This window comes from Panthera tigris, chromosome B1 (genome assembly GCF_018350195.1).
Source record: "Panthera tigris isolate Pti1 chromosome B1, P.tigris_Pti1_mat1.1, whole genome shotgun sequence".
Lineage (NCBI taxonomy): Eukaryota > Metazoa > Chordata > Mammalia > Carnivora > Felidae > Panthera > Panthera tigris.
The window spans coordinates 171,275,549-171,378,415 of record NC_056663.1 but is presented as its reverse complement, the minus strand read 5'-3'; the positions used below and the strand labels follow the sequence as shown (position 1 = coordinate 171,378,415).

Here is a 102,867-nt window from a genome sequence, read left to right as displayed (position 1 = left end):
TACGGTCAGTGATGTGTTTTCATATAATCTTTCCCATAGTAAGAGAGAATGAAATGTGTTGGGGAGCGTAGGAGAGCCACCTCCCTCAAATTACGTTGCTCTCCGTGGCCCCTCCTAAGTCGCACAGTTCAAGCTAATCATTGACAGAGGTTTACAATCACAAGCTTTTACTGAAGCGTTGATAAGACAGGCGAGCAGTTAGTGGCAAATGAAGTCCGGCTGTGCGGCTGGATCTCCAGGGAATGAATGGATTTTTTTTTTTTTTTTTTTTTTTTCTTCAGCACCGATGAAAGAAACATACACTATCGGGAAACAATGTGCAACCGGGGACTGCAAAGATCTGCTATCCTGTCAGCATTTATTCTCCTGCGAGCTGTTACTGGATTCTCTGGAGACGGCAGAGCTGTGTGGTCTAAAAATCCTCATTTTAGCCCGGTAAATGAAAGTCAGCTGTTTCTCTATGACACTTTTCCTAAAAACTTTTTTTGGGGTGTTGGGACTGGAGCATTTCAAGTGGAAGGGAATTGGAAGACAGATGGAAAAGGACCCTCTATATGGGATCATTTCATTCAAACACACCTTAAAAATGTCAACGACACGAACAGTTCCAGTGACAGTTACATTTTTCTGGAAAAAGACTTATCAGCCCTGGATTTTATTGGAGTTTCTTTTTATCAATTTTCGATTTCCTGGCCAAGGCTTTTCCCCGATGGAACAGCAGCAGTTGCCAATGCGAAAGGTCTCCAGTATTACAATGCTCTTCTCGATGCCCTAGTACTTAGAAACATTCAACCGATAGTTACTTTGTATCATTGGGATTTGCCTTTGGCCCTACAAGAAAAATATGGGGGGTGGAAAAATGAAACCATAATAGATATTTTCAATGACTATGCCACCTACTGTTTCCAGACGTTTGGGGACCGTGTCAAATATTGGATTACAATTCATAATCCATATCTAGTTGCTTGGCATGGGTATGGGACAGGTCTGCATGCGCCTGGAGAGAAGGGAAACTTAGCAGCTGTCTACTCTGTGGGACACAACCTCATCAAGGTACTGTACTGCTGGCTTCATGTTATAGCTTCAGAATGTTAAGGAGCAGGAGTTAAAGAGAATCACTAAGAAATGTATCTCCTGTTTAATTCTTTTCATTAATATCAATTCAACTAATTTTAGCCTAACTCACAAGTTCTATCCTCAAATTTCATATTTAAGGTCGTGTTTTATTTATTTAGGCTCTTAGTAATGGATTAAGCTGATTATTTTCCCTAAATGTCGCCCTTTAAAAACGTTTTAACTCAAAATCTGCAAGTATACAGTGTGAGAATATGAGTTCACTTTCATTCTATGAAAAACCAGTACTTTAGAAATCTAAATGCTGAAACCTTTTCTGAAAATATGCAACCATTTCAGGATTCTTTTAAGGCATGACCATTTCCAATAAATATTTGTTGTTAGTATTGCTATTCTTAGTGATACCTAGCAATAATAAGCTAAATACAGGTTAGCTAACTGACACATATTAAATACAGGAATTGAGACAAATGCACTTCACAGTGGTTTTATCTGTGTTACAGAAAAGATGAGGTTAACTGTTCTAAGAGTTAAAATTAAACTAGTAATATAAAAACTGGGAAGACTATGCTCTACTCAGTATGTTTTAAAAGCTACAGTTAACATTGGGAAATCTGAAAATTACTAAAACAATGCTGAAAATGTAAGCAAAAAATAGCAAATATTGGTTGGATGCTTACTCTGTACCACAGACCATATTAAGCATTCTGCATGCATTATCACATTTAATCCTTGTGATAACTTCATGAACAAGGTCCTATTAGTATTCACATTTTAAAGATGAGGAAACTGAAGCTTAGTGGGATTAAATGAATTAATTTATAAATGACAACATAATTAAACACGAAATGTTTTCATTAAGAATGTTTTTAAAAGCGTAATCTTTCGGAGATTTTGAAGAGACTTCACCTCACATTGAGGCTAACATCTAGAATCAGGTTTAACTTTTTGAGTCAAATGGGTTCCTTGGGAAAAATAAATTACTCTGGACACCTGTTACATTTTAAAAATGAAAACAACTTTGTTAATAGTGTTTAATAATGTGCTAGGAGAAGTATTTTGATTTTTAACAATCAAATGTGAAATATATAGAAGTAGAAAAATATTTAGGAACATAAAATTACTCTGTGTCTAAATTTGCGCTTACAAAAATATCTGCCCACCCTTCTTATCTTTTTGAACTTTCTGGGCTATTATATATGTGTGTCATACTATAGTTCTGTTGCATCTGCCTTGGCAGTAAACTGATTGCATTATGATTTCAAGATCATTTACAAATCTTTGGTTAGGGTTGTATATAGAACATTACTGTGAGGCTATACTGTGATTTGGCAAAAAAGACCTTCAAGGGGAGAAGACTTACAGCTATTAACTATGAAGATTATGCATATATAAGTTAGAAAAATATTCCTTTTATCTAGTTCTTTAAATTATTAAAATTTAAACATTCATGTATACTATATGCTTGTGAAGATTAAGAAACATCAGATTGTACCAAAGTTTATAAAGTGAAAAAAGTTAAATTCGTCTCTCCCTCTCCACCTGGCAATCTAAACCTTGAGGAAGCTACTGTTGATGGTTTCTTATATAGTCTTTTTAAAGTTTTCTACACAAATACAGGCACACATATGATTATTTAACTTGTTTATAAAGAAAAATGTTCTCAGTTGTTGAAAAGTTTTCGGTTTGCCTGGAAAATGTTAACAATTGGAATTTTCATGAAAAATCTGTTTTGGTGGTTAATTTAAGGCCTTAAAAACTGGCTATCTGATAAAAAATACACAGGAAAAGTTGTAACTAACAAACAGGCATTGCTTACAAACTTAGCATATAAAATGCTGTATTTTCAGATGTTTTTCATTTTCCCCTAATTTGAGACAAAGTCTGCCTTAAACACAAAATCAGCACTCTCTGGTAGTGAAATAAATTTCATTGTTTTAAATTGAGGGATTACATTTTTTAATTATTGTGTTTTCCAAATAATTTCTTCTATCTCTTTAAAATTTCTAAATCACTGACTTAAATAAGGAGGGTAAGAGGTCCTTTGAAATCAGTCAGAAAGTGAAATATGCTTCATAACCCAGTGACATATAGCTCCAGAGAGAAATCTTGCAATGGTTTGGTAGCCTGAGGTGAACTCATTTTTTCCACTGTTCCTTCTCTGTTCTTCCTTTAACGTGAAAAAGATTAATTTGATATTTTATGTTGCAATGAAGTATTTCTTCCTTACTCAGCCATCTGTGACCCAGAAGTATTCCTGAGGATTAGTTTTTAGTCCAAGTTAACACATCTCACTGAGTTTTTAAAAAGCCTAATATGAAAGTAAATTCATGGGTGGTTATAGATCGTTTTATTTCCTACTCCTCAGACTTTGAAAAGATTTCACTGTGGCTGTTGGGGTTTTCTAGTCCCAGAATAACATTGGAAACTCCATTTCAGTCTGCATTGTCCTGGTTTAGAGGGAACCTGAATGGCCTAGTCAGTCCTGAGACTGACCTGGAATTTAAATTCCAACTTCATTGCAGATTTGGTGATTACCTTAGAGTGAGCCTAAGCCTTGGGTAAAAATCTGTCGTAATCACACCTACTAATGGACGCTCCATTCTGAGTTTTGGACAATATTTGGAAAAGAAAGAGAGTACGTCTTTTGACTGACCATCTCTAAGCATGGTAGTCATGGCTTTAAATATTATGTATAACTTCGGCAGCAACCTTGCCAGATACCTGTTATTATCCCTGTTTTACCACAGAGTGATTATTTCCAACATGCATCATGCTGCACCCCTGCATAAAATCTAGGAAGTGGCTCCCCAAAGCTTTTAGGATTAACGTCCTGATTTTCCACCAAGACATCCAACCCCTGGCCTGCATTCCCGCGTCCTTCCTGGCCACTCTCCCGTCTCCATCACTAACGCCAACCCCTCCCACCCCATGCTCCACGATAATACACTAGGAGTGTTTTGATTGTACCTTACTAGTCCTCCCCATTCAGCCTTTACTAGCATTCTATCCAGTGAGAATGCCCTTTGTACTCTCTACTTTACCCATCTAATGTCCTTCAAGACTCAGTTTAGGCAGTCACCACCTCTAAATTATTCTTGACCTGCTAAGGTTGTTGTCCCTTCTAAGGGCTCCCATAGTAAGATGTGCTTGCTGCTACCGTAGCACTCATAGCATGTGGTACTCTTCTGTCTCCCCAAGGAGCCTGAGAGCTCCTTGAAAGGAGAGGCTATTCTTTATTTGTCTTTGTGTTTCTAGCACCCAACACAGAATATTAGGATTAGGTACATGCGAGGTAGAAATGTTTTTTGAGTGAGTAGTTTAGGATTTCTTTCTTAAACCTTGTAATCAAAGAGCCAATGTCAAGTTCAAAACTCGTATTTTGTTGCATTATTACTAATTCTTGAAATATTGTCTATGTTAATCCACTGGTATATCAGTCAGGACTTTTTGGTTGTGAGTGACAGAAACCTAATTCAAGTTGACTTAAGCCAAAATGAGCAATTTCCTGGCCCAGTAACCAAATCACAGGGATGAATGGATCCAGTAATGAGGACACTGTCAGAAGCCCTTTGTCTCGGATCTCTCACAACCTTCTCTTCTTGGGGTTCGGCATCATTCTCTCCTTTGTAGAGGAAAGATTTCTCTCTTTCAAGTTCAATTTTTAAAGTCCCAGAGACGGATCCCAGCCTGTGTGGCCTATTGCTCTCATCCCTCAGATCAGCAAAGCTTCAAGGTTTCACATGAGTAAAGATGGTTAAGGTGTCTGTTTTCTTTCTACTTTTAAGTCAATAAATATGCATAATAATTTAAATTTGTAGGTCCCTCTTCCCCTTAAAAGGGAACATCTAGAACTTCTGAGTAAACATGCCCAGAGGTTGGGGAAGATGACTTTGCTCATAAGATGGCAAGTCATTCAGTTTACTACTCCACAAAATAGCTTCCATGATAGTTTTGACTTCATTGCCTTAAATTTTTATCTTTCAATTTCTCAACCTCAGTGCTATTGACATTTGGGGCCAAATAATTCTTGTGGTGGGCTTTCGTGTGCTTTGTAGAATGTTTAGCAGTATCCCTGGCCTCTACCCACTAGAGAGATGACAGTAGTACCCTTGTCCTCAGGGTTGTGACACCAAATTTGTCTCCAGACATTGTCAAATGTCCCCAACATGTGGGAGGCAAAATTCTTCTCCTTTCCTTCTACCGTAAACCTGTAATAGACAATTGGTTAAAAACATAAAGCAGAAAGAGCAAGGACGTTGAAATATAATTAGTATGAGGGACATAAAATCGCTTCATGATTTTCACCAGAACTGTAAGTTGCACACATACACTCTATATTAATTTATGTCTAGTTTGGCTTTTCACACATTGAGAATAGAGACTATCTCTACTAGCTTTGCATTACTTGCGAAATACTTGTAAAAACTGCCCCAGACCATTTCTCTTACATAGTTATTTACAAACAAAACATTAAATGTACTTTTTGAAAAGCAAAATTCAAGAATTCAAACGTTACGTAAGCAACTTTCATCCACTTTTGATGCCACAACATCTTGTTTCACAAAGTTTGTTTTTTTGTGTATCACTTCATGTTGGCTTTTTTTTTTTTTGCTTGTTTTTTGTTTGTTTGTTTGCATATCCAAGTGCCACATGTACTATTATTTACTAAAATGTTTTTCCTTAAAATGCTTATTTTGAAAGAAAAATTTATTCTTACTATACATGAGATAAGTATTTTCAAATGCCCTTCAAATAAATATGTAACATTGAAAACAAAAAACTTTCTTCTTTGTTACACCTAATGTCACCTCCCATACAAAAAGAGGTAGGTGTACCAGACTTGGAAAATACCACTGTAATACATTTGGTCCTAAAACCAAACAGAGTGTGCCATTTAAAAATGTGACATAAAATGCTTTTTCTTGTGTAATTAAAATAATTTGAATAATGTATGATTATTAAATGGGAAAATGCCAAAATTTATGTTTATGTACATGAGCATCTTAAATATTTGTAATTTATTTTTGAATATTTTCAATTTATTTAAAATAAACTTTCTTTTTTTATGTTATTGCTTTAAGAAAAAGCTCCAACCAATACAGCTTTTATTGCATCTTTAAAATACTACAAATAAGTCTGAAAAATCATCCGACATCTTGCTATTTCTGTAGCTGGACAACTTAGATCTTATTCATCAGTCTGCTGAACTGTTCCTTTTTCAGAAACATAGATACTATCCCCAGATTTTCTGATATCCTTTTTTTTTTAACTGTTGTGGCTTGCTGAATCAAAGCAGCTGAGTTTGATACAAGTTCAATGTAATTTCCTTCAAGAATTAACTCAACTTTGGCCTTGAGATACAGAATTGAGATACTTTCCAACACAATTTTTAATAAAATAGGCTTATATAAAATAAAATGTATGTCAACACTTTTTTGTATATTACACAGAAATGATGAAATTATTTTTTAAAATCCTCAGGGGTTCAAGAGATTGCTTAATACTATGAAAGAGGCTTTCAGGACAAGAAATGTTGGGAAACTCTGCTGGAGGTCAAGGCCTCACCTACTTGTTTCTGAGCCTGGGATAAGATTTGATTTAGTCCCTATTTTTCTACCTCTTTGAGGAACATTGTCTTAGCATTTCTTGGCCATTGTTCCCTCAGAGAAGTTCATACAAGGCTGGGTATGCATTGGGTATCAATAAATAATTCAACTGATTATTTTCTATTTAAGGAAGATCTACCTTGTTCCAGAAAGGATTTTTTTTTCCCAGAAAGGATTTAAAATTGCAATTGAATAAAAGTTGATTTCAGACACACAAACACACCACACACACACACACACACACACACACACACCACACGCACATGCATACACACACAACAATACGGATTCTGGCATAAATACATAGTCTTTTCAGAATATGCAAATCAATTATCTATGCTTGTTTCTATTAAAAATTTTACATCAAGGGAGCCTGGGTGGCTCAGTTGGTTAAGTCTCTGACTCTTGGTTTGGGCTCAGGTCATGATCTCACAACTCGTGAGTTCGAGCCCCACATCAGGCTCTGTGCTGACAGTGTGGATACTACTTGGGATTCTCTGTCTCCATCTCTCTCCGCCCCTGCCCTGCTCTCTCTGTATCTCTCAAAAATAAATAAATGGGGGCGCCTGGGTGGCGCAGTCGGTTAAGCGTCCGACTTCAGCCAGGTCACGATCTCGCGGTCCGTGAGTTCGAGCCCCGCGTCAGGCTCTGGGCTGATGGCTCGGAGCCTGGAGCCTGTTTCTGATTCTGTGTCTCCCTCTCTCTCTCTCTGCCCCTCCCCCGTTCATGCTCTGTCTCTCTCTGTCCCAAAAATAAATTAAAAAAAAAAAAGTTGAAAAAAAAATTAAAAAAATAAATAAATAAATAAATGAACATCAAAAAAAATTTTACATTAAAAGCCCACCTTGAAACAAGCTGCAGAATATTGGTGACACTTAAAGCTGAGTGATGTGCTCATGAGGGTTCACTATATTCTTCTATTTTTATATGTTATGAAATTTCCACTATTAGTAAAGAGATTATTTTATATTTTAAAAGACAACAATTATCTTTATATAATACACTTCTTAACCAAAATTTAGTGTTAAAACTCAAAAAACAGCTATGAAAGGCCACCATTCACACGATTAATAACTAAGCCTTCTTTCCAACAGAACACGGCAACTACTTTCTTGAACAAGAAAGCTGCAGTGTTTCACAGGCACATTTAAACAGATAAAAATGTCACTTTTAAGCCTCTTCTGCCCAAACCCCCACCAATATCTTGAAGGCTAAGTGTGATATTTTGAAATGGAAATACTAGCAGGAGCCTTCTTTAGCTTATGTTGGTCAGATAGAAACAAAATCTCTAATGATCATCTGAAATGATTTATTTCCATGAGAAAAATAAAGGAATGTTTAAAAACTCCCTTGTTAAAGTTGGGTTACAAGACAACAAAATACCAAAAGTAATTTTGGGGGCGCCTGGGTGGCTCAGTCCATTAAGCATCCAACTTCAGCTCAGGTCATGATCTCATAGCTCATGAGTTCGAGTCCCAACTCGGGCTCTGTGCTGACAGCTCGGAACCTGGAGCCTGCTTCAGATTCTGTGTCTCCCTCTCTCTCTCTGCCCCTCCCCCACTCGCCCTCTATCTCTCTCTCTCTCAAAAGTAAATAAACATTAAAAAAATTTTTTTATTTAATTTTTGCTAAATCTATGGTTAAAAGACCAGCCCAAAGTTTTCTGTCAATGAAGGACAGAAAAAAAGGTTAAAAAGAAAAAAGCCTTGTTACTTGCTACCTTCCACCACTTACCTGTCCCACACAAAATGAACAAAAAAAAGGACACAGGAATGGGGGAAGAGGTTGGTCTTAATTCTTACAGTAAAGTGGAGAATTAAGACAATTATTGCAGATAAGTTTTTGACATTCTATCTTACTATTTTTTTTAAGTTTATTTACATATTTTGAGAGACAGGGAGAGAGAGAATCCCAAGCAGGCTTCTCACTGTCAGCGCAGAGCCCAACGTGGGGCTCAAATTCACGAACCATGAGATCATGACCTGAGCTGAATTTGGATGTTTGACTGACTGAACCACCCAGGTGCCCCTCTATCATACTATTCTTTTTTTTTTTTTTAAGTTTGTTAATTTATTTTGAGAGAGAGTGGGTGAGGAGCAGAGAGACGGGGGGGGGGGGGGGGGAGAGAGGGAGAGAGAAAGAGAGAGGGAGAGAGAGAGAGAGAGAGAGAGAGAGAGAGAGAATCCCAAGCAGGCTCCATACTGTCAGCACAGAGTCCCATGTAGGGCTCAAACCCATGAACCGTGAGATCACGACCTGAGCCAAAACCAAGAGTCAGGTATTTAACTGACTGAGCCACCCAGGCACTGCTCTATCATACTATTCTTAATCATTATTATAAGAAGAATACCGCATACCTACCGTAGTGTCTGAAACTATACTAGGTACTTTTCATACGTTGTCTCATTTGATTTGTACGTCAACTCTGCCAGGTAGGTACTCTTATAGTCATTTTACAGTTGATGACGCGGAAGCCCAGAGAAGTTTCTCTGAGGTTGTATGTGATTTTTACTCCGTAATAGTTGACAGAACCAAAATTCAAATCTTATCCATCTGAATCCAAGCTAACAAGGTTTAATGACATGGATCAGCTACCTAGCTTCAATGGAAAAGAACAATTTATAGTCTTAAAACCCATGGCAGTCACTTGCGTTGATGCTGACTCACAGATATTTAACTTCACTTTGCCTTTTTAAAGACCAGAACCATCCATCCACATATTTTATTTGTCCACAAAATCTATGAACAATTTATCCCTGATTCATACATTAACCATAAGGTTTTCCATGTGTTTCCATGATTTTAATGTTTTATTTGCTCAAAACTTTAGTGTCCCATTGAAGTAATGTTAAATCACATGTGTGTGCCCTTGGCAAAACCATTTGAAGTTTAATAAAAAATTTTTTTAATGTTTATTCATTTTTGAGAGAGACAGAGAGACAGAGTACGAGCAGGGGAGGGGCAGAGAGGCAGACATACACAGAACCCCAAGCAGGCTCCAGGCTCTGAGCTGTCAGCACAGTCACGGGGCTCGAACTCATGAGCTGTGAGATCATGACCTGGGCCAAAGTTGGACACTTAACCGTCTGAGCCTCCCAGGCACCTCGTACAGTTTAATACATTTTAACACAATTATTCATTTAATTAGCTAATGCATAGTACCTATACGATAATCCCAACTCATCTCCATTAGCGTCTAAGACACTTCTAACAAAATAGAGGAAATAATGATCAAACAAGTTAAGACTGGCATTCTTACAGGCATTTCTAATCAAATTTGAATACAAAGATGAAAACTGCTTGTACATAAGAATTGCCAAAGACAGCTTCTATACTCAAAATACCATTGTCAGATAGGAGTCATGTAAAAATACCTATTTGTAGAAGACAATTGGTATTCTAAAATCTTCAAGAGAGCAATATTTACTTTTTATTTTAAATGTTTATTTTTATTTTTGAAAGAAAAAGAGAGAGACAGAGTGTGAGCAGAGGAGGGGCACAGAGAGAGGGAGACACAGAATCCGAAGCAGGCTCCAGGCTGTCAACACAGAACCTGACGCGGGGCTCGAACTCACAGACCACAAGATCATGACCTGAGCCGAAGTCGGTCGCTTAACTGACTGAGCCACCCAGGCGCCCCAATATTTACTTTCTCTAATCGTTCAGTAGAAAAAGTTATAGTTCAGTGAATGATTAACAAGAGTTTAAGTAAATGTAATTATAAATGTTCAGAGAATAACATTGTGATCATATTTAAACAGCTTGGTTTGATGTGAACACTCTCATACATGGAAAAGGAAGCCAGAGATCAGAAAATACTGTAAGCGATCGAAACAGTGCTGGATATGATGGAAAAAATGAACCAAGGAAAGCTTTGCATTAGTGTAAAAAATCTTACTGAGAAAACTGACAAGTCATTTAGTCTATGTTAAAAGAAAAGAGGGTCATTAAACAGACATTAGCGATTCCGTCGCCGAAAAGCAGTAGGAATGCTAAGAATAGATCAGAACTCCCAAACTTACTAACCAGTCAAGAGTGAATCACAGAAGTAATTAAAGTGGTTTCTGGGTGATCTGCCTGAAAATGTTTGGGGGAAGTCTTGAGGCTGGGGAAAACCAAATCTTTTAGTATTTTGGAGAGTATATTGATGGGTTCTTCATAGTGTCATATCTTGATTATGTGACTGAGTCTTAAAAAAAAGGGGGCTGAGGTTTACTGCTCTCAGTTCTTCTTTCATGTTAATCACGTATATATTGTATGTCTTCTGCTCTTACCTTTGAATATCAACATTTATTATTATGGAGTAAAAAGGCATTATTTAATAGATAATAAAATCCAGAATAACTGAACTTTTTATAAGTTTCGGTTTTTCCCATGAGAGTTTTGGAACTTTGGAGAAACTAGAGTAATAGCTTAGAGCAATTAAATACACTGACAGAAACCATTTGTTTCAACCAATTCTCTTGACTTTTTAAATGACTTTTAAAGTCTCTTGACTTTAGAAATATAATGCATTTTTACTGCAAAACATTCAAACAATACAGAAAGACAGAAGTCAAAGTCAAAAATGGAAAGTCTCCTCTTATACCCTAAACCCCCACCCCCCAGAAGTAACAACTGCTAGCAGCTTGCTCATTATCCACCTACTTTTCCAGGTGTATATAAACACATATGTAAAGTCACATTTTTTTCACAAAATTGGAATCATATTATTATACTAAGTTTCAGTTATCATTTCTGATTAATTGAAATGCAAAAGTATACTGCTTTTTTTTAATGTTTATTTACTTTTGAGAGAGAGAGAGAGAGAGCAGCAGAGCACGAGTAGGGGAGGGATAGTGAGAGAGGGAGACACAGAACCTGAAGCAGGCTCTAGGCTCTGAGTTGTCAGCACAGAGCCGGATTCAGGGCTCAAACCCACTAACCGTGAGATCATGACCTGAGCCTAAGTTGGATGCCCAACCAACTATGCCACCCAGGCACCCCAAAAGTATACTGCTTTTATCTACTTATTTCAGTACTTCTCTTTCCTATTAGAAGTTATACTTCAGGGCACCTGGGTGGCTCAGTCCGTTGAGCGTCTGACTTCTGCTCAGGTCATGATCTCATGGTTAGTGAGTTCAAGCCCCACATCAGGCTCGCTGCTGTCAGCACAGAGCCCGCTTCTGATCCTCTGTCTTTCTCTCTCTGCCCCTCCCCTGCTTGCACTCTCTCAAAAATAAATAAAACATAAAAAAAAAAAGAAGTTATACTTCATCTGAAGGCAGGAGTTATCTTGTTAATGTTTTTTCTAAATGCCCACCAAGGTGCCTTGTATTTGTTAAATAAGTATTTGTAGACTTGAATTTAAGCAATTAATCAATGTGAATGAATGGAGAGTGAAGAAAAAGATAAAATAGCCGTAGGTTAAAGGAAAAAGATAAAATGATTTATTGAAATTTGCTTTTGCTAACGTGTATGATTTCTCTAAGGGAAAAAAAAAAATAAACAGAAGGTAATGCTAATGAATTCACTGTTTGATTAGGTACTGATATGGTGCCCCGGCTGGTGAGGCTGGATGAAGGTATAATCAAAACCACGACTCCCAGTTTGCCTCTTTCCTTACAGTGTTACTGGCACCCAAAAACTGTCCCATGGGTTTCACAGTGTACTGGTCCTTGTTTTTGTGCCTTGTCTGTTACATACCCCTAGCATTGTCTCAGCCTGTTCAATCACCTTTGGGTCTAAGGCATAAAAGTATGCTTCAAAGGCATATAATTTAATGCATGTAATGTCCTGGAAATGACAGTGATGGAGAAAGCTGAAAGACTCAGTTCCAATCCTAGCTTTGCCACTGAGACATTGGGCAAGTCACTTACATCTTGGGCTTCAGCATCTCATCTATATAGAAGATATTTGCAGATTGGATCAAGTGACCTGTAAGGTCCATCCCCTACCTCTAGTTAGCAGGCAAGAGCCCAGAACTTGGAGAAACACAGTGTGGGCTTGACTTGGTTTCTGAAACTAGACAAGTCATTTAACCTCCCCATCCATTGGTCTCCTCGCCTCTAAAGTGGGAATGCTAATTGTACCTACCTTAATTCTCCTAAATAAAGATTAAATGAGATAGTACATGGGAAGCACTTAGAACAGTGCTCAGCATATCTGGCCCTGGATACATGTTGGTTCTTATTACTATTTACACTATTGATTTTCTATGGTTCTGTAATTTAATCACTGTTTATTTGATCATGAAAATCACTAATCTTTAATGACCATTTAATTATGATTTGTTTGAAAATGGTGCTGCGCTGAATGCTATACAACCACAGCATCCCTGCCCTCTTGGTCTAACATTCACAATGGTGTAAAGATCTCAATCCTCAATCAAGACGGTCAAGTGTAGAAGTGGTCCCTCAGGATTCATTTAGCTTCTGACACCAATGAGGACAATATCTAATGCCAACTTTGCTGGTTCTAGGAAAGGAGCCCAGGGAATTATACAGACATGTTCCATGCTGGGCCAGGCACTTGGACAGCTACATGGTTTTCTGAAAACTCCAAATTTTTTCCATGACCTTTCTAGGTGATACTGAATTTCACATACATAGATATTTTCCTCTCAGCATGGAAGAGTGGGATACAATACCTTCATTCTATGACCGTTCAGTTCTTTTAATCAATTATAATCAAGTACAGCAGGAAGAAAATATAATTTTAAAAGAGTATGTTGTGGTTCATGTCAGATGGTCCCCAAGTGCTTCAAAATTTAGAACTAGTCGGACATATAGAAAGCAGGATGGTTTAGTAAAGTGACCAGAAAGGCCTGGGTTCAAATCCTAGCTTCACCAATGTCCAGCCTCTGTGAACCTCAGTTTCTTCTCTAAAATGGTAAAAATTAAATCTGCCTTGTAGGGGCTGTACTATCGACAATGTGTGTCAGGTGACCAGCTGACTAGCTGACCCATACTGGGCACTCATTCAGCAAGTATTCTGTGTCAGGCTTTTCTCTGGGCATCTATAGGTACCACTGGAAACAAAATAGGTACAGTCTCTGCATTCAAGATGCTTGGAGTCCAGGCATGGTTCTATACTATATGGGCCTGAAATGTACAATCTGGGGGACCCTCTGTAAGAAAAAAAATTACGGACATGAAAGTTGGTACAAGAGTGAACATTTATTTGGAATGAGAAAAATATTACAACAGGTTACTGTGGGCTTGATTCAGATTCCTTTTTTTCCAAGGTCTCTTCAGGGAATTCATAAGGAATACTTACCTAGAAATGCTTCTAAATACAACCTGGCTTCCAACCCACCTAGCACATTCTATAGGGAGGGACCCATATAAGTGAGTGGCCCTAAAACTTCAGCTTCCTTTAGTTCATGGGAAATCTGCCTTTGTTGCAGGGCCCAAAAGGTCTTGTCTTATTTTTGTTATTGTAATAATTGTATTATTTGTAATTTCCAGAGTGTTTTCTACGTTGACTGTCTTTAAGTCTTCATTCCTAAATCCTGAGGAAAGGCCTCAGGTCATCCACTCAGACCATTTTAGCTTCAATTATACTCTGAGATATGGTCCTTTTGCATGAAAAAATTACTAACAAGATCACGATTGTTAATGTAATAATAACAGGAAGCTTAAAATATCATTCCAACCTCTGCAGACTTGGCATGCAAATATTCTCCTTGGGCAAGGAAATTGAACTTCAGTTAAGCATCAATTTACTAATATTGATTTCTTCTAAGGCCCCTTCTAATATCTGGGGAAACCCACAGATGCTTCGCTTAATTAATTATAAGGTTTATTCTAGACCTTTTTCCTTTTATGTTGCCAGGTTTAGATCCTGACTCAAACATTAGTTGAATTTAGTAATATTATCATTGAAATTAGAATTCTATAACAATATTAAAACCATTTTTTTGAAGGAACAAATATAGTAGAGTTTAGCTTTTACATGATTTCTACGGGGAAATCCTGAAACTATACAAACTGATAACGAACAAAGATTTGTCAGAATCATTTGAAAACATAACAATTGGAAAGAAAATAGGAAAATTCATTAAAACAAATTTTAATATTATCATTACTGAGCTATTCCAACTATAGAAAACATGAATTTGAACCATTAAAAATAGGATAGGTAAAAATTTTCTTTATGAAAAGTGGGAACTTTTGTTAATATTGAAATTCTCACCTAAGATTAATGAGGGATATCATTTCCCAGAGTTTCAAGATTCAAAAAAAAATTAAAGAAGTAGCAGTCACATAATAAACTTTAATGAAATAATAGTTACATATTTTTTTAGCAATGAACAGTAAAGTTTGCATATCTTAAACACCCAATAAATATTCGTGGAAAATGAATGAATGTTAAATAAGCTGGAAGGACAGTAATTATAATTAGCAGAAAACCGGATGCTAACATAAAGAAGTGTTGAGTAGATGAAACAAATGAATCAATGAATCAAACCGAAATTATTATCATCATTATTATCATTATTATTATTATTATTATTATTTTGGTTTCAGGAATAGAATTTAGTGATTAATCACTTAACATACAACACCCAGTGCTCATCCCAACAAGTGCCCTCCTTAGTGCCCATCACCCATTTAGCCCAATCCCCCCTCCCCTCCAGCAACCCTCAGTTTGTTCTCTACAGTTGAGAGTCTCTTCTGGTTTGCCTCCCCCTCTCTTTTTTTTTCTCCTTCCCCTATGTTCATCTGTCTTGTTTCTTAAATTCCGCATATGAGTGAAATCGTATGGTATTTGTTATTTCTCTGACTGACTTATTTTGCTGAGCATAATACCCTCTAGCTCCATCCAATCAAGCTGAAATTAATCCCAGTCCAAATGGACAATGACTAAAACTCAATCAGCTGCAAAAAAATAAATGAGAACACACATGTCTAGCCATGAAACTCGGGAGGTAAGGGAGAGCTGGCTGCAGAACACTCTTCCTGCCCACGTAGACTTCCTACCATTGTTTTCCACAGCAAGTTAAAGTTATCTTCAGCTTCCTTTTTTAAAGTACAGTACTTCAAATTTACATTTGTGTAGTCTTCACAGTCTTCACATGTTTTACCTCATTCGATCTTCACTACAATTGTCTAGCGTGTTTCTTTTTAGCTTAGGATAACAGAGGGAGAGGGAAAACTGAGGCTATCGGAGGGAATGATTTACCCAAGACGAAAAAGCCAATTAGCAGTAGGGCCAGTACTAGAGCCTAGGTCTCTTGCTTTCGGGACCTGGGTCCTTTCCCCTATGATACCATGTAGGTAAGTAGCAGTTTCCTGTCGCTCTTGATAACCATGTATCCCCAAATACAGCAATGTTTTGAAGGACATGGTCAAAGAATACTCACACCAATGGACAAAATGTGTGAAGAGTAATTTGGAAATATGTAAAACAATTTTAAAAATAGGTAGCCCATTTGTGGGATTAATAGAAGGAAATAAATCAAGCACATTAAAAGCTATATGCCCAAAGTTAGTTATTGCAACGTTATTTATGACAGGAAAAAAAAATGAGAGGAAGGAAGGAAGGAAGGAAGGAAGGGAAGAAGAAAGGAAGGGGGGACCAAGCTAATTCCTATCAAAAGAGAGAGATGACTAAGTAAGCCATATTTCATCAAATTGGTGAATGGTTATGAAATTAAAAAGATGGAAACTGTTCAAAGGGGTATTAGCTGGGAAATATATTTGGGAAAGCTGGATGGGATCACAGAAATATGAAAACAGTTTGCTATGATTGTAGGGTTTTAAATAAATTTTCTTTAACAGTGTTTACTTAATACTTTATGAAATAGCTTTAACAATAAACAAGTTTATAGTTCACATGAAGATATTTCAACCAAAGTGTGACTAAAATCATGCACATATTTGGAAATTTAGCTTTTGACAAATGATTGCGGGTTCCTGAAATACAGACACGGGTGATATGCTACGTTTGCTCATCTGTCTTCAGCCCGTACCCTCCACAGCCTTCCCTTCCACCAGCGTCCCACCATGTCTTCCTGATCTCTGACCCCGTCTTCATCTTGTTTCTGAAATTGTGCCGGTATCTTACTTGCTTCCTATCGTTCATAGAACTTATCTGAATCTGCTCTTCTAGGGGCATCAAAGAAAGCTGCTATGTTAGACTAGAGGAGGGAACAGAAGAAGATATTTGGCCCCTGGCTGTCTCTCAGTGACATCAGGCTCTGATAGCTGGCTCAAAAGGAAAAAGCTGCTGACTTCCCCTTTAAGCCACTGAATCTGAAGAACAAAGGTTGAAGCTCCCTTAAATCAATCATTCCAAAGGTAGACGGCCTTGTACAAGATAGAGGGTAACCTTGGAAAATCGCACAAGGAGTGTTGTGCAAGGCTGCAGGGCCAGGCCACACTCCTAAACCCCATTTCGGTTTTCCCAACAGACCTCCTTTATGAGTGCCAGACCAAAGGACATGCATGGATATCCCCATTTCATTAAGATTTATGTCAAACTCACTATGTTGGAGCAATACTTTTTACCTTGTTACTTGCCAAACAGGATCAAGTTATAACCATAAGTACCACACAAAGAACCTCCCCCACATTCTCCACATGAGAATGGAGAGGCTGTCTTCAGTCCTGAGCAAAGATAACCCTGGATACCTTGATAGCCTATGCAAATAGCAGCAAAGGTGAAAGAGACACTGGGGAATACGAAGGTCACCTTGGGGCATGACAACACGTGTGTGTGTGTGTGTGTGTGTGTGTGTGTATCTCCAGAAAACTTGCTTGGAAGGGAGTTGCCAATGTACGTGTCTGTTGTCTTCTAAGCTGTTCTATTTCTCATTAAAATGCTGATACAACCAAGATTTTATCACAGCTTAGGTCATCTTTCATATAATCACTGAAATCTGCAATAGAACATCTCTATCTTAAAGAAATTCCCCTCTCCTTTTTTTGCTCCCATTAGGACTGTTTTAATGAATGTATACTGATTCCATCTCACTCTTCCTCTAGTGTCTGATAACATCATATTTGCAAGGCAGTTAGTTTATGACTTGGAATCTTACATGTTCAGGGCTTTACACATCACAGGTGCACAACAGCCCTGAAGAGATGTACTGATGATCACTGCGGCTTTTGTGAATGAAACTACTGAGGATACCGAGGGATTAAGTGACAGATCAGAATAAAGCAAAGAATGCTTCCTTTCCACTCATGCATGATTGCTTTCATATCGAATCAGAAAAAAACAAAAAACAGTTTTCAAGTCTTTCTGTTGTGATTCCAGCCCCAGAAAATCCCAGAAGGAGTGAATAAGACCACTTCAGGTGAAGTCTGTCCCAGGCTCTCCTGTGATTCCTTCCAGGAACCTTCCAGGTTCCAGGTAGGGGAGAAGGCCACAGCCTGAATATTTCTTTAGGAGGAGAGCATTCTTAAGTATCCTTGGGAATGTCTGGGTGCTAAATGATTCCAGGATCTTCCAGTGAAAACTGATCAAGGACAGGTAGAATGGAGGTAATACTTCGAGGCAAATACTCCTTCAGAAAGTCTTTCAAGGAATTATTTAAATTAGCTATTATTGCATAAAGCAAGGAGGCATCAGTTCTAGAATCCTTACCTCTTAGGGTAACACCTATCTTTCCTCATCTTAACACGATTTATGGACCATTTTCAGTGTCCACAGGATCTATTAAGTTCAAACCATTGCTCATATTTGATTGTTTTTGGCTTCTAAAAGGGCATTTCACATAATTCAACCCAATATAAAATACCTCTAATGAGTGAAAGAGAAGCTAAGGAATAAAATGGAAAGTAGATATTGTGGGTTAAAAATAGTAAGGTTTTGTGCACTTGTTTTAGAAACACCCAAACAGAGGAGAAATTGAGACATCTGGGAAGAGACATCAGAAAGCAAGCAAATCAATTGCCCCGGGAAGAGGTGGCTGTCACACAGATAACAGACAATTCTAAGTCTAGCCAGGACACGAAGTGGCCTTGAGCATTAACTGGCCCAGAGTCCTTAATTGTAGTCCTTGACATTTGCTCCTGCTGATATAGCTCATGACTCTTTACCAAGCTTCTAATTACTTTTCCACTTAATGACCTATTTTATGCCATTTTACATGTTTTCTTTCATAAATTCAGTATTTTTAAAAATTTTATTTATTTATTTATTTTATTTTTTAAATTTACATCCAAGTTAGCATATAGTGCAACAATGATTTCAGGGGTAGATTCCTTAATGCCCTTTACCCATTTAGCCCACCCCCCTCCCACTACCCCCCCCCCCCAGTAATCCTCTGTCTGTTCTCCATATTTAAGAGTCTCTTATGTTTTGTCCCCCTCCCTGTCTTTATATTATTTTTGCTTCCCTTCCCTTATATTCATCTGTTCTGTGTCTTAAAGACCTCATATGAATGAAGTCATATATTTGTCTTTCTCTGACTAATTTCGCTTAGCATAACACACTCTAGTTCCATCCACTTTGTTGCAAATGGCAAGATTTCATTCTTTTTGATTGCCGAATAATAATCCATTGTATATATACCACATCTTCCTTATCCATTCATCCATCAATGGACATTTGGGCTCTTTCCATACTTTGGCTATTGTTGATAGTGCTGCTATAAACATGGGGGTGCATGTGTCCCTTCGAAACAGCACACCTGTATCCCTTGGATAAATACCTAGTAGTGCAATTGCTAGGTCGTAGGGTAGTTCTATTTTTAATTTTCATAAATTCAATCTTATTTTCCCAATAATATTATTGGCTCCTGAGGGCACACTCCTGTGCCATACATTTCAGCCTCTCCGGGGGGGACAATCCAGGCATTAAGTAATTGCTAAGTAAGTACCTATTAAACAAGTGGAGGAGCACCTGGGTGGCTCAGTCAGTTGAGCATCTGACTCTTAATTTCTGATCAGGTCATGATCTCACAGTTTGTGAGTTCGAGCCCTGCATTGGGCTCTTGGCTGACTGCGTGGAGCCTGCTTGGGATTCTCTCCCTCTCTCTCCCTCTGCCCCTCCACCACCCCCCGACTCTCAAAATGAATAAATAAACTTAAAAAAAAAACAAAACAAAACAAAACCCAGCCTGGAAACCTATCATGAGGCTCTGTTTTAAGAAAGCTCAACTGGAAATGTAAACTGTGGGAGAAACAATAGTAACAACATGCATCTCTGGGCTGTACCTCCCAGATGCTCTATTCAATGCTACATATTTAATATATACATCAGCACAACATCTAACAGCTTTACAAAGGGTATTATTAGTATTAGTATTGTTATTAACTTCATTTTACAGGTGAGGATACTAAGAGATTTCAGAAAGCTTAAGTGAATTATCTAAAGCCACACAGTAAGTACCTAAACTTCAAGCCCAAGATGGCTGAGCCCAAAGCCCACATTCTTTCCACTGGTTTCCTGTTTTGTATAGTACCTATCACTCTTTAACAGTAACAGTAATAATAATAACTGTTATGTTATATTAATAATATTTTATAAAAGAATAGTTATGAAATAAAACTGTTATATTAATAATAATGTTATAAAAATAATAGTAATTATAATAATGGCTTATGTAGGGGTTACTCTGTGCCAGGCACTCTTCTAAAGTCCTTTACATATATTATTTCATTCAATCCCAACAACAAACCTAGGAGATGGGCTCTATTATTATCCATTTACAGAATTTTGAGAGTGCATTATCTTGGACTTATAAGTTAGGGCTAAAAGGAGATCCTGTAGAACGATGAAAGATCACTTGTCTTTGTCTTTTTATGTAGAGGAAGAAACCCTACAATCCACATAATATCTCATGTGCACCCAGCCCCAAGAGGGCCCACGAAAGGAGTCAGGTAGAGGAGAAGAACGATGGAGCTTGGACCAGAGCTCTCTGCCTGCCCTTGGTAATCCTATAGGAGAGGCTGTAGGTTGGAAGCACAGGAGAAGCAGAGAATAGACTTTAAGATCATCAGGGTTTCCTGACAGTTTTCCCCTACATCACCCTGTGCTGCACTAATTTGTCAATGAAAAGACCTTCTACCAGCCAAGTTACAATCCTTGTGAGTAAGGACAATAAAAATTAATAATATTTTCTTCTTATTAGGCTCATTCTAAAGTTTGGCATAACTACAACGTAAATTTCCGACCACATCAGAAAGGTTGGTTGTCAATCACGTTGGGATCCCATTGGATTGAACCAAACAGATCAGAAGACATGATGGATATACTCAAGTGTCAACAATCCATGGTTTCAGTGCTCGGATGGTTTGCCAATCCTATCCATGGGGATGGAGACTACCCAGAGGTGATGAAAAAGAAGCTGCTCTCCATTCTACCCCTTTTCTCTGAAGCAGAGAAGAGTGAAGTGAGGGGCACAGCTGACTTCTTTGCCTTTTCCTTTGGACCCAACAATTTCAAGCCCCAGAACACCATGGCTAAAATGGGACAAAATGTGTCACTCAATTTAAGAGAAGTGCTGAACTGGATTAAACTGGAATATGGCAACCCCCGAATCTTGATTGCTGAGAATGGCTGGTTCACAGACAGTCATGTGAAAACAGAAGATACCACAGCCATCTACATGATGAAGAATTTCCTCAACCAGGTTCTTCAAGGTTGGTTGTACATTAGCTCAATTTTTAAAACTTTTGAATACTAATCCTTACAGGATACTTAAAGTCATCTTCCAACATATGATTATTGTTGTTGGACTTCCCCATTGTCTAATGTTGATAGAATTTTTAAATGTTACTCTCATGTCCTTTTTTAATAAAATTTTGAGAACAAAATAGTTTTAGACTATAGATACATCCTAAATTGGTAACAAGGTGCTGTATCATTCTTTGTAAAAGAAGGCATGCTATAAGAGATACATCCCAAAGTTTTTTGACAGTAGTAACTTGGTTTAAGATGTTGAAAGCTTTTCTTGAAACTGTGCTGTTTTTATTCTATTACATGACTAAATAGTAAAAAGGCCTGGAGACAAAGAATGAGCCATGAATGGCAAAGCTGAGTAATTTCTATGGCTCCTAGATAGTTCTCTGACCCCTAGTGACCCCTCATACCTTTTCCACTACTCAAGTAGTGATATCTACAGGTGACTATTGAAATAATGGAGCAGAAGATAAGCTCAAATTATGGTGGGTTTGTCCCCTTCAAAATTGGGCTCCATTTCACCCAAATACAAAGAAATTCTTGGGGCACCTGGGTGGCTCAGTCAGTCAAGCATCCGACTTCAGCTCAGGTCATGATGTCACAGCTCGTGGCTTCAAACCCCACATCGGGCTCTGTATTGACAGTTCAGAGCCTGGAGCCTGCTTCAGATTCTGTGTCTCTGTCTCTCTGCCTCTCTCCCAGTCGCTCTCTGTTTTCTCTCTCAAAAATAAATAAACATTAAAAAAAAAAAAGAAATTCTTAGTGGATCTTTCTAAAAGTCTGTAGCTCTCTTTAGAAGTCATAAGCCTAAGGGTGCCTGGTTGGCTCAGTCAGTAGAGTGTGTGACTCTGGATCTCAGGGTCATAAGTTCCAGCGCCACGTTGGGGATAGAGTTAATAAACAAACAAACAAACAAGCAAGAAGTCACAAGCCCAGAGGAAAATCCCAGGTTCTGCAAGAGAGTCTTCAGGGAGGGTCCTCTGGGAGAGCAAGACCTTGTTTCCCCAACCTGTGGGAAGGAGCAGCATGGAACAGAGCCATGCCCAGTCACAGGAATGTGCATATGGGGACCGCCAGAACACAGGACTCTGCCTACAGGGCCTGAGCCAAATACCTACGGTCGGGCAGAAGGGCTATACATTCCCTACATGTTACGATTCCATTTCCCCTGAGGACTGTACGACACCAAAGGGACTAGCACCAGGGCCTACCGAAATATATTTATCTCACTAGAATCTCTTGGCATGGATTTTCCACCTTTTAGGAAAAGAACATCAGTGACAAAAACCCAACAATGCAGAAATGAGGGCTCTTAAGAAAAAAAAAGTTCATGATTGACTTGGGCATTTGTTGCTTTTATTGCTGCTGTTGATTTCCATATTTCATTTTTGCCCAATTCCTAGAAGTTCTTGAATCAGTTTCTTTTATTTATTTTTTTTAATTTTTAAGGGTTTTATGTTTGAGTAATCTCTACACCCACCGTGGGGCTTGAACTCAACAACCCCAAGATCCAGAGTCGCACACTCCACTGACTGATCCAGCCAGATGCTCCTGAATCAGAGTTTTTAAAGCTAGAAACGTCCTGAGAGATCATCTTTTCCCATCTTTTTTAACAAATGAGGAAACTGAGGTCAACAAACTTGCCCCAGAGCACGCTTGCACCTCCTGCCCCTTGGCTGGTCAGTCCTTCTCTTACACCACTGTACTTGTTTTCTTCCTTAGATGCTCATTCACTTATGTTTATTCTCAAAGCTGATTTTTCAGTCCTTAAAGGGTAGCTACTTAGGAGATAGTTTCTCCACAAATGGGAACCAACCCAAGCTTGAAATGCGAAACTCTTGGTCACAAGCAGACATCTGCATTGGTCCCAAAGGGTTCTGGAAATTTCTATGCCTTCTGACACAGATTTGCATACTAAGTCTCAGGAATATTTTAAATTTGATTATTTCACTGTATCTTTCACTTGTTGTGGGTAGGGGGAGGACCATTCTGGATGAAAATAACTGCCACTTTTCCAGTATAAACATAAATTTTCTATTTTCTATAATGAGCCTTTAAATTAGGGGGAAAAGTTGGTTTCACAATATGCTCCTGGCAACATGTCCCCCAGCATACTGTTAGTGAATCATAACCGTGAACCAGAGTGAACATCTCTGCTTTTCTTTCTCTGTGCAGCAATAAGGTTTGATGAAGTACGAGTGTTTGGCTACACTGCCTGGTCTCTCCTGGATGGCTTTGAATGGCAGGATGCTTACACCACTCGCCGAGGATTATTTTATGTGGATTTTAATAGTAAACAAAAAGAAAGAAGGCCTAAGTCTTCGGCACATTACTATAAACAGATCGTACAAGAAAATGGTTTTACCTTAAAAGAGTCCACGCCAGATGTGCAGGGTCAGTTTCCCTGCGACTTTTCCTGGGGTGTCACTGAATCTGTCCTTAAGGTAAGCGGCTACTTACAAATTAACTATGAACTGGTGCAAACAGTACACAGTATTTTATTTCATTTACTCAGTGACAACTATCAGACAATATCAGATATGATTACTTGGAGGTGATGGAGGGGAGTTGCGGAAAGAGGAAGGAAAATGAGGAGAATTGATGCTTACCGAGAGCCTCTCATGTGCCAGAACTTCTCCTTGGTGATGGAGATGAAAAGGCTGCCCTCAAGGAGTATACAGTCTAGAGGGAATTTACAGTTGCTTTTGAAGGAAGCATTGGTCAGTAGTGTCAAAGTTATAAGAAAAAGCTTTTTATAGATTTTGTTTGCCAAAAGCAAATTATTAGTGGCTCTTTATTCAAGTGGTTCCTGTTATCTGATAGATTTGAATAATTTGCCTTATGAGGTCTCTGTATCCCAGTGGAGCCTCTCATGTCTCATTCTTCACCTTCATCAGATTATTTGCTTAAATGCCACCTTCTCAATAAGGCTTTGATCCACTCCAAAAAGCCACTATCTCCTCAATTCCCCTTCTTTTTCTTCTGTGAATCCTATTCATCACTAACATACCACTATGTACTTTACACATTTTTCTTTTTACCCCTAGCTTTATTGAGATACAATTGACATACAACATTGTGTAAGTGTAAGGTGTACAACATGTTGATTTGATACATTTATATATTGCAAAATGCTACCATAACAAAATTCCCATTTCTTTTTGTGGGGAGAACATTTAAGATCTATTCTCTTAGCAACTTTAAAGTATATATAATACAGTGTCATTAGCTACAATCACTATGCTGTACATCAGATCCTCAGAACTTGTTAATATTATCACTGGAAGTTTGTATCCTTTGACCAGTATCTCTCCATTTATCCCACCCCCTAGCCCCTGGTAACTACTTTATGCATTTTTCTAATTTTTTAAATTTTTTTAGTTTATTTATTTATGTTTATTTTTGAGAGAGAGAGAGTGAGCAAGGGAGGGAGGGCAGGAAGAGGGAAACAGAGAACCTGAAGCAGGTTCTAGGCTCTGAGCTGTCAGCACAGAGCCAGATGCAGGGCTTGAACTCACAAACCGTGAGATCATGACCCAAGCTGAAGTCAGACGCTTAACCGACTGAGCCACCAGGAGCCCCTAGTTTATTTTTTTTTTTTTTGAGAGAGAGCATGCACAAGAAGTGGGAGGGCAGAGAGAGAGGATGAGAGAATCCCAAGTAAGCTCCAGGCTGTCAGCACAGAGCCTAATGAGGGGCTCGATCCCATGAACCATGAGATCATGACGTGATCGGAAATTTAGAGTCAGATGCTTAACTGACTGAGCCCCTATACATTTTTCTTATTTATCACGTCTTCCCCCTACTAGAATGCAAGCTTTCTCCACACAAGGGTGGAGATGTTTGAGGCTTTGCTGCCTGCTGTGTGCCTTACTAGGGCAGTGTCAGGTACATGGCCAGTGCTCAATGCAAGGTCAACTTTTAGGGCGAGATGAGACATTAGAGACCTATTCCAAATCCTTCATTTTACGGATTAAGAAAGTGAGACCCATCAGTTCATAACTGAGACTTAAGTGACTTGCCCAAGGTAACAAAAATAGGCAGAACTATAACAGGCAACTCTCAAGCACCCGTATTTGCAATGCTCTTTTCAAAATAATAGCAACTATTTTTTAAACACTTATTATGTGCCAAGCATGTAGCTGTTGTATGTATGCACATTCTATTAAATCTTAAAAACTCTCATTTTACAAGCAAGGAAACTGAGGCTTAGGGAGGTTATGTAACTCATTCAGGTTACAAAGATCTGTTTCATGACACCACGCTATAAGATCTCACAATACCACACTATGGCCTGTATTCTAGAAGCATATGGAAAGACAACAAGATGTACAAGGGATGGGACCAGACAAAATGGCTCAAACCATGAGTGAACAAAGTTCACAGGTCATGAATATCAACCCCTGTTGATACTTAAACATGACTTGGTAAATGCTCAGAGATAATAAAGGGGGGAAAGATATAGAGTAACTTAAATACAGGACTGACTTATCTTCCACTTGTGTCCCCTATGGAGCCAACTACTTACCCAGTTCCTATTTCCTACACATGGCAAAGGCACGCCATCTTTTCCCTACAAATTTCAAATGGGTTTATATTTTCTATAATTCCACACCCGCAAAGAAAGATCCCGAGACAAGAGTTCCTGCCTGCACATGACTCAACCTGTAAGTTTCTGTTTCATCTGAAGACCCACCTATACCCCTGTGATTGACACTGTGAATGTCTACCCCATCTGGGGACCCTACTCCTACTCCTAGGAGCGAAAGTGAGTCACTTAGGTCAGGGGAAAGCAATTCTGGGATCAACCACGTCTGGGTTTCATGCTTACCCCTGGAGCCTGGTAGACATCGATCTTCCTTGAACTTGGACTAAGAATGAGGATAAATTGTTTGCCAAGGAAAATTAGGGTGCTTTTTGAAAAATCAGCCAGAGGATTATGAATAGATGCCAAAAAAACCTAAATGTCCTCTATACGAAGACTGACAAAATGAAAGTAACATTTTAAAAATATTAGTATGCCTACCTACAAATATCCCTATCTTACTTTCCCCCTGCCTCTCCGCATTCTTTTCTTCTCCAACATATTTTTTTAAGTTTGTTTATTTTGAGAGAGAGAGAGAGAGCACGCATAGGGGCGTGGGGAGGGGCAGAGAGAGAATCCCAAGCAGGACCTGCACTGTCAGCCCAGAGCCCATGAACCATGAGACCATGACATGAGCTGAAACCGAGTTGGATGCTCAACTGACTGAGCTACCCAGGCACCCCCTCCTCCAACATTTTGTTCTGAAATATTTCAAACTAGTACAATAAACACCCATATTCCCTTCATCGAAATTGACCAATTGTTAACATTTTGCCACATTTGCTTTATGCTTTATAAAGTGTTTATGTTTGATAAACAAAGTGAAAAGTTTCAGATGTCATTACAATTCACCCCAAAATATATCTATTCAAATGTGTCTCTTAAAAATAAGAACATTCTCCTATATTATTATATTATCATACCCATAAGATTTAATATTGATTCAATATCATCACATTCCATATTCAAATTATCCTAAATCTTCCAAAAATGTCCTTTTTGGTTTAAAAAATGTTTTTGGATCAAGAATACAAACAAGGATGTCATTCATCTTTAGCCTCCTTTAATTCAGAATAATTCCCCCAAGTTCATGGTATTGGCAGTTTTGAAGAGTCAAGACCAATTGATTGTAGAATGTCTCATGTTCTGGTTTTCTTTGATTGTTTCTTTGTTGGATTCAATAAACTTCTGGAATGATACTATGTAGATGAGGTTCAATATATATCACATCAGGAAGCACATGATGTCATTGTCTCATTATGAAAGATGTTAATGTGTGGAAGTAGTAGTTACCAGATTTCTTGATTAAGGTAGCATTTGCCAGATCTCTTAATTGAAAGGTAACTTTTCCATTTGTAATTAGAAAGTAATCTGCTGATGACACTTTGAGACTGTATACATATCCTGCTTCCTAACAATATGTCACTAATGGTCTTAATATTGATTCATAAACTTCACCTGAATTATTACCTTGTAGATTGCAAAATGGCAAATTTTTAATTATATTATTCCTTCAACATATATTGGGTAGTTCTCTTAACTTCAGTGCATTATAATTCATTACTGCCATTGTTTCATTACTCATTTTGATGCTCAAATTATCTCACTCAAAGTAGCCAATAGGACTCCTTCAAACCGCTCCTGTGTCTTTTTGACATTTCCCTTTCAGTTTTTAAGCACATCCTTATTTTTCTGGCATTAGATGTACCAGCATCACCTCATTCTTTTCCTACCCCAGACTGGAAGAAGCCATTCTCCAAGGAGCCCAGGATCCTTTTAGTGGAGAACAGAATTTTAGAAACAAGCTCTTGGGAGCTAGGGTTGAAATCAGGGTTCACCATCTCTAATGAGATCTCTTAGCAGATTAATCACACCCACTTGCTAAAACTAATGCTTTTTGGAGATTTTTAAAAGACACATTCTCATTGGCTCTTGCCTTATTTCAGAGCAAGATTGCTCTTTGTAAACACCTTTTCAATATTGATGCTCTGAGGTTTCAAAACACTGAGACTGTCAATCTAAGCTAGAAGGATTGTACTCAAATAATTATATACACATTTAACTTCATGCTCACATGATCAATGTTCTCTCAGTTTAATGTTCTAGATAACTGGTTGACAGATGGTAAGTGGGCAGTGTTATGGTTTTGTAATTAGGCTATGAAGGATGACACACAAGAAAACAATTAGAGGGAAAATATTTACCAAAGGTTAATTATCATTTTTTTTCTGGGTGCATTTAAACTCAGCTAAAGGAAGAAAAGGTATTTTAACACAAATGAAGAACTTTTATTTTTCCTATTAATTCTGAATTTGGAGATGTTTTTCTTAAGCCTTTTTATTTTTAATTTATACTCAAGGGCCTAGCAGGCAATTATTGCAACCATGGAAAACTAAACCCAAGTCATGACTACCTTAGGTTTATAGATTGCTTTAGAGTTGACAGAGTGCTTTGCCAGAGTCATTGGCTCATTACGGCACATCTGTGGGGTGGGTGACATTGCTCTGTCACTATCCAGAGTTGCCAAGCCCAAGTTTCAAAGAGGGAGAATGAGGACAGGCGTCCAGGACTATCTCCTTGGTGGAGGGGCAGGGTATGACACACCATCAGATCCAAGAGTCAATTTGGGAGTTTCTGGGGGATATTTTCCTGTTTTCCCCAGTCATAATCCAAGTATCTTGCATTAAGAGGGTGTTCAGTATTCTCCTGTTGGATGAATAAATGCCGTGTTCTCATAGACACATGGGTAGGGACAACATAATGATGCATATGTGATATCACCTGGACTTTTCAAATATAAGGTGCTAGAAAATTGCATTCAGTAAATGCAAGGGCCATTCCCTATGCCATCCCACTAGCCTCTTGTAGGAACTATGGCTGGGTTAACCAGCCACCGTTGACTCCAAGTGCCGAACTCAGTGAAATCCTCTACAACTGGAATTTTAACTTTGCCGTCAACTTATGGCAGGGTTTGGAAGGTCCATCTTTCATGATTCCTTTTAACTGAAGGTACCAACCCAAATTTCCCAATGCATTTGAACAGAATCATGAGAGACCCCACTGTATAACTTGAGTTTTTAGGACAAGAAAGGAGTTTCTCAGTATTTTCTGAAAAACAACTTGTTATCCAAGCCAAGCCCTGGGTGTGTTTCTTTCCCTGTTTTCTGGTCTCCCTGGGAGATTTCAAGAGCTAGAAGAGAGGATGATCCATCCAGGCCTCTTCTATGACATCACCAGGAGAACTAAATCAACGTTCAGATCGTTATGAAGAAGCTACATTCTTCGTTTATGTTCTTTGTTGTCAGTGAGAGGCAGAATAAGACCCCCCCCCTTCTTCCTCTTAAACGATGTATGCTAAGAGCCTATCTGCCAGGGTGTGCCTTACTTCGATGTGCTTGTTTTCACAGCCCAAGGCAGTGGCCTCCTCCCCACAGTTCAGCGACCCTCACCTGTATGTGTGGAATGTGACAGGCAACAGACTGTTGCACCGTGTGGAAGGGGTGAGGCTGAAAACACGGCCAGCCCAATGCACAGATTTTGTCAGCATCAAAAGACAACTCGAGATGTTGGCAAGAATGAAGGTCACTCACTACAGGTTTGCTCTGGACTGGCCCTCAATCCTTCCCGCCGGCAACCTGTCCGTGGTTAACCGACAAGCTCTGAGGTACTACAGGTGCGTGGTCAGTGAGGGGCTGAAGCTCAACATCTCCCCAATGGTCACGTTGTACTATCCGACTCACGCCCACCTGGGTCTCCCCACACCCCTGCTGCACAGCGGGGGATGGCTGAACCCATCCACAGTCCAGGCCTTCCAGGACTACGCCGGGCTGTGCTTCCAGGAGCTGGGGGACCTGGTGAGGCTCTGGATCACCATCAACGAGCCCAACAGGCTGAGTGACATCTACAGCCACACTAGTAACGACACCTACCGGGCAGCCCACAACCTGCTGATTGCCCACGCCCTGGTCTGGCACCTCTACGACCAGCGATACAGGTCTGCGCAGCACGGGGCCGTGTCGCTGTCTCTGCACTCGGATTGGGCGGAGCCCGCCAACCCCTACGCCGACTCGCACTGGCAGGCCGCCGAGCGCTTCCTGCAGTTCGAAATCGCCTGGTTCGCAGAACCCCTCTTCAAGACCGGGGACTACCCGCTGGCCATGAGGGAGTACATCGCCTTCAAGAACAGGCAGGGGCTCTCGCGCTCCGCGTTGCCTCGGTTCACCGAGGAGGAGAGGAGGCTGGTCAAGGGCGCCGCGGACTTCTATGCGCTGAACCACTTCACCACCTGGTTCGTGGTGCACGCGCGCCAGAACGGCAGCCGCTACGACGCGGACAGGGACGTCCAGTTTCTGCAGGACATCACCTGCCTGAGCTCGCCCAGCCGCCTGGCTGTCCTGCCCTGGGGGGAGCGCAAGGTGCTGAGGTGGATCCAGAAGAACTATGGAGACGTGGATGTTTACATCACGGCCAATGGCATCGATGACCAGTCTCTGGAGAATGATGAACTCCGAAAATACTACTTAGAGAAGTACATTCAGGAGGCTTTGAAAGGTGAGGCGAGGGGCCATATCAGATACAGTGAAATAGGACATTACCAGCTAATGTGAACCAAAGAATGAGGGGAGAAGGCGCATTAATGACAATGCCAGCTCATTAGGGAAAGTTTGGCAAGGATAGAAAAGCATTTTTTTAAAAATCAAAAACAATGACAACCCATAGGGGCGCCTGGGTGCCTCAGTTGGTTAAACGTCTGACTTTGGCGAGTTCGAGCCCCACATGCAGGACTCCAGAGGAACAGAGAGAGAATCTTAAGCAGACTCCATGCTCAAGCTTGCCACCACCCTGAGATCACCACCTCAGCAGAAATCCAGAGTCTGATGCTCTGGATCAGACAGCCACCCAGGCAGCCCTGTGGGTTTTTCTTTTTTCTTTTTTTTAATACTAAAAAGTAGGTATCTTTGAATACAAACCTGTGTCTTCATTCCTAATTATCTCCCTAAGGACTGCCCACTATGGAATTATTGGGTCAAATGTTATAAAGGCATTTTCTACCCCCCCTCCCCTAGTAAGCTATTTTTTTAATACTGTAAAAAATTTTCCACAATTTTATCTATTTTGATAGGACCAAACAGCAGTGTTTGAGAGTCTTTATCTCCTACTCTTTCCAGCATTTGCTACTATCATTTTTAAATATTAATTTTAAATATTCATAATAGATTTGTTGAAGCAGCAAAAACATCCCAGAAATATGTTTACTGAGCACCGAATATGGGCAGAAACTGTTCTAGGCACCATATCAGCACTCACCAAAATAAAGACTACTGTCCTCATGAAGGCTGTATTTTTGTGGGATGAGAATCGGCAGGTAAGATACAGAGTGTCAGAAGCAAAAAGTTCTATGAGAAAACACAGCAGGAAAGAGGGAAGAGGGTGCCCAGGAGTGGGGTTTAGGAGTGGTTACAATTCTAAAGCGTAGTTAGGGACGTCTTCAAAGACCTGGAGGAACAAGGCAGCAAACCTGTGCAGTTATCTGTGAAGTGTTCCAGGTGAGAGAACAGCAAATGCAAAAATCCCAATGTGGGAGCATGCCTGGCCTGTTTGAGGTTCAGGAAGGTTGAAGAATGAGTAAGGGAGTGAAGCAATCAAAGATGAGGTCAAGGAAGTAGAAGAGGCATTAGTAAACCATCGTTAAGAACTGCAGCTCTTACTGTGAGAGACAGGCTATTTAAGGTTTTAAACAGCAGGGGAACATGATCTAACTCACAGTCTTTAAAAAACACTCTGGCTACTCTTTTTTACAGTGAATACACTATAAAGGAGCAACAACAGAATCAGGGAGGGTTGGAGTCTAAGTAAGAAATAATGGGGGGTTGGATTAGGTTATAGAGTAGAGATAGTGAGAAGTGGCTAGCTTCTGGACTGATTTGGAAGGTAAAGTCATCAGACTTGGATGGAGAGTGTTAGAAGAGTGAAGAATGAAATCTGTTTTGGTTTGAGCAACTAAAGGGTGAGCGGCCATTTACCAGGTCAGGGAGACTGACAACAGGTTTTTGGAGAGTTGTTTGGTGTTGCACAGGTTAAAGTTTGAGACATCTATTAATCAATTAGAGATGTCACATAGGCTAACTGGAGTCTCAGGTTCAGGTCTGGGGCTGAGATACAAACTTGGGAGTTAGGACCAAGAATGGGATTTAGAAACAGTAAGGCTGGATGGTATCACTAAGGGAGCAAGCGTAGAGGACTGAGCCCTGGGACACTTCAATATTCAGACGTCAGAGATGAGAAACCAATGAGTAGGAGCCAGTGCTTTTCACTAGAGGGTGTGCAATCAAGGATATTTTTGCATAAGATACTAAAAGTTATAGCATGTTTATATGGAAATGAACCAATAGTGAGGGGAAATGTGAGAGGAGAACAGATGGAGAGATGTCCTTGAGTAAATCAGAGAATAAACAGTGTATAAGAGTCAGCCTCTTCCAGGAGCATGGACAGGACATCCACAGCAACAGAAGTATGGTAGTAGGTGGATAGATAGGATTGTGGGAGTTTGAAGAATTCTCCTGTGAGTATGTTTTTCAGTAAAATAGGAAGGAAGGTTATCCCTTCAAAGCAAGGACAGAGGTGCTATGTTTGAGGAGGGAGAGGTGTTAAACAGCCAAGCAAGTGACTAGGGGAAACCAAGTATGGTTATTGGGCCGCACCAAGGACGTATTGGAGACCTGAAACCAGCCAAATAGGTAAGACTTTTGTGCTTATGATCAACTGAACAGTGTAAGTCCTTTTCCACCTTCATGGCTCCAATTCATAAATGTGCTTCTGTGCTCTGCTCCCAGTTTTTATATTATGGATCAAAGTTTTACTTCAAATGTTTAAAAACTTAATTACACATATTTTTAAAATTACACATATTTTCACTTTTACCAATCATGAAAGAATGTCAAAAAACCCTTTAAGGACAATCACTACTTTTTTATGGGTATGACTTTATTTCAATGGAAACTAAATTCTTACTTATAGTCCATGTGATTAATGTTCATTTCTGATATTTTTCAGCACAACTGATTGATAAAGTCAAAATCAAAGGCTATTATGCATTCAAACTGACTGAAGAAAAATCTAAACCCAGATTTGGATTCTTCACATCTGAATTCAAAGCTAAATCCTCAGTTCAGCTTTACAACAAACTGATCAGCAACAGTGGCTTCCCTTCTGACATCACTAGTCCTAGATGCAGTCAGACTCCAAGAAACACAGAGTGCATTGTCTGCTTATTTCTTGTGCAAAAGAAACCACTGATATTCTTTGGTTGTTGCTTCTTCTCCACCCTGGTTCTACTTTTATCAATTACTATTTTTCATAAGCGGAAGAGAAAAAAAATTTGGAAAGCAAAGAACTTACAGCACATACCACTAAAATAAGGACACAGAGAGGTCTTAGTGAAACTGATCCTATTTCTGTATGAAAGAAAGTTTAAAAAATTCACTCCGGTTCCATATACTGGTAACTTACAGAAGAATTACCTATATTGTAGAAAGACAATTTGAAATACTAGTGGTAACCAAGTGATGACAATCAAGGTCTCTGTTGTGTGGTTCAAATGAATTTTCCCTTAAGGTGTGGACATCAGTGAATTCAGTTCTTGGATCTGAAGGTAAAGGCTTTACCCAGACAGTAAGCTAGGATTATCTGATACACTGCTTCATGAAGTTTGATGAGCTGTTTTCTATCATTCTTCTCTAAATACCAATAGCTACATTTAACAAATTATATTGAAAAAAGTGCAACTTTGGTTAGACTCCACAACAGAAAATTTAAAACTCTTAACACTGGATAGTCAGTGATTATTCTGTCACTTCTAAGGAGGTGCTTTTCCCCTTTAGAAAACACACGATAGGATTAGTGTTCATTTATCATCAGCTACAGCATAGACTGTTAAGCCCACTGATCCTAGTTTTCAATAGTAATAAGTTACCATTTATAAAATATAGGATTTTGTGGTCTCTCCTTGCACAAGATCCAAGTTTTAAAAAACAAATAACTTCCATAACTCATCTCATGGAAAGGTCACAGGACTAAGATAAAGGACAGCTAGACTCACCGGCCTGCTCAACCTCACAACACTGCAAACTCCTTTAGACAAATTGACAGCATTTTCCTCACTTGATTTTTGTGACGCAACAAACGAGATCTTACATACTTGGGAAAGCTAAACATTCTAAAAAGATGTCAAGTTTTATTATCAAGTCATCAAAGGACCCTATTAGTCTGTAAGACTGGGTTCTCTCCTGAGCTCCACTGTTCTGATACCATGTGAATACAGGGACCTCTCAGAGATGTAGAATGCAGGTGTATTTTGACCTTGCACCTTGCAACTGTGCTTTTTGTGTACATGTTGATGGTTTGAAGGAGTTAAAACTTTTCATTGTACCTTTTGAAGCTGGGATTAAGTAACTTAAATCTGAACCAGGAGTTTGACTTTAAAACTCCATGCTTAAGACTTGTTGTGTATGCTAAACTCGAAATGTAAACCCATTCATACCCATTCATTTCAATCACCACCTGTCCCCCGCTCTCCAGGAACCTGAGTCAAAGCGGAGTTTTTTTGTTCAAAAACGCTTGTTAGGAAATCACCCTAAATTAAGGCAATTGTGATTGTTTTCCAGGTCCACCTATGTCAGAAGCCAAATTTTATATTGAACAGAGGTTCTAATTGAAAATAGCAGTGTTTCAAAGATAACTGTAATGAGAACACAATTGGTCAAATAAATGCACAAGTGATTGATGGGAAATAAATTTGCTTTTCGGCTGGCCAAATTCAAACAGTAAAATTTTTTATTTTTCTTGATCCCTCTGCACCCACTCTTCCACCTTTGGGAATTTTTAGATTATGCTTTTTGTTTTCAAATAATTTTTTTAATTTCTTCTTTGAAAAGTAAGTGGACCTAAGGCTATCCACAATTACAACTGGTTGTTCTAATGTTCACTATGTGTAAAGAATGTCATTTAAAAGAATCACTTGGCTGGTTCCCCCTCCCCTTTGTGCCACATGGCTTCACTGACCCCACAGTTCCAGTGAATATTCTAATTATCAGTTGAACAACTTACCAACTTTTAAACCTCTCTTAACATCCAACATCTTGAAAAAAATGCACATTCAGTATTAGGAACAACAAAGATTTAAGAATTAAATTTAGGTTTTCCTTTCCTGGGGTCTACTTTGTGCTCTTTGATCCAAAAGTACCTTGAAAACTATTTGGCTCTATCGATCTTAGGGTTCATGAGAGTCAGGCTCTGTGCTCAGTGGGGAGCCTGCTTGGGATTCTCGCCTCTCCCATCTTGCTTGGGCCCTCTCTCAAAATAAACATTAAAAAGATACCTTGTATTTATAATCTTCACTACTTCAGGTCTTTACATTTACACCTTAAAACTTGTGTCCTTTTGCATATTTGTTGCCTTGCCATACATAACCACCAACCCCTGCCCCCCCCCAGCCCCAGTCAAGTCCTTAAACCAATGCTTACAGCAGTCCTAACACCTAGGAATCATCTTACAAGTTTTTAAGCCACAATCATATAAGAATCCTTAGATAGGTATTTAATCTAAATCATGACCAATTATACTTTTCAGATTTATCCCAGACTCAAATATTTAAGAATTGTCAAGTTATCATTTGAAACTGCTGGTAGCTTTTGACAAGATCTTCAGAATTTAAGCCTGAGACTTGCTGGGGGGCAGGGGGAATCATCTTAAAATCTAATTAACTTGTGCTAAATTTCGTGCGTGCTAGTAGTTTGTGTATTCAATGTGACAAACTGTCTCTCAAGTCTGGTTTATCTGGAAAATATTACAACATAACCATATTTAAAGATCCTCTGTAGATCTCTTTTGCTTTGTTGGTGGCAATGCAAACTGGTGCAGCCACTCTGGAAAAGTATGGAGGTTCCTCAAAAAACTAAAAATAGAACGACCCTATGACCCAGCAATTGCACTACTAGGCATTTATCCACGGGATACAGATGTGCTGTTTCAAAGGGACACATGCACCCCCATGTTTATAGCAGCACTATCGATAATAGCCAAAGTATGGAAAGAGCCCAAATGTCCATCAATGGATGAATGGATAAAGAAGATGTGGCGTATATATATATACAATGGAGGATTACTCGGCAATCAAAAAGAATGAAATCTTGCCATTTGCAACTACATGGATGGAACTGGAGGGTATCATGCTAAGTGAAATTAGTCAGAGAAACACAAAAATCATGACTTCACTCATATGAGGACTTTATGAGACAAAACAGATGAATATAAGGAAAGGGAAGCAAAAATAATATAAAAACAGGGAGGGGGAAAAACAGAAGAGACTCATAAATATGGAAAACTGAGGGTTACTGGAAGGGTTGTGGGAAGGGGGATGGGCTAAATGGGTAAGGGGCATTAAGGAATCTACTCCTGAAATCATTGTTGCACTATATGCTAATTTGGATGTAAATTTTTAAAAATAAAAAAGATCCTCTGTAAAAAGGTGGTCAGTACATTTTGACTAATTGTTTAATTCTCAATGTAATTTATTTCAAATAAACAGTTTATGCTAACAGCCTGATCAATTTTAAGAACTATAGAATATGAATGGGTCTGGTGTATAATTGGGTTCTGCCTAACACTGCCCCTGCCCATCCTCCCAAGCTGTGTGCATACTGGTGAACCTTCCTCAGAGTTTTGTTTTCTCATTATAAAACGTGGGCACCTAATCCTCAAAGTTGGGAAAGTAACACACAAGTCCTTTTATCTACTGTAGGCACAGAAGACAAGGAAGCCTTCCTGGGGAGAGAACTAGACTTTCCTTTACCAACAAAACAACTTACTAAGTGAAAATCACTTCTTAGCTACAACCAGCCTCCAATTGTTCCCCTGGTCTCACCCCTATAAATCCACTTCACTTTGTGAGAAATTACACTTACTCCCATTGCGGCTACCACTGCCTATACACAGACACTCTCAATATAAACACCTCTATCCCTCTAAAATACAGCCATTCGGAAACTTCTTCCTCAAACTTCAAAGTAAGTTTTAAGATCCTCAGTACCTTCCAAAACATTGCTTTCCAATCCCGTTGGTATTACTGTGTCTGTAACTTTAATCTCCCTGGCAACCTAGATACCATGTACTTAGCAAATAGCAATCTGCCAGGCATTATTATTCCAGGTGCTTGGAATATCCCAGTGAGAAAAGATCCATCTTCACAAAGGTTACATTCTAACAGGAAAAAAAAGTGTACAATCCATAATAAATGCTATGAACAAAAACAAGTGAAGCAGAGGTACGTATAAGATGGAGATGAGGAGTGAGCACAACAGGGTCATCAAGGCAGGCTTCACTGAAAACACTGGATTATAAAAAAAAATTTTTAATGTTTATTTTTCAAGGAGAGACTGTGAGCTGGGGAAGGCAGAGAGAGAGAGAGACAGAGAGGCAAAGAATCCGAAGAAGGCTCCAGGTTCTGAGCTGTCAGCACAGAACCCAATATGGGGCTCTAAATCACAAACCATGAGATCATGACCTGAGCGAAGGTCGGACTCTTAACCAACTGAGCCACCCAGGTGCCCTGAAAACATTTTGACTATAGTCTTGAAGGCTAAGTTGTCACTCCAAAGGGAAAGAACTTCCAGGGGGAAAGACAACTTGAAAATTTTAAGGCAGTGGTACTGAGAAACAGGAAGGTCAGTTCAGCCAGTGTATCAGGTTAAGAGGAAGTTGAACTTGAAAAAAGGATTCTGATTACTGCTGAAAAGATGAGAGGAGCAAAGCTCACCAGTTAAGACTATTATACTAACCTCCCCAAAAATGTACAGGGCTTTTTATTCTCTACATTATAAAAAATTTCAAACTTTATGTAAGTAAACACAATGAATCCCCATTGTTCAGTTTTGACAAGTATCAATTTATAGGCATTCTGTTTCACTTCGAATCTCATCCAATGCCCTCCCCAACCCCACTTTAAGTATTTCAAAGCAAACTACAGTTTAACATTTCACTTACATTTCTTAACAACTTAGCACCAAACTAAAGATTAACTTAAAATAAAAAAATCCAGTTGGCTCATTTAAAATCAAGATCTCAGGGCTCCTGGGTGGCTTAGTTGTTGCGCGGTCAACTTCAGCTCAGGTCATGATTTCACAGCTAGAGTTGGAGCTCTGAATCGGGCTCTGTGCTGACAGCTCAGAGCCTGGAGCCTGCTTCGGATTCTGTGCCTCCCTCTCTCTGTCCCTCCCCCACTCCCATTCTGTCTCTCAAAAATAAAATAAAATCAAGATCTCAGTATAGCGCCGAGATGGCTCAGTCGGTTGAGTGTCTGACCAGCTCACGTCATGTCGTCACACTTTTGAATTCAAGCCGTGTCGGGCTGTGGACAGCTCAGAGGCCATAGCCTGCTTAGAATTCTGTCTCCCCTCTGCGCCTCCCCTGCTCGCGCTCTCAAAAATAAGCAAAACATTTAATAAAATAAAGATCTCAGTAAGACCCATACATTCCAAATGGTTACCTTTTCTTAACGTCTCTTTAAACATTTTAAGTAATCTGTATACCCAGCATGAGGCTCAAAATCACAACCCCAAGATCAAGAGTTGCATGTTCTACCAACTCAGCCAGGTGCCCCTCTTAAAGTCCTTGAACATACCTTACTTTGAAGGCAGAGTCTACACTTTTCTGATGGATTTAACGTGTAGTTGGGAAGAGGAATCAAAGTTGAATGCTGTTATTTTGCCCGAGAAATCAAAAGGTTGGAGTTTCTATCAAATGAGATAGGGAAGACAGCAGGAAGAGGCTGGGGGCAACCCTGCTAAATTAGTCTAATATGGTAACATATTTAAAGCATGACATAACATTAATTAGATTATGGAAGGGTTATCAGTTTCTAAAAACATCAAGGACTAGCATATGGGAGTAAATGGGTGAGGTAGGACAGAGTTAAGAGTGAGGATCTTGGACACAACCACCATATTTATCATGAACACAAAGTAACCTCACTAAGGCGTATCACTGTTCCATTCTTCAGCTGCTTTTTTCACATGAAGTTACTGGTATAGATAAAGGACTCAAGCACATTTACCTCACAATATTCAAATTTATGCCTCTGCAAAATTAGATACCTTCAGGACCCCTCCCCCCCCCCCTAAAGTTCTACATCCAATGATGAACAAATGGTGTTGCCTATTACTGGTACCGTTTTTCTTCCCTGAAATATCCGCACTAATCCTTCAAAAAACCAAATTCAAGCCAATTCTCCCATTAAATATTACTAGAAAAAACCCCCATCCTATTCCCTGTTATTGTTCTTAGCACACTACAATTACTTCTGGATGGTTTAATTGCCAAATAGTAGAAAAGGATTGTCGGTTTAAGAAAAAGCCCAAATAGGGGTGGACAGGGTGGCTCAGTTGGTTAAGTGCCCGACTTCTGCTCAGGTCATGATCTCACAGCTCTGGAGTTCGAGCCCCATGTCAAGTTCTGTGCTGACAGCTCAGAGCCTGGAGCCTGCTTCAGATTCTGTGCCTCTGTCTCTCTGCCCCTCCCCCTGCTCACGCACTGTCTCTCTCAAAAATAAAAAATAAACATTAAAAAAAATTAAGAAGGAAAAAAAGAAAAAGCCCCAAATCAGTACAGTTTTATTGCATCTTTAAAGTATCACAAGTAAGTCTGAAAGATCATCCGGCCTCTTGCTGTTTCTGTAGCTGGACAACTGTAAAAAGAAATGAAAAAAATCTGTCGATTACCATCAATACCTTTGCCCAAACAAGTTCTACTCTAATCTGAAACATTTAAAATTATGATTTACTAGTTCATAGTAAAAATGTATGTCAAAATTCTTATTCTGCCAAATTCACGGTGTTCCGGTAAACTTGTGTTGTCATTACAACTCCAGTTTCAGATTCTAGTAAATTAAGACCTCTAAACTAAAGCAGTAAGGAAACTTATAAACATAAGAACCTACCGTAGATTTTATTCATCAGCCTGCTGAACAGTTCCTTTTTCAGAAACATAGATACCATCCAAAAATTTCCTGATATCCTTGTTTTTAACTGTTGTGGCTTGCTGAATCAAAGCAGCTATTAACAGTAAGAAAGATAAAGACAATTACACCACCAGCCAGACCCATCGTAAAAAAGTATTTTATCATATACTATACTTAAACCTATGTATCTTTGAGACAGCTTTTTATTCAACTTCTGCAAATGAAAAAGCTCACCAACTGAACAGAATTATCATGTATTAAACTAGAAGATTTAAACCAAATTCTGTAGGCATAATTAGGCATAGTAAAACATACAAACCTGAGTTTGATACAAGTTCAATGTCATTTCCTTCAAGAATTAACTCATCTTTCTGGGCTTGAGATACGGAACAAGCAACACCTGAAAGAGAAGGCGTTCACATAGTGTCAACATGATATGAAATCTTTACAATATTTACTTTCAAAATATTTACAGTAGCAACTTATTCCATTTAAAATTCCAAACTTCAAATCACACTTGAGATTCTGATTTACAGGACCTGACTTTTACCGAGGCAAAATCTGGTTTGTGTTCCTGCTTGAATGAACCTGTTCCAGAGTAGTTAGATTTTCAGTGATTCGGTCAAGGAGTAGAAGACGGTATGCACCTAGTGCAATTTAGCTGTGCAAAGCTGTGTTATCAAGTCTTAATTCTACTGTATATATTTGATATCGCCAAATTTATTTTTTACTTAACAGTTCCCATTAAATGTGTTGACCATGTAATGTTTTTGTAGACCCATTAAACTGGTATTTAGAATCCCTTCTTCCCACCCCAATGAAATCAAGAAGCATCAAGAAAGCACTAATTTTAAAATTTTCTAACATTGGGGTGGCACCTGGCTAGCTCAGTCAGTAAAGTATGTTACTCTTGATCTCGGGGCTGCGGGTTCCAGCCCCATGTTTGGTGTAGTTACTTGAAACTAAAATCTTTAATGTAAAAAAAAAAAAAATTTTTTTAAATGCTTTTATGTTTACCATGTATCAAGCCAAAACTGTTCCACATGTATTTCAATTTTAACTCATTTAACCATGAGATGGCTCCAATTTTACAGATGAGTAAAATGAGCTGCACAGAGGCAGGTAATTTGCCCAAGGTTGACAAACTTAAACCTAGGCAGTGTATGCTATTAACCACTATTCAAACATTTTTTATTTTTAAAGATTTCAGTTTGCAAAGACTGAACACAGCTACACATCCTGAAACTACTCTAATGCGTAAGCCTTTAGGAATCACAATCAATAGGAGTATGGTATCAAGCCTTAACTAACACCAAGAGTTATCACAAGCATAATCAAAATGGACAATTCTGAAATAAATCTGTATTTATAGCCAACCCCAAACACCAGTCTTCACAAGTAAAACAAAACATTTCTGAACCATATCTAAAAGTATGCACATACCTGGCCTCATCCGAACCCTGCGTATGTATTTCTCACCCAAGAAATTTCGGATTTCAACAAGAGAGCCATTCTCCTGAATAACAACGTTGATGGGGAAGTGGGCATACACAGACCTCATCTTGTAACGGAAGCCCTGTTAGAACAAACTATTAGCAAAGCTGAGCAATTTGAAAGACAAGAAATTCAGTTTTTAAATTTTGTAGGATGCTTACATTACACTAGAATTTAAAAATGCAACAATCCTCCCATAACACTCATTTTCAAGATTTTGTAACAACAGTCACCTGTACCAAAGCCTTACAAACTGTATACATCAACATGTTTTCTCTCTTCAATGGACTGTAAAGCTCTTTAAGGAAGCATGTATTTACTGCTTCCTATACCCACAGTAAACAATGCCAGCTTCTTATTTTTTACTTATTTTTTTTAATGTTTTTATTTATTTTTGAAGGAGAGAAACAGAGCATGAGCGGGGGGAGGAGCAGAGAGAGGGAGACCCAGAATCCGAAGCAATCTGAGCTGTCAGCACAGAGCCCAACGCGGGACTCGAACTCATTGAACCGCAACATCATGACCTGAGCCAAAGTTGGACGCTTAATCAACTGAGCCACCCAGGCCCCCCAACAATGCCAGCTTTTTAAAATGAGAACCCCAAAGTCCTTCATCTTTGGCACTAGATTTTTACTGAGTTACTAAAGTATGCCAGATGACAACAAGGATTAAGACAGGCTCTCAAAGAACTTAGCCTGGTACCAAGAGGAAATATGTGAAACATGACCCAATAAGGGGTGTGATGGAGTTGAAGGACAGGATGCCATTTAAAAAGGCTGAGTTTTAATGCAGAGAAAAGCATTTCAGCAAAGACATGAAATATATCTTAACGGCTGAGAGAGGGAGTTAGAAAGAGAATAGTGACATCAAACACACTTGTAGGAAGCTCAGAAATTAGATCCATCCACCTTTTTTCCATCCCTTCAAGGGATCCTGGTGGTAAGAGGCATACCAAGAAATCAAAGCCTACCTTACAGGATACATTCCCTACAAAAAAACCACAACCCTGAAGGTTTGACTTTTGTTTGTGTGGGGGAAAAAAAACACCATCAACCTACTTTAAGACCATCTGGTCTTCACCCACATTTATCACTTAATCCTAAAGACCTGCAGAAGCCTATTAAAAACTGCCAAGATGGGCACCTGGGTGGCTCAGGCATTGAGCCTCTAACTCTTGATTCTGGCTCATGCCATGATCTCACACTTCGTGGGATCGAGCCTCTGTGCTGACTGCATGAGGCCTGCTTTGGATTCTCTTTCCCCTCCCTACTCACAGCACACTTGCTCTCTCAAAAGAAGTAATTTTTTTTTTCCCCAAAATCACCTTTCCCAAGTACCGCAATAAATTACATAATAGATGCTCTACAGCATTTATGCTGCATGCATAAAGTACAGCTGAGAAACCTCCCCTTCCAAAACAAAGCAGTCTGATCAATCTACTTACCAATGTAACACCCTTGATCATGTTCTGTACATGACTACAGATAGTACGGACAGTAGCCAGTTCTTTTCTATTTCCCCACCATTTGTCAACACGGAGCTGTAACAAAACAAAAACTTTAGAAGATTCTTTCCAATAGTAAGTCAGCTTGAAGAAAATCCATTTATTCACGATTCTAGTATTAGCCCTAATTAAAGCACCCACACAGAAAGCCCTCAATAATTTAACTTTTTTACCACTACGTATCACAAAAATACTAATTTTCAATTTGCATCATACTTCATTCCTAGAAAGCTAAAATACCAGGCTCACAAGAGCTGCCTGGTTCCTAAAATTTCTACAAAATAATCACAAGGAAAATAAACCTAACTTGTAACAGTATTAAAACCTCGACGCTCATGATAACTATGATAGTAGGTACTAGTATTGAGTTTTATAATCAGAATTTCCTTTCCCAACTTCACTAACGCAGTAACACTGCAACTAGCTACACTTGTGAACACCAAATTTTAAGCTAAAACATTGAACCTGCATTCCGTAACTTACAGCAACCAAATTCGGTACTATTACATCACTGCCTTCCAAACAAGCAATTGATGTGCAAAAAAAAAAAAAAAAAAAAAAAAAAAAAAGCCTCACCCTCTTCTTTTTCTTTCCAAGAAGACTGAGTTCTACATTGATGTGATTGAAGTCCCTTCGCAGGGTTCCTCTGGGTCCCTTCACAATAACGGTACGTCCCTTGAGAGTGATGTCGACTAAGAAAACAGGTTTGTGAGTCCCCCGAAGAAGATACAAGGCAGGCAATAAAAGACGTTAAAAAAATACAAACATCAGGTCTCATACCATTTTCCGGAATGTCGACAGTTTGATTGCTGAGAATGGTCTTCATTCTGAAACACAAACACCTGGGGTTATGAGGCCGGTTCAGGCCTGTTTGTGATCAAACTACCCAGCGCGGAGCTCCACTCCTACCTGAGACTGGCAAGCTGAACCCCCGGAGAGGACACAGGAGGACCAACCAGGAGAGCAGCCCAATGCTGCGGCCTGGCCAGGAAAGAGCAGCTCCCAAACGGATATTACAAGCACAGGGGGCGAATTCCCGCTCAGAGCAACCCAAGGAGCCCTATTAAGGCGGCGCCACCCCGGCAAGGCTGAGGGGCGGGGGTAGGCCTCTGAGTCCAGTACAGGGCTCGAATCCCAGCGCCACCAGATCCATATGGCGCTCGTCGCGCGGGGAAACAACCAGCATAGAGGCTCCGAGCGCCAGATTCGCGCCCCTGGCTTTCCCAGAGCCGATGGCTTCAGATTCCCCAAACCCACAAAACTCGGATACATCCTCACCTCGCAGTAGATGCGGCAAAGAGAGAGCGTCTTTCGTCATCACGTTCTTGTAGCCCGTAAGGGCTCTGCGTATGGCGTCATGAGAGCGCGACGCTACCAGGCTAAAGCAGCCAATCGCGGAGCAGGTCAAGTCCCCCGGGTCAGTGGTGGCTCAGATTTTGTGTCATAAACCGAGCGACGGTTTGTCGACCTGTCTTTCCCGGGAATTAGTGATCCTTCGACTCTGCTAGAAAAAAAAAAAGAGAGGGATGTCTCTTCGCTGCTGGGGCGCCGCCTGCACCCTGGGGCCCCGGGTGAGCGGCAGGGCGAGCAGGATGCGACCCTGGGGTGGAGGGGCTCCCATCTCTTCAGAGCGCCCAATTATAAGGCCCGCACTTACTGAGCGTTTACTTTTAGCCGGGCGCTGTGCTATCATTTTTCCTGTAGTATTCCATTGAATTCTCCTGACACACCGTCAGGTTGAGTCTCTGGTACTGGTTTGTTTGTAGGTCTCTCTCGCAGGCGCTGAGGGCTTTCTTTCTGCTTAGCACAGTGATCTGTACCCTGTATTGGTTGGAGCATTATAGGAGCACTGCGATGAGCACCCCAAATTCCTACTTTGTGTTGGGCTCTTGTTAGTAGACACCAGGTCTGGGTGATGAGAACACAAGCCTATGCTCTAACTTTAGCAGGGGAGTGGTCGTGGAGTGAAGTAGCAATCTCACAGCACTCCAACAGCACTCATTTTAAATTGTTGAAGGTTGCATGTACTCGTGAATTTTAGTGTTTGGGCTATCTTGCACACGTTCGTGTTCAGATCTAGAAGTAAGTGTTTTGTTGTTGTTGTTTTTTATGGTCAGCAAATGTATATTGAGTGACTACCGTGAATTAAAACGTTAGGTTCGGTTTCTCGCCTTTCAGTTCTCTGAAACCTTAGCTAAACATTATCTCTGCATTTTAACACCAATGCTTATCCAAAGCCCAAATAAGAGAGACTTCTTGCAAATTTCCTTTTAAACGTCTTTAACTCAACTCAGGAGTAGAAAATCCAAAGCTGTGGCATCTCCAGTTATTGCAGTTTAAACTTTTGAAAGAGAATTTTAGCACTTAGGTGGGCTACTTGAAATAGTGACATATGTTAGCCAGTTCCAAAAGTTTCCAAATCTATTGTACATCTAGTAGTAAGTGGTTAGCTCTCATTGTCTTTCAGGTTTCATCTGTTCTCCTTGAGGCTTCTTTAATCCTAGATTTTAAGCTCCTATATAGCGCCTGTAAATTGTTTGACTAATTTCTGTATCAGTTGTCTGGCTTTACCCCTTCTTTTAGGTATTGAAATAGGTTAAAACTAAATTATTTCAAACCCCACTAAGTACGTGTGATAATGAACTCTTTCTTTAGGTATTTGGAAGATACAGCCCAATCAGAGCAGTAAGTTCCTTGCCAGAGGAAAAAAAGGAATTCTTACAGAATGGACCAGACCTTCAAGATTTTGTAACTGGTGATCTTGCAGACAAGAGCAAGTGGGATGAGTATAAAGGAAACTTAAAACGCCAGAAAGGAGAAAGGTAATTGAAATTCTGAGATAAATTCCTTCATTGTGCATTATTTTCAGATATGACCAATCCTTAGATATAATTTTAATGACACTTGGTATATTTAACTAAAAATCATTAGAAAGAAGTGATAACAGACCTGGAACAGGTAAATAAGTGGAATTGTTGGAATCCTTTTCTTTGTGTCCTTTGACAGTTTTTCTTCTGTCCTTCTAGGACTTAGCCATCTTAAACCACCATCTCCCATTTTGTATTCAGCATCAAATTTCTTCAGACAACAAACATTATCTATCACCTTGCTACTAGTCGGTTTGACCTTGATAAATTTTTCATTGTTACTGGGTGTTGACCCAACTTGTTGCTTCTCCTATTCAACGTACATATGACCTGTGAATACCTTGCTTTAATTTAAAATAATGGTAAGGGAATTTTGTACAGAGTGCAGATTGTTTTGGGACATACCTTACACAACATCTTCTAGTTCACAAGTGGTTATAAGTCTAAGGGAACCTCAGGATATGTAGTCTTCACTCCAAATTTTAGACTTTTTTCCATTTAATAACGATCATAAATTTGGAATGTAGAGCAGAAAGTACACTTGTGGGATCTCTCCTTACTCTGAACAAATACTGAATTTTTGTGTTATTCAGTGAGGAATGAGATGTTCAACAACTTCCTCATTTTTTTTTTTTTAACATTTATTTATTTTTGAGACAGAGACAGACAGAGCATGAACGGGGGAGGGTCAGAGAGAGAGGGAGACACAGAATCTGAAACAGGCTCCAGGCTCTGAGCAGTCAGCACAGAGCCCGACGCGGGGCTCGAACTCACGGCCCGTGAGATCATGACCTGAGCTGAAGTCGGACGCTCAACCGACTGAGCCACCTAGGCGCCCCCCTCATTTTTTATTAGGACGATTTGCCTTTGCAAAAGGTAGACATGAGCATAGTGCTCTGTTAGACAGTTATGAGTGTTTTCTGAAGCAGTTTGAGCAAGTCTAAATTTGATTCTATGTTCTTACTCTTCTGGCAGAAATTATAAGAATTAACCCAGGGTTGTGGGGGGGGAGAAAAAAAAAACCTCTTCACCAAGAATTGTAATAAAGCAAAGTTAACTTCAAAGCTGTGTGATTATTTGGGAACATATTTGTTAACGGATAGTTATGTTTGGCTTTCCTCAGGTTAAGACTACCTCCATGGCTAAAGACTGAGATTCCCATGGGGAAAAATTACAATAAGTTGAAAAATACATTGCGGAATTTGAATCTTCATACAGTAAGTTTCAGTGTTAAATGTCCCTCTTAAGTAAAAGTCATAATGTTTCTACATATGTGTAACTTAAAAATATGGAGCACCTGGGTGGTTCAGTCATTTAAGCATCCAACTTGGCTCAGGTCATGATCTCATGGTTTATGAGTTCGAGTCCTGCATCAGGCTCTATGCTGACAAGTTGGAGCCTGGAGGTTGCCTTGAATTCTGTGTGTGTGTCTCTCTCTCTCTGCCCGTCCCTCACGCTCTGTCTCTCTCTCTCAAAAATAAATAGGGGCGCCTGGGTGGCTCAGTTGGCTAAGCGACCAACTTCGGCTCAGGTCATGACCTCACGATTTGTGAGTTGCAGCCCTGCATCAGGCTCTGTGCTGACTTCTTGGAGGCTGGAGCCTGCTTCAGATTCTTGTGTCTCCCTCTCTGACCATTCTCTGCTCTCTTTCTCTCTCTCTGTTTCTCGTTCTCTCTCAAAAATAAATAAAAACATTAAATACATACATACATACATACATACATACATAACACAAACAGCAAAGAAAGTGAATAAAGATGTTTAGGGATGCATCATGATCGGTAATGGAAATACATATAAAAATCATTTTCCCTGCTTGGGGCGCCTGGGTGGCTCAGTTGGTTGAGCGTCTGACTTCAGCTCAGGTCATGATCTCACACTTCGTGGGTTTGAGCCCTACGTCGGGCTCTGTGCTGACAGATCACAGTCTGGAGCCTGCTTCGGATCCTGTGTCTCTCTTTCTGCCTCTCCCCTGGTCATGCTCCTCCTTCTCTCAAGAATAAATAAACATTAAAAATTTTTCAAAAACCATAGCTTATAAAAATCATTTTCCCTGCAAAAGAGACAAAAAGTAATTGTATTTCTTAATTTCTCATTAATAGTACAAAAAAGATTTTTTTTCCTTCAACCTAGGAAATTAGGTGTTTTTTTTTGTTTTATATTACCAATTAAGTACATGCTTACTAGACAGAGTATAATATTAAATATGAGATGTCATATATGCAATTCCAAATGTTAACTATACCACTTTAATTTTTTAGCATATATCCAACCAGACCTTTTCTTTGCACATATAAAATGTATACATTTATATCGTTTTTAATTTAAAAATGGGATCCTTATATATATATATATATATACACACACACACATATATACACGTATATATGTATGTATACACGTACACATACAGTTTGTGAGTTTAACAGCATTTTTGAATAGTGAATTTCTTCATAAATACATTGAAAAGAACAGACCGTTTAAAATGCTTGATCACTAATTTGTTCAATTGGTTAATATTTTCAGTTGATTGTATTCCATTCCCTTTTACTCACAGGTGTGTGAGGAAGCTCGCTGTCCCAACATTGGAGAGTGTTGGGGAGGTGGAGAATATGCCACAGCCACAGCCACAATCATGGTAAGAACACCTCAGACTATAAAGTTTTTGTCTGGAAACCGAAAGGAATATTTAATCTTTCTCCTAAAAATGTGCATGATGAATCTCTGACCAGATTTTGTGTTACATGTGAATTTATGAAAAATATGAGGAAAAAAAACCTGACAGAATAATCTAGGCTGATATGCTCTCACCCTTCGCTGAATAAATCTATTTTTGATTTTTCCATGTATGTAATAGCTAATCATATGGTGCTTTGAAATATCTCTTCTGTTAACTTTTGGAAATGTTATTCATGATTGCTTAACTTTTCCTCCCCTCAACAATAATAAGCATGTATTTTTGTCTCCCATGTCCCTTCAGTTGCCTGGGGGTACAACTGCTCTTGACTGGGCTAAATTGGACTGCAGGCAATACATTGAGGTCTCAGGGTTCAGGTCCGCTCCACAGAGCTTTATTCTCTTTAGACCAGCAGCTCTCTAAGACCTATTCTTATCATGAAGCATGGAAGAGCACCAGAGGGCAAGCCAACCATCCATGCCCATTTGAGGCTTCTGCTTGGTCATGCCTGCTATTATTCTCTTGGCCAAAGTAAGTCACACATAGCCAAGCAGACAGCAATGGAGGCAGAGACGTAAGCCCCCTGCCCAGTTGGAGGCCCTGCAGGTTACATCGCAAAGGGTAAAATATATAATCTTAATATGGTAGAGTAAGAATTGGTATTAACTGTGTAACCTACCATATTTATCCAGAGGGGTTTGGAGGTTGAGATGCTAGGGTTAAATCTAAATTGTGTGCAACTGGAAGTTCATACTTACTGGGAATGTCTAAGTTGGACCGGCAGGAGGCTATTTATGTGAGGAACCAAGGCTTATGAAATAAAGTTGACCATGGAGCTTATTCAGGTTACAGTTCTTGAAGGAAGGAGTGATTTTGAACACTCCATTATGGAAATCTCTTGTTTCATCCCTTGCCTGGCTCCTTTCCCCACTGACTCATGACTGGTTTCCGGAAAGAGGTCAGTGTTTCAGTAAATCCGTTTGAGACGTTGGGACCACAGCTATGAGTCCCCTGTGAGAAAATTAAACATAAAGAGAAGAGGATCTTTCTCTTCCAAATCTCAATCCATTACTGTGCAGCTTTGAAACTCCAGTGGCCCCAAAACATCCACAATGGCTGTACTTGGCATGTCAGAACATGGTAGTGACCTGTAGCAGCAGGAGCAGTGTCCTGAACAATAGCAGTACCCACAGGAAGCAGATTGTTAACTTTATGTGTTTTCTCTTTCATCTATTTAACAAGAAGGAGCTATGCCTTCCATTTAATTCCCACAGAGACCTGCATGTTGATATGTTAATTGAATGTTTTATTCCCTTTAAATAATTTTTATTAATATTAAATAAGTACAGGGGCATCTGGGTGGCTCAGTCATTTAACTGTCCCGACTTCAGCTCAGGTCATGATCTCACGGTCCGTGAGTTTGAGCCCCATGTCGAGCTCTCTGCTGTTGCTGAGAGCTCAGAGCCTGCTTTGGATCCTCTGTCTCCCTCTCTCTCTGCCCCTCCCCCACTCATGCTCTCTTGTGCCCTGTCTGTCTCTCAAAAAGTTTAAATAGGTACAAAAGAATCTTTATAGACTATATGTAAGTTACAAAGAATAACAATAGACAGCCTGATACCTCTAGTTTAAGAGTAGAGCATTAGCATTATCTTTGAACCCTACTGTACATCCTTTCCTGCTCCTGTCACCTTTTTAACTTTAATGCTATTTTTAATTCTGAGCTTATTCCCTTTTCTTTCCAGTTTTACTACATGTATTTGTATTCCTTAACTGTATTTTGTTTACGTATTCCTTAACTGTATTTTGTTTACTTTGAATGTTTCAAATTTCCTATAAGCAGTATTAAACTGTATTCATTTTTTGTAACTTGCTTTATTCTCTCAACATATGTTCTTCAGGGTCATCCTTCTATTTGATTTAAATTGTATCGTCTCTGTTCTAGTTGATGGGTGATACGTGTACAAGAGGTTGCAGATTCTGTTCTGTTAAGACTGCAAGAAATCCAGGTCCGCTTGATGCCAATGAGCCCTACAATACTGCAAAGGCAATTGCAGAGTGGGGTCTGGATTATGTTGTCCTGACGTCTGTGGATCGAGATGGTTAGTGTGTCATCATTGGCTCTTCCAGAAATTGGCTCTTACTAAGTTGTGACATCATCTTGAGCAGTGGACTCTTTTGTTTCTAGATATGCCTGATGGAGGAGCTGAGCATTTTGCAAAGACTGTATCATACTTAAAGGAAAGGTACTTGTTTTTGCATTTGCTTGTGTAAACTTAATTTTTTTTAAGTTTATTAATTTGAGACAAAGAGAACGTGCATGTGTACATGCACAGGTGAGGGGCAGAGAGCAAGGGAGAGAGAGAATCCCAAGCAGGCTCCTCACAGTCAGTGCAGAGTCTGATGCAGGGCTTGAACCCATGAATCGTGAGGTCATGACCTGAGCCAAAGTCAAGAGTCGGACGCTTAACTGACTGAGCTACCCAGCCACCCCAAACTTTGAGTAATTCTTTTTAACTTTCTTTTTTTTTTTAAGTTTATTTATTTATTTATTTGGAGGGGGGCGGAGAGACAGAGAGAGAGAGAATGAGAATCGGTGGGGGAGGGGCAGAGAAAGAGGGGGACAGAGAATCCGAAATGGGCTTTGCACTGACAGCAGAGAGCCCAATGTTGGCTCAGGCTCACGAACCATGAGATCACGACCTGAGCTGAAGTCAGACACTTAACTGACCAAGCCACCCAGATGCTCCTTGAGTAATTTTTTTTTTAATTTATTTTTATTTTTAAAATTTTTTTTGAAGTTTTTATTTATCTTTGAGAGACAGAGACAGAGCACAAGTGGGGGAGGGGCAGAGAGAGAGAGGGAGACACAGAATCTGAAACAGGCTCCAGGCTCTGAGCTGACAGCACAGATCCCGACACGGGGCTTAAACCCATGAACCACGAGATCATGACCTGAGCTGAAGTCAGACACTTCACTGACTGAGCCACCCAGGCGCCCCGAGTAATTTTTTTAAAAAGCATAAAACTGCAGTCTTCCCAACACTAATTTTGAATAAATCATCATCTAGAAGTATATGGATGAGATAAACTCCAACGTTGTTAAAATGCAAGCATACAGATTTTATCCATGTTTATATGCCCTGGGAAATTTACCCATAATCTACATTTTTATTAATATTTTAATCCCATCTATTTAAAAAGAATTAAAAAAGGAGTTATGTTGGGGCACCTGGGTGTTTGTTTCATTTGGTCTGATGCTTGATTTTGGCTCAGGTCATGATCTCGTGGTTTGTAGGATCAAGCCCCATATCCATGCTGACAGCACCGAGCCTGCTTGGAATTCTCTCTCCCTCTCTCTCTGCCCCTCCCCGCTCATACTTCCTGTCTCTCTCCCAAAATAAATAAATAAATAAAGGTAAAAAAAAAAAAAAAAACCTTAAAAAAAAGGAGTTATGCTTACTTCCTACAGCTTAGTGCGAGTTGAGTACCTAGCATTTAGTAAATGTTTCTTCAGTGATTTCCCCTGTGTTTTCTGGGTTTTTTTAATAGTTTACTTTAAAAAATTCTGTTTGCAACCCACTAAATTGATTTCACAAACTACTAATGGGTCTCAACTTTACAATTAAAAATAAAAACAGTAAGTTATAGGCTGTGTTCTTTCAACATCACTTATATGCATGAGAGGGCCTTTCCACATCTGTTCTCTCAGGAAATAGCTCCAGAAACTGCCACTGGGTTTGTGAAAAAATTTATCAGCTGTCCTAGTCATTTCTACTGCTGTCAAAGAGAACAGCACTATGACCTAGTTCATATTTTAATGCTTGAATGCATAGATAGAGTCAGAATATAAATAGGAGATTAATGTTTAACTTGTATTTCATTTAAGCAAAGCTCATGCATGACTCAGCAATTCAGAAAATAGTTTTTAAAACTCACAGCACTTGTGAAATATTTGCCTAGAGGAAGAGAGGATGGCACTATCTGATGAATTTTTAAAGAAATCAAAATTAAAGCAATCAAATAATATTTGCATTCATGTAAGAAATGTCCCAATTTACTTTCCAAAAAATAAAAAGATATTATATATTTAATGTTTTAATATTTATATTTTAATTCCTTTAAGCAACTTTATTTTCTTAATACCTGCTCAATAAAGTATGTCTGTTAATCTCAAAATTTATTCTGAACATTTTCCTGCAGTTGTGTTTTAACCACTATGTACATAATATTTGATGTTCAGGGTGTTTTTTTCCTATAACAGTTTATTTATGAACATTTGTATGTTCATGCTTTCCTTGGCAAGATTCTAAAGATTACACTGTTGAATGAAACTGATCCTGAATGAGTACTGGTAATTTCTGTTTTAAGCAATAGATGTCAGTTTTTTCCCTCAGTTTGATACTTATTTTTTTTTTCCCTATAGGAATCCAAAAATTCTTGTGGAATGTCTCACCCCTGATTTCCGAGGAGATCTTAAAGCAATAGAAAAAGTTGCTTTGTCGGGATTAGATGTGTATGCTCATAACGTAGAGACAGTTCCAGAATTGCAGAGGTGATTACATGTACAGAGTAATGTTGGCAAATTTAGGGGCCAGAATCTGCTATATTTTCTCTTTTTTCAGGAGAGAACTTTGTATTCGACTTTTACGAAGTGAGCTCTCTTTCTTTTCTTAACAAAAGCAACATATATCTATCACAGGAAAAAGAAAATATAGCCAACAAAAACAGCATAAACATCACCCATATTATTTCTACCCAGTAATATTGATTACTATAACCTATACATATGGGCATATATTTATATGCATGTATGTATGTTTTGGTGCACGCACACATAATGGTCATCTTTTTGATTTAAAATAGTATCATATTGGGGCGCCTGGGTGGCTCAGTCGGTTAAGCTTCCGACTTCAGCTCAGGTCATGATCTCGCAGTTCGTGGGGTCGAGCCCCGCGTCAGGCTCTGTGCTGACAGCTCAGAGCCTGGAGCCTGCTTCGGATTCTGTGTCTCCCTCTCTCTGCCCCTTCCTTCCTCATGCTCTGTCTCCCTCTGTCTCTCAAAAATGAATAAATGTTAAAAAAAAAATTTTTTTTAATAGTATCATATTGCCAGTGCCGATTTTTTTTCAAAAAATAGTTTTCAAAAAGAAAAAAATTATATAAAAGCAAATTACTTTGTAATTCTAAAAAAAAAAAGACTTTAAAATACTTTTGGCACTAATATATGCAATAAATGATACAAAAGAAATACTCAGATGTATTATTCAGAAGTAGTTTAAATCTCTTTTAAAAAGTGGGTACTGTGCTCGCTTCGGCAGCACATATACTAAAAAAAAAAGTGGGTACTATTCTTTCTACTAATGTTAGCAGATAGAAGTATTTACAGATTGTTATCCCACGTTAACGACCATATTCATATTTCAGAATGATGAAAATTATTCTAACCTTCAGGCAAGATTAATATGTTTATTTAATTTTAGTAAAGTATTTGGCAGTGATCTTATTAGCTTCTACACATCACATGTATCAAAGAACTTGAAAAAAGTATGGTGGACAACCAGCATTTCCACTACAGCATAAATAAATATTAGGGAGCATAACTTAAATTCACTGGAGAAATACTTTCAAAAGTAATTATGTTTGGTATTGTCAGTTTTGTGGTTATTTTTAAATCCACAAATTGGTTTCCTTTCTTCCCTGTGTATTGGTCCCTGATGAAAAATAATGACTACAGCAAGTCAGTTACACACAAAAAAAGTGCATTAGAATTCAAGTGAATGCTGGATTAACATCAGCAACTCTCTGTCCTTTTGGCCTTGTCGCCATTTAAAGCATGGTTTGGCTGCTGTTGAAGTCTAGCACACAGCCTGTTCCAACCCTGTCATTTCTCATGATACCACCACAAGTGGGTGCCAGTTTCCCTGGTTTCACTTAAGAAACATTATCCTTGCCAGTGAAAATTCCAGAATCATGCCTTTTTACCTAAGAGATGTCAATGTCGTGTACTCACCAGCAGAGGGCAGCTTGGGCTTTAGAAAAGAAACCAACTTAAAAGTTTTCAGACCTGAAATGTGGGTTCAGGTTAAATAGCTTTTCCTTTGTTCACTTCAGAGATTTTCTTACTTCCACTCATTTCCCCTCTCTCTTGACTTACCCTCCCTTACAGTCACTCATTTTCAGCTTCAAATTCTGGTTTCTCAATGAGTAATTCCTAAACTGAATTATTACATTCTAGTTTTCTCTGCCACAGGTTTGAAAGGCCTTAAAAGTAGATAGAACTAGAGGGCCTAATGAAACCTGATACTCATTACAAAAGTAACAGCGAGATATTTGTGCACAAATGGTAGTATGGAACCATATGATTTAACGTAATGTTCAGAATGTACTTTTCTGGTCTTTTAGATAGCTTGCATAACTATGTACTTAGTTGAGCTTGTGGTTATTCTTGCTAACAACAGCCCTGCTGTTTTCAAGGAAAGTTCGTGATCCCCGGGCCAATTTCAACCAGTCTCTGCGCGTACTGCAACATGCCAAGGAGGTTCGGCCTGATGTGATTTCTAAAACCTCCATAATGTTGGGTTTAGGCGAAAATGATGAGCAAGTATACGCAACAATGAAAGGTAAAGAAGTTGGAAAATGAAAACTCTTTTTCATTTAATTTGAGTAATAGCAGGAACCCTCTTTTGAAGGCCCTCTTATGCCTCCTCCATAGTCTCAGTGAAAGTGCCAGTAAGAACAAAGTACAGGATATGATTATAAACAGCAGCATGAAAAGGAAAGGAAATATGTTTCTTAGAACCTTATGGAATGATATGCAGAAAGCTCAGGATATGAAATTTATATCCCATTTTATTCCCTACTCTTTCATCAAGTAAAAATATGATTTTATCCACTTTCTTGTTTAATCATTGAATAGTTTTTAAGAGCCAGACAGCTACTAGGAGCTCTGACAGGCAGTGACAATTCAAAGATGAATAAGATGAAGCCAGGTCTTTGAGGAAGAGCTTGTTGGTAACATTGTCACATAACATCATGTGCTTTGGACTCTGCTGATTCTTAGTTTTATTAGCCCATTTGCTTTGTGATTCTTGGGCTTTATAAATTGTAAGAAAAAAAACCCCTCTTATATTTACATGAGGATCCTTTGCCTACTTGTAGGTATGTATCGATTCTAAAGGTAACAAATCCAAATAGTAATTAAAAGCTTCTCTTTGGGGCGCCTGGGTGGCGCAGTCGGTTAAGCGTCCGACTTCAGCCAGGTCACGATCTCGCGGTCCGTGAGTTCGAGCCCCGCGTCAGGCTCTGGGCTGATGGACGGCTCGGAGCCAGGAGCCTGTTTCCGATTCTGTGTCTCCCTCTCTCTCTGCCCCTCCCCGTTCATGCTATGTCTCTCTCTGTCCCAAAAATAAATAAAAAAATGTTGAAAAAAAATTAAAAAAAAAAATAAATAAAATAAAAAATAAAAGCTTCTCTTTGGGGCACCTGGGTGGTTCAGTTGGTTAAGCATCACTTCGGCTCAGGTCATGATCTCACGGTTCGTGGGTTCAAGCCCCGCCTTGGGCTCTGTGCTGACAGCAAGCTCAAAGCCTGGAGCCTGCTCCGGATTCTGTGTCTCCCTCTCTCTCTTCCCCTCCCTCCCTCTCTTTCTCAAAAATAAACAATAAAAAAAATTTTTTTAGAAAAAAATTTTTTAAAAACTTCTCTTTACTAGAGTAAAACTATAGTTTTACTAGAAAGATTTCAATATGTAAGTGGTTAAATCACATCCCCTAGAGCACATCTTGCACATTTGGTAAAACTTAATACAGTGCATCTGGTCTGTAATATGTGACTTCAGGACTTTCATATACTGTTCCCTTCATCTCTTCTGTCTAACAGACTCCTGCTCAAAACACCCTTCACCCATATTTTAGCATTTATTCAGTGGTATTCGAGTTATTTGTCCTTTCTGTTAGCCCCTCATGATTGTCTTAATCATTTCTGTGTTTTCAGTCCTTTCATATTCCGTGGCACTTTTGAATGGATAGATCTAGTCTTACTCCCCAACATCAGGATTATAGGCCAGCATAAAGTTCACACCGTTCCAAAGTCAAATTATGCTCAGGGAAATTATGCTTACATCTACAGTTTTAGCACCATAAAAACATCTGCTAATGGGGTACCTGGCTGGCTCAGTCGGTGGAGCATGGTTATGAGTTTGAGCCCTACGTGGGGCCCAAAAAAATCTTGGGGCACCTGGCTGGCTCAGTAGAGCATGTGACTCGATGTTGGGGTTGTAAGTTCGACTCCCATTTTGAGCATAGAAACTATTTAAAAATAAGATATATATATATTTTAATTTTTAAAAGGGCCTGGCTGGTTCAGGGTTGTGAGTTTGAACTTGCATTGGGTGTAAAGGTTACTAGAAAAATAAACTAAATAAATAATAAAATTTTTTAGAAAAATGAGTCTTTTTAAAAAATCTGCTAATGTAACGTGTGCCCTTTTTCTGTAGCACTTCGTGAAGCAGATGTGGACTGTTTGACTTTAGGACAATATATGCAGCCAACAAAGCGCCACCTGAAGGTATCATTATCTTGAATTGCCAGATGTTCGCTGGTAATTTGAATTAAATCTTTGATGTCCATAGGTACAGTTAAGAAGCTGCTAGCTTTTTAGTGTAATGTTCCATGTATATTTCCAAGTCCCAGTTTCCATGTTATTGTCTGCATAAAGCCAGCAGATACACTGGCACTTTTTTGCTGCCCTCAAATTGTACAACTTAAATGAATGTACAGAAAAAGAATTTAGTTGTTGGGAAATTGCATTCATCCACACTTGGGATTTGTTTTTAGAGTTACATGAGAGCCAGAGGAGAAATAAGAAAGAAAAGTCAGTCTTCCTCTTTCTGCATTGGACATTCATTCATTCAAGAAAGTTTTATCAGGTAGTGACTGTGTGCCAGACGCAGTGCTAAGCAGAAGATACAAGACAAGTAAGGCAGTCTGGTCCTCAAGAATCTTCTAGGGGTGATTAATTCTTAAACCTGTTAGGGAAGGAGTAATACAGATACAGAATCTCTATAGATAATCTCATTTTTTTTTAGCCTTCGGAATAGTTAATGTAATACAGAGTTGATGTTTCCCCTCCTCTCTAATGAAGTCCTGATAGAATGGCCAAGGAACCAGTAGACAGGTAGTCTGTGAGGAAGGTGAGGAGGAAAGCCTCTGGGCAACTGGATACATTATGAAGTGAAAGCCATCCTGAATGCGTGGGCATAGATTTTCTATAGAATCAAAATGATTTAGGGAAATTCTAATCTATTAGAATTAATGCTTTCAATGTAGGTTGAAGAATACATTACTCCTGAAAAGTTCAAATACTGGGAAAAAGTAGGAAATGAACTTGGATTTCATTATACTGCAAGTGGCCCTCTGGTGCGTTCTTCATATAAAGCAGGTAAGTTACACCACAGGGGATGTTTTTATTTAGACCATAACTTTCATGTTAAAATTATAATAGCTGTGGTTATCTTTTGTAGGAAAAATCATTTTTTTTCTGGAACGTCCTTGGGAACTTTGCTCCATAGCGGTCCTATTAAGGAAAATTTTCTCTTAAGCTTGGTTTTTTCCTTAAGTAAAGAATCCCCTGCCCCTTTATGACTTGGCTACTGTGAATGAAAGCAGAAGTAATCGGCTTACTCTTTGTGTGGATTTCAATAGATTATTCAGAAATGACAGATACCAGTCAAGTACATAACATGGTTTTCTGAAAAATGTATATTCATTTGACAGTGATGCCAGCTGCATCTCCAAACTCCTAATTTCAGATCAATTTAAATCCTAAAAAGTGTCTGTTTGACTGCATTGCTGCTCATCGCATTATATCTTTGTGTTTTTCCTCCCAGAGGCAGCAGAAAAAAAATTTGTGAGATTATTTTCCATGTAGAAATCTTCAGTGTGTTTACTAGCTACAGTACAGTTCTTCATCTTTGTAATGCAGCTCTTATTTTGATCAGCAGCTTGAGCCAACTTACAAAAATAAATGCCGTTTCTAAGAGATGAAAAGTCTATGAGAACGTATCTGAAGCCCGAATTTAATCCAAAAAATGTTTATAAAGTTTTCCCGTCAGTTGGACTTAACAATTACACTTTCTTGAAGAATAAACAGTTATTTTTTGGATAGGTCTAAACTACATTATTACTGTAAATGATCTTTTAGATGGTTGTGCTGACAGGCTGAAATATGTAAAGGATAGAACTAACATCAGCTTCTAGAGTAGTTAAAGTAAAATTATTTGAGAGAAGTTTTTATTTTATTTTTTAAGGAAAATTTCTGGCATTAGTGAATTGTGAACTTTTTAATGCTTTTAAAGTGATCAGTAAAAGTTTGAATTCTGCTGTGTAGAGCATCAGACTCAGATGATGGGCTTGGGTCTGATAATGTTGGTTCTTCTCCTGCCACATTTAGGTAAGGTATGGAGGAGCGTGGATAACTCTCCATTACATGGCTGGGTTACGAACCTTGGGATTCCTGGTGATTGTGTACAGATATGGTCACTGCAGTTGTATATTGAGATGACAAAGTGAAGTTCATCAGACTCCTCATAAAATCAGGCCTGCAGTGCTGGGCTCTGACAATAAAAACTGAGCTGCGCTATAACAGTCATAGACTAAATGGAACCCTAATGACCTGAAAAGGGAATGTGCCCCCTCTAAGCAGCTAACTTAATGCACAGGCACAACTGAGGGGGTGGAGAGAAAGCCTATTATAAATGAAGAGCTCTTGCTTCCCTGGAGGGACATAAGCTAAAGGGATTCCATCAGATAAGTCTGCTCAACTGCATGGAGATCCATTTTAGAAACATCAGATCCAGGCTAATAATGTAGCAGAATTGCTCTCTGAAATGAATTGTGCCAACAGCAATACTTTGTCAGTGATGAGGAATAGATCGTGCACATAAAGTGGAATAGATGTTCTAAAGCAGACCCATAGGTACAGTAGGGTCACCCTTTATAATAGTAGGGTCCTAGAATAATAGAGACTAGTGCTAAAAAAATTTTTGTAAGCATTGGGGGTAGAGTTTACTTAAAAACTCTACAGAAAAAAAAAATGGTAAAGGTGATGGGACACCTGCCTGGCTCAGTTGATAGAACATGTGACTCTTGATCTTGGGGTCGTGAGTTCAAGCCCCCACGTTGGGTATAGAGCTTACATTAATTAATTAATTAATTAATTAAAGAATAAAAGGAAAACACTGAAGTGTAATTTTGAAATTTAATATTAATGTATTTTCATTTTTCCCAAATAGGTGAATTTTTCCTGAAAAATCTAGTGGCTAAAAGAAAAAAGCCCTCTAAAACATAACAAGACCTTCAAGACCACAGGAATTTTTAATACCTGATTCCATTTGGTAATAGAAGTGGTACCAGAATGCCTGGACTTCAGTGGACATACCTCAGTCTCTTTGTCTTAAGAAACATGTCAATAGCTGTGCATATTTAATTAATTCACTTGTCTTTTTGCATGTCTTGTCCTATTAAACAATCACTTGCTGTGATGTAATCATGAAACATCTTTTAAGGGTTACTATTACCAGTATAATTAAAAAATACATTAAAAACTTCTGGAAAAGGGGTGCCTGGGTAGTTCAGTCGGTTGAGCATCCAACTTCAGCTCAGGTGATGATCTTGCAGTTCATGAGTTTGAGCCCCATGTCAGGCTCTGTGCTGTCAGCCCAGAGCCTGCTTCAGATCCTGTCCCTCTCTCTCTCTGCCCCTCCACCATTCGTGCTTGCTCACTCTCTCACTCTCTTTCTAAAAAATAAATAAAACGCTAAAAAAAACTTTCAGAGAAGCTTTTAAGCCTGTTCCCTGTACATCGTGACTGCATTTCATTTCTGAGAAATGACATAGTGTGATGAAATGGTGAGTATAGGTTGAGACTACGATCTGTTTACAGTTGGCATGTGTCCTTTACAGAATTCCGCAGCATCACTGCAATAATTTAGAAAGGCTTAAGAGTTTGAATGTTGATTCTTTACATTGGTATGACTGCTTCAGACCTGCACAATAGTTTTACATTTAATTGCTTGTTTAGGACTTCTTTGTTTGTTTTTTTTTTAATTTTTTTAACATACATTTATTTTTGAGACAGAGAGAGAGAGCATGAACAGGGGAGGGTCAGAGAAAGAGGGAGACACAGAATCTGAAACAGGCTCCAGGCTCTGAGCTGTCAGCACAGAGCCTGACGCGGGGCTCGAACCCACGGACCGCGAGATCATGACCTGAGCCGAAGTCGGATGCTTAACCGACTGAGCCACCCAGGTGTCCCTGTTTAGGACTTCTTTGAAACCAAGATCATGATGTTATCGAAGACAGGGAAATAGAACCTAAGAAAAAGAATATTAACCCTCATTTTGCAGTAGTTTGCTACATCTACATGCACTATCCCATTTGTTCCTTTTATTTTTCACACCACTGTGGTTGTATATGACGGTAATGACATGAAGGAGGATTTTCTTTCCTGGGTACCAAAACTCAACCTCATCTTTTTTTGTTTTTAAAGTTTATTTATTTAAGTAATCTCTACACCCAATGTGGGGCTCGAACTCATGACCCAGAGATCAAGAGTCACATGCTCCACTGACTGAGCCAGCCAGGCACCCTCAACTTCATCTTTTGACCTTAAATCTTGTTTTTCTACTACATTCTTTTTTTTTTTTTTTAAGTTTTTATTTATTTATTTATTTATTTATTTATTTATTTTCGAGAGAGAGAAAGAACAAGCAGGGGAGGGACAGAGAGAGAGAGGGAGACACAGAATCCCAAGCAGTCTCCAGGCTCTGAGCTGTCAGCACAGAGCCTGACGCAGGGCTCGAACTCACAAATGGTGAGATCATGACCTGAGCTGAGGTCGGATGCTTAACTGACTGAGCCAACCAGGTGCCCCTACTACATTCTTGCAAAGGAGTTCTTAGATGGCTATATTGTGAAATATGTAATGTAGAAGACTAATTCTGAGTTTTTAAATAGGTGAATTGTTTATAAAAGGAATGCATAACTTTGAAAATTAGTTACATTTTAATTTAACTCATGGAAGCCATATATACTTTGGCTTAGTTTCTTTACAGATCCTAATAAATTTTGCTGTGTAAAATTAACCCAACTTTAAGCATCTCAGGCAACCAGCATCCTTAAAATCTGTTATTTCACAGGAAACCTGGATTACTTTTAAGACCCTGATTCTATGATGTAATCTGGATGTTTCCTAATTTTGCACAATATAGGTGAATGATAGTAAAACATTCTAGCAGAAGAATAATTTTGTCAAATGAAATTATCATAGGATTCAATATAAAATAACTAAAATAGTATTTTATTAATACATATGTATGTTACAGTTCCAGATTTGGAACTATGTATAAAAACAGCAAATGATATAATGAAGCTATTTTGATACAAATGTGGGATTGGGGCTTATGGATGACATTTGCAGGTTTTTGGCAGCCTCAGCAGCACAGTAGTCAAAAACCCGACAAACAGCAAAATAATAGTGAATTATAAAAAATTGTAAGGGGCACCTGGGTGGTTCAGTCAGTTAAGCATCCAACTCTTGGTTTCAGCTCAGATCATGATCTCAAGGTTCATGGGTTTGAGCCCCACATTGAGCTCTGCACTGACAGTGTGGAGCCTGCTTGGAATTCTGTCTCTCTCCCTGTCTCACTCCGCTTTCTCTGCTCGTGTTCTCGTTCTCTCTCTCTCTCTCTCTCTCAGAATAAAAAAAAAAAAATTTTTTTTTAAGTTAAAACACCTACCCTTGGCAATCTCAGGATACTCTCCAGTTAAACTTAAACCCAAAACTTGAAAGAGTAGCAGGAAATGTTTGTTTCAAAGTGGAATCACAAATAGTAGCTTCTGGGGTTGTTGTTTCTTCACTCCTTATTGCATAACCGACCATCCTACCATGACTAACATGTGACCTAATACCTGGATCTTGCTGGACATTTGAGTGTGGTTAACGTGTGTAGAGATCTACTGCCTTGCACAACTGCAAGAATGGACAGGCTTGAATCTTAAAAGGCCAGGGCAGAGCTTTGACCTTCCTAAACAATGATGCATTAATAAGCGCATTTATATGCACAGACATGACGGGAGGTCTGTATAAAAATTTTCGATTGAGCAGCACAAAATGCATCGGTGGTCTCCAATGTGTCAAAATTCAGTACATGCCCATTTCAGCATATCTGATCTTTTTCTTTGTGTAGCACAAATGGCATTTTTCAGAAAATGAAAGTGATAAATGCGCATGGTTTTTAAGATACCAACTAGTACAAGTGTCCTAGCCCCTTTTCCAGCCACTGAATCAGCCAACCCCCAAACCCACTTCCTGTTTGGTGAGGTAATAAATGCATTAAACCAGTTTGAATAGGAGTTTCTCTTACTTGAAAGCATCTAACCTCAGAGGTTTTATCAATATTACTACATTCAGAAACGTGAGCACCAGTGGCCTTAGGCGGAAAAATGGGAATAACATCACAAAGAAGGGTTCAGAATATAAGTTGAGCAAAATAGCAGGAGCAGCCGTGAGAGCGGTGTGAGCACATGCCCTTCATGTCCCTGAGGATCCAGCCACACACACTTTAACATACATTTGTGTTAATAAAAATACCATTTTAATCTATTTTACATTGGGCTTCCGTGAAAATTTCCTTTGACAACGATTCCCTTGCTAAGATTTTGGCCATTGCATTGTAACTTCCAAGAGTTCTCTGATGATTCCTTTCTTTTTCCTTTTTCAAAATAGCATCCTGTTCTTGTTTCCTAGCTGCGATTTCTTCTATTTTCCTCTCTGGATAGTCTTGACATTGTGGTTCACCACATTGAGCACTGTCTCTATTTCCTTTGTTTTAGTCTCTACTTTTTTTTTTTTTTTAATGTTTATTATTTATGAGAGAAAGAGAGAGGGAGGGGCAGAGAGAGGAAAGAGAATCCCAAGCAGCCTCCACACTGTCAGCACACAGCCCAAAGTAAGGCTCAAATCCACAAACCATGAGATCATGACCTGAGCCGAAATCAAGAGCTGGATGCTTAACCGACTGAGCCACCCAGGCATTCCTTTGCCCTTTGTCTTGAAGGCTGTCCTCAAATGTCTGCTGATCGTTGGCTGTACATGCATACTGAGTGATGAGCCAGTCTAAAGCTGATGGTGGGGCCACCTGGGTGGTTCAGTCGGTTAAGTGCCCAGACTCCTGGTCTTGGCTCAGGTCATGATCTCATGGTTCCTGAGTTCGAGACCCATATCAAGATCTGCACTGATGGTGTGGGGCCTGCTTGGGATTCACTCTCTGCCCCTCCTTCACTCTCTCTCTCGCTCTCTCTCAAAATAAATAAACTTAAAAAAAAAAGTAAAGCTGATGGGAAGCAGGAGTGGGGGGAGTCATCTAACTGATGGAGCTTCACTGTAGTGTTTGGGGGGTGAGCTGGATTTCTTAGTGACAGACTCCCAAATGTTAGGATTATTTCTCTAAAGCCATCTAAGCTTTAAAAAGATAGTAATAATCCTCAAGTCTCCTCCTTGAAGGTTATAAACCTGACTGCTGACCTTCTCAGAACCAGGTGAGAAAAAGCAAGCAGGACAGGGGAGTGCAGGTTTTTATTTAGTTCCCTTGTTTCCAGTCTGGCATCTCACTGACACCCTCCCTAAGTCTGAAACTTTCTGATTCTATTCTTCCTAAAAATAAACCTCTACTATCCTGAGAGTGAGGGGTGGGGAAGGTAGTTTCTTCTCATGAGGTAAGACAGAGACTGGGTGCACCTAACTTCCTTATATGTACCATCTTCCATAGAAGTCCTCTGTTTTCAGCCCCCCACTGCAACCCCAATTTTTGTGATATCCGGTGCTTCCAATTCTTGAGATCTAAGGAGACAATTACACCAAGAAACAGTCTTTTATATGGGCATTGAAGTTTCTGCTTGCTCTTTTTAAGTTACTTAGCGTCCCCTTGCTTTCTACCTTCTAAGAGTTGGTTCACGTCTCTTATCCATCCATGCCTCCTTTCCCACTCTGTCTATATCTTTCTCATTCCTTTACTGTCATTTTAAGTAAGTAAGCTCAAGTAAGGGCTCATTCTCTCATTTCAGGAGAGAATGAAAATAGTACATATGTTTAATTCAACCCAGGGACCTGGAAGTCCAGTCTTTTTTTTTTTTTTTTTTTTTAGGCTTATTTTATTTTATTTTATTATTTTTTGAGAGAGGGTGCAAGTCAACAAGAGGAAGAGAGAGAGAATCCCACAAGGGGCAGAGAGAGAGAGGGAGAAAGAGAAAGAAAATCCCACGGAGCTCGAAGCAGGGCTGGAGCTCACAAACCTGGGTCGAAGTCAGATGCTTAACGACTGAGCCACCCAGATGCCCTGAGATAGTCTTTTGACTTGATGGCTTTACCTTATGGCAAAGGTGATGTTGAACTTAAAACACAGAAGGAAGGCTTAGTTCTGGTGCAGGACGATACTCATTGCTCTGGTTCTCCCCAACACTTTAATCATTTTCTTTACAGAAGAACCCTATCCCTAACCCCTCCTGGTTGTTTTAGGGGGCTTGTTTTTGACCCTGGGACTGAGAGATGTAGTCACATGGGGGTAAATGCCAGGCTGCCTGTCATTCTGCTTATAGAGGGAAGACTGGACGAGAAGGTTGACTGTTGAAGTTAAAGACCTTCAGTTAAGCCCCAGGTGTGTGTTCCTCTTTTTCCCGTATCCTTTTGGGCAGAGCTTCTGCTGTTCTGCTGCATAGACCCACTCCTCTGCCAGTACTCCAGGAAGCAGCCCTTCTCTGTCAGTACACATCCATCTACTCAGTGCTTTCCAGAAATTTCTTTAAATCTCTTGACCACGGATGGCCCCTTCCTATTCCCTTTGTTGTATTGGATTATGCCTTTTCCCCCTCTTGCTATAATAGGGTCCTAAGAAGGGAGAGGATGTGTGTGCTCAGTATACCATGCTGACGGAAAGCTCTGCTTTTTGTCTTTTTAATAATGGTTTTGTAGGGGCACTTGGGTGGATTAGTCAGTTAAACATCTGAGGATATTACCCTAAGTGAAATAGTCCAGTCATAAAAAGACAAATGTGGGGTGCCTGGGTGGCTCAGTTGGTTAAGAGACAGACTCTTTTTTTTAAGTGTTATTTCTTTTTAAGAGAGAGAATGCGAGCAGGGGCAGGGCAGAGACAGAGGGAGACCCAGATTCTGAAGTAGGCTCCAGGTTCTGAGCTGTCAGCACAGAGCCCAACGTGGGGCTCAAACCCATCAACTGTGGGATCATAACCTGAGCTGAAGTCTGATGAATAAGCTCATTTTCACTTCAGGATCTTAAGAGTAAGGAATCATTTTATGTTCAATCACTCTGGTGTTTGTCTCTTTCTGGAGTTTTGGTGTTTTCACTCTTATCTGCAAACATTTTCTTAAAGAGCTGGATAGCAAATATTTTAGGCTATTCAGGCCAAGGGGCAAAATTGGGGACTTACATAACCATTTCAAATATAATCATATTGGGGCGCCCGGGTGATTCAGTTGGTTAAGTGTCTGACTTTGGCTCAGGTCACGATCTCTTAGTTTGTGAGTTTGAGCCTCACATCAGGCTGTCTGCTGTCAGCATGGACCCCACTTCAGATCTTCTGCCTCTCTCTCTTTCTGCCCCTTCCCTGCTTGTGTTCTCTCTCTCAAAAGTAAACATTAAAAAAATCTTTTTAAATATAATCATGGAGGGGCACCTCGCTGGCTCAGTCAGAAGAGCAAGCAAGTCTTGAGCTCAGGGTTGTGAGTTTGAGCCCCGCATTAGGTGTAGAGATTACTTAAAAATAAAATCTTAAATAAAAAAAAATATATATAATCATATAAAATTATAAAACCATTCTTAGCTTATTTGTAGGTGGCTGGCCAGATTTGGCCCATGAGCTTTGATTTGCAGGCACCAGATCTATTTGCTAAATTCCCTTCCCTTCTTACATCATTTGAAAGAATGATGTAATGTCCTTTTCTCAAAAAAGTAAGGAGCAATATTTTTCTTTTTTTTTTTAACTTTTTAAATATTTATTTATTTTGGAGAGAGAGAGACAGAGACAGAGCATGAGCAGGGGAGGGGCAGAGAGAGAGACACAGAATCTGAAACAGGCTCCAGGCTCCAAGCTGTCAGCACAGAGCCTGACGTGGGGCTCAAACTCACAAACCACGAGATCATAACCTGAGCGGAAGTCAGACAGCCAACTGACTGAGCCACCCAGGCGCCCCAGGAGTAATATTTTTCTAATGTCAGACTGTCATGACTCATTTGTTACTTGTACTATGACAGAAAATACACTCACGCAATTGTTGATACAGAATATTTTATTTATGTGTTTGCTATCTGTACAGATGTCTCTCATCTTTGTATTTGTTTCTGTATTCTAACTGAACCTCAAAATTCCTAAAGGATGAGGCTTGTATCTGTTTAACTTGATTTGTATACTCTCAGCAGAGCAGAGCATCAGATGGACATCTGGCATATTTCAATAATGATAAAGCATAAGACAAAATCAAAGTCAATAAGATACGTAATAAAAAAGCACATGGAAACATACAAAAATTCTTACTTTAGAATAATGCTATACGTAATTTGTAAAATCTACTTTTTTAAGTTCATACATGAGATTATATTGATTTTCTTATTTAAAGAAAAAGGGGAACTTCAATGAGTTATAGAACTAAAAATGCAAAATGAAGGTAACAAATATTTTTGGCTCTTGAACTAAAAAAATAATGATCAGTGAGAAAAAATGAGACATGAAGAAGAATAAACTAGACCAATACTGATATTTTCTTCATGTTAAAAAAAAAATTGCCTTTTAGTCTTATTTGGATCGATTGGAAATGAGCAGTGATGACATTCTTGGGCTAAAAAACCAACAACGCAGCTCGTTCAAACAAAAGGAGCAAAGGAACATTACCCAAACCAAACTTATAGGGTCACTTGTAACATGGAAGCATAGGAAAAATGTTCTAAGCACATCCAAAAAAGAAAGAAAAGGGAAGAAAAGAAAGAAAGAAAGAAAGAAAGAAAGAAAGAAAGAAAGAGAAAAAGAAAGGAGAGGAAAGGAGAAAGGAAGAAAGGAAGGAAGAAAAGAAAAGAAAAAAGCACAAGGCCCCATTCTATCCACTGAATTTTCCCTGTCTGTTCAGAGAGACAAGAAATGGCTTGGGAAACACCTTACCCAATTAAGCCAGAAACCTCTAAGTCTCCAGGACACTTTATGAAAGGTTAACAGGTTTAGCCCAGTAGTTTAGGACAGCAATTTCACGGTTTAAAATATATATATTTAATAACAAGTAAATAAACCAATGATCAGAAAAACTGAAGAGTGTACATGTGATATTAAAGTGCTGCCTATGGACATTTTATAAAGTAAAAAGTGTTTTAGGTTTAATCTGTATTTTACAAAGATCGACACCATTAAAACCAACATGATTATTTACCACTCATCCAATCACTGAGGTAACAAAATTACAAAAATATGTAAAAAATATTCTAGATTCATAATACCAGATATGCTAATTCCCATATAGCTAGTATAAATTTGATTAAAAAAATAGTTTTGTTTCCTTAAAAACACTTGGTTCATTTACCATTTAATATCAGATAGATATCTGCTATCCTAAAGTACCAAAAAATTTACAAATAAAAATGGCAATGACTATACTCTGGGTTTCTTGTTCGGTGGATCCTGAAGGCTAAACTTTGGAATTTCCCCCGAAGGCGCATATGGAATTCTCTTTGAAGACACCTTTTTTCCAATTGTTTCAATCTAGGGGGGAAAAGAAAGATTTTAGAAAGAAAACCTATTTTTTCCTTTTAAAATCAAAAGAGGGTCTCAAGTTTTCTGGGTTGCTATGAAAGATTTTTGGTTCCTTCTGTATTTTTCATGTTTCTAGAGTCAATCTACTCTCCACTCTCCAAATTTACAGCTAGACATTCTTACTCTTGCCATTCCCAACACCAGACCCCCTCAGATTGAGGACAGACTCACATGCCACCACTGTGTCAGCAACATGGATGAAAGCAACTAACAGACAAGATTCCAGTGCAATCAAATTCTCTCTCAAACTCTATTCTCACATCTGTTCCCTTATTCTAAAAAAATTTACATCAGCTTGAGGGACCTGGGTTGTTCAGTCAGTTGAGCAGCTGGCTTTGGCTCAGGTCATGATCTCACGGTTTGTGAGTTTGGGCCCCGCATTGGGCCCTGTTCGTGCCCTGTCTCTCTCTGCCTCTCAAAACTAAATAAGTGTTAAATAAGAATTTTTTTTTTTTAAATTTACATCAGCTGTAATAGCATAGATTTCAGGATTTCAGGCTTCAGAGTCTAAAAGGCCCCAGCTGGATTCCTGATTGATAATTGTTGTGTCAACTAAGCTCTCTAGATCTTTCTTCCTCATTTGTAAACAGTGTTACTACCACTTACTTCAACAGGTTGTGTTATGGATTAAATTAGATAAAGTGCCCAGTGCAGTGGCTGGCATACAAGTCAGCCTTCAATAAATAAGTGGTAGTCTATTTTTATTTTGCATATTACATTTTAAACTTTTCCTCATATATCTAAAATCATTAATCTTATCTTTAAAGACACTGCTTCTTTAACAATCATAAATTTAGCTCTTCTCTATAGCAAAAATATACTATACAATTTTCACAAATGTCTTTTGAATTAAAAATTAAGAGCACCTGAGTGGCTCAGTCAGTTAAGCGTCCGACTCTTGATTTTGGCTCAGGTCAAGATCTCATGGTTTGTGAGTTCGAGCCCTCCGTCGGGCTCTGTGCTGACAGTGTAGAGCCTGCTTGGGATTCTCCTCTCCCTCTCTATCTGCCTCTCCCCTGCTCATGCTCTCTCCTTCTCAAAATAAAGTAAAAAAAACTTTTTAAAATTAACTATATAATTCTGACTCAAAGGGTTTTTGCTTTGTATTAATCATTTTAGTGACTTACAAATTCCCTTTATTTAGTGATTCCATTCCTCACTTTTTCCCCATTTTTTAAAAATCCATACTCAGAAAAGTTAACTTTTATAAGAATCCAAACTTATATTACCTATCTTCTCCCTTAAATGAGTAACACAAGAATGCAAGAAAATGTGTTTACGCCTTGGAAGTAATCTTTAAAAAATAACATTGCTTCAGTTTAAGTCATGACTGGGAAAAGCAGTCATGCTGTTACTCACTAAGGAGGGGTGCAGTAGAAGAATCCCCAAGGTCCCTGATGGAATGTTAACAGACAAGGACGTCATCTGATTCTTGCTGCAAGTGAATCTCTCACGAATGAGAAATGAGCACTGAATTCTATAAGAAGGATCTTTAACAAGTCGGTGACAGGTTAAGAGAACCAGATCCAATATTCTGAACAGCAGATAAAGCCTTCTGGGTACCTTTCCAAGAATGCTGGTGCCGAGCAAATGCACAAGAGCCAGCTCTCAACACTCCCCCATCCCTGCTCTGCCCAGGGACTATGGGACTATGCTGACTACAATCTCCTGGCGTAATTCTTCACCCTCCCAACCTCCCCTCAAGCCTCCCACCCCCACGTACACACTGCTCCGAGGAAATGGAAAGTACCTCCTTATTAATACTCTTGGGACCCTTGGTAAAATTGAAATAGATGCAACATAAAGGTACTGTTCAGGTTTCTGTCAGCTCTCTAAACACTCCATTTAGGTAGCAAACTTTGAATTAAAAAAGGGCCAGTCCCACTAAAGCTCCCATACTTCTCGCTCAGACCTCTCAGGCGCTAGAACAGTGCTGAGCACTCAAAAGGTATAGGATCCTATGCAATATGTGACAACTACACTGCATTTTGCAGTTTTCAAAACATCCAGATAGGAATAAGTGGCCTGGCCCCTGAGGGTGTCAGTGTGGTGCAGATAGTTCATCAGAGCAGCGTGGGTGGCTCTGGGAAGAAAAAAAAATTCTTTTAAATTGTATATTTTCTTACTTGATCTTTATATGAAGTAAGACAAGGTACATTCTATCCCTATGTAATAGATAACTACTGACTCCTAGATACCATGTAAGGAAGACCAATACTGAATGATCTTGAGATTACAAATTAAGGAGGGAGTGGAGTAATTACACAAATCGCATAGAGATTTTCCAGAGAACTGACATGTTGCCCCCATGTTATGTTATTGCTAAAGAAGGGAATATTAAAATTCTACAACTCAAACCCACTAAAAAGCAAATGACCAAACAAACAAAACAAAACTGGTCCAGGATCATAATTAATTACCTGGAAGCCAATGGTTTGTAGTTCGTTGTGGAGCCCATCCAAGACACGTCGTCCATCAAAGATAAAGGCTGGCTTCAGCATTTTTTTATGAATGCGTTCATAATCCAATTCCTATAAAGACAGAAATGAAACAATTAGAACATATACATGAACACATACTCAACCCCTACTGATACCAGAATACTTCTAAAATTTTCTTTCATAGTACTTGTCACCTCACCTTAAACATGTCCCACTCAGTGCAAATAACCACAGCATGGGCACCATCACATGCTTCATATGGATCCTTGGAAATGGTCACGAGCCGGGACACTATAACAACAGCAACAAAAAATTGGCAATAAGAAGGGAATTATTTGAAATTACGCATTTTAATACTAGGGTTACTAGGAAGGTCTGACAGAAGTGAAATAGTCTGGTTGAAGTGAGAATGAGAGTAATGGGGGGGGGGGGGTGAGGGCGGCGCCTGGAGCACCTGAACCTTACCCTAGAAGCATCTCCTTGGAACATCTGGGGCTTCTTAGGGTATGTTGGAAAAATCATCAGACCAACACACAGCTAATAAAATCAAAGTTGATAGAACAATGTCTAAGAGTTTAATTTTAGAGAAATGAGGCAGAAAAGAAGGGCTACCAATGATAAAAACAGAACAACCATGGAAGCAGCACAAATGTCCATCAACAGATGAATAGATAAGGAAGCTGTACCATACACACACACGCACGCACACACACATATATACACATACACACATACATATGCATACAGCAGAATAATACTCAGCCATCAAAAAGAATGAAATCTTGCCATTTGCAATGACATGGATGGAGCTAGGGAGTACAATGCTAAGTAAAGTAAGTCAGTCAGAGAAAGACAAATACCATGTGACTTCACTCATATGTGTAATTTAAGAAACCAAACAAATAAAGGAAAAAAAGGGAGAGAGAGAGAAAGACAAACTAAGAAACAGTCTTAACTATAGAGAACAAACCAGAGGGGCAGGTGGGGGGAATGGGTGAAATAGATAAAGGGGATTTAGACTGCACTTTATCACAAAGAGCACTGAGTAATGTATGGAATTGTTGAATCACTATATTGTACATATGAAACTAATACAACATTAACCATACTGGAATTTTTTTTTAAGTTTATTTATTTTGAGAGAGAGAGAGAGAGAGAGAGAGAGAGAGAGAGAGAGAGAGCCAGGGGGAGGGACAGAGAAACAGGGAGAGAGAGAATCCCAAGCAGGCTCTGTACTGTCAGCATGGAGCCTGATGCAAGGCTTGATCCCATGAACTGTTGAGGCCATGACCTGAATCAAAATCAAGAGTTGGATGCCTAACTGAGCCACCCAGGCACCCCTAAAAAAATTTTTTTAATGCAGCATTTCATTAAGAAACAAAAACAAAAACAGAACCACCAAAGGTTTCTAGAGAACAAACAAGTTTTAGGCCCATATTCAGTGATTCATAAGACTCAAAGCCTTACCTTGGTCATCCTCTGAAACTCCTGGGTGAGAAAGATCCACAACTATTTGTTCCCTTGGTACTTTTGGATCATATATATGGAGATGTGCGCCTTCATCCATCAAATATTTGCTGATATATATGCTAGAAGATTCTCTAAAGGAAAAAACATCAGTATTGCTAGGGAGTATAATGAAACAAAATGGCATATATTCTAATACCTAAGGAGTTTGTAGAGGGAAAATTCTATTTCTTGTGAGGATACAGATGTTCACTTTACTTTTATTCTTTATACTATATATATGCACATATATTTCACACACACACATCCACTATCAAAAATCAAAATAAGATGAGCAGTTAGTACTCTCAAAGGGGTTGAAATATTTTTAAGAACTGGTACCTCGTATCACCGGTGTCCTTTTTGAATGCAAATCCCAAAATAGCTATCTTCTTATCAGTTACTGTATTAAACAGACTGTCTATAATCCGGGAAGCAAATCTCCTTCTCTGGTAGTCATTCATATCTATGACCTGAAATTACATGTACAATTATACAATGTAAACATGTACAATTAGTGCAGTTAAAAGAGGTGAAGCCTATGCCACACACTGCTCACAGTTTTATAGTACTATTGTATGAATACCAGCCTCATAAAGTAACAGGAGGCAAAGATTAAACAACCTCTTCAGTATCTATTAAAACTTAAAAAAAAAAAAAAAAAAAAGAATTACCATCCCACACTTAAAGTCATCCTGAAAATTTTTAGGATTGGCTTCCATGCACCAACCTCAGATGGGATGGATGTAAAGATGAGGAGCACAGTTAAGTTTCAACCCCATTTGAGATCCAGCTATAATAGCTGAAAAAAGGCACAGAGAAAACAGAGTTCTCCTTTGCCAACTTCTCCAAACCCTATGGAAGCAAGGCTGTAAGCAATCAAATCCCAAAGCCCCACCACCACCCTTGCCATATACGCTTACCCCTCACCGAAACTGAGTGGAAGTAGAAAGTGAGCAGAAAACAGTTGAACAATGCAGAGTTATAGCTTCCTCTTGATAAAGCATAGCACTCCTAACCCTTGGCTAAGTTTTTAACTAAATATTTTAAGAATAAAAGTCTCTGCTCGCCTAACCCTTTACTCTCCTAAGAGTCTATAAACAAGACTTCAGGAGCACCTGGGTGGCTCAGTGGGTTGAGTGTCTGACTTCTGTTCATGTCGTGATCTCACGGTTCATGGGTTCGAGCCCCATACGGGCTCTCTGCATCAGCACAGAGCCCACTTTGGATCTTTTGTCTCCCTCTCTCTCTGCCCCTTCCCCGCTCACACTCGCTCTCTCCATCTCTCAAAAAAAAAAAAATAATAAACATTTTAAAAAAAGTAAAAATAAATAAACAAGACTTCCTATTGGTGGCTAGTATATAAGGAAAGAGACTAGTTTTTATGTGTTTTTTTTTTTTTTAAGGCACTGAATTTCTAGGGGCTGTCTCAAAACCTGAGAGCTCGTGAAATGAGCCCAGAGTGTTGGAAAATCAAGACTTTATCTGCATTTCGCCATGATGGACAGGAAGCTAAAGTCATCATGCTGGATTGAATGAAACAAACTTTTACATTGTACATTTTCCTTAAAAATGTACATTTCCTTATACTGTCACCCACTGCTGAAATCTAAAAAACTACAGAGTTGCAGAAAAAATATTTGGGAAAGATATGTATACCGGCTGGTATCTTGGACATATTACTTAACGTCTCTAAGCCTCAGTTTCCTCACCTAGAAGTGGGGAATATTAGTGATGAGGACTAAATGAAATATGCAAAGTACCTAAGAAAGTGCCTGGCACAGGGAAAGCACTCAATTAATGTGAACTCTATTTTCAGTTTGGGAAGGGTCTTTAATTTTAGCTCTGTGAATCTCAAAGGGACAAAACAAATATCAACACACACAAACCACCTTGAAAGCATTACAATACAGGTTCTTCCTTTGTTATGATTGTCTGCCTTTTAGGATAGAGAAGAGTTGTAATTAATAGTTCTTGCTTTACCCTGAGAGCAAATGTGTTATAAAACTAGAAGACAGATAGTTTATCAGAAATTTCCATCAGAGTTGATTAGCAAAAAAGACAAAAACACAGAAGCCCAATAAGTAAACCTAAAAATAAAGAAACTGAATATAATGTTTGAGTTCCTGGAATAAATAAATTCTGTCAAAAACATCTCACAAAGGGTGACATGTTTTAATCAGAAGTTAAGCAAAAGTTGTGACTAGAAAGATTGATACCTGCTGCCAATACCGAGCTACTTCAGGCAAATTCAGAGCCTCACAGAGATAAACCAAATTCAGAACATCTTTCTGAAAGCAGCTTCCACCAAAACCTGAAGAAAAAAGTGACAGTATTTTTATTTAAGAACCACAACTGAATCATGTGACAAATCTGTCACACTAAATCAGAGGGCCTAAGCTAGAATTTTTTTTTTTCTTTAAGTAAACTCCACCCCACACATGGGGCTCAAACTCACAACCCCGAGATCAAGAGTTGCATGCTCTACTGTATTAGAGTTGCATGCTCTACTGTGCCAGTCAGGTGACCCTATGCTAGGATTTCTAATAATAAAATTTAGATGTTGGAAAGTTATTGGGTTTAAATAATGTGTGAAATTTGCAAGCAACTAATCAACTCTATAAATAATTTCTAGATAATCTTCTAGTAAATGTTTCATTATGGCTACATTTTCTATGTTATTCCTTATTCATCTGGTATCACTGCCCCACCTCTCTTAGTTTAGCACTTAGTTTAGCACAGGGCTGGTAAAGTTTTATGGGACAAATTGTAAATATTTTAGCCTTTGTGGGCCACATAATCTCTGGCACAAATATTCAACTCTGCCTTTGTAGCTCAAAAGCAGTCACAGACAATATGTAATAAAATTGGCATGGCTGTGTTCCAATACAACTTTATTTATAAAACAAGCTGGGGACCAATTTTAGCCTGAAGACAATAGTTTGCCCACCCTGTTCTAATACAATTCAATATACAGTAAGGATTGGCAATGTGCTTTGGAGTCCAAAACACCTAGCCACTCACTAGCTGTGTGACTTACAGCAAGTCGTGAAAATTTCCCTGATCCCTAACCATCTCTATAAAGGACATACCAGCACCTTCTTGACAGGCTATAAGGATTAATAAATGAGATATATAAAGTACTAGTTCAGAACTTGTTGCATAATAGACCTTCAATAAATAGTAGCTATTTTTTTTTAAATGGTAGCTTAAAGAGAATACTAAAAAGATAGAAAAGGGCAGGGAAACCAGAATTGGGAAATGGCATTAGGCCCCAGAAACACATGAAGGGCTGCCTATGGCCTAATCTATAAAACTCTATTTACCCTTAGATCAACCATGTTAACTTATATCCAAAAACACAACCAATTCTCATTATCTACTAGTTACATTCTACAAAAATGCCACAAATGTGGAATTAATGAATACTAAAGCATTGTTCCTAGGCAAAATAAAGAGTTAGGTTCCTGTGAGCTTATGGTCACATTTCACCAACAAATTGATACATAATCATTTTACTTTTATTAAAAATTTATTTTATTTTATTATACTTAGACTTTTTAATGTTTTTATTTTTTTTGATTTTCAATTTTAATTCCAGCATAGTATATATACAGTGTTATGTTAGTTTCAGGTCTACAATACAGTGATTCAACAATTCTACACATTACTCACTGTCCATCATGGTAAGTGTAGTCTTAATCCCCTTCATCTATTTCACCCCATCCACTTCCCCTCTGGCAGCCATAAGTATGTTCTCTATAGTTAAGAGTCTGTTTCTTGGTTTGTCTCTTTTCTCTTTTGTTTGTTTTATTTCTTAAATTCCACATATGAGTGAAATCTTATGGTATTTATCTTTCCTTAACTGACTTATTTCACTTAGCATAATACTCTCTAGATTCATTCATGTTGTTGCAAATAGCAAGAGTTCATTCTTTTCTATGGCTGAGTAATATTCCACTGTGTATATGTATATATATGTATGTGTGTGTATATATATAGTGTGTGTGTGTGTATATATATATGTATATACATATATATACATATACATACACACACACACACACACACACACACACACACATATGTATATGCCCATTGATAGATTAATGGATAAGGAAGATGTGGTGTGTATATGTATATATACACATATATATATATGGGTTGCCGCCATATCTTGCCTAGTGTAAATAATGCTGCAATAAACAATAGGGGTCGATATATCTTTTTGAATTAGTGTTTCTGTATTCTTTGGGTAAATACCCAGTAGTGGAATTACTGGATCACATGATAATTCTATTTTTAATTTTTGAGGAATCTCCATATATTGTTTTCCACACTGGCTGCAATAGTTTTTATTCCCCCCAACAGTGCACGAGTGTTCCTTTTCCTCTGTATCATTGCCAACATTTGTTGTTTCTTGTATTTTTTAGTTTAGCTATTCTGACAGGTGTGAGGTGATATGTCATTACGGTTTTGATTTGCATTTCTCTGATGATGAGTGATACGGGGCATCTTTCCATGTGTCTGTTTGCCATCTGTATGTCTTCTTTGGAGAAATGTCTGCTCATGTCTTCTGCCTCCCCCTTTTAAGTAAGCTCTATACCCAAAATGGGGCTCAAACTCATTACCCTGAGATTAAGAGTTGCATGCTCTACCAACTGAGCCAGCCCAGTGTCCCTGTTCTTGCCCTTATGAGTTTAAAGACACTTTATTTAATATATATTATTGATTCATTAATATTAAATTCATAGCCAACAGCACTATAACTCATGCCTGAATAAAGCTTATCTAACCACAGTATTTTCTCTGTGAGGTACATCAGAGTCTCCTGGCACTTCAAAACACTAGGCAGCACTTTGCAATATGCCTGAGGGCCATTTAGAAAAGTGAAACCACCAATAAAAAGCACAAAAATGTAAAAAATGTGACACTAAATAGACCACAAAAAAAGCACTTGTTTACAGAATGGGAGCTGAAACAAGAGCACTGCCTTATGCAACTTCAGCTGGAAATGTCTGTGTTGGGTGACTCAAATTTTTTGCTGCTGTGTTGTGTCTGCAAACGACCGTGAAAGCACTAGGAGCACTGATCTTGGGATTAAAAATAAATTTTAGCAAATAGGATAATTCAGAAGTACAGAACTGGCAACTAATAAGGACCGACTTACTTCACCCAGGCCACATTTCCAAAAGTATATTAGTAGGCAAAGTAAATGATAGGAAATTTGTTTCCTGTTTGCTTCAGTAAGGTATTGAGTTATTTCCTATGTGGTCTCTGGAACTTACTCTTCCTAAATGTTCGAACTGAATACCAATTAATGCTCCTATAACAGTGAACTCTGTTTATCCTCCTAATCAATCAGTAATTATTAAACAATATAAGTTAAATTATTGCTGCACTTGGGAAGTTCCAGATAGGTTGAAGATGTCACATGAATAACAGAATCATTATTTTGAGGGCATCAAGTTAAACAAAGATTTCTTTGGGGCGCCTGGGTGGCTCAGTTGGTTAAACGTCCAACTTCGGCTCAGATCACGATCTCACAGTTTGTGAGTCTGAGTCCCTCCTTGATCTCTGTGCTGTCAGCACACAGCCTGCTTCTGATCCTCTGTCTCCCTCTCTCTCTACCCCTCCCCACACACTCTCTCTCTCTCTCTCAAAAATAAATAAATATTAAAAAAAAAAAAAAGACTTCCTTAAAGTTAGAGACCCAGCTAAATGAACCTATTTTATGTACAGAAAAATTTTCAATTTACCAACACTGGCTTTCAGAAACTTATTTCCAATTCTCTGGTCCATTCCAATGGCTGTTGCCACCTCTTCTACATCAGCCCCTGTTGCTTCACAGAGGGCACTTATAGAGTTAATACTGCTGATCCTCTGGGCAAGAAAAGCATTTGCTGCCTTCGGGGGGGAAAAAAAGGAAAAGTACAATGAGTTAAAATGGCAATTTTAAATGTCTGGATTATATTTCACTGAGTTGATACAAACTACTGAGGGAGATATAAAAGTTACTGATGGCCTCAATTTGAGGAGGCTATGAATGGGTTGGTAAAGGAAAATGTTTTAAATTCGAGAAGAAAGATGATTAAGAACGGGAGTCAAAAAGGGAAAGAGTGATTTTTAAGACTACAATTTTAATGAACCCTTAATTTTATGTTATATTTTATTAAAATTTAGCACTTTCCAAAATATTTTATACCCCAATATTTGATTTCCCTTGTGAAAATTATTTCATAATGGACAAGAATATTGTCTTCAAAAGCATACCTTTTATTTAATATTAAGAAAGTACCTGTGTGGCTTATCAGGCTTAAGAGAAATAAGTCCTTGGCTTTAAATTAAATGGAGAATTGAATGCTCTATACCAACCAGTTTGGAAAGTTCTGAAGACCAAGTATTAGTGGTGAGGATCTTTTCTCTGGGAACCCAGTGCTCATACACAGCACACAGTGCCTGCACAGCTCTCTGGCCCTCTGGCGTTTCATCCCCTCCAATCAGTACTCTGTCTGGGTTCTTCAGGTCCTTGATGGCTGTTCCTTCCGCCAAGAACTCAGGGTTGGACAGTACCTAGAATCCCAATGCAAAGCAAAGTTGTAAGCCTAGAATTAACCATGGGCAACTATAAGCAGCAATATTTACATAGTATCAGGTTCTAACGCTTCCTTTTTTTATACCTGTAAATTCAAGTTGGGTTTTGTGTTTGCATCAAATATTCGACGAATACTTTCTGCTGCCCTCACTGGAACTGTGCTTTTCTCAGTCACAATTTTGTACCCATGTGAGTTTTGCACAATGCGCCTGGCACAAGCCTCAATATACTTCAGATCTGCCGCACGGCCTTTCCCCATTCCATAGGTTTTGGTTGGAGTGTTCACCTGATGAAAGCATATGGGATTAAGAACAAAGTATCTGTGAGATATTCACTGATTTCGAGATAAACCCTGAATCATCAATTAACTAGTTAAATGCGAAGTTAACATCATTAGCTTTAATTTAACCCTCTATTAATTCCATAGAAATAATACATTTTATAAATATAATCACCAGACAGAACAGCCTGAAGCATCAACTCATTCAATAAATTTTTGTTGATAAGCTACTATATAGTGACAGATATCAGGGAAGGCAGGTTGCAAGCTAAGCCCTGGAGACATAAAGATGAATGAGACTGTTCTTGTCCTAAAGGAGTTCCCAATCTGAAATGAAATGTAAGTTTTCTTTCCTCTCTTTATTGTACGTAATAAATTATTATCCTGGTCTTTATTTTATTTTATTTTATTTTATTTTTTAATGCTTTGTTTTAAATTTATTTTTGAGAGAGAGAGAGAGAGAGAGAGAGAGAGAAAGAGCACGCAAGTTGGGGAGGGGCAGAGACAGAGGGAGAACAGAGGATCTCAAGCAGGCTCTGCACTGCCCAGCAGAGAGCCTGATTGTGGGGCTTGAACTCACAAACTATGAGATCATGACATGAGCTGAAGTCAGACGCCCAACCGACTGAGCCACTAGGCACCACTATTATCCTGGTCTTTGTTTTTTAATTTAAAAAATTTTATTATTTATTTTTATAATTTACATCCAAGTTAGTTAACATATAGTGTAATAATGATTTCAGGAATAGAATTTAGTGATTCATCATGTACATACAATACCCAGTTCTCATCCCAACAAATATCCTCCTCAATGTCCCTTGCCCGTTTAGCCCATCTCCCCCCCAACAACCTGCCAGCAACCCTCAGTTTGTTCTCTGTATTTAAGTCTCTTATGTTTTGTTCCCCTCCCTGTTTTTATATTATTTTTGCTTCCCTTCCCTTATGTTCATCTGTTTTGTGTCTTAAATTCCACATATGAGTGAAGTCATATGATATTTGTCTTTCTCTGACTCCTTTCACTTAGCATAATACACTCTAGTTCCATCCACATAGTTGCAAATGACAAGATTTCATTCTTTTTTATTGCTGAGTAATATTCCATTGTATATATATACCACATCTTCTTTATCCATTCATCCATCGATAGACATTTGGGCTCCTTCCATACTTTGGCTATTGTTGATAGTGCTGCTATAAACATTGGGGTGCATATGCCCCTCTGAAACAGCACTCCTGTATCCTTTGTATAAATACCCAACAGTGCAATTGCTGGGTCACAGGGTAATTCTATTTTTAGTTTTTTGAGGAACCTCCATACTGTTTTCCAGAGTGGCTGTACCAGTTTGCATTCACACCAGCAGTGCAAAAGGGTTCCTCTCTCTCTGCATCCTTGCCAACATCTGTTGTTGCCTGTTAATTTTAGCCATTCTGACAGGTGTGAGGTGGTGGTATCTCACCATGGTTTTAATATGTATTTCCCTGATGATGAGTAATTTTGAAAAATTTTTCATGTGCCTGTTAGCCATCTGAATGTCTTCTTTGGAAAAGTGCCTATTCATATCTTTTGCCCATTTCTTCACTGGATTATTTGTTTTTTGGGTGTTGAGTTTGATAAGTTCTTTATAGATTTTGGATACCATTTTCCTAGTCTTTTAAACCAAATTTTATTTTTAATTAAAAAAAATTTTAAAGTTTATTCATTCATTTTCACAGAGAGAGAGCACAAGCAGGGGAGTGGCAGAAGGAGAGAGAGATTCCCAAGCAGGCCCCACATTGCCAGCATAGAGCCTGACTTGCGGCAGAAGCCACGAACTGCAAGTTCATGATCTGAACTGAAATCAAGAATTGGTTGCTCAACCAACTAAGCCACCCAGGTGCCCCAAAACCAAATTTTAAGTTCCTTTTCTATCCTCCTTGTTTATAAACCTATATCCATAGCTTTTTACAAATATTTGCAATATCATTCACAAATGTTTTCTTGGCTCATTAAAGCTAGACATTATCTAGCACCTTTAGGATTTCCAATACTATAATAGAAAGAAAAATAAACCATGTGACTGGGAGTCTAGGCATTTACTTTTGGCTTAGCTAAACCATGTAACCTTAGAGACATGTGGCTGCCTTTACTTCAATTACCTCATTGGAAAATGAAGATACTATGCTCTCTCTAAAATCTAGCAAGTGGGTTTTTATAATGCTTTGGTAAAAATCAAAGCACTCTGAAAAGGCTAAAATTCTATATAGGAATAGTTTTTGAACCAGTAGTAAGTATACCAATTCTTTTCTCTTGACAAGCTTATAACCTAATGGGAGACTAAATAAAGGAAGCAAGCCAAAACAAATAAAAACTTGAAAGTTGTGTGGAGGTGTGAAAAGCAGGAGAACGAAAGTTGTTTATATGCATGGAATGACTTAGGAAAAGCCTGAGACGTGGAAGTCAGGGTGCACCAGAGTATGGAAGAGCCAAGACAGCTAACAGGATAAGATGGAACATGCTAAAGATGAGAGAAGATCAAACAGCTTTCCCTGGCAAGGTGCTCTGGAGATGACAACTGAAAACTGATTCATATGAAACTATTCCTACCTGGAATCTGTCTAAAAATAACATGGGGTAGGAGGCAAAGGAGAGAAGTAGCAAACAAAACAAGATCAGCCATGGTAACTGCTGACAATGGGCAAAGGGTAAATAGGGGTTCATAATATTATTGTCTTCATCTTTTGTATAAATTTGATATTTTCTACAATGAAAAGTATACAACAAATAAATTTTTAAAAGCTGATCCAGAGAATGATGGGAACTCAATGTGAGTTATACAGTAATAAATTACCATAATGGGTATATACAGTAACAGCTTGCAAAGATTCAGGACAGCTCAGGCTAGATCTGCAGAGGCAAGTATAAATTAGCTATCTGGCCAGACTACCCCCTAAGGTGGATTCTATTGCTTGAGAATATTCTTTCTGAATATTTTTTACAGAAAATGCCCCTACTCTCACTCGAGGCTCTAGTTATCCTAAAGTTGGACTAACATAACTTCTTTTTTAAAAAGATTTTTTTAATGTTTATTTATTTGAGAGAGAGGGAGGAAGGGAGGGAGCAGGGGAGGGGAAGAGAGAGAAGGAGACACAGAATCTGAAGCAGGACCCAGGCTCTGAGCTGTCAGCACAGAGCCCAACACAGGGCTCAAACTCACTAACCACGAGATCATGACTTGAGCTGAAGTCGGATACTTAACTGACTAGCCACCCAGGTGCCCCAAGGATAACTTCTTAATTTTATCCAAGTACCTAGCTACTCCAAAATCTTTTCTCATTTTCTATGCCTCTACCCTAACCTTCTGTAAGCTTAAGTAGTAGATAGGTAGGCAAGTCACAGAAGGTGACACCAATTTCTCTGAAGTAATTAATGCCAAAAAAGAGATTTAATTCATAAGTTTTACCACAGGCTTCATTACTACTTTCTTCTGGAGTTAACATATCTTAATAGTATTTCTTTTGTCTCATCAGTCATAAAACTCTTAATTCAACAACTTATAATCATTAACAATATGCATAATCAATTCGACAACATCTACCCTCTATGGACCCCATGATATTTCTTTCCCTTAGTTCATGGAGCTCAGTCAAAGCTTACAACACTGGCTTTCCCTTTATTCTCTAAGGCCCTAAAGGTCTTGAGTCATATAACACCCTAGCTCAGCCACAAATTGGTGATTACTATACCATCAGCCACAGAATATTTGAGTAAATGGCTACCAGGACAGCAAGAAGTAAAATACTTGGTTCAAATATTACATTACCGGAGTTTACTCCTAAGCATTGATTCTATTTTTTCATTACAAAGGTATAACAGGCTAGTCATATCATGAGCTAAGATACCTGTGGACTAGCCTGTAACCTAACCAACCCAAGCCAAGTTCCAAAAAGTTAATTAAAAATGACTTCTGGTAGGGTGCATGGCTGGCTCAATTGGTAGAGCATGCAACCCCTGATCTCAGGGTTGTTAAGTTCAAGCCCCACACTGGGTATAGAGATTACTTAAAAATAAAATCTTAGGGGGACCTGGGTGGCTCAGTCGGTTAAGCATCCAACTCTTGATTTTGGCTCAGGTCAAGATCTTACTGTTCGTGAATCAAGCCCTGCACTAATTGGACTCTGCACTGATTAGCATGGAGCCTGACTGGGATTCTTTCTCCTCTCTCTGCCCCTCCCCAGTGCACGCTCATGCGCTCTTTTTCGTTCTCAAAATAAATAAATATAAACTTAAATGCACACATTCTCTCTCTCTTTAAAATAAAAAATAATAATAAAATGACTTCTGGAACAATTATAAGTCATCTAGAAAGGAGAGTCCCATAAGTTTGCACACACACTTTACCTGGTTCTCTTTACCTCACCTCTACCAAGCAGTGGTTCAAACAAGAAATGATGACATACATACACTATTACCACATGGGCTCATATGTTACCAACACTTCCTAACTCTAGATCCCAGACTAGAACTTTCTCCAATTATTTGTTCAGTGATTGGAAGTGATGCATTTGACCAGATGATTATGGGGTATGGTGAAGTGTTGGACAAAATGACAACCTAAATTCAACTGGACTCTATACTAAGCAATGATGTGGATTAATACCAACGGATTACTATTAAAACACAATAAAACTTCTGTGTAGACAATAATGCATTAAAACTCACATAGCAAGGGGCGTCTGGGTGGCTCAGTCGGTTCAGTGTCTCACTCTGGCTCAGGTTATGATCTCATGGCTTGTGGGGTTTGAGCCCGTGTTGGGCTCTGTGCAGACAGCTCAGAGCCTGGAGCCTGCTTCAGATTCTGTGTGTCTCTCTCTCTCTGCCCCTTCCCCACTCACACTCTGTCTCTCTCTCTCTCTCTCAAAAATAAATAAACATTAAAAAGAAATTTTTAAAAAACCTCACACAGCAAAAGAAAATACTTACAGAAATAAATACAAGATCAGCTTCTTTAATGGCATCATCAATATCGGTAGAAAAAAATAGATTTTTTCCTCGGCAGGATTCTACCACTTCTTTTAGCCCTGGCTAAAAAGAAAAAAGAAGGAGTTGTACACACAGTTTACCAGTCATATGAGATAATCTAAGTGTACAGAATTACATTACAACACATATTTGAACTGCACCGGTCTGCTTATATGTGAATTTTTTTTCAATGAATATAGTACCATATTGTCAATGTATTTCCTCTTATGATTTTTTTTTAATATTTATTTATTTTGAGAGAGAGAGAGAGAGTGAGCAGGGGAGGCACAGAGAGAAAGACAGAGAATCCCAAGCAGGCTCCACATTTGTCAGCACAGAGCCCAACACAGGGACTGAACACAGGAACCATGAGATCATGACATGAGATCAGGTCATGCTGAGCCCAAGAGTCGGACATTTAACCGAATGAGCCACCCACGTGCCCCTTTTATGATTTTCTTAATAACACTTTCTTTTCTGTAGTTTACTTTAAGAATGCAGTATACAAAATAGGGTCAATGCCCCACACCCCCACAGGGTCAACTGTACATCTTTATAGGGGCTTGCACTACTAAAACTCTTCTGATTTTGGTTCACCTTCGATGAACTACTCTTCATTGCTTCTCTATGGCATTTTCTTCTCCACCTACCATCAAACATTAGCGTTTTCCTGGGTTCTGTCCTTGACTAATGCTCTGTTCTCTCTACAGACTCTTCTTGGGAGAGTTCAATTACTCTGATTTCAACTACTACCTGTACATTCCTAACTTTACACTTCCAGCCCTGAATCATTTGCCTAAACTTCTGATACATATCCAACTGCCTCCTGAACATCTCTACTTGGATTTCCCAAAGCCTCTATAACTAAGTAGGACAAAACAGAACTTGCCATTTTATCTCCCACTATCCTCTGCAACATCCTGCATTCTTGAACTCAATTAGTAGCACAATCATGCACCTGTCATCCAAATTGGAAACCTGGATATTATTCTTGATTCCTTCCTCTCCTTCACCTTTCTTTAAGAAAGTATTTTTAAGGATTTTTATTTATTTGGGGGGGGGGACAGAGAGAGAGAGAGAGAGAGAGAGAGAGGGAGAGAATCCCAAGCAGGCTCCATGCCAACCCCATAAACCGTGAGATCATGATCTGAGCCAAAATCAAGAGTCAGACCTTAACCAACTGAGCCACCCACGTGTCCCCTTCATCCTTCTTTTATGATCAACAATCAAGTCCTATCATTTTTCCTTCTAAATATTTCTCTAATTAGTTAGTCTCAGAGTAGATGGAGTGATGGCAGAACAACTCTCAAGGAGACTGGGTACTCAAAGGGGCATATTAAATGCTATAATTACATATTGTAGTATTTCTCTATCAGTGACCATGAGTTAAACATTAGTCACAATTAGAGACTTCTGACCTGAAAACATAGTATTTACAATGAAAAATCAATGCCACAGATTTTTATAATTATCCTTGAAAACAAGTATTTATTTGGTCATTGGTTTTTAAATGCATTATAGGATAAAGATTTACAACAGCAAGATGATTACAAAGGTGTTCAAGGCTGCTCTGGACATAAAAGTATTCTTTTGCCTTGTCCAAGGTAGGTAAGTATAAAGTTACAACTAGTAACAACAAATATAAGCTACTCAATAAAGCAATTCAGAGAGCATTGTGAATTCCAGTTAAACCCGCCATTTGTTTTTTCTTCTTTTATAATTCTTCCTGTTTGACATTTCACGTAACATTTTACATCTCCAATATGGCCAAGAAAATGTATAGGAATACATAATTTTACAACATAAAATAAAGAAATAAAAACAGAACAAAGGCCTAATATATCTTTGAAAATGGAAAATTGGGTCACACAATTCATTCCCCAAGTTGTTGTTGCTTTTTTTTTTAAGCACAACTTACAGAAATCACCTTTATTTTCTGATTTATAAATTCCTTAAGTGAGCATCTTTTAACTGATGTCTAAGAAAGCCTGAAGTCATTCACTTGCTAAGAGGAAAATCATTCTACTTGCTGAGACAATTCCTTCTAGAATTTTAAAGTAGCAGTGTCATGTTTTTAACCTCCAAAACCAGTGGATTTTGGAAAAAGATTTCATTTCTTTTGTAGGCTACACTAAATAGCACAGAACTAAAATAGTTGCTTATGGTATCATCTAATTTTCTGGAATAGACATATTAAAATGACATAAAAAAGGCACCTGGATAGCTCAGTTGGTTAAGCGTTTGATTCTTGGTTTCAGCTCAGGTCATGATCTCACAGTTTGTGAGATCGAGCCTGGTGTGGGGCTCTGCACTGACAGCACGGAGCCTGCTTAGGAATCTCTCTCTCCCTCTCTGTCTATCCCTCCCCCACGCACATGCGTGCTCTCTTTCTCTCAAAATAAATAAATGGATTTTTTAGAAAATGACATAAAAATAAAACTTAAGCCAATACAATTATGAGATTTCAAGGTTTTGAGAACTCAGACATTGCTTCTAATGAGTTTCTAATGAGCACCTCTAGCTAGACTTTCAAATCCTTTATATTCTTTTTAAAGAGATTTAAAGAAGAAAAACTTTATCTACAAAATAAAAGCACAAAAATAATAAATGCTTGTTTCTTTGTTTATAAAAGGTTATTGAGAAAAAACAAGTATGATATGGAAAAGAAATAATTTTAGATCTTAACTCTCTCAATCTAACTATATATCCCAACTGGATTCAGTGTCAATGTACAACATACTTTTTTTTTTTTTTAAGAAGGCTTATGCTCAACATGGGGCTCGAACTCCTGACCTCAAGATGAGAAGTCAGATGCTCTACCAACTGAGCCAGTCAAGTGCCCCTATTTTAAATTTCAAGCACTGAAGTCTTAGGAAGAAGAGTTTCAGATTTCAATTAATATAAATAGTAACATCTACAATAAGAATCTGGCCATGAAATATGCCTGGCCAACTGATTTTTTTGTTTTCTCCAAGAAAAATGTCAAATTCCAATACATTATAGATAGCTTATATTTTTTCTAATTCAGGATACCTTTTTTTTGTTTTTAAATAAAATTTGTATTGAAGTAAAACAAAATACATAAAAATGCATATATATTAGTATAGAAAAGTATATAGCTCAATTTTCACAACTGAACACACTTGTGTAACCACTATTTATAATGAGAATTATAACATTAACTGTAAGTCAGAACCTGCAGTATGCCTGTGCCCTCTTCTAGTCACTACCACTGCTCAAATTATAATCATGCTGAATTCTATAATCAGAGATTAATTTGCTTATATTTAAATTTTATGCAAACGAAATTATACAGTATGTACTACTTTGTGTCTGGCAACACAACACTTTGGGAGAAGTTAACTATATCCTTTCTTAAATTTTTTAAAGTTTATTTATTTTGAGAGAGAGGGAGAGAGCACGTGTGAGTGAGACAGGGTCAGAGAGAGATGGGAGAGAGAATCCCAAGCAGGCTCTGCACTGGCAACATAGAGCCCAGTGCAGGGCTCGATCTCACAAACCGGGAGACAATGACCCAAGCCAAAACCAAGAGTCGGATGCTTAACTGACTGGGCCACCCAGGTACCTCAAACCATATTCCTGCATGTAGGAGTAGTTTCATTGATTTTCAGTGCAGTATAGTATTTTATTGCAGGATTATGCTATAATTTGTGTATCCATTCCAACACTGATTAACATTTAGGCTGCTTCCCATTTGGGGCTATTATGAATAGCACTGTTAATATCTGTCTTTTGGCCACACATATGTACGCGTTTCTATTGGATATACACCAACAAGTGGATTTGCTGAGTCAGACTCTGCATATTTTCAGTTTTAGTAAATACTGCCAAGCAGTTTTAAAAGTGGCTATACCAGTCTACATTCTGACCAGCAATGTATAAACGTCCAATTGCTCTAAATCCTTGTTGACTCTTAGTATTGTCAGTAGTAGTAATTTTAGCCATTCTGACGGGTGCCCTTTGTTTCTGAAAACTAGAGTACGCTGCTGGCAGAACTGATTACTGAATGATTGGGTACAAATATGGGTTTCAAATGATTTGCAGCCCTTTTATGGTTATCAGAATTCTAAAACTCTTATGTTTCCAAAATGTTTTTTAAAATTTTCCAAAGCCAAATATAGTAGTAATGTCATAACAGGGAAAGAAATGCTACAGCACTAAAGTACTTACAGAACTATTACGGGTAGTTCATTCAGTAGAAAAAGAAAGGGTAAAGCACAAACAGAAGGCACAATTCAGAGGTTTGCTTTTTTGTTCTAAGTGTGATTCCGATAGGATTAAATCCATGATGTTGGGTAGCTACTATTCTGTGGGTGCTTTTTCATGGATTTCTATATTTCATATGCCTATAAACCTGGTTGAGACTTCCCTTCCAAAGGACTAATACATTTAAAGACTATGGTTGATAACAATCTTACAAATAACAAAGTTTTCCTGAAGGAAAAAAGGAGAATATATTAATGTTGGGAAGAAAATGCTACCATCAAATTCTCAAATGCTTCTCTGCTGGGTTTCAAAAGCATAATATTCATGAACTCATTTTACAGTGAAATTTTAAAAAATGGGATCCACATAGCTTAATAAAATAGAAGCATATTTTCCTAACTATACACTATCTAAATTCACAGAAGTTTTGAAATTTCAATTAAACAAATTTGTGATACTAGGTACTAGATATAAAAGACATCATTTATCCACCCACGGTTTACCTAAGTACAATAACACCCAAATATAATAGACTTACATGAATTAATATTATAAACATCCACAGTTCTACCATTTTAATTTTATAGAATATCCTTTTAAAATTTTACTATTTACAATACGGTAACCATATTAACAGACAAAATGAGAAAAAAGACGAGAGAAAAAAATTACCCACATTCTCATTGCACTAATACAACCATTATTAATATTCTAATATATTTCCTCCCATTTTCCCTGGGCATACTTGACATAACTATAATTGTAATGTCCATAACACTGTGGACCTAGATTTCTCACTTAGTTTCTTATCAGCTGTAGTCATAGATTTCTACATTAATAGTAATTTATTTAACAAAAACAGTAAGAAAACAAAGAACATAAGAACAAAGAGTTGTTTAGTATGGTTTTACCTCATAAATAGGGAGAGTAGGAGAGTTCCATGCATTGATTCTTGATTCATTGACATCAACAACCGTTACCCTGATTTCAGGGCACATATGAGCAATGACACTACATGTAGGTCCTCCAACATAGCCCGCACCAATGCAACAAATCTTCTTAATTTCAAACATGATTGAACTAGAAGGAAAGCGGTAAGACTATTCTATTGAAAACAGAAAATTTAAAGAAATCACACTGCACATTTATCACACTTTATAAAAACTGTCAAGGTGACAAATATCTGGAAATATTTCCTGCATTCACACTCATTAAGCATTATTAAAACAGTGATAATAGGTAACCTTCCAGTTGGATGACCTAGTTCGTTCTCGGCTGCATTAGCATCAAACATGGAAAAAAATATAACTGATATTACTGAAGTGCCACAAAGGTTATAATGATCTAATAATTAGAAATTCAAGAAGCAAAACAAAACCTTACTTAGACCTCTACTACACCAGGGGAACTTTGATTGCTGAGGGAAAATTCAAGGGTAAACACACCAATGCAATTCTCGCTTAAATAAATGCTGGTTTACAAAGGTCAGCCTTATGGCAGGTTTAGACTAACATGACAGATACTAAGAAACATGACAGATAATAAGATTAGTCTGAAAGTCCAGAATTGGTTTCTGTGGTCATATTCCCTATATATTTTGGCTTCAGCAGTTTATTTTTAGGTATTTGACAATGATCTTAAACTCCATTTCAACTTTAATCAGAAACTATGAGATGGTTAAAGGAAAGTAATTCTGTAGTTACCAAAGCTGTTACACAGACTTTGATGGGTTTTCAAAAGCCATTTAGGTGAATTGATTCACACTAATCAAAATGACAAAGGTACTGATTTACATATAAGAATGTCAGTTAATTCATTATAAAGAGAACAAGAACTGACAAACTGATCAGATTCTTAGAATTTTAGTCCTTGCCAAGACCTCTGGCATCATCTAATCTAACCCATTCACCGATTCCAAGGAGAAGGAAAATGGTAATCAGAGAACTTAAGAATTTGTTAGTATACTCCTGCATGGATCAGAGAAGGTACTATGGAAGGCTGATCTCATTATAATGATGGGCAAGTACAACCCTATCGTGAAAAAAGATACACAAACTACATAATTAAGATGATCCAACTCTCTTCAATCTAAATCTATAATCAAACAATGTTTTAATTGCTGGTTTTCTGGGTAGATTTCCTTATTGGAAGAGAATAAGCTGAACAACCAATACAAGTATCCTGAATGTTTATAGCAGCACTTTCAACAACAGCCAAATTATGGAAAAAGCCTAAATGTCCCTCAACTGATGAATGGATAAAGAAATTGTGGTTTATATATACAACGGAATACTACTTGGCAATGAGAACGAATGAAATATGGCCTTTTGTAGCAACATGAATGGAACTGGAGAGTGTTATGCTAAGTGAAATAAGGCATACAGAGAAAGACAAATACCATATGTTTTCACTCTTATGTGGATCCTGAGAAACTTAACAGAAGACCCTGGGGGAGGGTAAGGGAAGGAAAAAAAAAAGGTGAGAGAGGGAGGGAGCCAAACCAGAAGAGACTCTTAAAAACTGAGAATAAACTGAGGGTTGATGGGAGGTGGGAGGGAGGGGAAAGTGGGTGATGGTCATTGAGGAGGGCACCTGTTGGGATGAGCACTGTGTTGTACAGAAACCAATTTGACCATAAATTTGATATATAAAAAAAACCCAAAAACACAAAACAATTAAAGCTGAGCTTTGCAAATTGCCAAAATATTAACATAAAAAAAAGAAACAATCTCGTTTATAAATCAATCTTCAGGGGCCATGTTTAGAAGATATCAACTCAGAGTCTATCTCTAATGACCTTTAAAAAACTTTATTTTTTAAAAAATGTTTATTTTGAGAGAGGGAGTGCACGAAGGCATGAGCAGAGGAGGGTCAGAGAGAGAGAATCCTAAGCAGGCTGCACACCTAGCATGGAGCTGGACGTGGGGCTCAGTCTATGAGATCACGAACTGAGCCAAAATCAAGAGTCGGACTCTTAACCAACTGAGCCACTTAAGTGGCCCTAAAAAACTTTAAAAAGAACAGAAATTTGGTAAAACAGTAAATATGAGCAAAACTTGGAATCTATTGATTCTACAAAAGAAAGCAATATTCTTAGTGATACACATACAAAAAACATTTTTAAATTTATTTTTTGCTTTGAATAGGTAATAAATACATATGGTTCAAATTAAATCTAGAAAAACAAGGTATATAGTAAGAAGCCTCATGTCTACCTCATTCCTATCTACTTTGCTACCCACTACTTTGCTTCTACCAGCAACCCTTTTATTAGTTATTTGTGTCTCCTTCCAGTATTTCTTATACAGTACAAGTGAATACAAATATATATTCTAATAATCCCTTCTTGGGGCGCCTGGGTGGCTCAGTCAATTGAGAGTCTGACTTCGGCTCAGGTCATGATCTCATGGTTCGGGACACAGAATCTGAAGTAGGCTCCAGGCTCTGAGCTATCAGCACAGAGCCTGATGCAGGGCTCAAATCTACGAATGGTGAGATAATGACACAAGCCAAAGTTGGATGCCCAACCGACTGAGCCACCCAGGTGCCCCATATTTATTCATTATTTTTTAAGTAGGATCCATGCCCAACGTGGGTCTTGAACTCATGACCCTGAGATCAAGAGTCACATACTCTACCAACTGAGCTAGCCAGGTGCCCCTGGTAGATTTTCTCTTTTATAACCTAAATAAATGAGAGGGGGGGTGGTACCTCGGTGGCTCAGTCGTAAAGTGTCTGACTCTTTATTTCGGCTCAGGTCATGATCTCATAGTTTGTGAGTTTGAGCCCTGATTTGGGCTCTGTGCTGACAGTGCAGAGGCTGCTTGGGATTCTCTCTCCCTCTCTCCCTCTCTCTCTGCCCCTCCCTCCCTCCCTCACTCTCTCCCTCTTTCACAAATAAACTGCTACCATACTATGTATACTGGTTTTTCAAAAAATAATCTAAATAAATGAGTTAAGAGTTCCCTACTATCACCTGTGAAGTCACACAAACATGATATTCCTATTAAACTTTCATGGTTCCAAAACTCACCCCAAGAAAAATACTAAGCCTGACAAGATTTACTTCTGGCAACCATTCATCTTTCATTTCTTCACCCTTCTTCTACTCTTCAGTTCTGCCTTTTACTACTCTCCAGGCCTCAAGTGCCCTGTACACAAGGAGACAGAGAAATTGCTAGGAGGAAAAGACTGCACTGGGACTGCCAAGTGGCTAAAGGTCAGGGGAATGTTCTGAAAAGCTCTCACCTGTGGGACAGCCGAGCCTGGAACAGGCTTACCAAAGATGTGTCTCTGGCATTCACTGCCACTGTCTGTATCCCTACAGTAGAAACGGCTTGGCATCCAGTTTCAGAAATATTGCTTCAACTTGCTTCAGGCCTAGTCCCTTGTTCTCCTTCATGAAAAATTCATATTCCCAATATAAGGGTCTACCGTGTGGGCACAGCAGAGAATCTGGCCACAGACACAGGTCCTGACATTCAAGAATTTAACAATTTATTTAGGGAAAAATTCAATTGAAAAACATTTATTAAACACCTTTCTATGTTACAGCCACTATTGTTCTATGTACTGTGGATACACTAGTGAACAGGACAGGTACAGTTCCTACTCTTACATAGTTATATTCTATAAAACAAAATAATGGCAGTTGTGATAATTCCATATAAAGGCAATAAACTGGTGGGCGAGAGACAGAGACACTATCTATGGGGAAAGAACTACTTTAGATAGGGTAAGTTAAAGAAGGACTTGAGAAGATGACTTTTTTTTAAGGTTTATTTGTTTTTTGTTTTTTTTAATTTTTTTTTTAACGTTTATTTATTTTTGAGACAGAGAGAGACAGAGCATGAACGGGGGAGGGGCAGAGAGAGAGGGAGACACAGAATTGGAAGCAGGCTCCAGGCTCTGAGCCATCAGCCCAGAGCCCGACGCGGGACTCAAACTCGCGGACCGCGAGATCGTGACCTAAGCTGAAGTCGGACGCTTAACCGACTGAGCCACCCAGGCGCCCCAAGGTTTATTTGTTTTTGAGAGACAGCATGTGCAATTGGAGGAGGGGTGGGGTGGGGACAGAGGATCTGAAGTGGGCTTTGTGCCGACCCCTATATAGGCCTCAAACCCAGGAACGGTGAGATCATGACCTCAGCTGAAGTCAGATGCTCAACCAACTGAGCCACCCAACTGCCCTTTTTTAATTTTGTTTTATTAATTTTTTAATGTGAGAAGGTGACTCTTAAGCTGACTTAAAAGATGAAAAGGAGTTAATAGCACCCAAGTAACATACAAGGCAGTATAATCAATTAAATGACAAAATGAATGCTAAAGTCCAAAGCAAGGGGGGGCGCGCGGGGGAGAATCAAAATAAGAAGGTATCTACATCAGGGAAATGCAGAATCTAAGCTTGGCCTAAAGAGTAAGTAGGATATAGTGGGCACCAGGATGGCTCAGTCATTAAGTATCTGACTCTTTATTTTGGCTCAGGTCATGATCTCACAGTTTGTGAGTTCAAGCCCTGATCTGGGCTCTGTGCTGACAATGGAGTTAGCTGGCTTGGGTTTCTGTCTCCCTCTCTCTCTACGCCTACTCACACTCATGTCTGTGTGGGGGGGGAGGGTGTGTGTGTGTGTGTGTGTGTGCGTGTCCTCTCTCTCTCTCTCTCAAAAATGGATAAACATTTAAAAAACATTAAAAAACAAAAAAAAAGAGAGGGGTACCTGGGTAGCTCAGTCAGTTGGGCGTCTGGCTCTTGATTTCATGATCTCATGGTTCATGAGTTCCAGCCCCACATCAGGCTCTGTGCTGATAGTGTAGAGCCTGCTTGGGATTCTCTCTCCCTCTCTCTGTCCCTCCCCTGCTTCCTCTCTCTCTCTCTCTCTCAACATAAATAAATAAAAACTTAAAAAAAAAAAAAAAGAGTAAGTAGGATATAGAAAGAAATGGGAAGTGGGGGAGGGCATTCCAGATGAAAAAAAAAAGGAATAAATAAGGACTCATATACAGAAAGGAGTCCAGAGAAGTGAGATCTGCCTAGCTGGATAAAAATATGGGTATTAAGAAGTGGTAAGAGGTAATAACTGTCTCTTTAATTTTATTTATTTTTTATTATTTATTTTAGAGAGAGAAGCACGCACTGAGCAGGGCAGGGGCAGATAGGGAGGGAGACAGAGGATCCCAAGTGGGCTCTGTGCTGACAGCAAAAAGCCAGATGCATGGCTCGAACTCATGAACCGTGAGATCACAACCTGAGCCAAAGTCAGATGCTTAACTGACTGAGCCATCCAGGCTCCCTAATTTTTTTTATCTTTAAGTAATCTCTACATTCAACGTGGGCTTGAATTTACAACCCTGAGATCAAGAGTTGCGTGCTCTACCAACTAAGACAGCCAGGTCCCCAGAGGTAATAACTGTCTCATAGGGTAGAAATGAAAGTGGGTCTCGAGTGCCCCTTTCAGGGAAGCATGTCCATGACATTAAGGAGACTATAATTTAACAAGTTAAAGTAACATAGTTGAAAGTAGCCATGACAATCAATGGCATTAGTACAGCTAAAATCTAATAAATTCCACTGAAGGAAAATAAAAAGGAGGATCAGCCTGTGGCCTGGAAAGAGGGAGTTAAGAACAAGAATGACGTGGTGTTTATTTCAACACTGTCTAGAGAAGAATGACACAGAATCTGGAAGTCAGAAGTGTTCTGGTTGCACAGAGGTGGGGCAAGAATAGGCTTTCCCAATGCCTGGATGGAATGTTCTCCTTAGATTCTTTGCTCTGATTCCACTCTCCCTTATGAATTCAGATTCCCAGGATAACACTAGCAAGGGATGACCCAGATTTGAGACATAAGAATTCCAGGCACTGTAATAAAATTTCCCCACTCTAATACCAAAGTTTCATTCTAGTGTATCCATTAGTCTTTTATGAGTTTAATCATTGTAAAGTTAACATCTAAAGCCTCATTAACTCTGGGTCCATGGAGGAAAAAATAAATCTACCTTCCAGATATGCAAGGCAGAAGATCAAGTTCTGAACTGTGATGAACCTAAAGAACTATCACACTATAACTCCCTTACTGAACAGCTAGCCAGCCTCTCTAATCACAACCGGTATATCTAGAATACACAAAAAGAATTTCAAAATATTTTTGGACCAGAGGATGTTTTGGGGTTACCATTTAATCCCATAGCCAACAGGTTATTAGGGCATCCTATGCCCTCAATCTCAACCAGAACAGGCTCTGTTAACATTATTATATAAACATAGATTGAATGTCTACATGATGCAACTCTTGGGTTCAAGGAGCTCACAGTTTAATAACACGCTCCTAGGCTAACAGTTCCTATCTGCTGCTGTTACCTCAGCACTTAGAACAGTAGGCTCTCAATAAATACTAACTGAATGAATGAGTAGCTCTCCATGAGAGCCTGTCTGAGATGAAGACTGTTAGCTGAATAGCTTTAGCTCAGATGGTTAATCATTGTATCTTTGCTGAAATTGTCCAGAATTCTATCATCCTCTTTTTTATGTAGAATTTCATGCCTTTCCAGAGTTACTTCTTATCCACCTTGATTGCCAGGCTGTATTCACCATGCCTTACATACAGCAGCTGGGGTAAACTATTGATGGGCCTATATTATAGAACTACATGTGTTTTGGGTAACCCTGCATTGCTATTTCATATGAAGCATGGCTTGTAGATGACAATGGGGAAATTACTAAAGAAGCTAGATGTAGAATCTGTGCAAGTCTCCATTAATGGTCACTTGAAAGTTTTAATAAAATCTTCAATAAACTTTATTATGGAGCTTGATACAGTGTTAGTGATATACTGTGGCTGACACAGATGTCTTCTGATTCCATATTCCATTTCTACTTTTGTGTACTTTCTGACCTTCTATTGTGCTGTCAGGGAAATGGGAATGTCTGCTTACTGAATGTATCAATTTGAAATGAGCTTTTACCTCTGTATTTTGGGAAAATCTCAATAAACTAGGCTGTTCCAAAACTACTCTTCACCTAAAATTTTATAAATTCAGATCAATACTTCAACCTAGATGTGGCTAACAAATATCGAAGGTCCTATTACAATCTAAGCTGAATATAATCGCTTCAGTATACCCTGCATAATTATCCAGTAGCTAAGGCAATGGACGTTATAGTTGGATACATCAACTTCACACACACACACACACACACACACACACACACACACACACACATCAACCTTAGTCATTTCCAAAAATTAAGTACTAACAGATGCCTGACCCAAGAAAAATATTTCTTCAGTGAGAAAGGCAATGTTAACATTGTATTTAAAGGGCATCATATAAAGCTATGAAAGTAATAAGAGGGAAGATGAAGTATGCTCATTAGTCACAGATTTTATGTCCCAGAAAGGAGTACAGCAATGGGAGAAGAAATGAGATCCTTTCAATCAGGATTGTCTACCACTTACCTTAAACTAGATGCTGGGTACTAACAAGCACATCTCAGAACAGACAGTAAGCTCTTTCATTTCCAGAACCTCCCTGAAGAAACAGACCAGACTACTGTTCTCCATTTCTTAGGGGGTTTGAAGAAACTCAAAGACTCACTGTGTCTTTGAGGGCAGTCAATGGACAGCTACTCCTCTGTATATCCGTGAAAAGCTACCTAGCAGTGAATCCCTCCTTTCTATATACCAGAATATTCAAGCCTAGTCAGCTATCTTCCTATATATAAGTATGATTTTTCAAGGTCTCACAAAAACATTATCTCCTGAAGCACCCAAGGAGGCCTTCCCCGACATGAAATAAAGCAATATACGGTGTGGCTGCCAACAATGGATTCCAGGACAGCCCATGCAGATGTCACGATAGAATGTCTATCGTGGGATAGATAGGATTTCGCCCTCAAAAGGGCTTTCTAGCTTCGTTTTCGTTGTAGTTTCTTAAGGAAAGCAAGCAGCTCCCCAGGTGAACAGACTAAACACAAACAAAAGACTATGACTCTGAGATCAAAATGGGGTCCCTAACCAGAGGACGACTTCCTTAGGTGGACGTTTGGCTTTCTGGGGAAATCTCATTTGTTTCAAGCCAGAAAGTGAGGAAAAGCAGAAAGAGAAGCGGCTGGAAGACTCGCGAGTGTAGAATAAAAAGCTCAAGCTATTCCATCCTCAGGGCAGAGGACCAAAAGGCGATTCCCACCCTGAGCCCAAAGGAGACCAGGGTCGTTGAGACTGGGGAGCCCTGGACCGAGCGCACAGCGCGACCGAGAGCAGCGCGCACTCCCCCGCCCCGCTCCCTGCACATCCCGCCGGGACCCGGGACTTTCCCGACGGGGCGGCGGGGCGAGCCCGGGCAAGGCGCTTACCCACTTCCAGACACCAAGCGCAGCGGCCCCTCCTATCCCGACGGCTCGGACAGCTCCTCGCTACCCGCCGCGCTGCCGCAGCTTCTTCACTCTCGCTCTGCTCCGCCTGACCTCCCCTCACCGCACGCCCCTCCCTCAGGCTGCCAAGCACTGCACCCAGAGTCCCGGGCCGAACCCGTATTTAAAAGCTTCTGCCCGAGAAGGCGGAGGCTTCATTCCCCCACAGTCAGGACCTCCCGGACTCTGCACTCCCCCGCATCCCTGCTCCTCCTCCCGCCACACTAGGCCCCGGGGCCCGCCCCTATTTCCTGCGGGCCCCAGGGGCGGGGAGACGGGGAGGGGCTAGTCGTAGCTAGGAGGGGAGGCTCCGCCCCCAGCCGAACCTGGGCGAATCCGCTCGGGCCAGCTCAGCTGTCCCGCCCCTACCGCGAGCGGCACTGGGCGGAGCTGCGTGCGCGTCAAGGCCGCTGAGGCCCGTGGGCTGCGGCTCCAGGTACCGCCGCGCCGGGCGCTAGTGTGCCAGGCCGGCTTCGCTTTCTGTGTCCTCGTCCCCGCTGACGGCCGGCGCTGAGGTGGCGCCGCGTGGGCGCCACGTCGGACATAATCTAGGGTTGCGGGGGTACTGAGCCAGTCGGCTGCGGCCCGGGGGGACCGGAAGGTCCCGGCCCCTTTCCGGTCTCAGCAGCAGCCCGAACGGGTGGCCTAGTCTTTCGGCCCCCGAGATTTTGCGGGTCCCACTGAGCCGGGGCTTACTCCCCTCCCACGTACTCCGGGCCAGAGGCCCAAGGTTTAGTCAGATCTCTTGGGCTAGGATGCTGAGTCCTGTCATGACTGGACCAGTTAGTGCCTCCGCCTGATCCCTGGGAGGAAAAGCATAACACCCACGCCCTCGCAGCCATATTTTCCAGAGATACTCCTGCCGAATTCGGAATTTGGGATGTCTGTGCATGATACGTAGCAGATAATTTGCAACATGCAAGTTGCGTGCTATCAGGAAGACTAAAATTAATGTGTGGAGACTTCCCGTTTTTAATGAGGTTAGTTCTGTTCTCTTTCTCCCTTACAGAATCATCTTAAACCTCAAATCTAAGAAGAAAAAAAGTTATGACTTTTCTTGTGTGTTCCTCACTAAGAATTACATAAGGTGACATAATTTTTGTACTCGAAGTCAAAGGCGATTATTAAATACAACGTCATAAGGAATGTGTTTAGTTTATAAAGGCACATTAAAATACCTGAAAGATGATGAGGGTTTTAAGTTTTTTAAAAGTTTTATTCCTTTTTTTTTAATGTTGATTTATTTTTGAGAGAGAGAAACACAGAGTGTGAGCGGGGGAGGGGCTGAGAGAGAGGGAGACACAGAATCCAAGCAGGTTCCAGGCTCTGAGCTGTCAGCACAGAGCTCCATGCTGGGCTCAGACTCCTGAACCCAGAGATCATGACCTGAGCTGAAGTCCCACAGTTAACTGACTGAGCCACCCAGGTGCCCCTTTTAAGTTTTATTTCTAATCTCCATACTCAACATGGCGTTCCAACTCCTGACAGGACAGCAAGAGTCACATGCTCCTCCAACTGAGCCAGCTAGGAACCCTGGGATGATGGTTTTCTTGGCAGGATCATGACGATCTTAAGAAAGCTTATGAAGGGGCTGAGTCTAGGTGGCTCAGTCGGTTAAGTATCTGACTTCATCTCACGGTTCGTGGGTTGAGCCCCAGGTTGGGCTCTGTATTGACAACTCAGAGCCTGGAGCCTGCTTCAGATTCTGTGTCTCCCTCTCTCTCTGCCTCTGACCTGCTTGCACTGTCTCTCTGTCTCTCAAAAATGAATAAATGTTAGGGGCGCCTGGGTGGCTCAGTGGGTTGAGTGTCCGACCTCGGCTCAGGTCATGACCTTGCAGTTTGTACGTTCCAGCCCTGCGTTAGGCTCTGTGCTGACAGCTCGGAGCTTGGGGCCTGCTTCCATTCTGGGTCTCCCTCTCTCTCTGCCCCTCCCCTGTTTGTGCTCTATCTCTGCCTCTGAAAAATAAAGACACATAATAAAAAAATCAGCGTTAAAAAATTGAAAAAAAAAAGAAAGCTCATGGATACTGCTTAAACAGTTTGCTATAGATTGTAGAAAGTATGATAAGATATGTAGGTGTTGTATATTCTATGCAATATTCTATATTGTATGGATTCATTTATCCAACAAATATCTAGTGCCTATTGTGTGTTAGACATTATCCTGGAGACCAAAGATGCAAAATGGATTAAGACCCAATTCCTTTTTCCAAAGCTCACAGGCTAGTAGAAGAGATAAGTGAGTAAGTAATTGCAATATATGTGACAAATACTGTACTATAATAGAGTTATCTTTTTGAACTTGGCATATAAATAGATTTAAATTTCCTTTTAGAGGGGCATCTGGGTGGCTCAGTCAGTATCTGACTTGATTTCTGCTCAGGTCATGACCTCAACAGTTGATGAAATCCAGCCCACCTAGGGCTCTGAGCTGAGTGTAGACCCTGCTTGGGATTCTCTCTCTCCCTCTCTCTCTCTGCCCCTCCCCCACTTGCATGCTCCTTCTCTCTCTCTCTTTCTCAAAATAAAGAAATATTTAAAAAATAAATAAAAATAAAGTTCCCACTGCAGTTAGTTTTGTGATAAAAACTACTTTTATATTATTTCTTCCCTTTGTTTTGAATTAATCATTTTTCTACCTAGTATTCACTTTACATTCTTTGTTAGTATTTTGATAATAATCATAATCTTTTAAACAGTACAATCTCAGAAATTAAATCAGAATATCAATACTAGCTGGGGAGGCCTGGGTGGCTCAGTCAGCTAAACATCCAACTTCAGCTCAGGTCATGATCTCACAGTTCGTGAGTTCCAACCCCACGTCAGGATCTGTGCTGACAGTTTACAGCCTGGAGCCTGCTTTGGATTCTGTGTTTCCCTCTCTGTGCCCCTCCCCAACTCGTGCTCTCTCTCTCTCTCTCTCTCTCAAAAATAAATAAGCATTTTTTTTAATTAAAAAAAAAAAAAGATTTAGAATTAGTATGTCCAGGGTAGTAGCCATGGAGATTCAGAGAAATAAAGATACTCAAGAGATGATCAGGGAATAACAGCAACAAGACTTTGGTAATATTCTCCACCCCACCCCATTCCCCCACACCAAAGGTGACACTATCCTGGTGTCTGGCAATATATTTTAGTTTTGCCTTACACAGATACATTTAAGGGAATCAATTTCCAGCTCTTCAGCTTCCACAGGTACCCTTTCCCAAAATGAATATGCCTAAGAATAATAGTCCATTTTACAAAAGAAAGGCTTACCTTTTACCCAAGTGAAACCTTTTAGGATCCGTTACCCTGGGGTGAAATTCTCCTGAGTGCCAAAGGAATAAACTGGATTCTTGTTTTGGGGCAGTCCCCTAGAGTGATTAATCAAGACACCTCAAATCTGTCTTTCTTCATTTTATACTTATTTTTGCTGAGGCTGAAGTCCAGAGTTAGAAACAGGACATGTTGGCCTATGTTAGGGTATTCTGAATTCCAAACAGAAGATACCATATAAATTAGTGACCTTGATTCTTTTGAAAGCAACTTGACTATTTTGCAGGACTACTAAAATTAAAAAAAAAATTTTTTAAACGTTTATTTATTATTGAGAGACAGACAGACACAGAGCATGAGCAGGGGAGGGGCCGAGAGATAGACACAGAATCTGAAGCAGGCTCCAGGCTCTGAGCTGTCAACACAGAGCCTGATGAGGGGCTCGAACTCAAAAACCACAAGATCATGACCTGAGCCAAAGTCAGATGCTTAACCAACTAAGCCACCCAGGCACCCCAGGACTACTAAAATTTTTTAAGAGGTATTGAATAAAATAAAAATGGAGAAACTTTACAGTATTTATTCAGTTAAATAAATATTTATTTAACTTAGTTACATCAAATCTTTTTTTTAATCTAATTTTTTAAAAAATTTACATCCAGGGCGCCTGGGTGGCTCAGTCGGTTAAGCGTCCGACTTCGGCTCAGGTCACAATCTCACAGTTCGTGAGTTCGAGCCCCGCCTCAGGCTCTGTGCTGACAGCTCAGAGCCTGGAGCTTGCTTCACATTCTGTGTCTCCCTCTCTCTCTGCCCCTTCCCTGCTCATGCTGTATCTCTCTCTGTCTCAAAAAATAAAATAAACATATAAAAAAATAAAAAATTCATTTCCAAATTACTTAGCAAATAGCGCAACAATGATTTCAGGAGTAGATTCCTTACTGCCCCTTACCCATTTGGCCCATCCCCCCTCCCTCACCCCCTCCAGTAACCCTCTGTTTGTTCTCCATATTTATGAGTCTCTTCTGTTTTGTCTCCCTCCCTGTTTTTATATTATTTTTGTTTCCCTTCCCTTATGTTCATCTGTTTTGTCTCTTAAAGTCCTCATATGAGTGAAGTCATATGATTTTTGTCTTTCTCTGACTAATTTCACTTAGCATAATTCCCTCTAGTTCCATCCACATAGTTGTAAATGTCAAGATTTCATTCTTTTTGATTGCCGAGTAATACTCCATTATATATATGTATACCACATCTTCTTTATCTATTCATCCATCGATGGACATTTGGGCTCTTTCCATACTTTGGCTATTGTTGATAGTGCTGCTATAAACATGAAGGTGCATGTGTCCTTTCAAAACAGCACACTTGTATCCCTTGGATAAATACCTAGTAGTGCAATTGCTGGGTCGTCGGGTAGTTCTATTTTTAGTTGTTTTTTTTTTTTTTTTTTTGAGGAACCTCCATACTGTTTTCCAGAGTGGCTGCATCAGCTTGCATTCCCATAGTTATATCAAATCTTAAGATAGTTTTCCACTTATAGTCTTCATTTTGTATGATGTTTAATACTTTTTATTAACAAAATAGAACTCACACCTAGGAACATATTAAGTGTCAACTTAAAATGTGTGAGGCATTGACTGAAGTCAGAGCCCTTCTCCAAAATTTCCAAGCTATTTAATCACACAGATGCTGGCACTCTGGACAGCACCTAGGACTGTAGTTGTTTTAATGCTTTGGAGCTATCCAGTTTTATGTACAAGTCTTGCAAAACCTCTTGTAGTTTATGCATTGTGATCTTGCTGTCACTAGAGTCTTTACCCAAAAATTGAGTAAGACAAATGGAGGCAATTTT

At 39.1% G+C, this 102,867-nt stretch overlaps 4 protein-coding genes across 9 annotated transcripts; 2 read left to right on the top strand and 2 right to left on the bottom strand.

The window, feature by feature from the left end:
* Window positions 1-208: 208 nt before the first annotated feature.
* KLB (klotho beta) lies at window positions 209-33,366 on the top strand. Its single transcript, XM_007098872.3, is given in 6 exon segments — window positions 209-271; window positions 274-1,053; window positions 20,749-21,259; window positions 23,475-23,743; window positions 29,292-30,435; window positions 32,938-33,366. Coding segments are annotated over 6 exon segments (3,132 nt in total). The 3' UTR covers window positions 33,303-33,366.
* Window positions 33,367-39,531: 6,165 nt separating this feature from the next.
* Window positions 39,532-44,224, bottom strand: RPL9 (ribosomal protein L9). Its single transcript, XM_007098873.3, has 8 exons — window positions 44,172-44,224; window positions 43,674-43,720; window positions 43,470-43,585; window positions 42,834-42,929; window positions 41,339-41,471; window positions 40,215-40,295; window positions 39,875-39,989; window positions 39,532-39,622 (listed from the first exon to the last, which is right to left on the bottom strand). The coding sequence occupies exons 2-7, from the start codon at window positions 43,717-43,719 to the stop codon at window positions 39,883-39,885; spliced, it is 579 nt and encodes a 192-aa protein (XP_007098935.2). The 5' UTR covers window position 43,720; window positions 44,172-44,224; the 3' UTR covers window positions 39,532-39,622; window positions 39,875-39,882.
* Window positions 44,172-60,076, top strand: LIAS (lipoic acid synthetase). Of its 3 annotated transcripts, none has more exons than XM_042984705.1 (11): window positions 44,172-44,310; window positions 45,549-45,715; window positions 46,884-46,977; window positions 48,318-48,398; window positions 50,380-50,536; window positions 50,623-50,680; window positions 52,861-52,989; window positions 54,911-55,056; window positions 56,931-57,001; window positions 57,763-57,874; window positions 59,727-60,076. In XM_042984705.1, the coding sequence occupies exons 1-11, from the start codon at window positions 44,182-44,184 to the stop codon at window positions 59,780-59,782; spliced, it is 1,200 nt and encodes a 399-aa protein (XP_042840639.1). In that variant the 5' UTR covers window positions 44,172-44,181; the 3' UTR covers window positions 59,783-60,076. The 3 variants fall into 3 exon arrangements, with proteins under 3 accessions (XP_042840639.1, XP_007098937.2, XP_042840640.1); XM_007098875.3 differs by lacking the exon at window positions 44,172-44,310 and adding an exon at window positions 44,328-44,464; XM_042984706.1 differs by lacking the exons at window positions 44,172-44,310; window positions 46,884-46,977; window positions 50,380-50,536; window positions 50,623-50,680 and adding an exon at window positions 44,328-44,464.
* Window positions 60,077-67,837: 7,761 nt separating this feature from the next.
* UGDH (UDP-glucose 6-dehydrogenase) lies at window positions 67,838-97,970 on the bottom strand. Of its 4 annotated transcripts, none has more exons than XM_042984702.1 (13): window positions 92,597-93,119; window positions 92,382-92,525; window positions 89,260-89,428; window positions 84,083-84,184; window positions 78,928-79,128; window positions 78,623-78,820; window positions 78,007-78,154; window positions 74,467-74,561; window positions 72,590-72,720; window positions 72,209-72,342; window positions 70,941-71,032; window positions 70,721-70,831; window positions 67,838-68,249 (listed from the first exon to the last, which is right to left on the bottom strand). In XM_042984702.1, the coding sequence occupies exons 3-13, from the start codon at window positions 89,419-89,421 to the stop codon at window positions 68,139-68,141; spliced, it is 1,485 nt and encodes a 494-aa protein (XP_042840636.1). In that variant the 5' UTR covers window positions 89,422-89,428; window positions 92,382-92,525; window positions 92,597-93,119; the 3' UTR covers window positions 67,838-68,138. The 4 variants fall into 4 exon arrangements, with proteins under 4 accessions (XP_042840636.1, XP_042840635.1, XP_007098940.1 ...); XM_042984701.1 differs by having other exon boundaries at window positions 92,382-92,499; XM_007098878.2 differs by lacking the exons at window positions 92,382-92,525; window positions 92,597-93,119 and adding an exon at window positions 97,699-97,970.
* Between the last annotated feature and the right edge of the window lie 4,897 nt (window positions 97,971-102,867).

Bases quoted from the DNA above. Each gene is read 5' to 3' on its own strand.
- RPL9 (XM_007098873.3), bottom strand. From the start codon at position 43,719: ATGAAGACCATTCTCAGCAATCAAACTGTCGACATTCCGGAAAATG. The intron at 42,930-43,469 runs GTGAGGCTTTTT...GTTTTGTTACAG, and splicing joins TTGGAAAGAAAAAGAAGAGG to CTCCGTGTTGACAAATGGTG. The intron at 39,990-40,214 runs GTTTGTATGTTT...TACTGTTAATAG, and splicing joins TGAACTTGTATCAAACTCAG to CTGCTTTGATTCAGCAAGCC.
- LIAS (XM_042984705.1), top strand. From the start codon at position 44,182: ATGCGGCAAAGAGAGAGCGTCTTTCGTCATCACGTTCTTGTAGCCCGT. The intron at 48,399-50,379 runs GTAAGAACACCT...TCTCTGTTCTAG, and splicing joins CAGCCACAGCCACAATCATG to TTGATGGGTGATACGTGTAC. The intron at 50,537-50,622 runs GTTAGTGTGTCA...TTTTGTTTCTAG, and splicing joins GACGTCTGTGGATCGAGATG to ATATGCCTGATGGAGGAGCT.
- UGDH (XM_007098878.2), bottom strand. From the start codon at position 89,421: ATGTTTGAAATTAAGAAGATTTGTTGCATTGGTGCGGGCTATGTTGGA. The intron at 78,821-78,927 runs GTATAAAAAAAG...TTGGGATTCTAG, and splicing joins AACCCAACTTGAATTTACAG to GTACTGTCCAACCCTGAGTT. The intron at 78,155-78,622 runs GTTGGTATAGAG...TCCCCCCCGAAG, and splicing joins CTTCAGAACTTTCCAAACTG to GCAGCAAATGCTTTTCTTGC.